Below are 144,179 nucleotides of genomic sequence, written 5' to 3'. Positions count from 1 at the left end.
ATTAACAAACCCTAAACAATAACATGCGAAAATTAACATCCAAATTCCTCCATTAAAAAGATTTAATTCTTCAATTCATCCCTCCCTCTTCGAAATTAACATCACGAAAGTGTTCTGAAACGTAGTTGGATTGATCTTAGGTAATGTTTTAGTTGATTTATGCTTGATTTTCGGATTTTAGGGTTTATTATAATTTTCTTATTTTTATTCAAATGCAGGTGCTACATTCGCAAATCAATACTCTTGAAGCTCATCCTTATCTAATTAAGGTACTCAAATGTTGAATTTTAGGGTTGTTGATGGTGAATATAATCTTGACAAACCATTATCTTGACAAACCATGATTGTGAATGGTGAATAGTTGTAGCTGGTGGATATTGCAATTTAATATACTTAAATGTAGCTGGTGAAAAGTTAATTAGGGTACTTTCGAGTAACTATTTTTAAGCAATTTTCACCTGTGTTGTAACATTAAGTAAACGTTGATCACTAGAGTTCTCTCCAATTCTATGCCTTAACCGTAAAGATGGAACCTTCAAAACTTCGAGTAAAGTTTTATCACTAGAGTTCTATTTCACTATAAAACTAAAGCAATAACATTCTTCTACAGTAGTTGGGATGGATCCAACAACTCCAGGCCTTCACGATCATAGTGTGCTCACTATGCAGGCAGATCATAGGATTTAGTGTACTATGGGATGTCCAGGTTGGCTAAGTTCATATTTATTGAATGAATTTCCTTAGTTGTAATGATTTCGTGTGATTATAGTATATATTATCGTTGCTCTTAGGTCTTTGACACGGACACTATATACTCTAGACATCCTGACTCTGTTCCATGGGAGATTGACGCACGGATTTTTCCTTACATACAGCGAGCGAGGTTGTATGACTTCCACCTCGTCGCATACGGGAGAGTGGATCGTGCGATGATTACGGATCTAGTCGAGCGCTGGTGTTAAGAGACGCACACCTTCCACCTTCCATTGGGTGAGGCTACTATCACTCTCTTAAATGTAGTTGTACTCACACAGCTTCCCATTGAGGGACATGTCGTGTCCACTATTGGCCTCCAGCTATCGAGCTGGCGAGATATCGTTGAAAGGGTCCTAGGAGTGCTACCTCTTGCTAAGGCAATTCGAGGGAGCAGGTTGTATTGTAGGTGGCTAGCGCAGACATTCTCACACCTCCACGAGGGTGTTGATGAAGTCACTGTTGAGAGATATGCAAAAGCGTATCTCTTATACCTGATTGGTGTTGTCTTGTTTGCCGATCGATGCAACTGGCGCAGCTACCACTCCATATTACATGACGTGGTTCCTCTCCATTACTCGTCAATGGATGACACTACTAGGTATCATCGCAGCCGCTCAGTACGCACCGGCCGCACCGTCGATGACACAGTTTGTAAGTATTTTCGATATTGTTTAATTTTACCTATAACTCATAAATAAATATATTCCAACTTTTAAATGATTGCAGGCACAAGACGTGGCAGCTGTGATTAGCTCTACCCACGAGGAATCTGTGCGCGAAATAGCCCAGGGCATACTCCCAGGAACGTAGTTCCAACACTTTATTCCCCAAGTCGCTGAGCCGGCACAACCATTTACAAATGTCCAAAGATCGTCTCCTCCTCCCGACGTTCATCTGGAGGAGATTGATGTGACGTACTCCCACAAGGGAGCGAGGTCATCACAGGGAGCGGGTTCATTTCAATATCAATCACCTCCTCTTACTATCGTAAGAGGCGTAGGAGACCTTCACAGTTAGAAAGGGTTAAGGAGGTTGACGAGCACTAGTTTTGTGTATAGGTGTACATACGATTGTATTTTGAACATTTGAACAATATTGACATTTGTACATATTTTGTTATATATGTATATGTATATAATATTTATTATGTTTATTTTATACCTAGTGTTTTATTTATTTATATTTGTATACATTTGTTATATATGTATATAAGTATATATGTATATTATATTGATTTGTTATACATTACTATATATGTATATTATAAGTATATATGTATACATTAATATATATGTATATAATAAGTATATATTATATTGATTTGTGATGTTAAATATTAAAAAAAGAAAAACAAAATAGTAGGGGATAGCTGTTCGCTGTTACTAACAGCGAATAAAGGAGTTTGGTCAAAAACAATCAAAATTCTTGTTCTCTGTTAATAACAACGAACAAATACCTTGACATTCTTTGACCAAATTTCTTTGTTCGCTGTTAGTAACAGCGAACAAGCCGAAACTTTGCATTAGGAAAAAACTGCTTATCTTGGAAAATATTTTAAAACTTTAACTATTTTTTTTTTGCTTATTCATTTCAAATTTTCAACTATGAATCAATTGTATTAATTTATTTTTTTTAAAGAAAAATAATCATCTATTATGGTCGGAGCTTAAACAAAAATTCTTGGAATTTCTTCACTCCAAAGGATGATTTTCTTACTTCATAAAATACGAGTACTTTGTATAGAAGTATTTTTATAATGCGCCAACTAATTAAAATATTTATAGATGAGAATTTAGTCAGTTGAAAAGTAAATATTAATTTTTTGAAAAGATTATGAATTAATTCTGCCTAGTCTTCTTCAATTCTTTAATAGGAGATGTTTATGGGTCTAATAACCTATTCGATCCGCGTTCGCCCAAGACCCTCTTATTTTTAGGGTTTGGGTTTAATTATTGGAGATCTAAAGGATTCAAATCTATTTTGGGATTCGAAAAAATAATTTGGTCTAGGTCTGGATCTAAGGCTTTCAGACTCAGATCCTCTCTTTGGAACCATTTAAAACTTAGACTCGCTAGATCGTTCTAGATCCAACCTATTACGCAACCCAAAATTAATTTAAGTTCTTTCTAAATCAGACAAGTGGGTCTAAGTTCAGGTCCAAGATTTTCGATCCTAAAAAACCTGATTCAGGTATGAATATACCAAAAATTAATAAATCTGAATTTGAAATCTGAGTCTAAACCCGACTCAAGATTATTTCTATCTCTTAGCCTACCATATAATAGTGAGTATTTGAGATTATTAGAACTTAGAAGTATTAAAAAATGGAGCAAATAACGTTGTGCATCAGCGCATGTGAAATTGTTAAGTGAGATGAACAGCTAACAAGACGCTACACGAACATATGTCTGCATTAAATATCATAGTAGTAAATTGTCCAGCATTTTGCAGACAATCGTGTGGCCTTATTGATTAGCTCAACTGCTCAACTACACTTTTTTTAAGTATATAGGGCAGCTGAAGATCATGTGATTATCCCTACGAGAATCAAATATAAAATTTTATAAAATAATTATTATTATTTTAAATAAGATAAAATTCGATTATCACTCAATTATGAAGTACTATTTTATCACACATGACATTAAAGGCGAAGTTAAAAATTAAAATTTATTAAGAGAATTAAATAGTTAAATGATCAATACGCTAGTAAAAAAAATCAATGATTATTACACTAATCAAAAGTTATAGTCAAATGAATGATAAGCTAACAAAATAATTACTATATTTAAACAAATTTAATGTCTACGTCTTTATTTTTACATGAATTTATGTATTATTCTAAATTTGAAACGTAGAGAGACTATAATAAAATATATTGAATAGAATAAAGATGAATGAATGAACTTTAAATCCATAGCACAACTCAGAAAGATTACTACAATGACGTGTAAAAGTATATGTTATTTGTATAAAATATACTCCCTATTACATTTTATAGGACTTATTTGAGAAATGATTGTTAACTATAACTGTTAATGGAAGCGATTGAGTGATTCGATCAATAAAAAATTATAAGCCAATTGTTAAAATAATTATTGTGAAGGTGTCTGATAAACAATAGGTATTAATTGTTATCTTTTGTTAGGAAAAAAATGGATATAAAGGCAAATACCAGTTAAAAAGTACTAAAAATATAGTTAGCTTTTAGTTTAATTAAAAGCTAAAACCTAAAAGCTAATAATTGAAAAATATTCTTTTTTTGATTATTTAAAAAATCACAGAAAAAAAGATTAAATCGCATTTAAACTTTAAAAGCACTCGTTTACTCTGTTTTTATTTTGTAACTGTATGGAACTAAGGTTAAATAAACAAAAATTCACCTTGATTTGTTAATCACCACAAAAAGACAAAAAGAAAAAAATAATAAAATAAACAAAACCAATACAGATAAATTAAATTAACAAAACTCTTACCACATAAAGATGATTTGTTAACTTCAAGTTAACCGTTATTTACCTAGACTTTTGTTAAATTAAACTCCTCTCAAATAGTCAATCAAAAGGCGTTTGTAGTCCAACGGTTAGGATAATTGCCTTCCAAGCAATAGACCCGGGTTCGACTCCCGGCAAACGCAATTTGAAGCTTTTTGACTTTTTTTAAAAAACTGTCTCATCAAAGATATGAAGGGGCATTTGCAAAATAGTGTAAGGTCTGTTTATTTTATTTTATTTTATTTTATTTTATTTCATTAATTATAACAAAGATTTTTACGTATTAGAACATATTTTTACTGATTAATTATTCTTTAAACAAGCCCTAATAACCAGAGGTATTTTGAATCTCTTGGATAAAGAATATACTATTCAAAGAAACTGATTAGAGAAAGAATGTTTATAATCAAATATCTGAAAATTTTTAAATTACAACAATTAACACTTTTTATGTCAAATTAATCTGGACCTCTGCTCCTACACTACCATTTTACATCAGCTGGAACTTTGATAATGGAGGAATTCCAGTACAAACCCGAACATAAGCTTGAAAAAACGCCAAAACCCTTCGAGGTATACGCGCCTGATACAATTCAGAACAATCTTTCTAGAAACATCCTGAAGATCGGCCAAGATGCGTTCACATATGCAGTTCACAAAAAAGCGTTGAGCTCAAAAACATCATGATGCCGTTTGTTCTATAGTTTGCCAAGTGGAGACTCGGAGGCAAAATCATCGACTAGCCAGAGGCCATAATCACGGAAACGCTTAATCTTTTTCTCGAATCCTAGGATGTAATTGTTGTGGATAATGACGTGTGAGCCTTTGGTTTCACGAACCCATGTCTTGTTCTTGAAGTACAAACCTCCGGTTGGGAATGCCGACTGAGGAAGCAAATACATATCCACCTGCAAATCATTACATGCATATGTCACATTATGAGATCATAGAATGTTCAAATCCTCGTATGTCGTAAGAAGCAAACTAGCAATAGCAGAAATACTAGATCAGTGTAGCATGATTCGTTAGTTAATTCGCCTGTTGAATTTGAAATTCACTCAAAATGACCCAAAAATAGCCCAAAATTGACCATAATTCGCTTTTTTGATTCGCGATTTGCAAGGAAATTAATAAATCATGTGACATTTGCATAGGCATAATGAAAAAGCGGAAGAGTGCTAAAGGGTAGTTTATAGTTTCACCTGTTTTTCTATTTTCATTAAAGCCCAATTAAAAGCAGGCTGATCATTGGCTTTCTTTGCTCTTGTCCATGGCTGTTCTTGAAGTTCTTCGATCCACTTTCTCATAGCCAGCTTGGCACCACTAGTAGGCCGAAGAAAAATCATGCAGCTGCAAACGTAAGGCCGTCCTTTTTTACCTGGAGGTGGTAGGGCATGGGAATGGTTCAATGGCTTCACCTAGATGTAAGAAGCATAAGCAATGGTTTAAAAGAAGAGTGTGATTTTCGAAAACAAGAAGAAAGAGTATATAGACTCTTACATGTCCTTTTTTTACTCGTTCATTAATTTGCTCAATTAACAAATAGTATATAGACTCTTCATGTCACCTCAAGTACCCACGTTAGAGGCTACAACCTCAACACTTTGACATGGTACACAGGGGTGTGGTCTGTGGGCACCTAGACATTTCATTTTAGGAGTAAATCATAGAAAATTGGCATAAAACAGCCAAGTCTCTCGCTCGGATATAGAGGTGTTAAAAAAAAACCGATAACCCGATGTTTACCCAACTTAGGAACTGAACCCAACTTCAAAATGAATTTAAAATAATGTAAAAATCAATGTGGGCACAAGACCCGATTTGACCCAACCCGATGACCCGAAACATGTAAACTAAAAAACATGACCCGAAATTGACTCGATGACCTGAATGACACCTCTACTCGGACATGTACCCTTGGTCCAACAAAGGGTCCAATCCCGAGTGAAATAGCCTGACAGTCATGATCATATTGCAGAAACATGTAAACCAAAAAACATCCATAGAGTGCATCCGAGCAGTTTACATTGATGGGCAACAGTTGTTGAGTGCCGCACTATATCGTTCATCCAAGCTCCTAGTCAACGTTCAAGTTTATAGAACAAAAATGGGATGTGTACAGGTTTCTGGTGATGCCTTCAGCTCAAGTTAGTAATCACCAGTTCTTAAAAGGGATATGTAGAAAGAATACTATGTCTAGGGATAAACTTAACTGTAATAATTAGACACACGAAACCATGGATGGAAAGGAGTAGAACAGAAAGCATACCGCAGCTACATCATCCATAAAGTAGATGTCGTGATTTCCCTCCAAATAAGGAAAAGGGTCTTTCAACCAAACCATATCAACATCATTGTACATAACATTGTACCCAAGCTCCACTATGTTCAAAAGGTGTTGAGGTCTCCTGGCCGTAAAATTGAAGAACCCCTGCACAAATAAATGCACAACTCAAGATTACACAAATACATTTGAACATCCAAGAATTTTAATGCTATCTGGAAAATCAGCATTCAAACAAGTTTGACAACACGCTGATCAATAGAAAAGCGATCTAACAGTAAATCACTGATCATTTGTTAAACTAATGGATATTCAGAATCACAACATGCCCACCATGTGAAAAACAATTGTTAAGGATACGTCAACATGTAACAGCTTCTAGTATATAAATAAATCTACAATGTCTTCAAGTTGATGAGACCTCTCCTAGACACTAGAGGAAGTGTACACAACAATTGGATCTTGTTGCCAAAAAACCTTCTGGGTCATGTAAGGTCCAGGGCTCTGGGCAAATGCCGATCAGAACAGAAAATACCCCTTGGCCCTTCCCAATTTTAGGCTCTCTAAAGTCTCCTAAGCTATGTTACTCAGACTCTTCAATTCACCGTAAAGGATCCTTGATACTACTCTAACAAGGTTGACTCTTGGACATTCAGTTTAAGCCAAAGTCATAATATATCAGAAAAGCTGAGTCCGACACTTGGAAAAACCCGTGTCCGACATGATACCCCAGACCAAGTAAATTAGCTCCCCAGGTCTCTTATCAAAGAAATTTCTCAAGAATCAGACCATATCTCAAAGACTAAATATTCTGCGGCAAAACAATAATTTCAAAATGAAAACTAAAAAAAGAAAAATTTATGAAGGGGTGTTCAAATGACTTCAAAATGAATTACACTAGAATTTCGACATCATGAAGCAAGTCATGTAACTCAATTGTATGGAAATGTTCGAGACAGGTTACAAAGCAAGACCGTTGACATCATTATGAACACCAAATTAAGGATTTCGATGATAATAGGATCTTGAAACATCCTAAAAGGTTCTACAATTCAAGAAATTAAAGAAAGTTATAAAAAAAATAGTCTTTTCCAGCAGGGCTTTCATAGACTTCATATAACTTAAAGGTCGTAAAGGGTATAAAAGGTTACAATGAAATGACTTCTATAATTAAAGGTAAGACTCCGTTGCAGCCTTCCGGTCTTCTAAGCCACAATGTTTCTGCTGCTCAAAATAAATTTGAGATCAACTCATGCCCGTGTCTATTATTTTGAAAGTTACTATGTACGGTTAAATATTTTTTAAGGTTGTGTTTGGGAACAAGTATTCATTTCAAATTATAGAATTCAATTATCAAATCATAAATGAAGGATTTGAGAATAACAAAGTTAAGATAGTCATTCTCAAATTTTCAACTTTAATTACTTCTAAAAAATAAGAGTGTATTTGACTCAAATCTAAATTTGAAGTTTTTGATTTGCTAAACACCAAATTTGAACCGATTTTAGATTTTCAAATGAAATCATGCTTACCAAATACAAAATAAAAGAATTTGAAGATGATAGATTGCTCCTAGATAGCAGAGTTACTCTCTTCCCTCCCAACGTAATTAGTTACTCCTACCTGGGGTATAAGTAATAGTTTTTTTCTTCAAGTTCTACCAAATACCACCAGCGCCTACAACATTCACTTATAGTAACTCTAAGCCCTACGCATCCTATTAAATCAAGATACAATCCTCTGACTCCCAAGTACACCCTAAGAGTATCTATGGATGGAAGAAAATGGATGGAAAGGAAGGGGAGGGATTTGGAGAGATGAGCGATCCTTTGTTTGGATAACAAAATGGGAGGGAAGGGATTTTTATAGCTTTGATGGATATTTTTTGTTAAGGTATTAATTTTTCCAACGTTGAAAAGATTTAAAGGGAAAACTCTAACCTCTCTTCCTTTCCCTTCCCTTCCCTCCTAAACAAACAAGACATTATTCCTTCCAATTCTCTTCCCTTCCCTCCCTTTCCCTTCCACTTCTTTCTTTTCCCTCCAAAGTTGCTATCCAAACATAGTGTAAAGGAGCAACTAACACATATGATGGTATTCATGTCTATTAGCGAACCTATTCTGTAAGGAAACCATAGTGAATAGAAAAGGTTGCATCATATCAAACAATCATCCGAGTTGTAAAAAATTTCAAATCAACTAAACCAAAACAATGTGCGTCGTGAAGATGTAAAAATTTGTGTTATAGGTTGTTTCTAGGATATCTTAAAGTTTCATCAAATATTTGATGGTACGACAACCACTCTACCCCTGATACTCATCAGCATGACCTTATCGCAAGGCAACCAAAACCACATTTTTGCACTATGAAAGAAACTACTGTAAACTACCTATCTCAAAGATCACCTCATATGAACACATAAATCATGCGTTAACGGACTACCTACGAATTCGTACTAGCAAGCCTTCAAGAAGCTTCTGATGCAAGAAATAAGACTAATGGAGTATAACCTTCAAGGCGCAATCTCTAATTCTATCTCTTGTTAGCTCTAAGCAGAAACCAGAAACCTTTTAATTGAGGTATTCACAATTAGCCTTTATGCACGCCTTCATACACCCCCACCCTGCTTCCTTAGTACAGGAAAACAGTCCCCCTCAAATTATCTTGTGAGAGAACAATAAAATCTTGTGATCAGCTCATTCACAATTACCAGCTAAATTCTACCCATAACCAAAGGGCACTCTCACAGGCTCACAGCTAGCTAACAATACTCAATAAATCTCTTTATTCACTGTTTAAGGCTACAAGAGTCCAACTCTAGCTAACAAGGAGCAATTTTGAAAAGCACATCTACATAAGAACCTCTCAAACTCAATCAATCAACAGTTAACCTCTCAATATGATAATGAAAACACAACACATTTGAAAAAAATAAACAATAAATCTCATTTCATTACCACCAGTTAATATCGATAATCAAACCCCTCGTTACAACAGTATTTTATTTATCAATAACAAGTTCACATCCACACAAAATCAATTATCTAAAACAAACTTAAACCCATAAAACAACAGATAATACACTACAAGTTTACAGCAATGCCAAATCCTTAATCAAAAACTGAGAATCAATCAAACAAGAGTAATAACTAATAACAGAATGAAATGTTACCAAAGAACCAAACTTATGAGCAGAAGTAGATTCAAGAACAGGAGGAATAAGCACAGCATGACCAGGCCATTTCTCATTAACCTTATACAAAGTATTATAATCCTCAGCAATAACCAAAACTTTATCTTGATGTTTATGTCTAGTAACACTAATCAACCAATTATTCAAAAAATCCAAATAAGGTTCACTAACAATACAAACTATCACAGTCCCATTTGTACCAACAAAAGAAACTGCATCTTTAAGGGAGTAATTCCTCCATTTAGACTGAAACTGGAAGTGGGAATTTGACAAAAATGATTGAGAGATTCCCGAGTAAGGGTAAAGAAAACCTAGAATTATGAGGAGTGATAAAAGGAGGAGCAGATTAGTGCGAGTTAGAAGTGAAGCAGATCTTTTGTTTAGGGAGATAAAAGGAGGAGAAAGAGAATATGGGTTTGTTAATAGAGTGTGTGATTGTCTTTGATGAAGGGATGCCGCCATTGTTATTGAAGATTGAAGGTTAATGAAGTGTGGATTTCTCCATGGAATAAGCTTGGTTAAAGAAGATGAAGAACAAGGAATGTAGAAGGTATTAAGTGGAAGAAATCTGGATTGATTGAAGGTTTTGATTGATTGAAGGTTTTGATTGATTAGGGAAATCGGGAAGTTGTACAATACTTGTGAAATTGAGAAGTGGGATCTGAGTTTGCTGAATGTGAATTGGGAGTGTGGGATCATGGAATTAAAGCTCTCGTCGGTAAATTTCCCAAACTAGCAATCACTATTCATAATGGGTGTCTAATGTGTTTGATAAAAAATACTCCAACAAATTCCCTACTAATATCTCAATGCACTAATTTAATTCTTAATATTTTTAATTGTACATAATTAAAAATTATAGAAAGTTGATATAAATAATCATTGCATTGCGACAAAACAAACAAGATCTCACTTCACTATGTTTTAACTTATAGATTAATAATAAAATATAAATTAAGAGTATGAAATAAATAGTATTCAAAAAGCAAATGGGACTTGGTATTGAATTGGAAGAAGTATTTATTTTTGAATTTTTTTGTTATGTTTTGATCTTTCGTTATTTGTTGGCTTATTTGATACGCTGAAAGTGTTGACTTTTTTATTTGTTTAAAAGCTAAAATTTAAAGAATAGTATTTGTTGTTGACTTTTGATAGAGAAAAAATAGGTCAAACAAGCCAAAAATGGCAAATCAAGTTAGCCTTTTTATTTTGGCTTAAAAGTTATACCAAAAAAGTTATCTACCAAATATATTTTTTTTGGCATTTTGACCAATTAATAAGTCAAAAATCAACTAAATAGTCATTTATTAAACACCTTTAATGAATTGTTTTGACTTTTGGCTTTTCCTCTAATAGATATCCAACATTTAAAAACTAATTTTTTTTTACCAATAATCTTCATAACAACTAGCTTATAAACCGTTATGTCTAGCTAATAACTCAAGTAAATAGTTATTTGTCAAAAAGACCCAATTAGTATGTCTAGCAAATATATTTTAACCACTTATTCTGTTTACTTTAGTTTTTTTTTTTTTGTCGAATAATATGTTTGATAAATGATTTTTGAAATTTTTATGGTTTGAAATGAATGTAATAAGATTAAAAACAGTGTGTAATCAGATAGTTGAGTAGGTACATAAATCGCCTATAACATTATTATGTACTAATTGATATAAAATTTCATTGATCATACATTCATACATGGTTGTCTAGTTAAATTCATTAATAGAGTTAAGAACATATATGTGTTAAAAGAATTTCTCATAGATAAGAAGTATCTCTCACTGTGAGAAATAGGTATTGTCTCTATTGAAGACCAATTGTTCTTTTTTTATGTAAAATTTCACATGCTCCTCCCTTCCCCTAAAATACCCTATAATTGAAAAAAAAGTTTTGTCATTGAATATTTTGAGATTTTTGCTTAAGTACTAAATCTTATAACTGTAGATCACATGTAAATTATGGTATAAACAAGATAAAATTGTCATATATTTCTAGAAATGACTAGTTAAAGTAGTAAAACAATAAGATGGAATTATATAGATTATTAAATGGCCGAAATTGTTCCTACTATATAAATGGTATAAGCACATCTCTAATTTAGAATCTTTGACGTGCTTTATAGCTAGCAACCCATTTCTTATATGTTCATCTTTCCTTCTCAATTATGATAGCAGCTAAATCAACTTGAGGATAAAAAAGTAAACAATTTACAGTTAAATGATTCATGATAATTGAAAGAGTGTTACTTGAGTCTTATTATTCTCAGTCGTGTGTGACGTGTTACATAACATTTGAAGTGTAGAATAATTTGAACTTAAATGTTAGAAGCAACTTAGTTTCTAGACCTTGAGCATGGGTTTTGATTGATGGTGAAGGACACTCAAAGGCTTGAAAATAGTACACACACTTGGTGTGCATAGAACAAGTACATGGAGTGCTTTAAATGGGATTGGAGCCTTGATCACCAAGGTATAATATTACCTACAACAGTTGTAAGATGTTTTGGGTGCAAATAGGTGACCAAAGGATCACGTGAAAGAGCAATACGAAGGGCATGGGACTAGCTGCTCGGACGAGCAACTGCCTTGCTTGAACGAGCAACATGGTCAGTGACCATTTTTTCCCTTTTTTGACCATTGTTGATATTTTGTTAGGTCCTAGTTCACCTTGCCTATATATATGTTTTATATGTTATTTGTAGGAATTGTAGAGCCAAGCAATACGCTTGAGCCTCAAGTACTCTTTTCTTACCACACTCATAATTCTTTACTCATGTGTAGCTTTCACAAACATTCATGTATTTCCATTCATATAATTCCTTCAACTTTATATGGAGCTTTCATGCTCCTATATCCTTTAAACACGTAATAATATACTACACTATAACGATGAATGTAGCCTCATTAATAGTAAATCACCTTAAATCATAATGTTAATGTTTGCATTAGTTTTCATGCTTAAAATCACCTTAATACTTGCTAATAACCTTATTTCATTAGTTCATCATCAAGCAATAGTCATTTACCTTTCTTGGCACCTTTAGACCTACGCTTCCACTCTCGTTAGACTACTCTAACAATAATGACGGTGAGATTGAGGCAATATTCCACAATAAGGAAGCATGTAATGCATCAAATTTTTACTCCCAAGTACCAAAATAACAAACTAAACTTCAACAACTCAATCTGCAAATTCATGGATACTAATGAGCCCCCAACACCGCTCCAAAATGTACAATTTTATTTGAAGAAGAGACTCACATTATTAGATTTACAAGCAAAATAATACTTCCATCTATTAGTAGACAAACTAATTTTTTACAACGAGATCAATGTTGACAATGTCTTCCATCTATTAGTAGACAAACTAATTGGTAAGAACCGAAAGAGACTCCTTTTTCTATTAGGTTTCAGATTTCAGAGAAAAGGCGAGCCAAATGAGAGCCTCCATCAGGTTTGAGTATATAGAATCAAGGGTGATGTACTTCTAGTATCAGAGATAGCAACACAAAGAAGCTCCTTTATGTCCGAGAAAGTTGGCGATCAGAAAATTGCTAGGGTTGAAAGCTAAGCCACTTTACCAGTCCTGAGCTTTGGAGTTTTTTGTTTGACAAAGAAAGCTGATAACATGCTTTTGTGGCGAACAGGGGCCTTAACGATTGCTTGCGTATGCCGAGAGTTGTCAAAAGACCTGAATGGTGTCATTACCTTGGAGTCTGTCGCAGAATCCTGCAAACTTACAGTGTTAGTAACTTGATCAACAATTGTTTTGATTTTTATCGAATGATTACTGCAGCATTAGAAATAATTGTACCAAAGCAAACTCTGCATTAAAGAACGAAGATGGAACATATATATCAAACTTTTTAGACTGCTCTATCGAAATCCTTAAACCTAAGGGAAAATGTAACAGCAGCAAGGAATATGATTAAGTATATAGACTATAGCTTAACCATTTGCTAGTGATCATTTTTTTTAAGTCCTACAATTGGCATTGTTTGTCGCAAATCTTGAATCACAAGTATGGTTAACAATATGATATATGCAAATAAAATAACACGAAGATCGTTTAAGCATATGATATCTTGACTCAGGCTCGCTATATAGAATTCAAATACATTCAAAAAAATCATCTTGATCACGAAAAAGAAGATAAATAAAAAACCAATTCCTCGATCAATATTCATTACCTTAGGTTTAGCACCATATGGCTGCAAAGAAGTACCAACTGGATTCCCTCTCGACAAGTGTGTGTTGATACCTGATGACTTGGCCTGAAAACTATCCTCATTATCTACACAAAAAGATAAGTTGCAGAGAAAGGTTATTGATTGCGAGCTGACTAATCAAAAGTTATTACAGGTTGGATATGTAACATGAGTTGAACATACCTAGGAGCTGGAATACTGCAGGAGATCTAGGAGAAATCCTTTGGACTTCAGAGCCACTACAAAGAAAGGAGGTAAATTTTCACTAAAAGCATTTTCAGAATTTTAACAAGAGCTAGATCAAAATGACTGTTCAGCTGAAGTCCAGGGAACACAGGACAAACCTGAAAACAGTTTTATGATTCCCATTTAATGGAGACTTCGATACAGAACCTAGGTGCCATGAAAGAGTCCTTGATCCCGGTGAGCCTGAATGGAAATTAATCGATATGAACTTGGCACATCAAAGAGAAAAGAAGCTAACATAAAAACGTGAGGTGTCTTGAATGGGAAATTAAGTACCTGGAGGATGAACACGTGGCCTTGCTTGAACATGCATTTGCCTAAGATCTGTCTGTGCAGCAGGACTGAAGTGCACTTTCTTGTTGACAGAATCTACAGCATAAAACAAGGTGTCAAATGGACTTTGTTCTTAAGTGTACAACATACCAAACTAGGATAGTTCCTTACTAGGCAATATGTAGCGCTTGTGATGTCTTGGAATAATTGCCAGAAGTTGCTGCTGCCTAAGACCTTCCATCTCCATGTACGTATGACACGTGAGAAGTTTCTAATGACAAAAAATCAGCTCAAGTTATAAATCAGATGCCCAGCCTCAGGAGAAGGAGAAAAGGCAACATAAAACCCACAGGGAGCACTCAATATACCTGATTTAGGCATGAAACTTTTAGCTCCGTGGTCGACACATCCAAAGTCTGTTGCTCAACAAGGTCAGTCAATTTGTAGGCAACAGTGCCTAGGTGGTCAACTGCATTGACAAGGGCACGTACAGCATAATCTTTTAGGTTGTCTAATACCCTGTTGAATTTTCAATCATGAACAGAAAATGAGGACCGAACAGAGAAGCTCAAAGTAGACAACACATCATAACGAATTAAAATGAGGAAGGACAAAGTAAGCTGTAATTTTGTACGAGAGAGACAAACTGTTGAAAAAAAATTAATATAAAATGAGAAGCACCACATTGTCAACACATTTTATGCTTTGTCGAATATGAAGATGAAACATTGTCAGCACATTTTATGCTTTGTTGAATATGGAGATGAAATAGACATAAGAAACTAGGCCAAAAGTTAGCTGAATAAGAAAGTAGTCACATTTTACAGTACAACACCTGACAGTTGAAAGCTACACAGTACATACATATGAGTGATCTACTCAAAATATAGCTCTCAAACAGAGTAGTTTTGTGCTGTCCTAAGTTATTTTCTTGAATAAAACATTACATTACCCCAATATCATAAAGGCTCCCACCTATAGGGTGGAGCTGCTTTGGCCTTTGGGGGCCAGATGCATACAACCTAACCTTACCCTTCTTAATGATGACACTAACAAAGAGGTTGTTTCCAATTGACCCTTGATAGCAAACATCATGTACAACTTTACATATATAACTTTACATATACATGTATTCCTGTCTAGGACTAGATACAATTAAAATTAATCATTAAATAAGTGTTACTGGGATAATCAATCTTAAAAATAAATGGATATATTCAACCAAATTATGTCATTTATCATATTCTACTTTTTAATTTATGATAATTTGCATTTCCAAGAGAGGTTCTTTAATGGTTCAAATGCAAATTTAGGGGCGGTAAATTAAGACAGGCAAGCGCTAAATCCTAAATAGCACTATATGGCAACATATCGATAGAACAACTGAAACGTAAACACTGTAAGATACCACATGTAAGCATGTTGGAACTATGACATTACATTTGTTTCTGCTCACTATGAAGATAAGACTTCTCGCAATATTCAGCAGCAGAGTAAAGCTGGGGTCTCAAATTCTTGAGTTCCTGTGCAAATAACGCATAGATGATCAAAATTAAACAAAAAGACTTAGTGAAAACAATAATATAAAACTTAAAAGTGACGATAACAAAACCAATGGTTCACAGATCATGATTAGTCTCCGTTATGTTTTCTTCTCACTCAAACCGCAACAAGTTTACTTGGTAGTAGTAGCTCTATAGGAAACTTGTTATCTTACTTTGAGCCAAAGTGGTCAAGGTTGCAGTAACGGTCACAATACAGAATTCGCAGCCAATGCCGACTATATTTTGTCACGGTGACTCGACCATTTTTGATACGGTCACCATATGGTGATGAGTCCTAATCTTTGCGTTATGCTTGAAGCTTTTCAAAATGTGCTAAGATGCAACATAGCAACACTTGAAATGAATTCAGAAAAGCCTAATCCTCAGAGCAAGACAGTGATCTTACTCTCAGAAGGGAATTCTAAATAATCTATAATTCCATTTTCTTCTTTTTCATCAATTAGAAATCAAGGCACTATGCCACAACACTACAGACTCGTAACATTTTGTAACACCATTAATAAAGTACACTGCCTCAGGTCTTCAGCCAATACAACAAATTTTATAGTTATTTACTCTCAGTTCCCACCAAAACAAATCCTCTTGCAGCTCAGCATTCTCTTAACCTTAATCACTGCTTGACTCGTAAACTTAATCATTGCAAGTGATTACCATCCCCTATTCTGAAATGAATTATGTTAAAACAATGGAAGGTATGTCAAATAAGTGAAGCATTAATTTGGTGTATTTAGTCATTTAGTTATTTCACATCACTCCTTTTCAAATGTAATCTAAATAAAAGAAGCAAGTAATATAAAAATTAGAGGAGTACAGGACGAATTGTATTTCCAGAAATATTATATTCAAAATATGATATCGATATTACGTCCAATGATAGCAGCTACTATACTAGTATTTTCGCAACATCCAGATAATGCTGCAATAATTACTTTTTGTAACCGCAGCATCTACAAAACGCTTAAAATCTAAGTCAACGATGACTGCGAATTCAAAAACCGAAAAAAAAAACAATTTAAAAATAGAAATTAAATCAAACAGTAAAACATCACAAATGAAAAATGAAAGTAAAATCATGATATCCAGATCTACAAGCAGAAAAGAAAATCGAGGAAAAAGAAAAAAACCTGCAAAGCTTTGACGAAGCTTTTACTACGCTCCATGGAAGCTTCATCGAAGGTCATAGGACTAGGAAGTGTTTTAGCCTGTGCGATTTCCATTTCAAAACAACAAAAAACGAAAAAAATGGAGAAATTAGATTGAAGAAAACTTAAATATGGAGAAATGGAGCATTGAATTTGATCTATAGACTACAGAAACAAAAATGTGAAAAGGAGTGAGATGATTTGTGAGAAGAGGAAAGAATGTTTTGCAGCAAAGGTTTGGTTTGGTTAGGGTGATAAGAGAGAGAAAGTGAGGGAGAGAGTGAAAGAGAAGTAAACCCCGGGAAAATGATGGGAAGTTGGGCGTATTTATTATCGGATGTGTTCGACGGTGTTTATCAATGGACAGTGAAGGTGGTTGCCTTAAGAATAATTAATAATGGAAATTAATTAATCTAGTGTGCTTTCTTTTTTAAAAGTTATACTACTAAATTGTCCCCTTAACCAAACAAGTTGAGACTTGGTATTTAATTTAATGACTTAACTTTTTAAAAAAAATTGTTGAAAATAAATAAATATTTCTCTCATTCACCATAAACAATTTTACATTCGAATTATGAAAAAATTACCGTGAATAATACAACATTTTGTTAATTTTCCTACAATAATACCAACTATTGATTAACCATGAATAATATCAACTTAAAGGGATGTTTTCATAGAAAATCACTAATATGTTAAAAATCAGACTATAGATGATTATAAAACAAAAAAATGGTAAATTAGTTAATAAACTAAAATTAGTATTATTTTATGAATTATTATCTAATAATTTAACATTTACTCCAACATACCCCAATCATCATAACTCCACCCCTGAACCCTTACAGCCCCACCTCTCTCCTCCCACACGCGAACATGCTAAGAGCTAATACTTAAAGATGCGATTATTAGAAAATACAATCAATAAGTGAGATTATTCATAGCGAATGAGTGAAAAAAAGAAAAAATTGTTAAACCACTGATACACGAATAAAAGGGAAAAGTGTTAACCATTAGGGTTTTGTTTAGTTCACCTAAATATATAGGTAATCAGAAAATAAGTTTTAGTCAATAAAATCAATTTTTACTGACAAAATTTAATTACAATAAGTAAAAATCAGTTATAATCAATAAAAATAAGTTTTAGTAAATAAAACTAAATTATAATTCATAACTCAAAACCTATTACAATCAATAAAAATAATTTTTTATCGATAAGAATCATTTACAATCAGTATTAATTTGTTTTGATCAGGAAAAATCATTTACAATAAAAATTAGTTAAATAAGTAAAAAAAATATGGGAACTAAATAGGGCCTAAGTCAATGATTATGTACTCCTTTTTATGTTTTGATTTTTCCATTTGTTTCTTTTATCCTGAGTTTTTCGAATTTGCTATACATTATTTGTTCATGATTTTATACTCTTTCTATAAATGATTTAGAAAATAACTGGTCGAGTTTTATGTTTGTTTGTCGGGATATGGATCACTGCAAAGTTAATTTTGAAGATGAGCCAAATACGAATTGTGTCTATAAGACTAGGTTTCAATTGAGTTTATTTACACATCTCTAAGTATTTCTATTCAATATCGTAGTATATTCATAAGTGTTTATATTTGTAAAATTACCATTCACTTATCCCATAGAAACTTTTTTAACTTATTTATAGTAAAATCGATATTTGAAATAAATTTAAATTTCAAACATAAATTTTTTTATAAAATGGTCTTATCATAAGACGTGTCTCATACATGAGTTATAAAATCTAATAATACAAATTATTAAAATACGATCTTATTTAAAGGTTATCTCACCATGTTAAAAGAGTGGCTATAGATGAAAATTGGATTGATACCTTTATATTATATAGTCTTAATTTGTATTTTATATCCATAATTTTCGTGTTTTTTAAAAGGGAGATATATTAATTATGATGACCCATAACTCATAAGGCCATAATGCACCTAACCTGACACACTTCCATTTGTCTGTTGAAAAATTGTTCTCATAGCCAAGCAGCTAGAACCAAAAATCAATACTACTATACTGCAAGATTTCAAGTTAACAATTGAAACAAGTACAAAATGAGTTAGCCCCAATAACATGCATCCCATCACCAAATCTCTCTGCCACTGACATGTTATATTGTGATAATATTGAGGGCTGCATTATTGGGTCGATTTTGAAGTAACCGTTTATGGTTATGTCAATTTGTATTGAATTTTATATAATTTAAAATTTACTTTAAAGTCGGATTAAAGTTATATTTAATTATAAAGTCGGGGAGATTTTAAATTTGTTTTGAATACCTCTACACAAAAAATATAATTTTAAAAATCTCCATTCCTTTGAATTTTGATCAATATTTTTGCCTACATATGTTAATAACAACTAAAAACAGGGTAAAAATCAGAGTGCTTTTGTCTATAAAATTTCACATAACTATATATTTGTTAAAATAATTCACTTAAAAAAGTCAAAATAATGGTTGTTAATAGTGTGCTATTTAAGCTGATCAAATACGATCTTAAGATTGGAATATATTACTCAATTGATTGTTTTGATTTTGACTTTTTTTATTTTGGATCGTTCATTTGATGTTGCTGTATTTTTATTGCTTTGACCTTAAATTTACTCTTCTAATTTTATCTATAAATATTTTTTATTTATTTATATATTTCTTTCACCTAAAAACACATTTTTTTTATTGGTTGTAGTATAATCATGAGTTGTGATAAGTCCTCAATAAGCACCATCAAAACTAAATTAATCAATTGTAAAATAATGAAAACAATCACTTTTAAGATCTTTAACTTTAAGGCCCCTTTTTTCTTGTGTACCATGTGACCCTCCACCATGAATCCTTCAATTTAGGATCTTCATCAAGATTGATTATGTCCCACAAAAGTGAGTTCATGTTTGGAGTTGGATTATTAAAATACCACTTATTTGAGGTTGTCAAACATATATGAGTACGTAGGCATGATTAATTATTATAAAATAATTTATTTATAATTTTAAATAGCGAAATGGATTCTTTGATTAAGTCCATATATTCTTGTATAGTTGTGTATATTTAGCAATATTATTAAGAAAAGACACAATAAATATTACTTTAAATTACGTAAAAAGTGTTTTGATGTAACTAAAAATCAGAGGAAATATCATAGTATGAAGTATGAACTTTTATGATCTCTTTATTTCTTGTGAATATATATTGTCTTATATATGAGAAATACAATGACTAGATGAGATCGCAAGAGGTTATGGTGGAGCACATGAAGGCAGACTTATGTGCCCTTCGGCGCTCATATGTGAGGATATGTTATAGCGAATTTAATAATATATCAAAGAAAATGATAGCTTAGTTGGTCATCTGTGCGCTCTTTATATTTATCAATGTAATCTTCTTTGAAAATTTGTTTTTGTTTAAATTTCAGTTATGTTGATGTTATTTGCTGGCGCCGAAACCCATTGAATCTTCCTATGGCTACACTTTATCCTTTTATGTGAGGTTTTTTCAGTGAAATATAACTAGCTATTAAAAAAAGAAAAAGTATATTTTATGGATTAACTTGTAAAATTGGATATTCATTGTGATTACTTTTTACAAAGTTGAGTACCTAAAATTTAATTTTATTTAATTTTTTGAACATACCCAAAATTTAACTTAATAAAAATTTAATTCCAGCAAATTGGGCAAAGAATGAGCTGTAGGTTGTGCCATTTTTGTTTTAGCTCCGAATAAAGCAATGTGTAATGTGTAGCTGTGTAGGACATTAGGCTTTTCAACTGTCACACATTTAAGCCCCTCGTACCAGCACAACAATGAAAGTGAGATGACCCCAATGTTATTCAATTATATTAGGTTAATACTACCTCTTATTCACCTAATGTGTTTCATTTGACTTTTCACTATTTTTTAGATGGTCAAATAAGACCACATATAAAGGAAAAAAGTAATGTTTTTAAATTTTGATAGGGGTAAAATGGGATTAGTAGGTGTAAAGGTACGAAAAAGTTAAGTTTAGTAAGGATAAATTGGTAAAATTAGCATACCTAATATGGAAATAAGACATTTAAGGTGACTTGACCAAATAATTAAATGAGACACTTAAGATGAATAGGAGGGAGTATATTATTTCAGTTATTTAGCTTTATTTGCTTTTGGTATGAAAATTTTAATATTGAATATAATGTGTAAAATAGATGATATAAAAGTAAAATCTAACAATTAAAACGAGGTAAATTATTAAAAGCAATTAAAATGAAAAAAAAAAATAGATTGAGTAAGACAAATTAGTAGGTTTTATTGAATTCATTCATTTAAGGAATTTCAAGATGTTTTTTTGACATTATAGACTTGAACATTGGAAAATGTATTATCTTATCTAGAAAAGGTATTACTTATTTCAACTGACTCAATTCTCAAATGTTTAGTTGATTTTATGAGATAAATTTTTTTTCTTTATTTTTTTGGTTGAGATATATGACAAATTATTGATTTTTTTCCAGTTTTAATTAATGAGAGAATTATCTAATCTTTTTTTTTTTGGCAAAAAGAAATTTCTTTGTTGATGCTTTGTTCAAAATCGAAACTCCAAATGCAATGAATTTTAGGGTTTTGTAAAGGAAATTTTTTAAGTGCTTTCTAGGGAATATCATATCAATTGGAGGAATCTTTCTATATGGCATTTTCTATCCCTCCCTAAAGCATGTTCATAATTTCTATAAGTGGGATACGATGATGTGATGTCTCAATTGAGGAGCAGATACCACATTTCAAAAAATATCATAAATTCGATTCTCATCTAATCATCCATTTCCCTCAATCTAGAATGCAATAAAAAAAGTTTTAGTTGAGGTTGAAGGAGATGAAATTCTAAGTGAGTATGGACAATGAAGGTATGGATAAGTTTTCTTGAGTAGAAACTAATTTTGTATGTACTTGTATTCTCCAAAAAAAAAACCTAACAATTTACAATAATTGAAATGATCCCACTTTAATGGATAGGTCACAAAGTGTCAAGCCATGAACATGAAAAATTCAAAATAATTTCTTTTACATATTAACAGCAAACAAACAAATCAGAACGAACGGAGGAATAAATCCAAAGCAAATTTAGCAACTAGCAAGGAGAACCTAAAATTCAACTTATACGCTTTATATAGGTATACTATATAAACAATTTACAATTTACAATACTATACCTTGCTTAATTACATATGATCGAGTTGGGTATTCGAATTCATACAATCCTACAAGAATTCATCGAGTTCCAGCATACCGTAATGATTTATTAGTATATAACTTACAGGCGTATGCTTTGCTAGTTCAAGCAGCGGTAAGCCAACTATATAGGTCTCCAACACTAACGATGAATAAGCTCGAAGTATATATAACACTAGCAAAATTTACTTATCAGTAAACGACTATGATCTCTCAGATGTTTGCGCATCATGTCCATGTGAAAAATCCAGGGCGTTATTCAAGTAATTACTTACAGATTTCATCTTTCCCGCAAATGGGATGAGTTCGGATGAAGGGGGAGAAAACTCAAAGCATGTAGGCTTTGGTGTTGATGGGCAACTAAGGGAAAGGATCAATTCCTCGACAGAGAGAACCTGGAACTTCCGAGACGAGTTGAGAGCAATGTTGTCAACTTTATGCTCATAAATCTTCCCTTTTCTATCGAGCTTGTACTCCGAAACACCATCAAAACGACCATGGCTTTCCCAAGGGACTCTCGGGATTCCATGGACAGTCCAACGGACCAATATGACATTGTCCATTGGTTGCCATACACTTAATATATCAACCCACAAAGCCCGAAAAAATATCCTCCCGTGGAATCGTAAAGCCCAGAAGATTGATTTGTAGTTATCGATGCCAGCAAAGGTATTAAGGGGATCTCTGAACACGATATCATCCCTGAAAAATGAATCAACATTACTTAAAGAGTAAGAAATGTATGATGTGATCATACACAATGGAAGGAAGTATTTACTGGTTGTACTGAATCAGATTCTCTAAAAAACTAATCGCTTTTACTTAATCAAATGTATTAAAAACTAGCATAAGATGCTCACATTCATACTCGAAAAAAGCCAATGCCAATGATCCTATGCTTCACTCATATATCCTTACCTTTTACTTTAAGAATTTTCCAAATACGCATGGTTATTAAGTAATGCATTACCCCACTTGATAACAAACGGACCTCTCAATGAAGGTAATTTTGATGTGGCCAATTTCCCCTCTTTTGCAATCCGTTTTGCTACATCACTCGCTCCTCTAGCTAATTGTTCACGCTTTTCAAGTGTAATTTCTATGTTATGTATGGTCGTGCGTGCCTAAGGACATATCGGTCAAAGGTAACACACCTCCCTTTCATATAGGAACTTTAGTACCAGAAACAATGGTATTTGCAATTATATCTCCTTAGGGATGTAAAATATATCTCTTCTCGGTTTTAGCATTTTTTAATATGCATATTTTACCATCTAGTGCACTCGAGGTTCAACAAACTGATACGAGAAGCTCGATAAATTGCTAATACCTCACCATCTCGTACCAATTATAACTAATAATCAGCATAAGAAAAGCCCCCAATTCCATGTACATACATTAGAGGAACAAGCCTCACTAACTTCATACACAACCTAGCTTTCAGCAAATACAAGGTTAAGGTTTCATATGTGGGATGTTTCATGTACTCACATGGTAACAAATATACAAGTCCCCAATCAATGAAAGTCGACTCAATTCACATGTATCACTTTTCATTAAGTGGCTCCCACCTTGGGCGGGATTTGGAGGGTCGAATGGGTGGGGTTTAGAGGGTTGCATATACACAACCTCATGATCCTTGGTGGCAAACATCATGTACATAAGTGCCCATGATATAATGAGCCATTTTACCATAGTCAATCCACATGTATCAAATCATATTAACCATAGCATAAGAGTTGCATAGGATAGAGGAATTAAAGGCACGAACAAAGCAAATTCAGCCCTAATTTTAAAGAGCATCAACTATATACTTCATTCAATATATTTGGTGGAGTATATTTTTATATCAATATCATCCTTGTTTAAATTAACAATATTTTTATTGATATATAGTTAATTATTTTGCCAATTACTTACATATCATTATTTATACTAGTTATTAAAATAAAATTTGTGAGAACAGATTAAATTCGAAATCATATCATAAGAGCTAACAATCAGATTACTCCACGAAATTCAACAAGCAATTCATTACGAAAAATGAGTAAAAAAGAGCATAAATTTTCAACTCCAGCTGCCAAAACAAGAACAAAATTAAGAAATTAAATATTGAAAAAAGAAAATCAATAAAAACTACCTGTAAATATCGAAACTGGGTTCCTTGTAAAACAATTCAGGAAATTCTTCGCGCAAACAGCGAATAGCATGACCCATATTGAGATAGTAATCTTGCTTTTCTTCATCTTCCGTTTTCTTCTTCGGAGAAGAAGACGATGTCATTGAGCTACTAGGTTTCACAGGAGCAGAAAATTGACCCAAAACCCCAGCATTTGGTTCAGGGGTAGTGACTTTAGCACAAACCCTAAATTTGAATCTGTAATTTCCATTCAATAATTGGGGATTTGAAGATACAGAAATTGAATTAAAAATTCTAGGGTTAGGGTTCGAAAAGGTATTAGTTAATCCGGATATGGACATTGGAGGATTGAAGATGGAGAAGAAGAATGAGTTTAGGGAGTGTTTGATTATTTTGGGGAAAGTTTTGTTGGAAGGAGAGAAGGAAATGTGTCCACGTGGAAGGTTTGTAGTTGTGTGGATAAGATGATAAGTTTATGGGGATAATTGAGATTGCAAAAAAATTATGATTTGATCACCTTTAAAAAAAATAAATTTCCACAAATCTTTGTCTTTGAATTGTAGTTATTTGGCTTTGATTTGATATCAATATTTTTTTGTCTTCTTTAAAAATGCTACTAATAATAATATTCTATTATTAACATTATTAAATATTTTAATAATTAATAGATTAATAGACTAGCGGCCCGTTTGGTACATGATATTAGAGGGCGGTAATGGTAATAAAAGTAAGTAATGAAAAATTTGGTTGTTTGGATGCCTTCAATGGTAATGGATGGTAATAAAATAAGGTAATGAAATTACCAAAAAGGGTCATTTTTATTACCATCAAACAACCTGGTATTAGGCGGTAATGGTAATGAAGTATTACTGTGGTAATAAAATAAGGTAATGTTGTTTCGAGCTGAAGAAAAAAAGGTAATGTATATAATTATCTAAAATAATATTATTATTAAAAAAAAATCATTAGATAGAATAATTTAGATACAATAATGTTTTTAGATACAAATATACAATAATGAAACTAAGAGTCATTACCATTTTTTATTACTAACAACTAAATGCAATCAATGGAATATTATCTTCCATTACCATTCTTTAGTCATGCACACCAAACAAAAGAATCTTCATTACCAATTCTCATATCCATTCCTTCATTACTATTGCCATTACAACATTTCATTCCCATTACTTCATTACCATCAACCAAATGGGCCGTAGGAGTATTTCTTAAGGATTGGATAAAGATACTTCTATTAATTTATGAATAGGATATCAATAAACTTATGAAAAATAAATACTAGAATTTAGGATTGTTATTTTCAACTTAATTTAATTTAGTTTGATACTAATAAGTTAGTTTGAGATTAGTTATATTTTACATTTAGTACTTATATGTAATTTTCACTTATTTTATCGTCAAAATTAAATTTCTCACCTTAAATTAAATACTCTATTTGCCCTAATAGCTGGCTAACGCAACTGATTTATCGATTAATATCTGTTACAGGTCAAACCAACTAACAATCATTTATCAAATAAACCATATATATTTCTCACCTTGAAATGCTTCATTTGCCCCTCCACTTGATACCATATGTTTTTTGGTGAAAATTAGTGGAAAGGGTAATTAGGTTAAGAAAAAAAACAAAAAACAAATCGATGATAAAAACGAATGATTAAGATGGGGAGAAATGATTAGTTTGTGAATGAAATTAAAAGAAGAATATAATCCTTGTCAAAAATAAATAATAGTGTAAATTCATTAAAACAGATTAATATAAAAAATAGTGTAATTAATTGGAACAGAGAGAGTAATATATGTCTTGGCAAAATTGAAGTAAAAATTTGGACACTCATTGAACACAAGTTGTTCGTATGGTAGTCACTAGCTCAACGTCCACAACAATTTTGTAAGCTAGTTACTTGTACAATAATTTAAAGGTCAAAAGACAAATTATTTTGGTCATATATTGCTTTTGTTCGTTTTTTTTAATTATATAATGTAAATTTAAAAAGATAAATATATAATATATATTTAGCAACTAGTAATAGACTTTTCTAGATTAGATGGCAACCTTGTAATTTCCAATCAAATGTTCAAATGCATTTGTTTGTTTGCAAAATTGTATTGTTATGGAGAAATGTTTTGGCATAATATTTTCGGATATACTTTATATATTCTTTTGAATTTATAATAATGATAAATTAATAATTAAAATAAATATTTACATTGTAATTAAAATTATGATTTTGATGTACGATACTACGATTTACAATCCAATAATATGCAAGTGATGATCATATCGTTGGTAGGATCTTAATTGAATAAATTATTGAGTGTTTGGATCATAACATGATCCATGATCCAACAACTCTAGTTTCAATTATTATTAAATTTTCTTATCACCTTATATCATTAATCTCGTTCACATACACACTTTGAACTTTATTATTGATAACCAAACAATATAACTGATATTTTACTCAAGGGATAATCTAGGCCGGAACTTGTTTAGCCATGGCCTTGTCATTTGATTAAAAACAAAAAATGACAGTTAAGTTGGTTGAGTACATGTGCGAAGATGATAATTGGGTTATTAGAGTATCATCCCTAGGAGAAGATTTTATCTTGATGCCTTGCTCAACTGTAAGAGGTCATAATTAGTCTTTAATTGGATTGCAATTTTATTGGTTGTTATTCGTTTGTTTGTTTGTTTGTATTGTTTGCATTTAGGATATCCAATTGAAAATAAAGGAAAAGGTTGGTAAAGGCAATAGTATGATCAACTGATTTAGGAAGTGACACATGATTCGCTGATTTTCTCGCGAATTGCGAATCGAAAAAGCAAATTATGGTTGTTTTGGGCTACATTTCCCCAATTTTGAACGCATTCTACATTTAAAAGACGAATTAGCTGCCGAATTATGTTATAGTGGGTTCAGGTATTTGCATTCTGAGTTATGGCCTCATGGGTAAAGTTCGGCCTTATGTCTGATCTAGAACTATCCTCTGAATCAGTTTATAGGTGTCAAATGAAGTGATGTCTTTATCGCTAATCTTTGACATTAGCAAAATATTCGTGAGAGGATTGTCTGATCAAGTATCTATTGGGTTGCTACAACCTCTGCTCATAATTTACCTTTTCTCCTATCTCAGAATGATGCTCACACACCGACAAACACACAATACGGAGATTTAAAGAGGGATACTTCCTCTGTCCCTATGAAAATGATACATTTTTTATTTTTATCTGTTTCTTTAAATTTGCAACATTTACTTTAGAATAATGTGCTTCATGTACGTTGGAAACATGGATATTCCTCTGCCATTGGATAAACTAAATGTTTCTTCGACAAATGAATCTAAGTATGTATATGCTTACTAAGTAAATGTTTTTGCTAAGTTCTCTTGTATTTACTTCATTAGTACTTCTATGGTAGACTGTTTGTATCATATTTAGGTTCTTGCTAACAGGTATTATGTATGATTATCAGTGAAATATAATTCGCTAATTAGTTCGCCTTTTGAATTCGGTAGTTAGTTAGCCTTTTGAATTCGCAATTCGCTCAAAATGGTTATTAAATAAACTAAAACCGACCATAATTCTGTTTTTTCCATTCACGATTCGCGAAGTGATTACCGAATCATATGAAACTGATGATTATATTTACCTATTTGGGACATTTGAGCTTTTGCTAGGCAAATATGTAAGACTCACGCAATGTGGTAGCGATAAATACGTCTATGGTTGCATTGACAGCTGATGTTAACTAATATGCTATTGCTGGGCTTGATGAATGGCAATGTGATTCTAGTTGCAACTGGAAGTTTTAACCCACGCCTTTTCACAGTTACAATTTGAACATCAACTAAGAGCTAGTTCGAACCTTTTTTTTTGGCCATATTTACTAATCTATATATTTTTATAATAATATTATTTTATTTTTTATCTTTTATATTACCAAGAATTGTATTGATTTAAGATTCATATAATAAATTAATTACATATATAAAATTTGTATTTTTTATTTAAATAATTAATAATAAATAATATGTGCTTGGCATGAGTATCTATGTAGTAATCTATATCTATAATTAAAAAGAAATTATTTGCTAGATTTTGGTATGGATAGCCATGGTCCCAAAAAAATAAGGACTTGACATGAAGTTGGGTCACTTGCACACACTACACAATAATACAACACACAAATTCCGATTTTAACGAACGGTGATATTTATTCTCTATCATTCTCTTTCTAATGATCGTGTTTAAGTGAGTTCTATTCAATCCTTTTTACCTAAATATTCAAAATTTTATTCAAATCTTTTTGTAATTTAGGTTTTCATTTGCGGAGTACTAATTTTTAGATAAATTTGTGGTCATTCTCTTTCTAATGATCGTATTTAAGTGAGTTATTAGCACGCTTATTCTTCACAATATGGTATGTGATTAATTGATTTGTGGCATAAATTTTTAAATGGATTTGCCTGCACATAAGGCACGTTTCCTGTTTTAGTTTATTAATTGCTGGTTTTAATTTTTATTATGATCAATATTTTCACCCAAAATATTATTTTCATTTATACGGAGTATAAACTTTTTGAATTAAACTTCATATAACAGTGTAAAGTTTATTCTGATTTATTGAATGAGCAATACCTTCAAAATGGGAGATGCATGGACATGGGCCGCCTATCCATACAACACAAAATGTCCTAATTAAGAATACAATCTGCATAAAAAAAAATTAAATTGGGTATTTGGTGTTTCGCCCCGATTTATCCAGATATTCGGGTACCACACATTAATTGAGCCAGGACACGAGTCGTTAAAAAAAGTACACGACTAACCTTTGGGGATGTTTCTGACGTCATTAATTAATATTTTAATAATTTTTGGGAATTTTATAATTATGTTAAATTAATTTAGAAGTAATTTTAATAAATTCCTTTCATATACGAATTTAAATATTAATATATATTTTAAAAATACAATTACGATTTCTAAATAAAGAGATTTAAATCAAATTATTATTTTATTAAAATGTATAAACATACGGAGTTAGAGTTTTTAATTGATCCTCGTAAAAAGATCAATTTAGATAAATAAATAGATAAATAATATAAAAAGGACGAGTTAGAGTTTTATTTTAAAAAGACTAAAACACTCCTTGCCTAACAAGTCTTACGCCATTACTTCTAATTTCTCCCTCCTTCTCCCTCACGGCTCACCGCCACAGCCAGCAGCAGCAGCAGCCGTGACTTACTCCACCAGTCCGGCTGCGTTTTCCCTTCCCCACGACAGCTACCAGCAGCGCCGGCCCAACTCCTCCCTCCTGGCAGCAGCAACAGCTGCGTTTCCCGTCCCCAACAGCAGCAAGCTGCTGTGACGCCAAGGGAGCAGCACCACGCAGCTTTCCTCCACCATCACACACGGTGGGTCACATCACCACCACAAGAACCACCAACTTCTTGACCCTTTTCTAGTCCCCCCATTGTGAGCCATCTCCTCTTTTCTCTAATTAATTTTCTAGTTTTATTTGGAGTTTTATTAAGTGTATTGAGTTTGATGTTGGTTTTGTGTTAAGTTCATTGAATTTTTTTGTGGGCAAGGGTTTGATGGATGAATTGGATATATTTATGATTTAGGGTTTGAATTATGATTAGAAATTATGGGTTGTGTGTTGATTGTGTGTTATTTTCTTTAAATCTTACTATGAGTAATAATTAAAGGTGTTATCTTTGAAATTAGTAATGGTGTGGGCTTTGATGTTATATTTTGGTGGCGTATTAGTTTTATTGATTCTTGCTATGAATAATGGTTAAAAGTGTTATCTTTGAACATGAAATGACTAGGGTTTGGATTTAGAGATGAATTTACTAATAATGTGTGTTTATGCTATACTTTGGTGGTGTGGTGATTAATTGAATAACCTTATAAGTTGTTTTAAGACTTGGTTGATTATGTTTGTGATAATTAGTAATGTTTTTGATTGTAGTTGACTATAGTTATGGTTTAGGTTGTTGATTGGGAGTAATAGTTGCTAATTGTTGTGACTTGATTGTTGTGAATTGCAAGTACTCTTAGTAGGTCGTCATTGAAGTTATACATGCACAATTTTAGTAAAGCCAAGAGCATAACGTCATCTTATCGTCGATGGTTGCTAAAGTTACTTGTCGTGTTATTTTGATTATAGTTCTTTCTAGCTTTGGAGAATGTAACAAATGATATCGCGATTTGATAACTCTAAGATTTGCCTTTATGCGTTGTATAAGTGTTATATTAAAACTGTAAGGCTTAGTTGTGATTAGTTATTTTTGGGTAACGCGAACCAATATTCTCAAAATTAGTTGATGAAAAGAAACGATTCACATATGCTTTTACTTTAAATTGGTGAAAGACTTATGTTGTGTTGAGTTAATGATTTTTGACTTGTATTGAATGAGTTGTGTGCGTGCTAGAATAATCGAAAAACTCATGTTGAATAGGTGATAGTGGTTACTTTGGTATTTAGTTGGTATGACAAAGTAGTTAAGGGAACTTATTAGTTCTATTCCTAACTTGTATAGGTTTCCAGTTCATAAGAGTAAAGTAGAACCTTAGTTGGGTGAATTTTGTAACTTTTGGTCGTGCAGTGACGCTTATAGGTACGTACACGCAGTAATTAACCCTTATATATAATTTTCCTTCAAGAGATCATTGTTTATTGTTTATTGTGATAATATGCATTGTATCGAAACTATGAGGTACTAGTGAATACACTTTATACGAAGAGCTATCGACTATGAAATCCTTGCGCTTAGAATAGTTTAGAGAATGAGAGTGTTAGTAGAAGGCGGGGATCACCCCCTTATTTATTTAAGAATTGGATTATGCCTTACTTGGAGTTAGAATGACTCCTTTATAGGTGAATTTCATATTTTGTTGAGTGGCTCAGTGGGTTTTGGCGTTTCTGCTATTCCGGGGCGCTCATCAATAGTCGAAAGCGGGAGTTATTTCCATTTGATAAAGTATTAGATTATGATTAGCTGGCGTGACTCAGCTGGATTATGTTCGGTTAATTTAATAGTCTCCTAGGTGAGATCCGAAGGGATCACCGTATGGGGGGTTTGAGCATACTTTTATTATTGGGCGTCGGGTGGCCGATACCGCCCCTTGACCGAGGTGTTACCATGCGGGCCTTGCAAACCCCAATATGGTGGCCTCTTCACTGGATGAGTATCCCAGTGTGTTTAGTATTTCCCGAAGGGAGGACCCGAGAGGGTCAGCTGAAGGGAGTATAAGCTCATACTTTTCCATGGGCGCCGTGTCACTATGCCATGAAGTAGAGAAAAGATGTACTGATAGAATGTTACTCATTGATCGAAAGTTATTCATTCATAGAAAGCTTACACATTGATAGAACGTTTACTCATTAATAGAAAATTTATTCAATGATAGAGTAGTCTATACTAGTGAGAAGTGCGCCTAAGTTAAGTTACCTCAAGGGAGTTACCAGTCCCAAAGATAGACTATGATCACACTTATTTTAAAATAGACAAGCTCTATAGGGTCATGTGTTAGGTAGTCTATTAATGCTTTGGTTAAATTGATACTACGCGTGTTTTACAAGAGTTTATGTTTTGAGAAGAGGAGTGTGATGATCTGCATCCTACCCAAGAACCCATGGTTTGGGTTGGAAAGGACGTAACGAGATTAAGAAGTATAGGGGAACGATAAACGGTCACTATTTGTGCTTGTGTCTTATGAAATCATCTTATGTTGTTGTATAACATAATGTCACCTAGTAGTCGGCCTTATTATATTTGATATTAGTTACTGACTTGTACGTGTTTGTGTTTATAACTTTGTATGTTTTAGTTTAAAAGTTTTGTCATTTGAAATTCAAGCGTTAACATTGGAATCACGATCCATGCTTGACATGAGAAGCTGGCGATGAATCATTCTGCCGTGATATTGTTTTCATAGGCCGTTGATGCCTTAACTTTATTAGATTCTAAATAACTTTTGTTTTTCTACAAAAGCGTACAGTTTTAGGGCAGATGCTACCGAAATTTCCACTGACATTTTAAAAGTTTATTATTATTTTATTCTAATGTAACCCCCGAATTTCCTCCCGCCCTTTACGGTTTTGGTTTCCTACAAGGGGGTCGGAAATTCAGGGGTGTTACAGTTCTGGTTAGCTGCACATGCTTGTGGTAACATTATCTGATAGAGATTTTCAGGTTTTTGTCTGCATTTGGTTTTTTATACTCATGCCTCATCGAATCCTCTAAACAAATTGGCCCTTTGCTAATACCTGTTTGGTTGGGATGATAATTTTCATGTCCATCTGTTATGCATTTTCTCAATGCCTTATAGGTGAGAAGCTTAAGTTGTTTGTTTATGCTCATGCCTTATCCTCTAAACTTAAGCTTAAGTCCGGCAAATTGTAATCACGTTTTTTATACTCATCCCTTATAGCTGAGAAGCTTAGGTTGGTTGTTTCAGTTGATCTGTTTGATTATTGATAATATATATTTTTTAAGTCAGCTTTATAAACAACTACTATTAAGGAAATATTTAGATAAAAATTATTTGTTGAATTTTGGTTGTTTATTAGAGTCAAGGTTAGTTAAAAATTCAAAAGTTATAAAAAAATTTATAGATCAGATATTAAAACTTTTTCGCCGAAGCAATGTAAGTATTAAGTAAAACAATTATCACCAAATTATACAATGATCAATTTAATAAATAAAAACTAATTAGTATTTTTATTTTAAATCTTTATGTATAATCTGTATGTCTATATATTATTTTTCTTTTGCGAAACTCTCACATGTATGCAAGATCGGTGTGGTGATTAGTATGACATTCCTATAGACTTGGAATATGATTCAAAATCTTTTGAAGAAGCAATTGATGAGAAAACAAATGATCAAAATGAGGTATCTAGCTCTTCATAGTAGGTAATCATGTTTTTGTTAGCATAAATTATGTTTTTGTTAGCATAAATTATGTTTTTGTTCCTATCATGGGCGGATTTATTCATGGGCACCCCTAACACGTTCCCCAGGGGAATTTTAAAAACATTTTTTTTTCTGAAGTGAGGGGGTGAAAGCGTGTATTTCAGAATTTAGAAAATCAAAATCTTCAATATTCTCTTCTCTTTGTAAGATAAAACTCTAAATTACCACAACAAAACTGCCGCCTATGCCTGTCGCCGGCTACCGCCTGCAACTGCCACGGTGCCGCCACCTTGCAGCCGCATGTCATCTACCCCAGCCACCTGCGGCTGCCCAGTGACTGTTTCGTGTTTCACCTTAACAAAAACCCTGAATAGCAAAATTTGATTTTTTAAGGTATTTCAACTCTCAATTTTAATCTTAATTTTATGTTTTAATCTTCGTCTTATTCTTGAGTCTTGATTTTCTACATTCTAATCTTAATTTTAATCTTGATTTTTGAATTTTGTTAGAATGTTATTTCTTGATTTTTTTTAATGTTTTTGATTTGAATAATTGAATATTTGTAATGTAAATGTGTTCCTATATACTTTTTAATTTGCATTATGGCTTGTAATTTTGGGTTTCTAATTTTGGGTTCAAACTGCTACTTGTAATGTCATATTGGGATGCATAGTAAGATGAATTATCTTTTGCTGTTAATATGATGATTCAGTTAACTCCAGTTAATTTGAGGATTTTTATGTTATGTTTTTTTGCATAAGGTAAATGGGCCATGCCGGGCAGTGTCGGGCCGTTTAAAGCTCGATTCCTATTTTTATTTTTATTTTTATTTTATGTTAGAATAATGTGCTTCATGTGCGCAGGAAACATGGATATTCCTCTACCATTGGATAAACTAGATGTTTCTTCGACAAGTGAATCTAAGTATGTATATGCTAACTTAAGTAATTGTTTTTGCTAAGTTCTCTTGTATTTACTTCATTAGTACTTCTATATGCTAGACTGCTAGTATCATATTTAGGTTCTTGCTAATAGGCATTATGTATGATTATTAGTGAAATATAATTCGCTAGTTAGTTCGCCTTTTGAATTTGCAATTCGCTCAAAATGGTTCTTAAATAGACTAAAACTGACCATAATTTCCTTTTTTCGATTCGCGATTCGCAAAGTGATTAGTGAATCATGTGTCACTGATGATTATATTTACCTATTTGGGACATTTGAGCTTTTGCTAGGCAAGTATGTAATACGCATGCAATGTGATAGCGATAAATACGTCTATGGTCGCATTGACAACTGATGTTGGCTAAAATGTTAGGCCTGATGAATTGCAACGTCGCTAAGTGTTTTGTCTCATGTTTTTAATCATCAGGGAGAAGTCTTATGTGGTTCTAGTTGCAACTGGAAGTTTTAATCCTCCTACTTACATGCACTTGCGATTGTTTGGTAATGTTTTGCTTGATTAGATTTCCTTTATGCTATGTTTGGGAATGATGATTTCATTTGGAAATCTGTAAGTGACTTAAATTTAGTGTTTGACAAATTAATAAAACCCATTGGATTTGTATCATTTCCACGATAGTATTAAAATTAGTTAAAATTGAGAATTTGAGAATGACTTTCCACACCTTGTCATTCACAAATTCTTCATTTAAGTTTCATTATTGAAGTTTACAATTTAAAATGAAATACATGTTCCCTAACATAAGCTTATGTATTTCCTTGCTAATTGTTATTTCTATAGCATATTTAACAGGTGGTAAAGATTGTTGAACTTGGTTAACTTCTAGACCTCTAATGTGAAAGGCCTTTTCGCAGTTGAAATTTTCGGCTGAGAGCTGTTTTGAACCTTTTTTGGCCATAATACTAATGTTATGTTCTTATTTCCTTTAGAGTTGGCAAGAGATGCTTTGAATTTAGAAGGTTATACTGTTATTGGAGCCTACTTATCACCGGTAAATGATGCATATAAGAAAAAGGTATTTACCATTTTCTATTTTGTTCGTTGAAAATATGAAATTCTTCTGGCTTGTTATCTTAAATCTATTGGGAAAGATGGTTTTATCTTGAAGTGTGAATAAGTGTTAGGTATTACTATCTATGATACCGCTTTTTATACTTTAGACATGAATGGTTTGTTTGTCTATTAAAGATATTTTGTATGCAAAACTGATCCTATCAAACATGACATTTCTAAGACTTTGTAAAGAGCACATATATAATGTACTGTTGATTTTAGGAATGAGATTCGGGTGAGTTATCAAATAATAATGAGTTTGATTAGTTTCTGAGCATCTATTGACTACTATTTCCATATCTTCAGTGTTGGGTGTATCTGGTTTTTAAAATCTAACCTTGCCAAGTTTGGCCACAAAACACTATCATCGGCTCATCGTCTGAAACGTGATGTGAATAGAGGTAGGTAATGGGAAATTTGAACCGAAGTGAATGTTTTCAAGTATACGCTAGACGGCTAGACTTTCATGCAAATGTTTTTGGATCCAAGTGCTTAATGATTGAACATTTCTTTGGATTACTGAATTACTGTCAGAAAATATATTGGTCTAATGCTTAACACTTTGCAATTTTGATGTGCTTGTTTTCTGTAGGGCCTTGTATCTGCTGACCATCGTATACAAATGTGTCAACTGGCCTGTAAAAGTTCAGACTTCATAATGGTAGATACGTGGGAGGTAACTAGCCTATTATTTCTTCTTGTAATGGTCAAATATTCTACCCGTCATCATTCTATTTCACACCCACCCTCTAACGGGCGTATGAGATCCTTGGCAATAGTATAGGTTAAATATTTAGGACATGAAGATACAGTCTCCTTTATATGTTGTGTAAGCGACAACTGACTACATGCCCAATGCCACTAAATGGGGAAGAGGGGTTTTGTGTAAGCTACCTTACCTTTTGTAGTAACAAAGAGGTTCTTTACTGCGTACAATAAACAAAACAAAAGTACAATCTTCGTTTTGGGTTCAACATGATGAAGAAGTTATAGTTGTCGATCATAGGAAATCGTCTTTTACGGATGTTATCATAATCATTTTGTACAAAAAATACAAATCCGATGGTAATGAAGAAAAAAATTTGTTAACAATCTCAATGTGAAATTCCACTTCTTGGAAGAAGACTTACTAGGTGATTTCTACTGAAGCATTGTCCTTTACAAGTTCAGCAAATGAGGCAAAATATGCTTACTAAGCTCTTTGATGTTTTCTCTTCATTTTCTACCTTTGCCTTAATTTGTTCCTTCTTAAGTGACTTCGGTGGTAAAATCTTTTGAATGTTGTACCCTAGTCTACAACATTGCGCTTTGTGGCTCAAAAAAAGGTAATAGATGGTCTTTTCTTAGAGAGAGCATTTTTATTGATTATGTTAGCTTGGAGATCATAAAACCAACTGTTGGATTATTGGGTTACTTAGGTACCAGACATTAGATTGGTATTTTCATTCTCAATGACCCCAAATTCCTATTGAGTTGGCTGTGGCTGTGTATGTTCTGATCTATGTTACTCGGATCCTTTATTTTCTTTCTCGTACCCGTGTCTGATCTTTGATTCTCGAATATTGGTATGACACTTAGACACTTCATTTTAGGCATAAAATTAAATTTTTAGACGTATCCGACACTTGGACACATAACAATATCCGACATCAGTGCCAAGTCTAAGTAACATAGGTTCTGATTGACAGATAGGACTGACACCTGAAGTGTCATTGGACACTTTTAGTTTCTGAAATTTGAAACTTTTGTTAAAGGCAAAACAAGTCAGCTATCAACGGACGTTGACTATTTTATCCAGAGTGAAGAGCTTTATATGCGAGAATAGTTGTGTTTCAGCTGGTAAAAGTTTTACTTCTTCGACTTTGAATTACAAGGCTCTTAAGTTTATAGATAAGTGCACTTTTATCTCTTGTGACACTAACATTTTCTACACAGAATCCCTTCGGGTAATGCTTGTTTGTGGTTCCGATTTATTGGAATCATTTGGTGTCCCTGGTGTTTGGATACCGGAGCAGGTATCTGTTCATACTTTGTACATGCATATTTTCAGCCACTGTGACAGGGGTTGATGAATTGATTGCAATCCTTAAATGATTTGGCTCAGCTAACAAAGTCCGTAATCTCCAGGTCCGAAGCATATGTAGAGACTTTGGCGTGGCTTGTATACGCAGAGAAGGACAAGATGTTGAAAAGATAATATCAAGCAACGACATACTAAATGATAACAAGGTCGGTGAAATTTCTAATCTAACGGACTTGCAGAATGAACTATCTATATAGCTAAAGTCTATTGATCAGTATATTTCTCTATCATATTTTTCCTGTTCAACTATATAGGTCTATAATTTAGAAGACAAAAAAAATTGGCAAAAAAAAAATAAAATATGTTGCTGCTTGATTTTTCAAAGGTAAAATCAAATCAGTAATGTTATGTTACTTTTGCCTTTCATTTTGATAGCCCAAAAAAGTATTCTTTCTATTTTCTTTAAATTGATCCGCTTCTGTGTACTTCGGAGCTTGTCACCAAAGATTAATGGAACGATACGGAAAAGACAAACCAAATTAAGGGATGCCACCATTGGGATGGGCCATATGTTTTGGGATAGTATTTATCTCTTTGGCTTATGAAGTGTGCACCTCGTGTTTCCCCGTTAATATGCTGACATTCACAATAAGTCCGGTCTAATTTAACACAGAACTGTGGTGGAGGTGCTGGAATCCAAAACCCCACATAATGCATTGCCTAACAAAAACTTTTAAATTCATTGCAATTGGCCCCTTCATCTATGATGGGTTAGTTTAGATAGTCAGACTTTAATCTAAGTTGAATTACTGATATTAAGCTCGTCAAAACCGAGGCAAAAGGGTGTAAAGGGAAGAAGCTATCTTGGTGCATTCTTAGCAAGCACCTTTTATAGTTGGGATTATCATGTTTAATTAAAATTTGGAATTATTCATGATAATTTTTCCTATAATTTTTAGGGCTACCATTTAGGAGAAAATTTTTTTGGCTACCAAAATGAGTCGAGTAAGTTTCAGGACTATGACGAATTATCCTATTTTCTATTGTTTCATATTCATGAGTAGCTGTAACAGATTTCCTATTTTGCAGCGTAATATCAAGATTGTGGATGAACTAATCTCAAACCAAATTAGTTCGACACGAATAAGGTGAGATTCTCTATGTTACACCGTTTTACGGAAGACATCGGAAACCACCTATGTGAAAAACTCATGCTTGTCATATATCTTTTAGGGACTGCATCACACGAGGATTGTCGGTGAAGTACCTAACGTCTGATGAAGTGATAGATTATATACAAAAACAAGAACTATATCTGCACTAATAGATTTCCTACACGAAGAATACCGTGTACTCCATTCTATTTTCAGGTTACGCTCTACCTAGCATGATGGTCATTAGCTTAATAATCGAACGCCTAATGTAGGGGAACCGGGAAATGTCTAGTGCCCTTTTTGAAGGCATCATTTCCCCCTTTTGGTTGTTGTCTTGTTTGGTGTTATTTAATTAGATTTCTTATGCTATCATTGAAAAAGACGGAATGATTTTACGATATTGATGATGAAGGAAGAACTATAAACGAAGCTTACGAAAATACTAAACTTTGTATATGGCATTTTATGTTTATGTTTATGTTTATGTTTACGAAAATACCGAACTTTGTATTCAGGAAATGATGAATGATTTTATGTTTATGCAAGAACGATATGGACGGGAAGAGATTGTCATGAAATTTTTAGCTCCTTTCCACCATAGCTCAGTATTTTTCTCTTAGAGACTTCCTAAGAGTTTTCTTGTATCTTTTTCTTGTACTGACCATATGGATGGTAGAAGTTTCGGAGGTGACCCTGATAGACCCGTTCTTTCACTTGATCCATGGCTATCGTATATGTCACCATTCTTATCATCATCATACCCAGTGTACTTGCTCATAGATTAGAGACTACAGGCTACGATCAGGGTTTGGATAGAAGACGACAAACAATACCTTATCTAAGGAAATTATGGCTAATAATAAATCTACTTTAAAATGAGCACTTACAATTTTAAACTGATCAATTAGAGATTTAAGTTTTTTTGTATGAATTATTCTTATGGTATAGACAGTTTCATACGACACTTGTTGTTAAATATTTATTAGATTAGTAAAGACGGGTTAAGCCGAACTTTATTCTGAATGTTTGATTGCTTCCAATTATGTGCTATCTCACAACTAAAAAGTTTCAACACCAAGTAAAAGTAACATTTATTTTCGAATAATTTAAATGAGAATAAATGTAATATTTATTTTGTATCATTTGGAACTATCTAATTGATATGAATTTAATAAGACAGAAAAATCTGTCATTTAAAAAAGGTAAACTATGTATAGTGAAGATTTTTTCCACACGTTAAAAGCCAAGTAATTGGAAGAAGCATTATGAAAATGAAAGCCGATTGTTATTGCAACTTGTCATTTTCTAGAAGCATCTTCATTTCTTCTTTCCACTATTAGTCTTGCTTTCAATAGTATTACTGTTATTTTGATCTGTCACTACGATAAATACTCTTATATCTCTTTAAATTTATTTTTTCCTAGAAAGTAAATTTTAATATATTAATTATCACTAACAGATTTCAAAATTCAAAGGTAACAATTTTAATAAGATATTAAATAATGTAGCAATTTCAATAAGATTAAAAGAGTCAAGTAGAAGTATTAGATAGTGGTGGTTTTCTTGGATCCCGGTAAAGAAAAAATTGAGCATGTGTAACATATTGGACCGCTTAGAATCGTGATAATAAAAGGTTTCGAATATGAAAATTGCATAAAGTTATGTAATTTTTTTCTGGCATTTTCTCCACTCCTAGGTTCAAAATACAAAGACCACGATTGTAAAACGATTTATGCAGTTATTACGAATGATTTTACAATTTTCTCGACAACATTTTAATCAGTTTAAAAAATGATTTTTTTTGCAGTCAATAATAAATAGTTTTATGGTTCTCTTGACCTATATTTCGATAAAAAAATTATAATACGATCATCAATACGGTGATAGACAATACAACAGTACATTATGGTATGCACTATGAAATTAAACAGCATCTTGGCAGTGTGGTCCTGCTACAAGTGATAATATGTTCCTGAAATAATTCGACATAGGACCCAAATTCCCAATTTTATCATCTTTATTAGATGGAACAGAACTTGTAAATTAATTGTAATTTGCTGTCAATTTGCTGCCATATCTTTTTTATGTGGTTCTCGTAGTATATGATCCCATTACCTTATCAGTCAGTCAACCGGTCAGCTCCGCCTAAGTGTTTATTTCGAATCATCAGGTCGATTTCAGATCAGGTATTTTAGGTTCGCTTAAAATTGAATTTTGTTCACATTAGTTTTTTTATCTAATTGTAAATCCATTTTAAAGTCAAAGTCAAATTCAATTATAAGGTCAGGTAGAAATTGAATCGTATCGTGCTTCTCTACTGCTAAGATAAGCAATCTATAACAACAATTTATGTCTGATTTTGAGTTAGGTGCCCTCCTTAAATCAACATGTCATCTATTTATATTATTGGCCCTTTCAATTATTAGTATTGTATGATATATGATAAAACTAGAAGTAAAATCGGCTGTAATTTAGCTAAGTAAATTTCATGACAATGTATATCATCATTATACATTGATATCAAATGGTGGGACTAATTGTAATTCTAATAAGAAAAATACTGACAAAGCGTATAGTCATGCATATCCTACCCTAAAAATTCATTCCTAGGCATTATCACTAATAAATATAAAATGATAAAAGTTTCATTACTACGAGAATGATACAATTCACATTTTATGAAAACTAACACTAACACACACTCATCAATAAACACCAATTACCAAACATCCCATGAAAGTTTGTTTCCTTAACTTCTAAGTTAATTTTATTGAATTCAATTCAACACGATTATATAGACAAATGGCATTCCTTCATGGCGAATCTAAACCTTATCCCTTATTGGCTTTGGCTTACTTTGTTGCAAAAATAAGATGTAAACAATATAATGACGTTGATTTTAGGTATCTCTAGCTTCTCAATGAATGTTGTCATCATCATCATTATCAACTCAATATCGCGCTCGAAAACAGAGTTTGAATAAGAAAAGATGACGAACAATCCAAACCCGTACTCCCTTTAAAGAGAGGATTAGAGGAATATGATCAATTAAACCCAAAAAGCAGTTCAAATATTGAGGAACATAGAAGATAATTTCTCTTATATCATAGTTATAGTCTAAGCAAAGGATAGATGTACTCTGCCACTCCCACAAAGGAGAAAACATGCCCTTCAGAGTAACAATCTGTAGGACAATATGACATTTCTATTTGCTACTTATACAGAATCTGATAATGTTTTCTTTCTTGTAAATCAAAATACATAGTAAAAACTAATAAATACAAGAATCATCTAGGAGCTCCAACAGCAGATAAATGAACAATCCTCTAAGTGAATGCTCGCTCCAGATCAGGTCAGCCTGAAAAAACGAAAAAAATAAAACAAAACTTGATCGAAATCGCATCATCATCATCATCAACCATAGGTATTGACAGCTTCCCAAAGGAGGTTCTTAGCCAACGGGTTGGGGAGATCCCGAGCTTGAAGGGCAGCTTCCCTAAGGGTGTTAATAGTCGAGACGTTAGCCTCCCAGAACGAGAGACTCCTGTAAGGCAAATTGTGCTTCTTGCATAGATCCTTCACCACAGGTGCAATGCTCCTAAGATTGCAACGAGGCAAACGAGGGAACAAGTGATGCTCGAGCTGGAACTGTAACCCGCCAAACAACCAATCCATGAAAGACGGGCAATCAATATCGATCGAGCCATTGGTTTGTTTCTCGAACCAATCGTTCCCTTCAGGCTGACCGACATACACATTGGCTGAGAAATGGTTTAGGGTGAATTGAATGTGCTGGAAAGCGGTCACAACGAAACTCGAGAGCACGAAAAACACCCTTTCTTCCCAAGTAGGGAGACAAGATATCAGGAGTGGGTACCAAGTCCAAAACACCAAAATCCCAATAATGTTAAGAACCCTATTGGGAACATTCCTGTTAGGGTTAAACAACAACAGAATAGTCTGCACATACAGATTAATCCTAGCAACAACCATTACTGGGTAATATGTATAATGCTGATAACTAACCAAAAACCTAGCAATTAGGTCAAAATCCATTTTCCTTCCATAAAAACAAGATCTCAAATTGTAGAAAAACTCAGATGAAACTGCAAAAACTGGGATATGTTGTAGATCTGGGTCATAATCTAAACTATTACAGGTGATATGGTGGGTATTATGAGTCCATTTCCACCAAGCCATACTAATACCAGTAAGACAATTCCCAGTAAGAATCTGAGCAACCTTATTATACCCAGGAGATGACATGATCTGATAATGCCCAGAATCATGACCTAAATAAGCACTTTGAATCCAAGCCATACCCAGTAATGCACCACAACCCAGATGAACAAATACATTATCAGAACAAATTACTCCATAAACAGATAATGTGAACAATATAAAGATTGACATAAAGGCATAGATCACGATATGACCTTTCCTATCAAATAAACCCATTTTAGTTAATTCATTGTGGAGTTTCCTGTAATCTTTGGACATTTCAGAAACTTCAAAATCCTTCAAATAATAACCATTAAAAAATTTATTAAGCATATTCCATGTAGTACCTGGATGATATGCGATGAATGCATCTGTTACATCTTTACCTCCAAGTGCTAAAAGAGGAATGTCTCCTCCTGGATGTTCCTTTGCCCAATTTGTAACATCGTAAACTTTTCCTTGGATTGAAATCCATAGATCCCCTGCTTTGTTGTGTTTCTTCAGTTCTTCAGATGTGATATATTTCTTGGTTTCTGCCATTGTCAAAGTAATTAACAATGCAAGATGAAATCCTTCTCACAAACCCACCAATTTGAAAAGGATTGGTAACTAAAACTCAAATCAAATCAAATCCAATCAAATCCAATCAACACAACTGATATCAAAGGAAACAAAACAAAGCATACAACCCTGTTTTTCAGGGTTGATTTGCTTACGATTAAATTTGAATTTTTCTGGGTAGAATGAGATTATAGAATGTATTTTGTAAACTGAAAAGGGGAAGAATGAGAAGAAGAAATCAGGGTTACAAAATCAACAGCGAAGCAGGAGATAAAAGCAAAGAGAAAGAATTGGTGTTTCCTAGGGATATAAAGGGGTATATACTGCTTTTCCGAATGGAAAGAGAGTATTGATATTTTAGGGAAAATATAATTTAAAAACTATCCGGCCTTTAAATTACACAAATTCTTATATGAGACGGTCTTGTTTTAAGACGTGTTTTGTATTTGGCTTAAATAGCCTAATAATAGTATTATTTAGTATAATAGATTTTGGTATGAAGTCGTCTCACGGTGAGATGGCCTCATACAAGAGGGGCTGAAATTATAGTCAGTGATATTTATGATCAAGGAGTGCACATAAAAATTAACAAATTTTATTTATTATCAATAATTTTAGCTTTTTAAGAGAATTTAGTATAAAAATTTTATTTATTTTTTATAGTTATTTATAATTTCTGATAAATTAATAAAATTAAGAATTTATGTTTTAAAAGCAAAAATAAAATAAAATTACATAAAAAAAGATACAAGATTCTTTCTTATGTACGGCTCTTAGGGATATACATATCATTATCCTTAAATTATTAGTAAAAAAAATAGCATGTTATATATAAAAAGGAAAAATTACCGTGAATAATGCAATCTTTAGTTAATTTTCCTACAATAATACCAATTTTTTATTAACCATGAATAACACTAATTTATGAGGGTTTTTTCCTAGAATAATATTAACTTTAATTTATTAGTTAATTTACCAATTTTTATCATATAATCTCATATAATTTGATTTTTAACAATGACATCCCTTAAGTTGGTATTATTCATAATTGATCAACAATTAGTATTATTGTAGGAAAATAAGCAAAAGATGTATTATCCTTGGTAATATTTCAAAAAAAAATGAACAAATTATTTAGTAATAATAAATAAAGCGAGTAAATCAAAAAAGTTATATATATATATATATATATATATATATATATATATATATATATATATATATATATATATATATATATATATATATATATATATATATATGTTATTTAAAGAAAATAAAAATGATGAATGGGACATACCAAAATACCAACAAATAATGCTAACCAGGATGAAAAAAAAATATTTTAGTAGAGTAAAAAAAAATACTCCTATATAAATAAGATAAAAAAGTAAATTAAATATACAAATAAAAATACAAGTAAAAAAAGATAAGTCATAATAAAAATAAATATAAAAAAAATTTAATATGAAAGACGTTAAAATTATTAGACTAATTCTTTGAACATATATAAAATTTAAAATTTAAAATTTAAAATTTAAAAAATAGGTAGTAACGTAATGTCCTACGCGTAATCCATAGTCCATACAAAATAATGAGTCACAACCACAGGAAAAAAAAGGACTGAGATAATGTATGGTGGCACATTTTGATTGTATGGAAAGCCGTTTCATAAAGGAGTGGACTCAATGTAACGTTATTTTGATACCATTTTGATTATTGAGGATCTTTAATACTACATAAATTCTTGTATGAAATTTTCTCATCGTAGAACATATTTTATATTTAAATTAAATAGTTTAGTAATAGAAATTTTTAGCCTATAAACTTCTTGTTTTGAGATCGTTTCACCATAAGACGATCTCATACAAGACGGGTTAATAGTATACTTTATCTGTTCCCATTGAGATTAAATAAAAATTAAGAGTATGATTTATTAAGAAATTATATAAATTCTGAAAATGTAATATATTTTCTGTTTCTTTTTAAATGTTTTATTTGCTTTTGAGTCACTCTTAATTTGTATTTAATTATAAACTCATGTATTGAAACATAAATGAGATTTTGTTTGATTCGTCTCAACATAAAATTTATTAATATTTAATTTTTATACACATTTATCGCTACTAAATATTGAATTAGTGCATTGAAAAAAAGTGCAAAAAACAAATAAGATATTTGAAATGAAACAGAGGGAGTATTAAATGAAGACATAATGAATATTGTTGACGAGGTTGAAGGGAGAATTAAATTAAAGAGAGTTTAAACGTGTGGTTGATATTGAAAAAAGGTGACGGAGTTTATTTGCATATAAAGAAATCATGGAAAATGAGTGGAACAACCAAAATGAAATCACTTCTTCTTTTTTTTTTTTTTTTTTTTTTTTTATGAAGATAACTTGTAGCTTCTATTAGCTCAAATCAAGATCCACTAAAGTTTGGAGGCTTGGTGAAAAAAGGGCCGTATAAATCTTTTGCAAAGCATTACCAGTAGCCCATCGAGTGATTATATGATCTACGGTGTTACCATGTTTATGAACAAAGTTACATTAAAAATTAGAAAAACAAGAAATCAATTCTGAAATATGATCCAAAAACATGTTATTATTCGACAAAAAAATAAAAATGATGATTTTTTCCACCTCAAGAGTCTTGGAATGACTCTCCTTTTTTGAAGACTCGCTTCAAGACTCAATTTTTTTTACTTTACCATAATATTGCGAAGCTTGGACAAAGATTAACTTACAAGAATCTCTCCAAGACTAGCATTGATCTTACTCTAAGATGCGCCTAGTTATTTATCATTATCATTTTGAATGTTTTTCTTAAGAAGCTTACTTGGTTAGTGGTACTGTATGTGTAAAATATTAATTTGAAGGTTATTATTATAAAAGATAGTCAAAAGAGATTAAACCTGCCAAAATCTGGGAAGAATTCATGTTAATAAGTAGTTATCTAGGAACAATTATCTGGCAGGGTTATTTAAGTATTCTATATACAGGCTTAGAAGGATAGTGCATGAGGAGCTCACATGCATCTGAAGACACATGTTCTTCATTAAAGCATCAATTTTATGAAGTGAGACACGTATTAAAAGGAGAGATTAGAAACACCACAAAAGAAAAATAAAGTATTTGACTGAGATTAAGGGATTGAGACGTATAAAAAGGAGAGTGGCGCATGCAACGAAGGTCTTTAGGGATCGGAGAAGGAATGTTTGTTCGACAATCATCAGCTATGAATACTCACCAAAGCGCCATAAATGAAGTAACGAAACTTTTCTTAAAAAGGAAGATAATAAGATAAGAGAATTCAAAGCAATTGAATACAAACCATCTTAACTAAATATCAAAATTTCACATTGATTTTTAGAGCAACAGAACCATTTGGTTTAATTGACATTTATTGTGATAATTTATTACAAAAGACCTTACGTCTAAACAAGCCCTAAGCAGTTATCCACCTGGTTGCCACTGTGCACCTTGAAGGACCTGTTAGGCAATCCATATACTGATCTGTACTGACTTGGGCATCGGAGTAGGCCCCCGAAAAAGAATTTCGGGCCTTTCTAACCCCTTGGTGTGTTTTATAGGAATCATTAGCATCTTCATTCAAAGATCTTACTGCATAACTGGCAAGGAATTAAACAAGGACTTCCACCAGCAAAAATCATCTGATTAACAACTAATCAGGAGATTAAAATCTTAATTAATTGTTCTTCAAAATCTGACAGGAACAGGTACTAAATTTTATCAACTAAACATTTCATTACCAAAATGATGCAACGCATTATAAGAAAAGTAACAAATAATATCCAAAATACTAACGGTCCTTTTGATTAGTGGTACCAAAATGGTAATAATGAGAATGATTTATAGTGTAAAATTTCATCAAAAGTTTCATATCATTCCCATGGTGAGGAAACTGTTATCACAGAAAAAGTTTTTTTATTTACAAATTTCTACTACCACCTACCTAATACCACATATCTCAATGGTAGTGCCTTGGAATAAACTTTATGAAGAAAATGAGATGATTGAAGTTAGACAAGCATAGCCATCAAGGTAGTTAAGAGAATTTTTAACCAAAAGTACACTAGTTTTCATTCTCATTACCATCGTTTATTATCACATACCAAACGGACTGTAAAGTAAAATGTCCACAATAGTAATATGCACACAAAAATGGGTAGCTTACTTGTCCCTCTTCAACAACAAAATATTTTATAGTGATAAATACCAAAATTATTAGAGGTAACCGCTAATCTTTCTCTTTATTTTTACAAATATTTGTTCTACCACAAGCATTTGATGTATAAGTTTAGATTACAAACAGATGAAAATTTACTGAAATCGGATCAATTTATATTTTTTACTTTATATTTTATATGAGAGTTGAAAATTTAAGATTGACTTTAGTATGAGATTTATTAATTTCTAATTTTGTATTTAATTAATTATTAATTAAAGAACTGTTAACATTTTTGCTGTTAAATTAAATGACCAATAAAATTGCTTTATTTATTTGCTCAACCAATGAAAAAAACCTCCCATAAAGAAAAAATTACAAATGTACAAACAAAAGAAAACACTTAAAAACGAAATACATAACCAATATTGTAAGACCCATGACTACTAAATATGTAATATACGTTTCTTTTAGCTCTTGGTATGTAGTTATGTTGTATATAGAGTAAGATAAAATTAGGAAATTTCTAGTGAACTTCAAAGTAGATGATAGGACATTTCTAACGTTCATCCTTTTCCATAAAAGAAAATCAACAAAAACAAAAGGCAATGTCTTAATTATCTGATTTTTTTATTTCTTTTTTTAGTTTTCTTCTGTATTGTTAGTGATATTTACTGCTCTTCCTGTTTTCTTTTAATATACTCGTAACGAATATATTTTTATATAGGAAGAGAAAAACTTGCGTATATTTTATTGGATATTTACAAAAGTTAAAAATATATCGATCTTGTTGATTTTATTTTTTAATATGTTTTTATAAAATGTATTTATAGTTATTGAAAACCTTTAAAAAAATCAAATGAGAACATCAAAAGAGAATAAAAATGAATATAACAAATTAAACTTTAACTTTACTATATATTATTTTTTTAAGATGAAACGAACAAACATATATTTGTGCAGTTTAGAATAGATTTTTCATTTTAGCTTAAAAGGTAGACTAGAGAAATAGTGACTGAGATTAAAAGTGATAAAGAATATTTGGATACGATAAAAAGAGAATTGTGGGGATTATTTTCAAAATAGAAAAGGTACAAAGTAAACTGGACAATCCCAATGGCGTAACTTTGTTGGGGGCAGGTAGGGGCTTCGCTCCCGAGATTTTCAGCAAATTTTTTTAATATACAACGTTATTTTATATTTTTTATAATTTTAGTCCAAAAAATAAAAACAACATAATTGAAAGAAGAGAATAACTAAAAAAAAATCTTATAAATAATAATAGATTATCAAATTAGAAAGGAAATTATCATTTAAAAGCTGAAAAAACAAAAAAAGAAGCAAGCGATTGAGAGAAATTGACAAAATCAAAAATTAAGCTTATCATCCATAATTGAAGGATAAATGTTTGTTTTATATTTTTATTTGAATTTTTTTTATCTTTATTTAATAATTAGTTTGAATAAGTGAATATTTCACTCACTAAAAACCCATAAAAAAAATCAAATATGAAGATAGTAAAAAAAAAGACTTGGTAACATAATAGGCGACGATTTCCTTATTGATAGTTCAGTAATATACATTTAGAGACAAATAGCAAAGACATATAGTGTCAATGACATTATTGATGATTTAAAAATGCTAAAAGAGAGTCGAGCTTTACTTTCATTCAAATTTTACATTATAATTTTTGCTTGTATTGATTGGTTATATTTTAATTGAATTTATTTTTTTTGCTAACTCCGCCCCCTTAAAATTTTGTTCAAGTTTCGCCACTAAATCACAATTCTAAATTGAAATTGGATGCAAATTAAATAGAAGTAAGGAAATATATTTTTTTGCTTAAATTTACAAACAAATTCTACTTGTTTGGTTGTTCTTGTCAAGAATTGGACACAATTAAGTTAGTACAAAGATAAGTTTCACAATTAGGCTTAAGGATGATTAGGTCTGTGGAGGTTTATCTTTGCTATATGCTGGTCTTTCTTTGTCAATACTACTCCCTTTGTTTTCATTTGTTCTTCTCAATCACTTTTTTGCAGATCTCAAATGCAAGCTTAAAAGTCAAATAATTTTAATTCTTAATTTTTCAAAATTCTCTAAATTTGATATCTAAAAAGTAAATATTGAGACGAATCTATTAAGATCCGACATGAATATTTTTTCATATAGATCAATAAAAAATCATAATCAAAATTTAACATAAAAATTCGTAAATTCTAATTGAGAAAAAGTATATGAAAATTGAGAGGGTATCTTCTAATAATCGCATAAATAGCAAACATCAGTTGGTCTAAAAGGTTTCCTTTAAAGACCACCTCTGACAATCAAGTCAATAAGTAAACAAGTAAAAGTACCAACTTTACTCATCACCGAGGCACCAACTGTGGCAATAATTTCCATAGAGTTTAGAGTTTATTTTTTGTTATATATATATATATATATATATATATATATATATATAAAAGATACCTTATAAATGAGGATTGTCAATATTAATTGTGGTTAATGATCTGGGAGCTCTAGAAGCCTAAATTATCTGCTAAATCCTTCTTTACCTTGATGAAAAGCGTAACTTAGTATTGTTGTCCCACACCTTTCCCCTTGCTCATCCATTAGAGTTAACTTAGTGCTGATGGACATGGCCTTCTCACCTTGGAGGCGAAGTAGCACATCAAATGTAAATAATGTCTTTTTACCCAAAACAAGGAAGCTAATTACTTTTATAAGAAAAATAACTTTTTTGTCATTTATTAGAGTATCTATAACACTATAGCTCTGCTGTTCTATTACATCCATACAATAAATATTATGTGGATTATGAGATTTTTAAAAAATCTTCCTCGTACAATGAATTGGAGACCTAGATTAGATAATAAATATTACGTGGATTATGAGATTTTTAAAAAATTTTCTTAGTACAATGAATTGGAGACCTAGATTAGAGTGCTCGAGATTCAAATGCATACACTACTAAAATTACTAAAATAAATTTATACCTAATCTCTACAATTTTAAATAATTTTGAAGGCTATGTATTTTATTTTGAAGGTGAGAGTGAGACAATATGGTACAAGTTGTACTAATCACAATTAGAGTGGATTTGGGAGTAAAATACTCCAAGAGAAGATAAAAGATTATTGAAAAGACAAGTATACAAGAATAAAGCATATGAAAATGAAAAGCAAAGAAGAAGCACGTGCATGCGGTGCATAGAGGGCTCATATTCCTTTCCGACTTCGCACATCTCAGTCCACAAAAATACAATAGCAATGCCAATATGCCTAAAATTCATTTCACTTTTTTTTAAGTCTGTTTACTATATTTATATGTTGATTTTTATTCTTTTATGTTTCATTTATATATTTAATTTATATTTCATCTTATTTACATTTTTTTCACTGTTGCATAAAAAAATAATTTATAAATTATAGTCACCTAAATATTAATGTCTACACAATTCAAAACTAATAGAATTCCAACCACTAAACCTAAAATTTTAACACTTAAAATGGTTAAAATTTATTAATTTGGCCTGAATCCCATAAAAATTAATACTTTAGTAAATATTAACTATAATTTTTTTAAAAAAATCTAAATTTTAAAATTATAATTCAAAAATAAATTGTTACACAGGATTACAATTTACAGGTCTACTTTTGTGTAGGACTAGATATTTTCCCTGATTTCTACATTCATGCACTCTCATTTCTTAGCGCGTTACTTTCTCATTCATAAGTCATAATAAATGCAATAATTTAAGTAATATATGTGTGATTTAGTTGTTGACAAACTATCATGGGCTCATGTGAACGAGTCTACGACCACTACTGAGTCTATTATGTACAAGTCCATATTAGAGAAATATTGTAATTGCAATATACTAATTCTTTATTAAGGTTGTTTCACTATCAAATGAATTGGGTTATTACAAATTATTTTTTTAAATTAATGTTTCCTTTACAAAAATTTCGAATTTATTGCTTTTTAATATTTTTTACTAATGGGCTACTTGTATGGATCTAGAGCCGGCTATTAGGGGGAGCAATATGAGCTATCGCTCAGGACCTTGATTTATAGAAGGCCTCATATTTTTTTTATCTAGTTAAAATTAAAATGAGGGTTTTTTGTGTATTGTGTAGCAAAATTAAATGAATAGAGAGAGTATTAAAATTTAATGTATTCACATTTAATTTACTTTTAAAAGATAATTATATAAATTGGTAAATAAATTTGTATTATCATCTTGTATTGAATGATTACAATATACTTGTATAAATTATTCTAGGTGAGCAATATAATCTCCCTTGATAATTTTTAATTTACTACTTTTATTATTAGTTCAATTAAGATAATGATTAATAGTGATTTAAACTTTAAACTTAAAAGGAATGGCCGAATGGCTATTTAAATTTATGATTAATAGTTGTTGGTATCATGTAATTATAAAATTTAGCAATATTTTAATATATTGATAAAAAAAAATTGTACTAATTAAAGTATTGATAAACAAATTTACAAATACCAAAATGTAATATAACGTAATTTTAGATTTTAGGGGCCCATAATTTGTATTTTGCTCAGGGCCTTTGAAATATCGGAGACGGCCCTATATGGACCCATCTCACGGTGAGACGGTCTTATACAAGACTTTCTGCTTGATAAGGTTCCTCCATGTTCAACATGTTCGACCGCACAAGGCCCCGAAAAATTAGGGGTCTTAATATTAAATTATTTAGTATATGTTAGGTGTTTAAATATACAAAATTGTTAGAAAAATATCATAATTTTTAAAATTGCATATGACCTTCATAGTACTTGTCAATTTTTACTCCGCCCCTCAATGGTAATAGGAGTAATAGCTAGCCAAACTATCATCGTCATTATTATTATTTTCTCATATAATAAAAAAAAAGGTGCAGATTAGATGAAGAATGAATAATAAACAAACATTAATTCAAAGATGATAGACAAAAATAGAGATACAGCAAAATTAATAAAACAACAAAAAATTAAATAGTCTTAATTCATGAGTCATATCAACTGATACACCAATAATAGAAGTGATATGAATCCCGCTTCTTATAGATTTGAAAGTCTGTCCAAATGTGTATTTCACTAATTTATTTAATTTAATTATGATCGCACATGAAATGGATTTCAATTAATTATTTATGAAACATAAAATTATAAATATTTTTGCATGAGAAATAATTAATTTGATCAGTATTCAGCATATAGAGTTATTTTGTAATTTAATTCTGTTGGAATCTTGGCCATGGCAACATATTGTAATGCCTATGAAATCATATTAAAATTTGATTAGATACTAACACAAGTAACAAACCTCATCAATCATCATAATCAATTTCACTTGTATTATTCTATTTTTGTATGTTCAATAATTTTTATGTTCATTATAATTTTATTTTAACAGAAAAAAAAAAATAAGAGAGACAATGCAAAAAACACAGGATTTTATTGATGTAAAATGAATTGTAATTATTGCACAAATGTGAGTATTGAGTCCTATATATACATACAATAGAAGCATAACTAAGGCTCACGAGACAAATAACAAACTAAGCATGAGTTAGTTATAACAACCTATAGCTAACCCAAGGAAATAGAAAAAAAAAAAACTAATCCTAAACAAACAACTTATGAAGCCTTCTGTAGTCTTCTGATGTACAACAGCAACACTCTTCTATGTTGTGATGATCAAAACCTTAAGCCTTTAGAACACATTATGTAGGAAATGCATCAATCAAAACATCAACTTGCAGCTTCACAATTAGTAATCTCAATGCAGATCAGAAGACTACAGAAGGCTTCATAAGCTGCTTGTTTAGGATTAGTTTGTTTTTTCTATTTCGTGGGTTAGCTATAGGTTGTTGTAACTAACTCATGCTTAGCTTGTGATTTGTCTCGTGAGCCTTAGTTATGCTTCTATTGTATGTATAAATAGGACTCAATACTCACATTTGTGCAACAATTACAATTCATTTTACATCAATAAAGTTCTATGTTCTTTGCATTGTCTCTCTTATTTCGTCACATTTTTTGTTAAGACTCTAACATTGTTATTATTGTTGTTGAGCATTATGGTAAGATCCAAAGTTGAACGTCACACTTATTATATACTTCCTCCGTTTTGAAATACTCGCTACATAAGATTTTTGACACTATTCATCGTTCAAGCTTATTTTATATATTGCGGCTAATGTGTAAGAAAATATATAGTCAAGTGGGATCTTGTTTGAATCGTCTAATCGCATATTTTCATAATATTACGTTTTTATTAATTTTTAGATGTGTATAGTTCAATATATAAATGATAAATATAACACACTGGATTGCGTAAAAAGTCAAATGTAGCAAGATAGTGGAACGGAGGAAGTATTTTATATTTTTCATACGTAATTAGCATTATAAAAAAAACTGTAAAATTCAAACTCGCTCAGAATTAAAAGCCTAGAGCAGCGGCTTCGCCTAGCTTTCAAGTCTCAATTTACAGATGTATTGTTTGCTCACCCCGAATATATTTATATATTACTAGACCGATTAAAATGGTCGATCAACCGAATTTCAACCTAGTTAATCAAAAAGTTAATTATTATTTATACTCATTGCGAAATGTTATACTTCTAAATATACCATATAAACTCTTTGTCACATTTTGAAAATTATTTTACTTAAAATGATGAACCATGATTAGATTTTTAGGTTGTAATTTTATAATATTAATTCAATTCCTACAAAATTGACAAAAGAATATTATACGCTAGCTCAAAAATATTTATGTAAAATATAAAAACTTAATTAAATTCAATAATGATTAATTTTTAAATCGTGACAAAAGTTAACAAATCTAATAACAACTCAACCACAAGAAACATGCCTCATGGTTATTGTAAGCAGCATTAATGCATTATGCATGTATACGGATATTGATTTTTTTTTTTAATCTCAAAAAAAAAAAGGCTACTTATTTTTTAAGTTGTCTTATAATCTCATTTCTTGTATCATCATTATTTAATTTGGAAAAAAAAATTTATCATAGTTTCTTTTTATCACATTTATACATTTAACTCTTTATTAATACCATCTACTAAATTTAATCTGTCTCTTTATTTATGATTACCATTGTTTATTATGCACCATTCATTTCAAATTCTTGGTTATGTATTTTGCTTCGAGTGATTCATTTTGTTGCTAACATTTAAAATATTTTCTTTCATGAAAAGTTTTTTTAATTGAATGAAAAAATGAATAAAACAATTTTGTTGATCCATCACTTTAATCGAAGGGTTGAAATTTTTTTATTATTATTATTAATATACGGTAGGCTAAGGAAAATGAGAGAGTTAAGTAAGAATCGAATCAAGACTTTACTTGCAGAAGTTGATATTTTCTCTATCCGGGATAAGATATGATTACCAATATTGCAAGAATGTTAAAAAAAAAAACCATAATTAATGTTTCCCAAACAACCAAATCAAAAATTAATAAGTCTCATACCAAAATTAATCTCTAATTTTTACTTCCATATAAAATATACACCATATAAAATACAAAAATACTGTCCTTACTCTTTTAAAAAACAATTTATATTCAAGATATTAATTCATTGGGACAAAGTAATATTCAAGCCTAAAGTACACTATAATAAGTTTACCAAATAACTCTACCGTATCTGCGTAATTGGAGGAAATTTTAAAGAAAAGAAAAGTCAATATTGGAACTTTAAGTCTTACCTAGTGCTTTTGTGCTCTTTATTTAGCACCGATTATTAAGTTGAAAAATAAAATCAAAAATATATGTCAATGATAGAAATAAATTGTCAAGATGAAAACTAGAAATAAATAATAATTTTTTAACTAAAATTAAAAGAATAAGAGTAAAATCATTGTCAAAAAAATGTGCAAAATCAATAGAACAAATCAAAATAAAAAATGATGAAAATTGAAAAGAATATAATGAAGAAAAATGATATATACAGCCCTAAAGATTGTATATAAGAAAGAATCTTGTATTTAATTTATGTAATTTAATATTATTTTTGCTTTGGAAACATAAGCATTTAATTATACTTTATTATTTTCCTATTTATTATTTTCTTGGAAAGTTAAAATTATTATTTAAAATATTAATTATTTCCCAATTTCTACATTAGATTCTGTTGAAAATTTAAAATTATTGATAATAAAGAGAATTTGTTAATTTTATGTATAACCCTTAGGTAGTAAATATCATTACCCTATAATGAATACTCTATCCGTTTTTTTTGTTTTTCCCATTTACTTTTTGCACAGTTTTCAATGCAAATTATAAATCTCAATATCTCTAAATATACAAAATAAAAAATTATAAAAATACATAATAAAAAGTATACATTAAGATGAATCTAACGATTCTCACATGGATATATTTTATCTTTTAAATATATGTCAAAAACATTAATTAAATTTCTCTTTTCTTAAGGTGGAATATTCCAAATGGGAAAAACATTAGAGAACAGAGGGAGTAGTATTTATTTCGTTTTATCATACTTGCTACATTTCACTTATTGCGTAATCTAATGATGTCTTTAATTATGCATAACAAAAAAAGTTTAATATTATAATAGTATGCAATTAGACGATTTAAATAAGATTTCAATCAACTATATTTTTTCTTGCATATAACTCATAATAGATAAAATAAAGTGGAATAATAAATAGTAACAAAAATACTTATATAACAAGTATTTTGAAAGTGAGATATTAAGTAATAGAATGCTTAATTGTGTGGACAATGTGACATTATTCTTATGCTCTTCGGAATTGATGGCATGAAATGAGTTGTTGGAGACTTTTCTTGTTTTGGTCGTAAGAAGGGGTAGTAGATATTTATAGATGCCATAGTCCTAATTCTACTAATTTTTTAATAAAAATTTAACGTGTAGTAGCTGTTCTGTTGATGCTTTCTATTTTTGGATTACTTTGAACAGAATAACTATCTACTTGTTTATTTTAAATTTAAAATATTTGCTAAAAATAAGATATTTTTTGTGAGGTGAACTCGTCCTTAATAAGTTTGATCTAATTTAAGGAAAAAAATTTAATTTTTTTTTATTAAGACTCTGACAATATTGTTAATAATTTAAGTAAATAATTTAAGAAAAAATGATTGTTGGAATGTTACTTTTTGGTTGTTGATGTGAAAATATTGATTGTTTTTATTGACTTTTAAAATTAGTTTGATAAATTAATTGTTTAGTAAGATGTTTGGTAAAATTAAGTATTGACTGTTGGTGGTATATTAAAGAAAAACGGTCCAACAAACCATAAACCAAGGGAAAAAAACTAAGTATATAGTTTTTCATTTTGGCTAAAATTTTTAAACTTTTTGAATTTTTTATAATCAACAAGCAATTAGCCAAAAATCAAAAACAAATTTACAAATGAAATAGTTTTCAGGTGAGATTTTTTTTATTGGACTAATCTAATGTACACTTATTTTTTTAAAATAGTCATTTATAAATTTAAAATGATTACTTTTTATAATCTTGGAGTGATCACTTAATACTTATAATGTCATAGTAATCATTTACAATCTTAAAGTGATCACTTAGAAAAACGAGCTAATTATATGAGCTATTCTTGTAGTGAAGCGATCTCATACAAAACTTATTGATAATCAAAAGCAAAAAACAAACTAAAAAGCTAACACATGGGCTCTTGTGAATAACAATGCTCGTGTTTACAAACATCTACAAGAGAAAAATTGATTGCATGCAAATCGATGAGTTTTCTTCCCAAAACCATATGATGATAGAAGTAGCCAATAAAGCTTGCATAATTGGTAACATCTCACTGAATCACCAATGTGAAATCATATAACGTTAACGTCTTGCTAAATCACCAATGTAAAATTATATATGATCAATATCTCACTAAATCATCCCCCTAAAATTATATATTGGCATTTCCTCAATCCCAAACACAAATAAATGTTTTGATAAATTTAATTAGACTCTTCAACTCAATTCTAAATTATAGTATAGAATGCTACCGCCTTAAATGATAAGTTGTGCTGATGTGCTCCATGGTACTGGAATGAATGAAAAATTGGTAAAGTGCTGAAGAAATCTGGCTTAGCCCAAGAAAAGGCCCACACGTGGAAATTGGGATAATTTGATTGCACGACACGAAAAAGGCCCTATATTGAAGATGGAAAATTAAGTTATTGTAAGTAGGCATTAAAGATTCAATAAGTAGGCAATTAAGGATGATTTAAATAGGCATTAAAAATACTGTAAGTAAGCATATAAGCATAATGTAAGTGGGCATTACGAATATTATAAGTAGCCATTAAGGATGATGTAAGGAAACATTAAGAATGATGTAATTAGGCATTAAGGATGATATAAATTGGCATTAAGGATACAAAAGTAGACATTAAGGTTTAATATGTTTGGCTTAAGAGATGTCTCTCAAGAAACAGTCTCTTAAGAAACCTATTTTTTTCTAAAAAATTCTTAAAATGAATTTATGATACTTTTATTTCTCAAAATAATTGTCTTCCTGTCAGAGCTTGGGAAATTACATTGTGCGCTATTACTAACAGCGGACAAAAATTGAGTCAAAAAGTCAATCCAACAATCGAATGTTGTTACTAACAGTGGGCCATTAACATTCAATTTAAGGGCAATCAACTAAATTAAAAGTCAGCCAACAATCACCCCCTATTAGTAACAGCGAGCGATTAAAGGACTGATTTTTTGACTCAATTTTAATAGTTGCCCACTGTTGGTAATAGCGAACTATGCCATTCCTTAGGCTTGGATTGAAAGAGACTTATTTGAGAAATAAAATTTTTCTTAAGTTTACTTTGGGAATTTTTTCGAGTTAAAGTTTATTTAGCTCAAAATTTCTAGAGGATGTTAAAAAAATAATAATTTATATCTAATATCTAAAACAGTTTATATGAGCGGGAGACACTAGGGTAGGATGATGATGATGATCTAAAACAGTTACTCTCCTATGAATCTGTGAGACGGTCTTAGCCGTGCAATGTTCAAGCCCAATAATTTTTAAAAAATATTCTGACATACTAATTTTAAAATTTAAAAGGACAATTTCATGACATAAAAATACGATTTTAAGACTTTTAATCATATTTCTAACAAAATTGATTTACATTTTTAGTTTATCTACACATTTATTTTACGCACTATCTAAAATCATCATCATTGTAACATTTGAAAATTTATATTAAGAATAGAAATTTATTTGGATCAAAGTCAAAAGAAAATAGAAAATAGAAAATAGATAACTGAGCTTTAGTGACTAAGTGATTCAATTCAAATAATAATAATAATAATAATAATAATAATAATAAATATCAAAATCAAATTTCAATACTACTATCACAGTAGGAAGGGTCAATGGCATTGGGTGGGTTGGGTTTGTCGGAAAAGGGTGGGTTGGGAGAGTCGCCGGCGATGTGTGAGTTGGGTGGGTCTCCGACCTTCAGTTTGCTCGCAATGGGTGCAGTTTAGGGTGATGGGTGGGTGGAGAGGGGAGATTGGAAATGGGATTTTGTTTTTGATTTTTTTTTATTCTAATCATTCATATATATTTTTTTATTTTTTCTTTAGATAACTTGTTAAACAGGTTATAAGTCAATTTGTATACCAGTGAAAAATACACATGTTAGTTTGTATTATTCATGATTAATCAATAATTTTGTATTATTATAGGAAAATCAGTAAAAAGTTATATTATTTACGGTAATTTTTCCTTTTATAAAATAGGAAAATTGTCAGAAGTGGGATTTGAACCCACGCCCTCGTTAGAGGACCAGAACTTGAGTCTGGCGCCTTAGACCACTCGGCCATCCTGACTTTATATTGATGAACCTTAAAAATTTTAATTACCATTATTTTCTTCTCTTCTCTTCTCTTCTGCCATTACCTGAATCACACCATCTGAATTTTTTTCTTCTCTTCGCTTCAGCAATGAATCCAGTTCAGTATCAACCAATTATGTCACATCCTTCTCAACAATGGAGCTCACCGATTCCTCCGAACCCGCCTCCTTCTAGCGCTTTCTGGAAGTTTCCAAATCTCCAAAATCATCTTAAAGACTTACATGAAACCCTTTCTCTTGCCACTGCACTGTAAGTTCATCTTCTTGCTCTTATTACTCAAGAATTTAAACAATAATGGAGTCGGTAATCTGTGAACTGGGTTTTGTAGGCAAAAAGAGTTGGAGATGTTGATGAAAGTTAAGGAAGCAAAAGGGGATGATAATGGTGTTGATGGGTCAATTGATAGGTTAAATGTTGATGAATTATCCAAGTTTATTGAGGATAATAGGGTTAATTTGAGTGCTCAAGAGTTAATTTCAGTGGAGGCTGCTAATAGGTTGATGTCAAAATTGAGGTTTTTGCTTGAGCCGTTTAGGGTTCTTACTGATGATGGGATTCCATGGGAGGAGAAGTCTGCTGTTGTTAGATTGAATGACAAGATTAATAAGTCGAAACGAAATAAGCTGTGGAGGAAAAGGAAGAGGCGGCGTGTTGCTGAATTTCTTGCTAAGGTTGTTTTATGTAGTTGATAATTGTGTTCATTACAAACTTTTGAGCTAAATTTGAATATTTGAAGGTTGATTTTCTTTGTTGTTTGTTCAGGAAGGTGAGACGTTCGAGAAACTCGATCGAGAAGCTGATGAATGGAGGGCTAAAGAAATTGCCAAGGATATGGCCCAACAGAAGGTACATGTATTGCATCTTTTGCTGATTAAACCATAGGTAAAACGAGGTAACAAAGCGGTAATGCCGTAATCGGGAGTGATGCGGATGCGGTTTTTACACTTTACAAAACGGAAAATATCGGTTCGTTTATTTTGAAAACCTTTATGATGCGATGCGTTGCGGCCTTGTTTTTACATTATGGTTTAAACATGAAATTGCTTGTTGTTGAGCTTTGATGCTTTTCTTGTAAATTTGTAAATTGTAATGATGTGAACTGTGCCATTGATGCTTACAACTATTGAATTGTGACCTTAAGATGATAGGAATTGAAGAGAACTTATCATTGGTGAATCTATTCCCAATGGAATATAATGAGTGCGGAAGTCATATATAATGGTACTTATTCTGTAGGGTAGCATAACCTACTTTATTTCTTGAGTTGAGGTGTGGAAGTCATATTTAGTGAAGTGTTGGATTGCATGTTTTGCTTACTCAATTTCATCTTTTAAAGATTCAAAGAATTGGAAATTTTGCTTGCTTCTGTAACAATGTGCAAAACAATACTAACAAAGAAATGTTTCAATAAACGAAGAAACAATCAAAAACTTGAATTTTTTATGAACATCCAAAATAACAGAACTAATTGCACATAAACGAAAAAACAAAAAGATTTAAAGCCCCACTGCTCTGATACCATGTGAAAGTTTTAGCCCAAGATTTTATTGATTTTCATTATCTTAAAAATGAATACAGAAGAATAAAGGGCAACCTCAATTCATTATCAGGACAGATGAACTACAAAGTCGATTATTGATATCATATCTGTTTACAAACTTGAACTTGATAAACTGCTATGCATCCTCTCGTGTTTGGACAGATGATCCCCCGACTTCATTTGTGGTTGTTCATCGTCCGATTTGCTATGTAATTTTTGTTTGATCTTGAACAGAATTGGCTTTGGAATTAAAATCCCATGATCATTTTCAGGTAGAAAAGATGAAGCAAATTGCAAAACAGAAGGCTAAAGAGGAGAGAAAGAAATTGGAAGCTGAGGTGAGAGTGGTTTGCTTTGAACGTATACGAGCATCGCTTTATGCACTTCTTTTTCGTGCTGTTCCACTCTATCTAATTTCATTATCCTAATCACGAGCTATGTGATCCTTCCGTGGTCAAATGCTATCTTCTCCATGTTGCACGTATATAGAATTTGGTTCTACGCTCATTTTGTTATAGGGCCTATGCCACTATTCCTTACAGTTATGTATTGAATACACACGTTTCAGCTTGAGCTGGCATTGATGGTCGAGAAGCTGCAAGAATTGCGCTCCATCAGGATACAGAAGTTAAAAAAACAAGGTATGTCCTAGGCGTTCTTACTATTACAAGTGAAGTTGAAAAGGCTCAAAACTTTAACCATTTTTTTTGAGCAAGTCTTGTATGAGACGGTCTCACCGTGAGACGAGCCCATACAAGCAGCCCATCAGTAAAAAAAACATAAAAAGAAAATGAAAAATCTGAATTCACATTAAGGAAGGAAATTGATGGCCTTCGTTATCTTCATGCATACTTGGTTTATATTTGTTTCATTCCCTTTCTTTACTTTCCCAAAATGTGGTTACTCCTAAGTCCTAATGCATTCTTAGTGATTCTTTTTTCTCATGGATTTGGATATTTCCATATTACATAATCAAATAAGGGGTAAAGACAAAATGAACTTACATCGATGTTCTAGACTTGTATCTACAACCCCTACATGGACCCCATGTTACCGTTCCATCCATATATGCCACAAATACAGTTGTTTATAAAGCATTGGTGTTAACAAACTTGTTGTCACAACAATCATCAACCAGGTCTAGTTGTAATTTTAAGGAAAATGAAGAATTTCAAGATTAGTTATGGATTCAACAAATACAACATTCCATTATTCCAATGCTATTAGAGACTCTTACTTAGGTCTCCTATTTAGGCACAGTTTGGTAGGTCGAATGTGCATAACTTGAGCCTTGTAATAACGACATTTCCAATAGATTCTTGATAGCAAACATCTTCGACAAATAAAAGTGCACATGCTACGATGAGTCATTTTACTATTGTTTACTATAATCTGAAACCAATGGAAGATAAATCTATGGCACCATTGAGAATTGAAAAAAATGGAAACAGTAAACAACAATAACATTCAAGTGTTCCAAAAATGGAAATGATAAACACGATAAGGAGTAAGGACATTTGGTGGTTGTGGCTGTGGCTGCTGTTAAAAACATTACTGGCTGTCTGCGTCAAATGGTTGTTAACCACTAGCCCAAAATTCAAAACCCAGTGCTTGACAATCAATGTGTTTATTTGGATACTGAGCATTTACTACTTCTAAGGTACCATCACCTTACGGCCTACAAGTAGGAGTGTTTAAAGAAAAAACCGAACCCAATTCCTAAATGTGTAAAAGCACAGGTCAAAAAACTGAAGTCACAGACAGGGTCAGGTGTCGTGCATGTTATGCCTCATGCCAAATCGTGTCGTGCTTGGCCATCCAAAAATAAGGTCTAACTATGGAAGTTATGTAATGCTGGATCGCCTAGGTGTCATGCCTCGTGCCAAATCAGGTCGCGTCAAGTCAAGTCGTATCTTGTCGTGTCGTGTTGAGCCTTAGGTGAGCCGTGCCTGAGCGGGTCACCTGCCATCTCGGTCCACTTCCATGGTGACGGATACCTTACATATACTTGATTTACTGTATTAAATTGAGTGTCTTGAACATGCGAGGCATAGTTATTTGCTTCACTTCAACAGTGTCAGTAACTGTCTATGTATAACTTTATTGGAATTAGCGAAAAATTCCTCTATGATTGAGCTTGAAATGAACTTAACCTGGAAAGGAAGTAAAGACCAATGAGGGCAACTAGCACTACAAGGAGATCATGAATACATATCCGATACATATGATTTATGCATGAACTCAACAAAGTAATTTTGAAAACTTCTTCAAAATCAAACTTAGTACTTCGGAATTTCTACTTTCGTGTTAATCGAGTACCGATTGTTTAGGCTCGAACTACCTACATGTGTATGAGTGTATCCGTTTATTCGGGTTTCGGGGTACTCAAAAGGCCAGTTTCCTAATTATGAACACCCCTATCAACAAGTAGCCATCGGATTTTGAGGTATGACCAACTGACAAGTGGCAACTAATATGTTTAGGAGGGTGCTAGAAGATCTCCCTGGAGGATATCGATGAAGCTGTCAGAGGTCAGTGAGTAAAGAGAGGGGTAAAACATGTATGATTGATTTGTGGGTCTATTTTCTATCAATTTGAACAAACGAAATACAGTTGCACCCCGTGGATGCAAGGATGAATCATTGAAAGTTCGGGGTTTTGTCTGATTTGATAGAATCAAATGCTGGTGACGCAAGAGGACAGATCAAAAACCCTCCACTTTTCTGATAAACTAAAGTCGTTTTCTCTTTCTTCTTTTAATGCTTTCTAGAAACTTGGTTCCATTATTTTACCTTGAATGAAATGCCCTTATAATGAATGCATATCTACATGATGATATATGCTGACACTATAGATGTGAAAATTATGCAGGGAATTTTCTTCCAGAAGAAGATGACAAATTTCTCGAGAAAGTTCGAGCTGCCGTTGAAGAGGAAGAACGCCAAGCAATGGCTGCTGCAGACACAGACGCAGCCAAGGAAGCTATTGCTGCTGCTGAAGAATCTCGGAAAGTTACTCAAGGTGCCAAGTTAGATCCAAACGATGAAAGCAGTAAGGAAAATAATGAAGAAAGTCAAGAGCAGAGAATTGAGGACGAAAGTAGTCTTGCCTCTTGTGAACCCACTAGCAAAGAATATGAAAATAAAGTATCCGATAGACAAAGCTATGGAGCATATGACTATGTGGCTAATTTGCCCCCGGAGTTTTATCACTACTATCATGGAAGTAATACCGACATGGGCACTCTAATTGAGGTAGTTTGTTTTCCAAACCAGTGTCACATGAGTCGCTAATTGCCTTACGAATCGCGAATAGAAACAAGCGAATTATGGTATGTTTTAGGCTATTTTGAACCATTTTGAGCAAATCGCGTATCCAAATGGCGAATTTACTATCGAATTATGTTTCACTGTTTCAAACACTTATCAGTTGACCTCCATGATGATTTTATTAATATTTTTAGATTTATTTGTGGCTTGGATACGTATTGTTAAACAATTTCAGTTTTTTCTTCTTTATGTTTGATTTACTTGCATTTGGGTCCCCATATGTGGTACGAACAAAAATAGCTTGACGTTGTTACTGTTTGACATCATTTGGTTATTTTTTGCAGGTTCGAAGAACATGGGATGCATATATAAGGCCTGGGGGAAGGTGAGAATTGACCTGTCCGTAACGTGATGATCTTGACTCTTCCTTTCTCGGGGAACTTTCTTGTTCCAAAATGTTGTCTAAGTTTAAACAGTACGACAAATAACCGACAAGAACTCCGCTAACACATTCCTTTATGCTTATAACTCGAGAGAGATCATAAATTTTATACAAAACTAGAATATTATATCATTTTTACTCAAAATAGTCCATACTACAACTTAGAGAAGCCATTTTCTGTTTGTGATAGATTACAAAGATTCTCATCTGAATAACTTGTAATTTACTGCGTGTTTCAGTCGGATTCCAGGTCACTGGGTTCAACCACGCCCTCCAGCAGATGAAGTATGGGCATCCTATCTTGTGCAAGCGCAGCGTAGATGACACTCGAGTAGTATGCAACCTTGTAACTTCCAGAAACACGGCCAAAATACAATGGTGCACATCCTTGATGAACGAGGTAACACGACTCTATTGGTCACATTGTAGTAGTCAGACCCGAATATAACAAATAATTTGTTTTAACTCATTTCTTTGTCCCTATGAGACAGCACCATAAACCGATGATTGTGCGCCAAAATGCTTGGATGCGTGGAAAAGAAATGGAGTTAGATGATTTTGCCAGTCTCTATAATGTTTACGTATGTTGTATGGGAAGAGGCATGCATGGGTATGGTAGAAGCAGTGGAGACTTGATGTCCTTGTCCGACAACTCGGTGTGGCCATTCGAAACTTTCTAGAGGTCGTCTTGTAGCAAGGGAAGTTTTTGTATAAGTTTTTTTCTTCCCATGTCCGTTCTAGGTAGAGTTACTTTGTAAATTCTTCTTAATTAAAGAGTCGGTAATCATTGAAGGCGATTCGAAGTTGGTTTTCTGATGACATTTATCAGAGTGAAGAACTTTAAGTCATTTTCTTTTGCTTTTCTGTAACGATTTTTGCTTGTCGTCTCGCCCGTTGGGCTTCATTGATGATGTGTGGTGAGATGGTGGTTAGTGTGGGTTAAGGTCTTACCGATAACTGTTGACTTTTTTTTTCATTAGTAATGAGTTGTTATTTTTGTATTATGTAGTACTCTCTCCGTTCTTTATAGTTGTTTCTATTTGCCATTTTGAATTATTATATTTATTGTTCTTATAAAACATTTTTCTATTTATACTATAAATTTTTTACAAAATTAACCTTATATGTTTTTGTTTTAATATTTTAATAATAAGTTTAATACTCATATAACTTTTGTTCTTTATATCACTTATGAATTCTACATTATCATCTAACCCGGTGTATCTCGCTCATAGAAAACCTATAGACAGAGTTCAGGGAGGAAAGAATGACGTAACTCATACCCATAAAGAAAAGCGCGACCAAAAGAATCCCCCGACTCGAGAAAAATTTCAACCCATAAAGGAAAGCGCGATCAAAAGAATCTCCCCACTCGAGAAAAATTTCAAGTGTTTGCTTCGCCTTTTTCACTGATGGAGTTAGATATTACAAGCATCGTTGATAAAACAGATTACGTAATTATGCGAAGCATTAAAAATATCCTTCATGCCACAGCAATATCTGTTAACAACGCCTTATAATATGAAAAAAATAGAAAGCCAAAGTAACGATCCAAGAAATTAAACGTCATTACCGAGTTCAGGGTAATACAATCATTCTAAATCTTCTTACATAATTCCATAAAATAATAAGCACAATAGATACTATACAGGTCTACCATGTAGAGACAAAGAGAAACATCTTGCGAATAACATCAGAAGACATCTGGTAATTGCAGAAATTGTGACTGCATATGAGAGTGGTACAATATCCAAATGTAAATCGGGCAAATCTTCCATGAGCATTTGTAATTGACTGGATGCATCATCATTCTCGAATATTAGTTGAAGACAGTAGTAAAGAATTTGAGTGAGCATGTAAAAGGGTGTATATTGTTGAATTCAAAATTACAAATAGTAAGATTGAAAACAAGGATTCAAGAGACCATATAAGTCCAGTACAATTTCCTCATACATTTCCCAGTTACCTCTACCTTATTTATACTAATAAGCTCTATAACTAACTAGTAGTAAAACAAATAACATACCCTTTAAATCCATATATCACAGAATATCCCTAGGATATCTCCCCCCATCACAAAATCAAAGACCATATGATCTACAGTAGTAATCTCCTTCGGTAGTAATATCCCTAGAATAAATGAAGAATTGACACATCACTTGTTGCTTTTTGTAGGAATCATCTTCTTTAGAGATCATTCAGCACAACTTTGACAAAGCATTAACAACAAGACCTCTACCAGTACTTGAGTTCATTGATCAAACATTAATCAAGGGCTTAAATTTACAATTAATTGTTCCATAAATCAAATACAAGAACACTTGGCAAGCAAAACGAATATAAAATATTAGACGCATAAAATTTAAAAAGGCTCCCTAAATAACCTCTTTTTTACTAAGTGTAAGGTTACATCCAACATTCAAAACACTAGGTTGGAGCCAATCAGAGGAATTAGGGTAATGGAATTTGACCAGGATTCCATAACAATATGCAAAACTTATCGATTCCCCAAAAGCCAATTCAAACAAAACACAAGTATGCTACAATTGCTATTGAGCCTGTTAAACAGAGATGTTAAATTGAAGATGATTCCATTTCATTTCAGTCATTTGAGCAAAAAATATCATACCCTAGCACCGAACAGGTCATGACTCGTGAACATCCCTTACTAACTATGCATTTTCAGAATGAGAAAGCAAAATGAGCAGAAATTCAACTCAGACAGCTAGACATCATCAGAGTAAACAAAGCAATAATGCTATCTGTCAAAACCCAAAACATAGGCTAGCTCACTTGCGGAAAATAAACAGCAAAGAAACACATGCACCCCGAAGAACAAAGTTTTCAGTTCAAAGATTCTGGCTCAGGCAAATAGAAGTTTTTCTTGCCATTTTTAACCACCACTACTACCAAAAACAAAGACAACACACCCGGAGATGTGTGTGTGTGTTCTCAAAACTGGTACAATTTTGATGATGCAGTAAATTAAAGCACTTAATTGATTGCTAAGTGCTGACAAGCCCAATCTCACATGTACCCTCAACAATTCTGGTCTCCCGTAGCCCAATCTCCTTCCAAGTTAAGCAACACTTCCCTTGAATATATTACACTTGCATGGCAGCTCCGCTACATTCAGTAGAACCAAATAATTTTCTTCTATAGCCAAAAAGGGGTATCTTAATATTAACGATCAGAATACCCTCCCAGTCCCCATACATCAAAGCTCTCAGTCACGCGCCTTAAACTATTTTTTCACTGATCTCGAATCAATCATAATTCACAATCCCCCAACTTTTCATGATAATGTTAAACATAAAACGTAAACCTTCTAGACCTCCGTATGCTAATCAAATCCTTTTAATGAGAACGAAACAAAATTTTCTAACAAAATTTACAGTCAAAGTAATAAAAACAAAACAAGTTGTTGATAATAAAAGATCAAGCATCAACCACAAAGCCACTTACTGAAGCAAAATTACCTCCTACTGTCCTACACCAAAAACCATAAGTAGGCTCTTCTTAGAGCCCAAGAAACATGAGATCATTAAGGCAATATTTTATGATGAACAGATGAAAACAAATTTCCATGAATTTATCAGCAACACGCGACCAAGTACCAATTACCAAGGAAGGAAGAATGACAAATACATCATGTAAATCAACATGTAATGATAACACACCAGGAGTCCATCTGTCATTCAAAACATGTTTGATTGGCGAAGAGTTCCACAAGCTCCACCATTTTAAAATCGAAGTACACTGGAAAACTGAAATAGTTCTGTTAAATGAAGCTCCAGCAAACTTTCGAAGGCAATTACCTTTACAAAGCTGAAGCTATGCAACTAACCAAGTCCTTAATTTTCTTTGTTCTTAAGAACATTTCTAGTTTAAACTTTTTATGAAATGGAGAATAGTTTCTATGTTTGCAAGAGTGCTCTTGCAAATTACAACAGTCCTTCCTAGTTCCTACTATGAGTTGTGTACTCATTTTTTTGCTATCTTAAATGAGAGTTTGTTGTTTTTTAATAAAATTTTGGGAACAATTTGTAATTGATGAATATAGATGGGGTATTTCCCCATGAAAATTGTTATCTTTTTAGACCGAATGAATAACAATCAGCGTATTTCATCAAGAAAATTGTCATCTTTTTAGTAGATTGAAACTTCTTTTGCTAGTTGGGTCATTACAACATTCTGGTTCAATAGTCCATTTTAATCTTGCTCCTCACAGCTCGTCGGCCCTTAGTTATCTTCAGCAATGAACCATTCATTTCTCGTTCACGGCTCACCCTCTCCTTTCTTGATTACGATATTACAAAACAATAGTACAAAATTCATTTTCTAAATTTGAACAAAATTCATTTTCTAAATTTGAACAAAAGTTCATTAAAGTGTAGCCGAGGGTTCGAAGATGATCCAAATAATAAGCATCTGGGCATCTGTTTATTCGGCAATAAATTTGCGAAGGGTTTGATTTGTGTTAGAGAGGTCTCAATTTATCAAGAGTTCTCACCTCCCTGCTGGGACCTTCGCCAATATAAGATCCAGAAAAACCTGAATGAATATAATTAAGAAAATAATGACTTATTGACCTCAGAGATCTTGGTGGAAAACAATCATCAAGTGGAAATACAATTCCATCAAGAGTAGCAAATATTTTCTAGCATCACTGGTCCCTAAAGATTATCAAAACTTTAAAAAAATTAATATTGCTTGTGAATCATATTGAATCAGAAGTACAAAGTGTAATCATTTTTCCACAATAAATGTGGAAAAAATCAGTGGGAATCCGTACTTTTACTTCATCATCTATCAATATAATCCGACATGAATCAAAATTTTGACAAAAATTATACTACTAGTATGATTTATCTACCTTGTCACCGAAAATTCCTAATTTAAAAAAGAAAAATCGGAGCTAAAGGGAGACCAATATATACGGAATAATATATATTGCTTTTTTGAATATTGCCTAACGATAGATTCATCGAAACCACACTGAATAGATTCGAGAACTTGCAAACTAGGCATTGTGATAATCATTTCAAAATAAAGACTATTTGAAGAAATATATGAAAATAAAGAGACGGATCCGAAACAGAAAAAGAAAATCGGATCCAGCAATTTGATTTCAAAATGTGGTTTGATATACGAAGGTAAACTTGGATGAAGAATGCATTAATTTAGCATGCCCTCCATAGGTGCCTTCGCATATTATGACAAATAACAAAATTAAACAGAATGAAATCAAGAGAAAAAAAATGTAGATTGAACTTGAGAGAAGGATGCTCAGTGAATACGAACCATAAAGTAAATACATAATCATGTAAATCAAATGAATTTTCTCGATTTCTCGTCACCGCATCTTATCTTAGAGATAATTGAATTACGCAATTAGGCGGCAGAAGAACAAACCCTAATTCGGCTATTGAGATCATTGAGAATAAGAAAGAACCCTCATAGTAATTGATTGAGAGTTGACCTTATATAGAGGAGCCTAGAAACTCCGAGTATAAACCCTTTGGGCCGCAAGTTTCTTAAAAGGGCCCAGAACCTCCGTGTTATGATGCAATTGTGGAATTTTTGAAATTGTTGAGTGAAAAAAAAAATTAATTAAATAAACGAAGTTTTAAAAAAATCCCAAAAGTAAGCGTCCAAACCCTAAAGCTGTGCTTTGGAGCTGTTCGCAGTTACTAACTGCGAACAGCTAATTAATTTTTTTTTTCCTTTATTTTTGAGTTGTTTGTTGTAATTGCACTAGAGACATTAGAATAGGTAATTACAAGTCGATGTATCTTTAAGGCGGCATGATTCATCGCCAAAACTCCGATCATTCATAAGTCAAAGTTTGGCGGCTATGATAAAGTAATTAAACATGTATATACAACAAAATATATACAAATGTGTGAAATATACAAGTCAATTAAAATATATATATAGTACATAGTCGATCCAAATACACAAAAGGTAATCGTTAACGCTCACGAACCCTCATCTACCTTATCCAACTGAGTTGGTCTCCTTCGCCTCCTACGATAGTAAGAGGCGTTCGCGTGACGCTCTGGCAGTGGAGGGGACTGGTACTGTGATGGCTGTGATGGCCCACCCTGCGAGGTCCCCGCAGCGTCAACGGGATATGAATGATCCATCTCCTCCAAATGGTAGTCATAAGAAGGAGAGCATGCCATGTGCGTATGGGAGGTAGTTGGTGAGTGCTGTGCAGCGACTTCCGGTATGAAGTGCTGGAACTGCGAGCCGAAGAGCATGTCATGCGCAATGTCCCTCACCGGCTCCTCCTGGCTGTACCGCATCACGTCTGCCGCACCTTGTGCCTGCAATTAATATTTAGATAATGTAACATTTTATTATTTAATTGGCAACTTAATCAAATAAATGCAAATGAAGACTTACAAATTGGGTCATCGTAGGCGTAGCAGGTGCGTAATGTGCTGCTTCCAAGATGGCACGTGGTGTCATCCATCAGCGCGTGATAGAGAGGAACCACGGCATATAGTCAGGTGTAGTAGGTGCGCCGACAACATCGATCGGCGCACCTTGTGCAAGCAGCTCAAGTCTATGATCCCAACGAGTGATGTGGCGCCTGTTGATCTCCATCCAGTTTGCCCCGGCTTGATTTCTTCGCGAAATTAGGTGCAGCTGGGGTTCAGTGTCACAAGGCGGTGGAATGCCCTGTACCAACCCATATTGGCGCATTACGCGCTCTGGTAGATGTACTTCGACAATGTCGAAGCATATGAGTGGCACAGAAGCCCTCCACGCCCTGGAATGAATCCCCGAGTGTTCGGGTACAGCTGCGTAGGCTTCCGCTGGGTATGGGTCCCACAAAAACTAAAATACATGTTTTGAAAAAGGTAAGTGATATGTTAATTAAATTGTACTAATGTTAATGAGTACTGAAATGTTTACCTGGTTGGGTCGTAGGAGGTCTAATTGATCTCGGTAGAATCCTAGACCGCTGCCGGTGTGCTTGCGCGTCCGGCGGGCAAAATTCCACCTCGAACCGTACGCAATATTTGGGCCTGGTTGTGGTGGAGGAGCAGTATCACCACGACCAACGGTTCTGTAAGGTTGGCCGATAAGAATATGCTCCCACGCCCACAGCTAACGATCGCAAATGTAATTAGTATGTAATTAACCAAATGTTGATGAGAATTAAATGTTATTGTTATTACCTGTAATATGACTAGTGGTCCTGCAATCTCTTTGACGTTCTTATGGGCAGCACCACAAAGCCTCCTGTACAAGTATCCCAGGGCTGCGGAGCCCCAGCTATACTCGGCGATGTGCTCCCACGGTTCGTCAAGTAATGTTAAGTATAGGAGCTGTATTCGGTTGCTTGTTTTATCGGCAAACAACACAGCACCTATCAAATATAGGATGTACGCCTTGGCGTACCGCGAAGTGGTGCCCTCATCAGCATCTCCGGGGAGTTGCGATAAGGTCTGAATCAACCATGTGCATCGCAAACCACTACCCCTGATCACTTCCGGTGGAGGGCGCTCTCCCAATATGCGATGCACCATGTCACGCCAGCCTGATAGCTGGCGTCCGCCTGTACAAACGGCACGTCCCTCTATGGGAAGCCGCGTTAGTAAGGCTACATCAAGCAATGTGATGGTAGCCTCACCTAGAGGGAGATGAAATGTATGCGTCTCCTGACGCCATCTCTCGACTAGTGCCGTGATAATGGCACGGTCAACTCTGCCGTATGCTACGAGGTGAAAGTCGTATAACCTCGTTAGCTCTAAGTATGGGATGATCCTATCATCGATCACCCATGGAACAGAATCTGGATGCTTGGTTCCCAGCGTTTCCGCATCAGACATCTAAGAATATTGAAATATATATAAGTTACTTGTATGTACGCAATAGTAAAATGTAAATCATAACTATCGTAAACTAACCTGGGCATCCCAAAGAGGAGTACTCCTGTGCAATGGCAGTCAATAAGGTATGGCGATATTTACCATACAAGTGTGTGCCGTCAATGGCAATAAGAGGTTTACAATAATTGAAGCCTTCAATGCAAGGTTTAAAGGCCCAAAAGACACGTTGGAAGGTCCTAATATTAGGTCTCACATATACACCCATGTCATTGTCCTCTCTAAAATACCACTCAATTACTAACCCCGGGTTGGAAAGTTGCAAAGCTTCTAAAAAGCGTGGAAGGAGTGAGTAAGAACCTTCCCATGTCCCGTAAATGGATAACAAAGCTTGTTGCTTTGCACACCACGCTCTCTTATAATTCACATCCACACCAAAGCGATCTTTAACCATCTGACGTACGACAGATACCTTAATGGATGGATCTTTAGCAACACAATTTCTAATAACATTGTTAATGACAGAAGATGTCAGGTGAATGTGTCCAGCCGACACACTGTCACTACCCAATACACAAGAACCGTGCTTACCCTTATAGGTAACAATACGCCATGAAGATAAATTAGAGTCAAACGTAGCTCTAAGTTTCCACGAACAACCCCGCTTGCACTTCAAGGAAAGGACAGTTTGGTTCGAGGTCTCCGTTCTGTACTCCACATTTCTCCCAATATGATACACTCTGATAGCTTCCAACAACGATTCCTTGTTATCAAACATCATACCCTTCTCAAACTCTCCCTGTTCGGTGTATGTGGTATCACAAGCCCAAGTCCTCCATGATTAGTCCTCCGCATACTCGTTTAAAGGTGGACAGAGGGCATAAGGTGTAGGAGGAATGATTGTAGGAATGTTGCCTAGAGTCATGTCATTTGCTAGCGCATCCTCATCGACATCCACATCGTCCTCAGAAGGATCGTCAATAAGCTCATTACTCTCATTCTCATCATCCCAAGGTCCCATCTCAGCAATTTCTCCTAAGTTAACCATTGACTCAATTGGAACTTGATTCGTAGGGGGTTGAGAAAAAATACAAGATGCGGAAGAAACGACGGATTTACAGTTTCCTGAGTTAATATAGGCATAGGGGTAGGAGTTGGATTAGAAGCAACTACGTTTCCTAATGGTACTTCTTCTACGTATAACTCCAAAGAGGGAATTTGGGTGGACTTTGAATGCTCCCACATCGCATCTATAGCCTCATCATCCTCAACAGGAAAGGCAATAAATTCTCCACTCAAGGCATATTTAAAACTTATATTTACGGTACTTCTATTAGGGTCCAATCCAATCTTAGAAGATATAAAACGTCTAAAGTGGTTCAAATCCATGTTCGAATTGCAAGCAAACAACTTACGTCTTCCCCCAACATAATGAACTTTGCCATTATTTTCTCTAATACAACCATTCCAAAAACATACTATAGTGACGCGAAATGATGCCATTTTTTACATTAATACAAAGAAAATCAACATCAACATCAACTCATGTCCATACAAGTACATTATATTCATTTGATTATAATCTTTTTTGGTCTACAAATTATTCAAATCCATAATGTAGCTAAGTTCATACATATATAATACACATAATCCAAATAATAAATCAATTCATAAGTTCACAAATAACATTTCTAATACCAACATCAACATCAACATTTTCTAATCAACATCAAATAATACAACAACATTACTTCAAAATCCAACATAAAGCTATAAAAACAATTAGAAATTACCTTCAATGCTTATGGATGATTAAGATTAGTCTTGATTTAACAACTAGAAACCTACATTTGAAAAAATAAACAAATTTGGTTAAAACCCTAAAATTCAAATATACACCAAAAAACACAAAAAAATTTACCTTTGCGCAAGCTATAGTATTCCACACTAATTTTGAAGTGCCAAATTCAAAGAGGATTGCACGATTTGATGAAATGAATCAATGGTTTTAGAGGGAGAAGGTGGAAATGTCAAGTGAAGTAGGGTTTGAGAAATGGGATTTTGCGAAAAACAGAAACTGATCTGATTTTGTAGATCAGGTCTGTTCGCAGTTAGTAACTGCGAACAACATATAAGACAAAATAGCTGTTCGCAGTTAGTAACTGCGAACATCTATTTTGTCTTATATGTTGTTCGCAGTTACTAACTGCGAACAGCTCCAAAGCACAGCTTTGGGTTTGGACGCTTACTTTTGGGATTTTTTTAAAACTTCGTTTATTTAATTATTTTTTTTTCCCACTCAACAATTTCAAAAATTCGCAATTGTGTTGCACAAATTCTTTATTGAGAATAGCCCAAAGCTTTATAAAAAAACAGCTCTCTATAAAATTTAAAATTCATTGTTTTTGATTTATTTTGTTAATGGGCTCTTTGTATGGGCTCGTCTCACGATGAGACGGTCTAATACAAGACTTGCTGGTTGTGTTAGATTTGGAGGTGTAGTTGAAATGGTAACAAGTGCCCAGTTGTGATCATGAGTTTCACCGAAAAATGCGTTTTATACTTAGGTTAAATAATTTATCTAATAATTGATATGAGTATGAAAATAAGGACTCTTTGTTTCAGGTTGTGTCACTGAGACACGGTATCTCATAATATTGTAAACTCAAATTTGAAGGAAAAAGTCTTGTGTAGACTTTGTGCAAGTTAAAAAAATATGCACTAATCTTAATATGTTAGTAGGCTACTAAAATTAAAGTTGTAAAATGTATTTAAAGTAAAAAGTGAGAGTGAGTATAGAGTGAATAGTAGTATATTATATAGAATAAATTAGTGTACACTAAGTCTATTTTAAACTTTCTCATTTTTAAAAAGTCATCATTTTCATTTATTGTCCTTTTCATGTATCTTTTAACGATTTTTACTCGAATCAATCTATAAGCTTTGCATCTATTTTTTGATCTATTTATTAAGTATTAAAATAAAACACAATAAAATCATTTACCTCAAAATAAAAACACACTAATAATTTTCCTACAATTTGATATGACAATATCATCATAATCTTTTAAAGTATAAAAATTAATATATATATTTTCATTAGATAAACTAGAAATAATAGTACATGTATGATATAATACATTTTTGAAAAATATAATTTTATTACATTAATGTATTTAAAAAGAACGTGATAAACTAACAACTTTATCTGAAAATTTTATTTTCTTAAATTTTATAAATATATCAAAAATTATTAAAATTGTGTTGCACGTGTATTATCTAATTCTTTTAACTCAATTTCTACAAACATTATAAAACACACTCTAGGGTTTGAAAGTACGTTAAGGGTCCAAATGTAGAATTGCTTTCATTGTTAACTATTTTATGATCCATTAAGAATGTCAAGGGTTCTCTCTAGGATTTCAAGTGACTATAGTGTATTTACCTCACACCAGTAAATCATTGAAGATAGAACCCTTTGTATGTTTACTTTTTCTTAGGTTATTTCAAACAAATTACTGTGAATATTGATGGTTTTATGGTAGACCTATTTATTAGGCTAAATAATTGTCATATAAATGGAGCTTATCCTAGGATGTTTCATACAAGTTATAACCGCTTAAAAAAGATTGAAACAACAAAATATACCCATTGGCATGGGGCTGTTGTGATGTCGAAGATTTTCACACATGGTCATAATTCGAGCTAAAACTGACAGATCGTCTAGGAACATTAACCAGTGGAGGATACACATTCATGTCAGATTGACAAAGGTATACAATCATTTTAGTTTTAGTTTCATGTTTGAATTTACTTGTTATTTTCCTTTGAACAATGTTTTCTTAAATATTTAAAAGCAATGGTTGTGTCCACAACATATTGCTAGGGACACCATTGGTGCAACTTCAAACAAAAACAGAGTGGAGAGGCTTACAAGTATGTGTTGTGGGCTGCTGCCAAAGCCACAACTGAAGTAAACTGTCTTTTTTCTGTTTTGTTTCAAGTTACAACTTATGTTACTATGCACAACCAATCCTAATATACAAAATGTAATTCATGCACAGGGGAAAGTTAAGAGAGGAAATTGAGGAACTAAGGAAGATAAATGAGGAAATATATGCATACATGGCTCCGATTCCTGCCAGAGCATGGACTAGGCATGCATTTAACGCAGTATGCAAATCTAACATGTTGTGTGTGAGTCATTCAACCATGTGCTGAAACCAACGATAGACAATACAATATTGACACATGTAGAATGGATGAGGTGATACATAATGCAAAGGCATCACACTAAAAGGGAGTGAGTTAATGCATCAGAATTGTAATTTGTTACCTTGTGTGAAAAAATAATTTTTTTGGGCTTTTGAGCGTGTAAGGGCTGTGTACCTAGGGTAGCAATTAAAATACTCGTTGAAATTGACTACAAGAAAGATACCTATAATTGGTTGATTTCATGGAAAGGAATTGCGTTTGCAATAGGTGGAAGTTATTTGGTATACCATGAGTCCATGACATCATGTAAGTGCAATAATTATGGGCAATAAAGGAAGTTTAGATGAATTTGTTCATGGGTGTTATAGCAAGGCTTACAAGAATAGGCGATTAGAAACACCTACTTGACAACATCATCATTATAAAAACAACTACTTGACATATTGTGAATCCCAACGTGACGTAGCCTAAATGCATACATGAGGTATGTCAAGTAGTTATTTGAGGTATGTCAAATAGGTGATTTGAGGTATATCAAGTAGGTGTTTGAAGTTTACAAGAATAGGCTATTAAAAACATATACTTGACAACTTTAACATGCTAAAAACACTTACTTGACATACTATGATCCCCTACATGACGTATCCTAAATGCCTACTTAATGTATCCTAAAACCCTACCCAGTAAGCGTACAGTTACAATATATTTTTTCTCTTTTATAAATATGATAAATATAATAGATTGGCCCAACAAAAGACGGTTTATCTAAGTCTAATAACAATTTATCGAGGCATAGACTATTCACTTCGATCACTAAAACGAAAAACGTGCTTTCTTACCCCATTTAAAACAACAATATTAGAATGAAAAAAATTATTGTGAATAATACGATCTTTTATTGATTTCCCTACAATAATACAAACTTTTGATTAACCCTAAATAATACTAAACTTTGGTATACATTTCCCTCTAGAATCCTTAACCTATTAGAAACCTACAATAATAGATCAACTTGCAAAGATTGCAATAAAAAACAAAGAAAAAAAGAGTATGATAATTGATTCCCAATCCTCATCCTAGCCCCATCCCCTGCCCACCCCCACCACTGCCACCATACCCTCCCACTACTACCATTCCCAACCCATTTTCGACCACCACCACTTTCACTAGAACTCACCACCAAAACCAACTCTTGACCCCCATCCCTTGTGCAGCTCTATCATCCCCCTCCACTCTCCAACTCCACACCAAATCCTTCCCTCCACTCCACCACCCTCTCAATCACCACTGCACCGACAGTTATTCATTAATATAATGAAATGAATGCTACGTTCTAACGAGAAGCCCAAAGTTGCACCTAGAATCAAAAAGTTGCAATTTTGGAGAAATATTTGTAATCAATAATGAACCCCAAAATAAAGATAAATAAATGAGATGGCCAGGACTTAGGAGGTTGCCAATACTTGTTAAATCAAATGGCAAACCCACAGACATTAGTGCAAAATTATGGTACGAATATTCTTTCTCTTCAACTTTTAAATGGTTCTGTTGTATTCTAATGAATAGCATAAAGTGTTAAAGATGATAAAATGGTGGAGATTTAGAGGGAATCAAATTCCAAGGGTGGTGGCTGGTAGGTGGAATTTTATGCATGTTCAAGTTAGTGGTGGTGTTTAGAACATCAATTGCAGGAAGAGGGAGATGATGGTTGTGGTGATGAAGGAGACAAAGAAATGGTGGGGTGGTGCACATGTGAGAATGAGGGGAGAGATTAGATTTTTTTAAAAATATTTTTTTGGGTAAAATTGACCTGTTTTACGGATAATGAGTTAAAATAGATGTTAGTGGTAAACTCACGTCAAAAATTATATTATTCAGTGTTAATTAAAAGTTCGTATTATTATAAGAAAATCACTAAAAAGTCGTATTATTCACGATAATTTTTTTTATTAGAATTTAGAAGATTTCTTAGTTCTTACCTTATTTAAATTAAAAATTAAAACAATATTAGAAGCTTTCTTACCCCTTTCAACAATAAGTCCTCTCGTCTCTATTACCCCTACCAAGAACTTCTTTCCAGATCTACCCGTCTCTACCTCCAATCTTTCACTCCAATTTTGACAATTCTCGACTTCCCTGCAATTTCGGAATCACATTGCGAATTTTATGTCATCAAATAATTCTTTCGATTGATTGAAGTAAAAAAAATGTGGAGTTCAATTGCTGATTTGAAAGAAAACCTAAATAAAATTGCTCTCGATGTCCACGATGATAGCGATGACGAGGTTCTTGCGATCCATGGCAATGATTCTCCGTTCTTTGATCGCCGACGTTCACACAGTCTTGCTCATTCCCAATCGGCTTCTAATTCTACGATTATGTCAAATGGCGTCGATTCTCCGTACGTTTCCGAGGTACTTCACTTTTCATCAAGAAATCGTTGATCTAAATAGTGTATTTCTGTATCTAATTACTACACTCGATTTTTGTAGTTGATGATCGTTAAATGTTAATTTTGTTGTAATCAGTGGTAATTTTCTTTAAATTGCTATAGTATTATCATTTATTCGTTCTTGTATTGTTATTCATAGTGTGGAACTTTATTGTTTACTGCATGTAGATTGAGCGGTTTAAAGCGGAGATAAAGAAACTTAGGGATTCTGAAGCGGAAATTAAGGCATTATCGGTTAACTATGCAGCTTTGCTGAAAGAAAAAGAGGTGATTTTTTTTGACTTGCCGTAGTTCTTTGCGTTAATTACTCATTTTTTGTAAAATTTTAATGTACTGCTGACCTGAAATGTAACCTCATATGTCGGTTGCTTAGAGAATATCTTCTCGAGGAAGGTATGAAGTTTTGTGTTAAGCAATTAATCAAATTTTCTGCAGTCTATTAGTAATAAGAGAATGCTACTTTGTGAATTTTTCGCACAAGGAGAGGATAATTGGTTTATATTAATTTTTATTTTCATATTTTGTTATGCAGTTGGTCGTTTAGTATGCCATGGCTAGAGAAATGGTCATAGGTCGTTATAAATACATATATATGCTACTTCAACTTATTGTGCTTTGTTTGCCCAATGATTTGTATTTGTTGTTATTGTTAGCATGTTTCTTGCTTTGTTGCTCATTTAAATAGCTTTTGGGATGTATGAATTTCTAAGTAGGATATGACTATGATATAGAAGGAGTATCTGAAAATGACGATATAAATACGACCTAATGACACCTGGTTGACGTTTGAAGAAGAATTATTGGTGTTTTGGGAGCTGAGATTGAGCTCAAAAATACATTTTACAGGCCATGCAACCCCATGCTAAGCTTGCCTTAGTTTGTTAACACCCCTAGGCATACCTCAACATGCCTTTCTATTGTGCTAATATTTTTAGTATTTCAAACCGATTCAATTGATTACAGGATCATATATCTAGGCTTAACCAGGAAAATGGCTCATTGAAACAAAACCTGGAACTTACAAATGCAGCGCTCAGTGCATCAAGAAACGACACTTCTAGAACGTCAACAAGTGGTATGAATGGGTCAAAGGTAAAGTCTGAACTCTGAAGCATCTGTGATCATATTAGGGTTAATGTGTGACCATTTACTAATTTCCAATTTTGTGAATTGGTTGTGTAATTTATTTTCCCTTTGTTGTTTCCCTCGAAATATTCACAATCATGGTGTAAATACAAAGTTGCATCACCCTATCGCAACCATTGTGTAGAGGTTTTTGAGTTTACTGTGACCGAAATATAGGCCGCATTGCAAAATCATCCGTATTGACCTAACTTCTGTTTCTCGTTTTGTCATGCTTTAATTCAACCTTGGCATTACAGAACGACATGGTGCTATTTTTGCGTTGGTCAAGCTGAATGATGTCTGTTTTAACAAGTTTATAAACCTTGTTTCTTTTTTGGCTATCGTGTAACTGGCCTTGTTTTATTTAGGGAAGTGGAGAGCAATCTCCTAATTGGCAGAGCAAGCATGGAGCCCTAGGTAGAAATCGTTCTGGTGGAAACCAGTGGCAAAATGGTGTCTCCAAACAGGATATGAATAGTAATGGGTATTTGCATGCAAATCAAGCTGATTCGACCGCTAGAGGTTCGACCTCAGGTCGTGAAAAGGTAATTGACATTCTCTTCTTCGTTATTCTCTTAATTTAATCATGTACATGCTGTCTTGCTATTGATCAACTGAAAAGGGGTAGGACTAGGAAGAGAGGGTATAAAATATGAATAAGGATACCATCAATATCATTTATCCTGTACATCTTATATTTTCTCCTTTCACATTGCAATCTTTTGCCGGGCAAGAATCAAGATGAATTAATGTGCCTAATTTTCTAAGCGTCCGGTTTTTTTATTTTGTGTTAAACAAAATGTGGTTGAGCATGGCAGAAAAGTTTGACATAGCAATTGCGTGATAGATCTCGGTGATGCTGCTTGTTCTTTTGTCAATTTTGTTTGTTATTTTTTTCACTTGTGAAATGGCCTTGACAAAGTTTGAATGACTGCTAGGAGTTTGACATAGCAATTACATGATAGATCTTGGTGATGCTGCTTGTTCTTTTGGCGGTTTCGTCTGTTATTTCTCTTGTGAAATAGCCTTGACAACTGTTGCATGACTTCTAGGAACTTGCAGATATGTTAGAAGAGAAAAACAAGCTGCTGGTCTCTATGCAGAGTGATTATGAGCTACAGATGAAACAATTGAGGACGGAATTGGAAAAAGAGAGCAAAGCATTGGCAAATACAAGACTCAAATTACAAGGTTGATTCTGCATTTGAACTCTCTGCAGTCTATGCTTTCTTCTGTTTCTTGATCTAGCTAGTTGAATTATTCACATTTGTTTTCAGATAAACAAAAGTTGAGCGGTTCTTTAGAAAAGGAGCTGAAAGGATTAAAGTCTGGTCATAATGAAGTAAGTTATAATTTCTGTCTTCAACTGGACTGAGATTAATCTTGTTGGATACTCATTTCGTTCGACTTAAATGTTTTCCACAAACTGATAATTGTGTGTTAAATGGGTGGTAAATTGGCAGACATCTTTTGAGGTGAATAAGCTACGCCAAGAGGTGAATGAAAAAGAAGAAAAAATTGGACAATTACTTACGGAACTCCGTAGAAAAGAGAACGAAGGTTTAATTGATATAGATAGTTTGAGAACAAGAATTGCAACTTTGGAGAAGGAGAATTTGGAGTTAAAGGTTGGCAGTTTTCCCTGTTGTATGATGTACATTTATGAGTTTGGATAACAAATTTGATAATTCAAACTGATGTCTTTACTCAATTTTAGGCTGAGAGAGAAAAACTTGAATCTGCACTCAAGGAGTCTTCTGTGGCGGGAAGAAAGCCGTCTGGCTCGTTGGATGAGGTTATATTTTTGTTTCAACAATTTCTGTAAAGCGAGAATGTGTTACTCTGGATGTCTTCTTACATTAATTCTTATGTATATAGGATGGGCATGCATCAACAAGCTTTCCTGAAAAAGTTGAACTTGAGCAATCTCTCCAAAAGATCGAGAAAGATCTTAAAGAAACACTCCGGGAAAGGGATAAAGCCAAGCAGGAGCTTTCCCGTCTTAAGCAACACTTATTAGATAAGGTACCACAGCTCTAACTTCTATGTGTTGTTTTTGTTTGTAGTTCCGTCAATAACTCTGTAAGTGCATCATCAATAATTCATAGAATATGGCTACTTGAATGAATTGATATATTTTGTGGCCTGTGGTACGATGAGAAGTTTTGTTGGTTCAACATTTCTTTCCACTGAACTATCTGTTGCACACCTTGTATTTGTATCTGTTGCACCCGTCATGTTAGAATATCTAGGTAATATTATATCTTGTGGTTAGTTTTGCAATGTTTTCACTTTCCCTTCTCTTAGGGACTTGACATGAAATCTATTACGTAAACACAATTCATATTAGGTGAATTTAAAATTTGTTGTTGCCGACTGCCAAGTGGGCATTTCTGGTGTATAAGCTGTATATTTTAAAATGTTGTGCACTTTTTACTGTTAAATTATGTAGCTAGTATTGAAGCTCTTTGTTGCTCACTGATAGGAATCAGAAGAATCAGAAAAGATGGACGAGGATAATAAAATTATTGAGGAACTTCGTCAACATGTTGAATATCAGAAGACAACGATCTTTAATTTGGAAAGAGCTTTGGGGCAAGCACATGCAAGTCAGGAGGAGATCAGGACAATGAATGACTATGAATTGCAAAAATCAAAGGAAATAATTGAAGACTTGAAAAACAAACTTGCTAGCTTCATGAGTGCTATTGATGGCAAAAATACCGAACTTCTGAACCTGCAAACTGCTCTTGGACAGTACTATGCTGAAATTGAAGCCAAGGTCTTTACATCATATCTTCTTCCTTTTAAGTTTGGATTATGTTTTTTTGAATGTACAGTATGAAGACTTTGCATACCCTTTTTATTTTACATGTTTTACAGGAGCGGCTGGAAGGTGAATTATCACAATCCAGAAAGGAGTATTCAAAGCTTTCTCAACTTCTGGAGGTATGAGTTACTTATTCACAGCCACCTGCAATGGTCTTTAAATGTAAGGTGGTACAAACATTGTTAAATTTTAAACTTGAAGGGTTTTAAAGTTCTATTATTAATCTCATACTCTTCCTAGTGCTGTATCCTTTATAGAAATACATGAATTGCTAGTCATAGACTAACATCATATATTGGATTTTCCTTCTGAAATACTCGTATCGTTATTTGTGCAAAAGAATCTATCAATGTGAAGCTATTTGGAGGAAGATTTCAGTTGGGGAAATATTAATATTTGAGTTGAGCCTAGTTGATTATTGTTAACCTGTCTGGGTGCTTTAGTAGATCTAAGAAGTACTTGAGCTCGATTTTTGAGAATATTTGTTCCAAGTTTGGCTCATTTATACTCTTGCTTATTTAAGATTCAGCCTAGAAGGATCAAGTTATGTAGTTAAGCGATGTTTTGAGTACTATGAAGAGGTAGCATGTTTGTCTAACTCGAGAGCTTTTTAAGAAACACTTGAGCTCAAGCTTTTAAGTAGCTTGTTTGTGCTTTTTTGGTTAAAACTTTTGTTTATTAATTACAATCGCGTAATGAATCATAACAGTTTGGTTGTTTAAGCTATTTTGGTAAACAACCTTCATTTCTCTGTTCAAGCTTGTTTAACTACTTTGTGGTTGACCTTTGATCAATTTTGACCAAGCTTGTTCATGAGCATATTATTCATTAACATATCATCTGATAAATTGAGTTGTTCACCTGTGGGACGTGCTTCACCTATGATTTGTTGATATTCACATTCAGCTTTTTTGCTGCCTAATAAGTGCTTAATTAGAGACAAGAGTTGAGAATCTTCTACAAATTTTCTTCATGGTGATTTACATTCTCACATACTTCAGGACTCAAAGCAGCAAATTGAAGTATCTAACAAAGAGAAGGAAGAAATTTTAGCAAAGCTGGCTCAAGCTGACAAGATGATAATAGAATGGAAGAGTCGGGTAAATAAAGTTGAAGAGGACAATGTGAAACTGCGTCGTGCGTTGGAGCAAAGTATGACAAGGCTCAATAGGATGTCAGTGGATTCTGATTTTCTTGTTGACAGGTTAGCCTTTTGGATATTTAGACTGCATTTCATTCGGTGATAATTCATACAGGATTGTAGATTTTTTTGTCTTTTTCTTCATGTTGTGAGGGTTAGGGCATGCTCAGTTTTAATAAAAGTCAAACCAAGCAAAACTAAGGAGTATAGATGGTTGCAAAGAAAAAAGTGATAAGAGGTTTATGTAATTGTGGTGATGTTACATTAATGGAGGGGGGACTATTCCTCTGGTTTTACTCTGCCCCCCATCCCCCAAAGAAAAACGAGGGTAATAATTCCTCCCTCGACTCTTTTATACTATCACACCTGATTCCCCTTTTATTACATTTGTCATTCACCTTATTATCAATGCAATACACCGTCAGTTTTGTTGGTCATTTATAATTTCCAATTCAGTTGGGATTTTTTTAAAAAAAGAGCAACTAAATGAATTTATGCATACTTGTGACAGTGGCTGAAAATCATAGTATAAAGTACAGGGTAATAATTCCTCCCAATTCTGTTGCATTAAAATAAATTTTCTCCATTGATGGGATGTGTTCCAAAGGCCGAAGGAGCTGTGGAAAATTACAGGGTATAAAGATTTGATTTGGTGACACATACGAACGGTTTTGTTTTCTTGTTTCAATATAGCAAAGATTCAGAAAAGGAATCATCGTGCACTGCAAATGTTTTATGAGGGTGGTCTGGGCTCTGGAGGGATTCTTCCTTTTACCCAAAGAATGCTCATAAAGTTCACAGGATTTTTTTCTCTGCTTTGTTTCATTAATAAATCAACTCTTTTTTTTCCAGCATGATTTCTATTACACATGTTTGTACTATTTTTTAACCTTGGCTTACATTTGATAAATGAAGATCCAAAATACTACTGTAACGATTGATTTACTTGTATAATGTATTCATAAACTTTCCTGAGCTACACATTCTTGCAGGCTATGTCAATGCATTAGAATTTAGAAATAACATTGATAAAGATTCAGTTACAAAAATAGTAACAATATTTATGATCTTTTCAGGCGCATTGTCATCAAGTTACTCGTGACATACTTCCTAAGAAACCACAGCAAAGAGGTACATATTTCTCCGTCTCAATTTGCAGGTTTTTTTGTGCTCTCAAATCTAATTATGGTTAACTGTCGAAATTGAGCAGGTCCTTGATCTCATGGTTCGCATGCTGGGATTTTCAGATGAGGATAAACAGAGAATAGGAGTTGCTCAGCAAGGAGGCGCAGGAAAAGGTGTAGTTCGTGGTGTGTTGGGCTTGCCAGGCCGCCTTGTTGGTGGCATTATTGGTGGAGGTTCTGCGGGTACATCTACAAATATGGCTTCGGACAATCAGGTGAATGACTAAATAATCTTATTTGATGTCAATGCTTTCAGTTCTGGAGTTCTTCGCTTGACACAAAGCCATGTTTTTTCTCCAGTCTTTTGCAGATTTATGGGTTGATTTTCTTCTTAAAGAATCAGAAGAGAGAGAAAAACGAGAGTCCATGGAATCCAATGATGAATCCAAGGGCGTTGCTGGCAGCAGTTTAAGTCCCCAAGGTGCACAATCAGCAACGCCCGATCGAAAATCTGGTCCTAGTGGACGACCTCCTATCTTTACGACCACAAATCCTTCCATCGATACATCAAGATCACTATATTCCTATCAAAGCTCAAGACCATATGATAATCCTGCCTCGGAGTTTTCCACAGTTCCCCTTACTCCATCAGGCAAACAGTTCTCATAATTTTGGAGTTCACTTGCCTATATACAAATGGCATGTGCATCTTGTAATTAACCACAAGGTAAAAAAGTTTTGTTTCTTGTTGGTTTGATTCTGTCTTTTCAATTCATTTATATATTTGATTCAATTGCAAATATGCCCTCATGTTGAAATATTCTTGTGTTGATTATAATTAGAGCCAGGCTTAGACTGCTTAATGTCTCAAATTAGATCTTCTCTTAATAATAAACTGTATGCAACGGTCATTCTTGTACAATATATGCTTTCATAGACGAATTCAGTTGATTAGTAAGTTTCATTCACGAATATTGAATTTGAGTTCTGTCTCGGTAGTGTACCGAGACATGTTGTACAACCTTGTCATGGCGTGTACAACCAACCTTTGTACCAAGTACTAACACGTATTCATGTGGGTATGTATTCAATCTCATTATTGTCACTACCCATCACTTATATGGTACCTTACACTAACTTATATTTGTTGCAGGTTACGTTTATGTGTTTCATATTCCATGCTCGCTTGTTATGCGGTGCATAGTTAAAAAATAATGTACTAATTAGGCTATTTAAAGAAACTTTGATGTTTTCAATGTTTAAATAGTAAACTTTAATATGTCGGATGTGAAGTCAGCAATATGGGGTGGGCATGTATGTTCGTGATTGGGAGGGTTGGTACGAGGCAAGGTGAGTGAATATGAGACGGTAAAAACTTTATATATACCACTTACGGACTATTGATGATAGGTTGTTTTATACTAATTCAACCATCATCTATCAAACTACATTGATACAAATAAATTAGTAAAAATTACCTAGAATAAACAAATGTTTTTATGATTTTCCTTTAATAATTTAACTATTGATTAATCATAATAATTTCAATTTTATAGGGTATTTGTCTAGAATAAACTTAAGCACTTGGATGATCTGTTATAGTAGGTAATTTATCAAAAAATAAATTGAAATTAATATAAAGAAAAGAAAAATTTTAAAAATATACATAAAAATTTTTAAAAAGGTTCACATTTTATAACATTTTTTTTGACATTTATTTTAATTTGTCTTTTTTTAAAAATAAATCTTAACCCAAGTTAGTTCTAGGTAAATACCTCTTAAAAAGATTATTTACGGTTAATTAATAGGTGAGATTATTGTAAGAAAATTATGAAAATAGGTGAGATTATTGCAAGAAAATTACAAAAATATTAGATTATTCTAAGTGATTTTTCCAAGAAATTATTTGTTTTAATTATTTTAATTATTTGCAGGGAAACTATTTTAATCTGTTTTTTTACTTTGCAAAAATTTTGTTTTATATAATATCTATCACTTTATATCTTATTTCTTTATTTTAATCCTATTCATTTATTTAAATTTAATTAAATATTTTTTTTTTTTTTTTGCAAATGTGTCATTTGAAAAGAGAACTGTATATATAAAAAACCCGTACTAGATGAGTATGTGTGTTAATTGTCAAAAAGATCGCACGACTTTGCAATTCATAATTGAAAAATTCGTAGCAATGAAAATAGGCGAACCAATAGCCTGCCAACACAAAGTAGATTCAGATAATGAAGACAGTGACATCACGATGAATAACAAACGGACATGTATGCTATTGACAAGACAAGAATAGTGATATTGATAACGTTAAGGAAATACACCCATCTCACAGTTCTCATCGATGGGCCATCCTACCCTATAGAGTAGGATACTACTCCTATGGTACGTGAACACAGTCCACATGGCAAGGCAAACTCCGTGAGTATAAATAAAAAATATTAAAAATATATTTGACGATTTAATATTTATCTAAAAATTTCACTTAATATGATTTTAAAATGAATTTAAAATTAAAATATATACACAATTTTAAAATGAATTTAAAGTTAAAATATATACACGATTTTAAAATAAATTTAAAATTAAAATATATAAAAATCAATATAGATATAAAATTTAATTTTAAATTGACGCACAAACTAAATTTGAAATCAATCTAATGACCAAAATAAATACCTACTATCTCAAGTTTATTCTATTTTTAGACAATATTTACAACACATTACCACTTGAAAATACACATTATTATAATTATGAAAATAATTTTAATAATTAAAGTTTCTATCATAAAAAGAAATAATACATTTTAAGAAAATTAACACTACAAACCAACAACAATACTAGCTAACGAGCCATATCTTAAATTAGTTCAAGGGGCTTATATAGACTTGATCAACATTTAACGATATCAAACTAGAGTAAAACAGTCACTTTAAGAGATTATTTAAACGCATGACAGAAATAAAAGCAAATAATGGAAATCAAAAGTCAGAAGAATGCAAATTTGCATAGCACAAGGATAACAGATCATTGCTGCCACCAATATATTAAAAACTGAACTCTAACAAACTCTATTAACTTATAAATGTCGAGAGAATCATGGTGATAATTTGATAAATAAACATGATTAGTCTCCCTAATGTTCTTAAGTTTATCTTGTAAAACCAAACTGTCAACAATCAAGAACAAAGAAAAGCCCACAAAAGCTTACAAAAACTGGTAATTCCCAAAACTAAAACCAGCAATACCACTTTTTAGGCCCTAGAAGTCGAATGCAACTTGCCAAATTGTAAATGTCAACAAAGAGTAGTATAATGAATACCCTTTGAGTTCAATCATTAAGTATCCCAACTCTTGTGGAAGAAGGTTTGCTTAACATCTCTAATCCGCCTTCTTGTTCTTCAAGGGTCCTCTTGGAATCTTACTAATGTACTTCTCATTCACCACACCATAATGCTTCTTGGCCTCGGCAATAGCCTTCTCTGCAAAGGCATCGACCTTGTCCTCATACTTCTCATACAGAACAGGGACGGTGTGCAACAATATGAAGTCTGTGACAGTATACAGAGAGATGTTTCAATATCAATTTTACTCGTAAGAGCTGTAATAACATATTGGCAACAAATGTTCTTATGTAATGTAACAACAAAGTATTTTAAAGACATTCATTGTAGAAGAGATGCTTGTTAAAAGAGTTGCATTAACATCACATGTTAACATCACTTCAGTACGCCAAACAGACTTGAAGATGCAAGAACATCACTTACTTATGTAAAAGAGGGTCAAGAAATCACAGCTCTTGCCTAAAATTGACAATACCCACAAACCAGCAATGACCTGCAAACAACAAAGCACAAATAGTATAATTATCAAGCAAGCAAAACTTATTGCCAAGAATTTCTTAATCTTTTCAATGAACAATAATAGTGATTCATACAGCAAGGAACTTCTTCAAATCTTTTCCAGTAGCAACATCATGCAATAACGCAAGTCCTCTGTTCACTTCAAAACTCAAAGCACCAACAATCTCTCTGATTGGCTTCTCTGGCAAACTAACCTCAGGAATATGCGGAGGAGACCTACAAATTCCAAGCATTAATCGGTATCATTGATGATCATTCAACACTTTGTAAAAATATTTTAAAATGAGCCATTGATGATTACTTGTTAATGAAGGTGGTAGCATTTGCCCATAAGAACAAGACTGCAAGTGAGAAAATCATAATGTGGCAAACAAGAGTAAGTAGATGATACTCCAACAACTCAAACAAAATCCAGATCGCAGTTGCCGTTCCTAGTACACTTGCTGAGATCTTCTTGTTCCTCCATAAAAATACATCAGCAGCTGCATCACAAATTCATATCCAATCAATTAATATGCTAGATTGATTACAGGTTTTCATCACCAAATCATACTAATTCTCTTCCAACTGAAGAAACAGCAGAACTTCATCGCAAATTCATATTTATTTCAAACTACGAATCCACAATGAATAATAGATTATTATCAAAATGAAAAATAATTATGGATTTTATCAAAGCGAAATCCATCTACTAACACATACGTCTACTGTAAAGCAAATTCTCTATCTTCACTCAAATTATTCATCTGATTAAAATTAAATAATTTCACAAAATCAATGGATCGATGTATATGCTGACTAATCAAGAAGTAACAAACTTCGGAAAAGTAGAATAACTTAAACGAGAAGTAAAGCAGCAAAAAAAGGTAAATCGACGCATAAAAGAGCGCAAAATCAGAAGACAGACTCATCAAACCAAATTAAATACAAATTAAAGAGAGAACAAATAAGTACACACGTTTTCCACCACCGAGAACTTGATGAACAGGTTTCTCACGGCCAAAGAGCCGGTAGATCTTAGCTTGAACAGAAGCAGCAGCTGCAGAAGCAGACGATTTCGATTTAGGTTTCTCAGATTCAGAATCTGATGAAGAAGAAGATGATGAAGAATCTTCATGCTTCTCCTTCACTTCCTCCTTTTCCTTTTCTGTCTCTTTCTCTTGATCGTTACTGTCATGGAAGTGAAGTTTTTCAGCAATCTTATCCATCAACGATGGCTCTCCTTCAGTATGCGGAGGCAAATTCTCACCATTTTCCGCCATTAAAGCTTGAAAAAGAAGATTTGAGATTTCAAAGGAGAAAAAGAGTGAGTTTTCTGGAAGAAATGAGGGTTTTAGTTATAGAGAGAGAAAAAAATAAGCGGGGGTTTATAAAAGCCTGAAATTACGAGAAGGATGAATATTAACCGTTGGATGAGAAAATTAGAGTAAAATCTTGTGGGTGGAGTTGTGGAAAAAATTATTCAAATTTCAAAAAGAAAAGAAAAAAGGAAAAAGGAGATTCAAGATTGACAGAGGAAGAATACTTTATTGGTTTCTTCAGAATGAGAAAAGTTGATTGACGGTGTTAAATGACGATGGTATTCCAAGAAATAGAAATACTCTATATATTACTCATTGCGGTTCCTCCGTTACGCAATACTCGCTACCTATTCATTTTCAATTTTATTACGGTAATTCTAATTTATGCATAAAAAATAATATGATAATATATTTTATTTTTCTTAAAATCTAGTTTCTTTGATGGAATTTTTATAATTTTTATTTTTGTCAAAATAAAGATATTTAATATTAAAGTATACATTAGATTATGTGCAAAGAGAAATGTAGCAAGTATACTTCCTCTGTTCCAAAATACTTGCACCAAATATATTTTTGTGCAGTCTAATGTATTTATCGGGTCATTTATATATAGATTTATACATAACTAAAAATTATAATTTGATATTATCAAAATATGCGACGAGACGAATAAAACAAGATCCTAAATGACTATGTTTTTTTTTCGTAATATAGTCGAAATATGTAATTTGCCATAGAATAATAAATAGTGGAAAAGTTGATTTGGTGCAAGTAATATGGAACGGAGAAAGTATTAGATAACGGAGGAAGTAGTAAATTTTAGCGTCTATTGATTTATCTCTTTTTTGTGTTTACTGTCGTAAATTGAATTGTTGTGACGAAGAATATCATTTTAATATCAAACTTGAATACAATCGTACGGAGAAGTATTTGATAGTTGGCTAAAACTATTAGTCGAAGTTATAATTGATTAACTAATCCTAACTAAAAGTATTAACTCATTTTCTATAAGTTAAATAATTTGTTAATTTCTAGTCATAGGTAGATAGATCTAAAAGGTGCAAATTTCACTTTTATAATTAAACTGTAACTTCTAAAAATTTTATCCTTAATATAACTATTATCTAGTCTAATAATTCACCATGAGCTATCACCTCAAATTCTCACATTGCCATTAACTAAAGTTGATTACATTAAAATTGTGTCAAAAATTTTAAAATTCAATGAAATATAGCAATTCATACTAAAGCCAAAAGTGACTTAAAAGTTTTAAGCCGATCATTTTCTTTACTATTAAATAATAAAAAACAAACAAGAAATATTTCCTTTGTTATATTCACCTTGCAACAATTTGAAATTATTAATATGATAAATATACATATACAATTAGATAATTTAAACAAATTGACCTACTTATACTTTTTTTTTACATATAAACCACAATATTATATAACATAAATTTCGAATTGAGTATATATAATTAATTAATTAATGAATGGTGGACGGCAGGCAATAAGATGGGCAGGTTGGGATATTTTTTTCAATTGGGCTGGAGTATTTTAATGGTTTAGGTCTACGTCATCATTCATTAGGACCACGACTTGAGAATCCTTGGTTCTCAAAATTCTCCACTCCCCCTCTCCGGAATCATAAGAGACAACCGAAATTTTAAAGAAAAAATAAATATTGATAATAAATAAAGAGTAAGATTAAATTATGTGAATGAAATTAAAAAAGAGTTAAGTTATATATGAATTAGATTAAAAGAAAGTGATGAACCATTATCTAAAAATAGATATAATACAAATTAAGTCGGACGGACAAAAATAACAATTAATGCAAAATGAGCATATATAAGGAATCTGGACTTAAATTTGTGGTTGAAAGTGACAAAATAGAGATATACATATTCTACTCTCTTTTATAATGTATGAAGTACTTTTGTGAAATGAAGTTGCCATTAGGTTACAATGTACGAAGTTATAAACAATATGTGAGTTTATTTTAGTCGTTGATTCTGAACCATACTTCGAAGGAGGAATTATTGGTGGCTTGCTCTTCTCTGTGAGTTGTGTGGTTTGTGAGAAATAAACACTGTTTTGAGAACTCTATTGTGGACCCCTTTCAAACTGCTACGGCAATGAGCCTATGATCAAGGGTGTGCAAGATTATAGATTGTATGCAACGAAAGTTTATGTTAGCAAAGCTCCCGGTATTCCTTCTAGTCCAAAGTGGATTCTTCCTATAGATGGTTGGGTGAAGACTAACTCTGATACCATGGTCAAAAAGGGTGTGAGACGGGGGTTGGGTGTTGTGCTACGAAACAATGAGGGTAGAGTCATTGCTACTGGTACCCGTAAGGTAGACGGCTGTTGGAACGTGGAGACTTGTGAAGCTGCCGCTGCTCTCTTCGGACTCCAAATTGCTCTTCAATTGGGTGTTTGTTATGCTCATTTAGAAGGAGATGCCATGAATGTTATCCAAGCTATTTGCTGACTCAAAGATGGGAATTACCCCAATCTTCCTATTCTATGATGCTATTTCTATCATCAAATGTCAATTTCTAGATTTCTTATGTACTATGCTTATTGAATCGGAAACTCCCCTGCTCATGATGTTGCTAAATGGACATGATCTAGTTTAATTGACATGTGATCATAAAAAAAAAAAAAAACTCTCATTTATAAAATAAATTGCAAATTTGCTATATTGTTTAGTTAAATATTTTTATTTTATTAAATAATCACCCTTATTTCTACAAATATCATGTTGCTATAAATTTGTTTAGCGTGATGTTAAATTACTATTAAAAAATGTCAATAAGAAGCGGACTTGAGAGTTTAAACATGAAGCTCCAGAGACTATTTGAATAAAAAGAAAGTACAAATAAATTTCAATAAAATAAATTTGAAAAAATAAAATCAAATATATTATTTATCATTCTAATCTAACAACTAAGTTAGTGCATATTAAAATAGTGTGGATTAGTTCTACACAAGGCTTATAGAATTCTTAATACTCAAGTACACAAAAATTGATCTCAAGTCCAAATATCAAATATGATAATTTACTATACACATATTTAGAATTCAATAAATACATACATAAATTGAATAATACTCATAATGAAATTTGATTATTATTTAATAAAACTGAAAATTATACACATATTGGAATGTGTGTTTAAGAAAATTATTCCTTCCTATTTTCTTTACTTGTCCCATTTGATTTTGGCACATTTGCCAATGTATATTTTGAATTTTTAATATCTCTAATTTTGCTTGAGTGAAAATTATAAAAAATTGGTATTAATAAAATTTACAATAAGACGAATTAAACAAAATCCCACATGATTATGTTGTAACTTATAGATTAAGAACAAATCGTATAATAAAAATGATTGATGAATAGTATTGAAAAATTAAATTGGACAAGTAAAGCGAATAACTTTTAATATTTAAGTGTCTTAGTTTATGATATAACTTCTATAAATCAATATCAATATGAAAAAGTGCATGGTATAAGAACTTATTTGGTTGAAGTAAATTGCAATTGAAAATTCTAATTTCTTTAAGGATATTTCCTTTGTTAGATTTTTAGGAAATGTTTTTTACTTGTATGATTGAACGCTGAAATTTAATTTGCAATTGATGAAATAGAAATTTGGAGTTATCAATATCTCTTGCTAATTAAATTCCTAGCTAGCTATACGTTGCCAAAATTTCCACTTCCAATTGATGAAATACTTCCACCATTCTGAAATAATCGCTACATAAGAATTATTAGTACTATTCATCTTTTAAGCTTATTTTATATATTGCGGCTAATGTGTTAAAAAAAGTATAGTTAAGTGAGGTCATATTTGAATCGTCTAATTAAATACTTTGATAATATCAAACTTTTATAAGGTCTAGTTAAGCATAGCTTAAGATATAAATGATCAAGGTTACTCATTGTATCGCGTAAAAAGTAAAATGTAGCAAGTGTAATGAAACGGAGGAAGTATATTAATGTGAAAAAAAATCGCAGGTTAGAATCTCATTCGCCAATCACCCCTAATTAAAAGTGACTCTCACTTATGGTACATATAAATATCTTAATTCTTAATGCTTCGATCATAAGCTTAAAAGTTTTTGAATTGAGTTGGTTTATTAATATTTGAACCGAGTTTTACATGGACAAAATTAGAAGACTTTCTTAGGCCGGCTAAAGCTTACCGAAAGTGCTTGGTGTTTGTACTTTGTAGGGCATCTCAACTTGTTGATCAGATTTATTATAAGTGTTATTTAACAAAACAACAATGAGAAATCTTAAAAGAGAAGGTATCATATACTACTATGCAATTTCATGTCCCTAATTGATAGAAATAATTGGTTATACTTTATTAGATTGATATTATTTTTGTTTGTTTTATTAGGCAACTACATTGATGATTAATTGCTTGGTAAATATTAGGATTTTCAATCTAATAAAATTATTTTGAGGTAAAATTTGTAACATACTAACATCCAGCGCTACGTCCTATATAAATTATGACTTTTTAAAATTGATAAAAATTAAAATTATACTCCCGTATATACAATGTGTTTTGTCATATGTGGAAATTTATAGTCATATTAAATACTTTTATGTTATATGATTTAACAAATAATTTATTTTGGAATTTATAAAAAATATAACAACTAATAAATTATTTAATTTATACACACCTTTTAACTCGTTTAACACATATGAACAATATAAATAAATGTTAGTTGTTTGGATTTGATCGTTGATTTAATCTATTTTGAGTTATCAATTATTAGTTAACAGGATTTGCTAATCATATTTGATGATAACATATTGGGGTTGATTGACAAAATAATTGTTGATTGTTAATTGTTACTTTTTAATCTTGTTTGATTAGCTGAAAGGGTTAATATAATTATTTTTATTGTATTTAATCAACTAGATGAATAAGTCTTATTATAGAGATGTCTAATAAAATTAGGCATTGATTATAGACCATTTCTTAGAGAGAATATCAACAAACAGTCAAACAAGCTAATGAAAAAAGCGAACATCTACATTTTGGGTTTTTGAAAATTATTGCCTAGTTAAACTAGCTAGAATGACTGATTTTCTTGTTGTTATGGAGAAAAAAAATGTTTGGTTATAAAATGCTTTTGAAATTATTTTGTTTTAGCGCTTATATGTAGAATTTATTATTAACAAAAGCTTATTTATATTCTTTCTTTCTTGATAAGTTGGAAAATGGGCTTTAACTTTGAGTTTTAAGGGAATTGGGCATTTACATATAAAATGGGCTAGAGAATGTGGGCCAAGTTTCAGTAGTTATTTAATGTATTTCGACCAAGGCTGGTTCTAAGCATAGTCGGGTAACCGACCGCCTAGGACCCCAAAATAAGAGGCATCAAATATTAAATGGTGCTATTCAATTTCGTTTTTAGCAACACTTTTGAAGTGTTTTATTTGTAAATCTTTTTAATATTTAAAGTAATTTTAGAATATAATATTATAATATATTTCGACTTAAATTATTTTTCTTGAGGTGGAAAGAATTTTATCTTTTGATATAATAAACAACCCCATTTTAAAAGACATCATAAAAATAAATAGGGCCTCCAGAATTTTTACTTTCGCCCCTAATTCCGACAAGTGTGCGTCCATGAAATCATGCTTCTAAATTGTAATAATGAATTGTCGAATAATTATAAGAAATGGTTGACTTCTTTTCAAGTTGACTCCATAAACTCCTTAAGTCAACCTTAAAATCTCTCACTTAATCATTAACAACCATTTGACGTGTTTAAAATTTACTATTTTAGGATCTAAGAGATTGCAACATCAACATTTAAACCCAAGTATTAAGAAATTGATAAGAATTATGAACTATTAAATTGTATAGGTTTACATAAAAGTGAAAGAGAATAAGAAAATATATGACGATAATTAATAAGTATTGAAGAAAATAATGGGAAATATTGCAAATAAAAAACATGGACTAAAATGATAAGTATGTTAATCTCTTAGGTACAAGTAGTAAGAAATTGATATGGATATGGGTCATTAAATTGTATGAGTAAATTATAAATTAATGAGAGAAAATGAGAAAAAATTCATTGGTTAGGACAACTAAAGAATCATAATTCATATCTAATATTTTTCACTGAATTATGTTATTTTGTTTGATATATTACTTCGATTTATCTTTAGATTTGAATCATATTCAGATCAAGTTGTTAATTTTTTTTGATTATTTGCTTGAATGGTTCATCAGACCATGAAGTATGATAATAACTCTTGTATTAGATAGGATGAGAAAAAGTTCAAAGTGATTGTGTTAAACAACAAAAAAGTATTGGTGTTTTAATATTTAATGTATGAATTTTAATATTAAAATGGCGTGTTAAATAAAGAAATTTTTGAAGTATGAAAATGTTTTGGTTTGGTGAACAAGCATTACATAGTACATACTCGTTGGAGTCTATAAAAATACAAATTGTTGTATGAGGTAGTTTATTAGTAAGACGCGTCTCATATAAGAGTCAAATAGCTCAAGTAATACAGAATTTGTGAAAATGAGCTATTTTTTTTAAAGTATTTTTTCATCGAGAGACGATCTCTTATAAAAGTAGCTATTAGAAAAATTGAATAGTTACAAATATATTTCGTCCTATATGACTTACTATTGTCAAACAATCAAACTAAACAATACTCTTTTGATTGTCCCAAATGCTACATTAATTTTAAAAGCTCTTATATTTAAAGGGAAAATTTAATGTGCAACTTAAATGGCAATGAGAACTGTAATATATATATATATATATATATATATATATATATATATATATATATATATATATATATATATATATATATAAAATAATGTGCAGAGATGAAAGATATTGAGATTGGGGTTTCAACGTTGAGTTTCCAAGGAGAGATTTATAGGCTATAAACAAATATTGAGGAGCTCAAGCAGTTTTATCACGGAACTTACTCTAACTTCTACTTCTATATAATTAAGGTTTTTCGAAGTCAACTCTGTCGGAAAACATGTAAAATGTCTAAGTCTGAATATGTTAACTAAATTAATATTATTAGAAAATTGAGTTTTGTTTGAGGTGAAGTATAATATATATAGTATTTTTTAATAGGGTTTTGAAATTGAGTTTTAATTTGTGCTTTTTCAGCCAATTTATAGTTTAATAAAAATAAATAATATTATATCATTATTTCTGGATCTTCTTTGACTATAGGAGAAGCAAAGGTACGATCTACACTTATAAATATTAAATAATAGTCATACTTTAGATTATTACTTATATAGTAATATGACATATATATTAATATTATGACTTAAAATATTACTTTAAATTAGAAATTTCATTTAAAAAATTAGAAGAGAATATTTTTTTCATTGTAAGTTTGACTACTAATTTATTTTTGCATAAATTTTGGAAAAATTTTGTGATGCTCAAATTAATAAAAATCACATATAAATATTTAAATAGAGAAAATGAGATAAATGTGATAAACTGGTTGAATAGGAAAATAAGATACTTGTGATGAGATGAAGAAAATAGTATAATTATACTTATTTCAGTATTTGAAAACCAATCCAACAAAAAGCTTAACTTATATTTGAAGTGTTATACTACATTATATTGTTATGTAATCTATCAAGATTATTGTTAGAATATATATATAGTATTTGATTAATTTATTTTTGAGGATAGTATTTGATTGACTTTTTTTTTGGATTTAAGTCTAAATAAACATAGCTCAAAAAAATTGAAAAAATTATTTATCATAAACATCAATAATGCATAAAAATATGATCAAAATACTAAACTTAAGATACTAAAAACTCCTGTAAATATATATAATTCGAATGTCCCTTGTTTGTCTTCTTATATGTATTTATTCTTGGTAGGAGAAAACAAAGAATATAAAACTATTGAATATCACAATCGTGTATAGTTCCAAATAATAAACAAAACGAAAAGCCTAATAATTGTGTAGAAGAATCAGAATATCACAATTACACATGATTTGATTTGATTCTATTTCTTATAACTTGTATTCTTTTGCATGTGCCAAACAGTCACTGGAATAATTTACATACTACTTCTACCTCTTTGAATTGCATCAACCTCGTTGAATTGCATCAAAGAGGAATTTAAGTATTTTTAAGAAAGTGATAATAAATAAAGAGAGAATAAATTATGTGGATAAAATTAAAAGAGAATTAAAATATGTGGACGAGATTAAAATAAGTGATGGGTTATTGTCTAAAAATAAAAATGATGCAAATTAAGTGGGACAAACCAAAATAAAAAATAATGCAAATTCAATAGAACGGAGAAAGCATTTATCTTTTTGAGTTTGCTACTGAAAATATTCCCTTAAAATATATCTAATAGCGATCGCAGAAGAACATAGAGTGTATTTTACTCCTATTTCATACTCCATGCATGTTATTGTTGGAAGATGGAACTGGGAATTGGAAAGTGCGATTGGTTTTTCTGTTATGAAATAGATGTAGTGCTTCTCAAGCTATCATAGAAATATTTGGTAGAATGCATGGTATATAAAATTATTAAAAATTTTAAAATTTGATTTTTTGAATTTTTTTTGTGAAGTCATGAGATTGAAGAAATTACGAGGCGAAACATTAATTAAAAGTCCTAAATTACTAATAAATACACTATTAGAAATCCAAACTATTAAATATTAAAGCATTATTTTATAAATTTTTTAGATTTTTAAATGAGCCAAGAGTACAAACTCTTCTTAGTTTTTACCCATTGTAGAGTCCGGCTTATTAAATACTTCTGAATTGCGAACATAAACAAGCAAATTTAAGTCTATAGAAGGATGTTGTCCATTGTCAGATTGTCATACATGGAATGAGGAAGTGAGAACCACAAGACAAGATTAATTCCTCAAATGTAAAATGCTCTATAAATATGTAGTTAGTGCAATTGGGAAAGACAAACAAAATTAGGTGCTTTTATAGTGTACTATTACCAATCTTCTTGACCAATTGAAGGATATTAGTATTTAGTAGTAATAAGTAATAACTTTAGCATTTACTCTATTATTATTACATTATAAATTACACCTAACCTAATTTAATTCATGACCAAATGAAGACTAGTAGACCAATAAAATTTTAAACTTTACCTAGAAAATGAGAGGATAAAAAAGAATTAAGCAAAAAAAAATATATTTGACTTTTGAGTAGGCATACATTCCATTGCAATCATCTCAACAATGTACGGTATAAATCAACAATGTTGTGATTCTCACACACAAAATTCTCATGATGGGATAGTTATATGACCCAACTTGCACATCAAAGGCATGTATGTACAAAAGATAATTTGGTGCAAAGGGAACAATAGAGAAAGTAAGAAACAAATGACTTCTTTTTTCCACTCTTTTTCTTTTTTTTTTTTCCTTTCTCTTCTTTTTTTACCAATTCACTTTTTCCTTTATCTTTTTTGTTAGGAAAAAAAATAAGTTAACAAAGTATATATCTCACTTTAAACCAAAAACACAAGCAACAAAAATATAGTCCAAAATTTAAAAGTCCATAACATCATCTAATAAAAAAAGCTTTCTAATACATATATTGCTTAAACAATTTAGACTAATAATGAACAATTTAAATCACAATTTAAAGTCAACTAAAGTTCAAATCCAAGTCGTTTGAGTTATCTATAAAAATCTAAATTTGCAAATTTTTTTTTCTTTTTTTTATACAATACAAAGTGAACAATAATAAACAAAACCGTTTTTTACACTTTTAGCATATAGTAACACCTAAATGCTAAAAATGCAACCTTTATAAAAAGTTTATCACCTTAACCTTACAAATTCAAACTTCATAATAATTTTGTCTACAATTTTTCAATATTAATTCAAGTCAAATGGAGCAATTGACAGTTTTATGCAACAATTCAAAATCAAAATCTATCAAATTTCAATTTTTAATATGTAGAAATACACAATAAAAATGGTCATTAACTCTATAATAATAAAACCAAAAAATTTGCACTAGTTTTTGTAAACCATTATGTTTACATCACGCTTCTTCTTTGGATCAAATCGACCACATCAAAAAGTTATAAAACTAAAATTGAAAAATAAAGAAAACAAAGAAAATTGGCTCCTAAAAATAAAATGAAGTATAGTACAATTAAATCACTAAGCTGAAGAGACAATATTAGACCTACGACGATTATCAGGATACTGAGAAAGGGGGACGACTTCGGCTAACGGCGTAGAAATAGGCGTAGGTAACGGAGAATTCCTGCAAACAGGACAAGAACCGTTAAGTTTAAGCCAAGCATCAAGACAACACAAATGAAAATAATGTTTACAATCCGGCATCATTCTCAACATTTCTCCTTCTTTATAATCGCACAAACAAATCGAACACATTAAATCATCACTATTCGTTTTTTCTTCAACAATCTTCTTGTAAAACTGAAACTTCGGGTACGAATTTATCACCGCACGATCAAGTCCAACCACGCCGTTACTATAAGACCGATTATCATTATTATTTTGATTTTCAACGTCGTCTTCATCGTCTTCAGCAACAAAAATAATTCGCGGTACAATAATTCCGTTATCGGCGGCAGCGGATGACGGCGGCGGAGAAAGATCACGCCGGCGGCGGCGTGTAGCGCGACAACAAATGTAAGAAGAGAGAAGGAGAGCCGAGAAAAGGACGAGGAAGCCGAAAGCGATAGCTATGGCGTAGCCGAGACCGAGGTTTTGGAGAGAGAAAGTGAAGTGATAGGAGTGAGAGGGAGGAGGAGAGATGGTGGACATTGATGAGAGAGAAAGGAGATGGAGAGTTTTTTCATTGTTGTTTTAGAGAGAGAAGATGATGAAGTGGTGGGGTGGGAGTTTGGGGAGAGAAGAGAATTAAATTAGAAAGAAGAGAGAGAAAGGTGGGTAGAGAGGAGAAAGAGGAGAGTCCAGCTGCTGCATTAAATTGTTGGTCTGGGAATAGCGATGGCTATTTAATGGGGAGGTTGAAGAATTGAGTGACATATTTATATTACAGTATACTTATATAGAGAGAAAGGGGAAGAAAGGTAAAGGTACGAGTAACTAGGGTGAATCCGATTTTGTCTTGAATAAGTATTATATTTTTCGGATAATATCTTAAGTTTGATTTTCAAATAGTTATATTTTTTTCTTAGTATATCAGGATATTGGGATGGTTCAAAGATAATTAATACAAAGGCTATAGAATAAAGCAAAGGGAAGAACTCAGCAACAACAAAAATAAAAGGAACAGAGGATTCAGAATCCAAAAATCTAGCACAACAGAGTTTGATCTATACTGGCGATCAGCAGACCTTGCACACCCTCACCGGAGCAAACATAGATACCTTGGGAAGCAAGGAAGGTAATAATGGAATCTTTGCACTTGGACCTTCCTATCATGGTCCAAGAGACCTTCTTTCAAACATTAGAAGACCTCAAGAAGCAGAGCTGAAGGTCACCCACTCAACAGCAACTGCACAACAGTGTTGGGTTGAAACTGCTGACCAGCAGACCTTGATGACCTGTGCTAGAGCAAGCCTAGACTCCTTAGAGGATTCAAAGGGTTGAAAGGGAATCTTTACACTTGGATCTACCTACCAGGAGTCAAGGATACTATTACCAGCCATTGGAAGATCCCTAGACAAGTGGATGAAGGTCACCCAGTCAGCAGAGGGTTCAAAACAGTGCAGAGCAGAACTTATGGCATCTGCTGACCAGCTGACTTTGTGAGTCATGGCCAGATCGTATATTCTAACCTATGGGACCACCAAGGGTAGAAATGGAATCTCTACACTAAGAGCTTGCTGCTAGGACTCTTAGTGACCATCATCTACATTTGGAAGAGCACAAGAAGATGGGTGAAAGGTCGCCTGGTTAACAGCTTTCTGTCAGAACAAAAGTGTACTTAACTTAGCTTGTTTTTCATTCTTTTAATGTGCACATGTTTGGCACATGTCTTTTAATGACCATTATAATTAGTTATTGAGTCATTAGTAGTCTCATTGTATTTCCCCCGTCCCTCACGTTTATATATAGATGGCCTTAGCCTTGTAAACATTCAACTTTGAGATTTCAGAAATTATATTCATTGGATTTTATTCCTTTAATTTGTTTTTCCTTGAGTGTGTATGAACATTCAACGATCTTGAGTAGTGCAAGATTATCACCTTTTGCAACTGAGAGTAGTCCTTAGTTGTAATTAGGGAATTGTTCGCCTTGGAGGATCAAAACTCCTAGTCTTTCAATTCAAGATTGCTCAGTTACATTGTCCTGTTTGTGTGAAAAGATTAACTCTTTGATTGTGTTTGGGAATTGTTTGGTTGTTGCCTTGCGTGGATTTGAATGCTGGTTTACATCTTCACATTACATTGAAGATTTCCACCCCAAATTCAGTCCACCATATATTTTCAATTAAACAAAAAAATTAATCTTCTGTATTTTTTGAGTGAATTGGATATAAAATGATGAATTATGTACACATATATTTTGGTCTGAATTGACATTAAAAATATAAAGCTTTTCTTGTGAGGGACCATCTCTCTCAAAAATTTGTGAAAAATAAATAATTTTTTCTTTGTTTCAATTAAAGGTGTCAATTATGACTGCACGTGGTCTAGTTTGACACAAATATCTAACCAAACAATAAGTTTGGTTTTGTAAAATATACAAATTATATCAACTGTTTTAACCATGAAAGTAAATCAGACCAAATTATCTTAGCATAAATTCTAATGAGAGACGGTCTCTTTGAAAAACCATCTCTAATTAGGCCAACCTATTATATATTTTTTAAAATATTGTAAGTAGACTTTAAGAACGATGTAAGCAGACATTTAAGATATTAAAAATAGGCATTAAGAATACAGTAAATAAGCATTAAAAATAATATAAGTAGACATTAAAATTATGTAAATAGACATTAATTTTTTAATGGGCTAGGCTTAAGATACATATCTCAAGAGACTAATTGCTCACATGCCTATGAGAATGCATACGAAGAAAAAGGAATTTGACTAGCTAGTAAAACATGAGTTATGACTAGTAAAACATATGGTTAGGAGAAAAGTTGATAATGATGTTTTTATAATTATATGGTAGATTGAGGAAAGAGGAGGATATATAAAATTAAATTTATGACTTTTTCCGAAATGTGATAGTTTGTTTTATGATTTATTGAGTTGTGATTGATAGAATTCTCCAACTTCCGTTCTTGGGGTGAACGTATAGTCCTTCACCATTTTCCCATTCTCACAAGGCTAATTCTCAAAATAAAACCAACACATTTGCACATTGCAAGTTATTGAGTAATGTGGAGTTAAAATTTAGTCAATCCTCACTTGATATAGAATGTATAGGTACCTAACGGCCAACCGTTAGCACAACTTTTGATTTACATCTTAAATACTCCTATTTGTAATTAGGGATGGTCATGGGCGGTTTTGGAGTGGGTCTCATTAGATCCGTACTCGGATCTGGACCCTTTTTTTTTATAGATCTAGACCAGGATCCGGATCCTAAGAGTTCAAAATTTTCAGACCCAGGCCCAGACCCTTCAGATCTGACGGGTATAAGGTCCTTGATGGGTCCTTAATGGGTCTTAAACAAAGTCTCTTTGATCGTCAAAATTAAACCTTTTGCGAGTTTTTTTGTATTTTTGTAAAAAAATTTATTATCGTATTACAAACACTTGTTCAAGTCCATGAAATTCAAATACAGGATTATCACTAAAAAGTAAAAAAAAATATTTAATTGTATAAGGTTCGAGTCTAAGTCTGAGGGACGGGTCTAGGGTCTGCACCTTGAGACCCGGACCCGAACCTGGACCCGTCAAATATTTTCTGAATCCAGATCCGACCCGGATCCGATGGGTCTCAAAAAAAAGACCCAGACCCTAAATAAAGGGCGGGTCCAACAAGATCCTGGACCCATAACCATCCCTATTTGTAATTTGGAATCCTATTTGTAAGTTTGATTCATAAGGGTTATTTAAGAAATAATTAATAGTTGATACCTAATTAAAATGATTGATTTGTCCAACGAATTTTATCAAATGATTTCCAATACAGAAAGTAGCCAAGTGGGAGTAGTTTTTCATAAATTAATCAATTCATAACAAATGATTTTAACTAACAATTTATCAAACAATAGCATCAGATGATTTGCCTACTTAACCATCTAGTTGTATCTAAATAAACCAAAAAGTGTAACACCCCTATAATAGGTCAAATTTTTGAAAACATCTTTAATGAAAAACATGAGCTAAAACCTACTCATGAGAGTGTTACCGCCACATTTATTTCTAAGAAAATAAATATAAGACTTAATGACTAAGAAATAACTTAATAATTTTAAATCCAACAAAGGGTCTTACAATATAAGAAAACACTTAAACGCAATCTATGTCTATATATAAATTAAACAATTGAAAGTAAATTGCTGAGATATGACTCTAATAAAAACTATGTTTCTAGGTGATTCTCATTCCACGATTCCCACGTGATCAATAACCTGCAACATAAGAATACAAGAAAAACAAGAGAAAAACTACCAAAATCAAGAAATTGAGTAATTCCAACTCCATCCCGTAAAAGAATTTAGTTTGAAAAAAATTTAAGAAATATAAAATATAATTGAGTTGAAAATAATTTTAGAAAATAATATAAAGCTGAGTTAAAAATCAATTTATGAAAACAATATAAATAATATCACATAAGCCAATTAATTTATTTGATATTTAATAATGACAACGTATATATCCAATTATTAATTTGAGGGAACGAGAATGTCAGTAGGCCAAGACTTTATTGCTATACCTACTTCATCAAGAGGGCGTCACCCCAAATAATTCATCAATACTAGCAGAGTAATCTCAGGTAACCCTAGTGCGCACACCCCTCCTACTTAGATCACAATAAATAGAAGGATGACCAAACATCATATCAAGTAGCAGAAATAATAACCTGTCGGCAGCTATACTAACCAAACAGGGCAACTAGTTCATCACTCTTATACTTGGATCGCAACAAATATAAGAGCTTCATTTCTCTCGTGTTACACTTTCATCATCATCCTACCCAGTGTATCCCACTCATAGAAGAACTATGGACATGGTCTGGGGAAGGAACGACGGAGGCAACTCATATCCATAAAGGAGAGCGCGGCCAAAGGAGTCCCCCGGCTCGAGAAAGATAAGGAGAAAACAAAAACTTATAATAAAAAAACGAGAGAAGCAAGACGGGAAGAACACCAAAAGATAATCTAAGAGGACATCAGTAGTCTAAAACATGGATATGACTTCTCTAACTACTCCTATCTCTAGTCAAGTCCTCAGACAGGTTTAACTCATATAAGTCAACTTTTATTTGCTCATCCCAAGTTCTCCTGGGTCTTCCTAGATTCCTCCTATTCTTTACTATAATGCTTTCTACCCTCCTCACAGGGGCGGCGAAAGTCTTTCTCTGCATATGTACAAACCACTTCAATTTATTTTCGCGCATTTTTCCAGAAATAGTGGCTACCCCTAGTTTGTCCCTAAACTCTTGGTTTCTAATTCGATCCATCAATGTGTGTCCACACATCCACCTTAGCATGCGCATTTCTTTAACTTTCATCTTATGTTCAAAAATCTTCTTTACAGGCCAACATTCGCTCCCATAAAGTAGAGCAGGTCAGATTGTCGTCCGGTAGAATTTTTCCTTTTAACTTGCTTGGGAATTTCCTATCACATAGCACCGCGGTGGCTGCTCGCCACTTGAGCCAATCCGTTTGTATACGATGATTTACATCTCTGTTAATCTCCCCATCCCTTTGAATGATCGATCCCAAATACTTATACTTGGTCGTACTTTTAACAACTACTTCATTAATGGACACCTATGGTTCTCCTACTGGTGATGTCCCACTAAAGTCACAGCGTAAATACTCGGTCTTCGTACGACTAATGCGCAACCCTTTACCTTCTAAAGCTTCCCTCCACTCATCCAATTGATAACTAACCTCCTCTCTAGTTTCTGCTACCAGCACTATGTCGTCAGCGAATAGCATGCACCACGGTACCATCTCCCAAATAGATTTAGAAATCTCTTCCATAATGATAGTAAAAATGAAAGGGCTTAGAGCCGATCCCTGATGTAGTCCAACTTTAACCGGAAAAAGCTCTGTTATCCCCACCGGTGTTTGAATGTTAGTCGAAACTCTGACATACATATCCCGTATAGCCTGAATGTACACTGAAGAAATACCTCTCTCTTTGAGGCTTTCCTAGATGACACGTTGTGGTATGCTATCATACGCTTTTTCCAAGTCAATGAACACCATATGCAGATCCTTCTTTCGCTTCATATATTTCTCCATCAGTCTCCTCAAAACATGAATTGCCTCAATGATTGACCTTTCTGGCATAAAACCGAATTGATTCTCTATAATCACCGTTTCCTGTCTAATTATCCTCTCTCTCACTCTTTCCCACAATTTCATTGTGTGGCTTAAAAGTTTGATACCTCTATACTTCACGCATACTTGTGCATCGCTTTTGTTTTTAAACAGAGGTATTAGTGTGCTATTCCTTCATTCTTCTGGCATCTTATGTATCCTCAAAATAATATTTAAAGAGGTTTGTCAGCCAACAAATGCCCTCTTCTCCTAAACCCTTCCACACCTCAATCGGAATGTTATCTGGCCCGACTGCTTTTATTCTCCTAATCTTTTTTGAGAGCTTCTCTTACTTCTTCTGTGGTAATATCACTCGTTGACCCGTATTCCAGTGGTCTTTGGACGTCAGAAATTTGAATATCCGCCTCATTTGGCCCCCTAGATTCATTGAGTAGATTCAGTAATATCACTTGGGATGTTACATTTTATGTGATTTGATAGATTTTAATAATTAGTCGCGAACACACAAACATATAATCATACATACATTATTTATTTTATTTTAGGATCATAAATTTTTCCAAGAAAAATATTTTTCAAGAAAATCCAACTGAATTTCATTTAACAAATTACCATTTTAACGTCGATCGATGACAACAACAATTAATATCATAAATATTACTCTTTCTAATTCAACCGCATTTTAAAATCATTATTAAAATAATAATATAACTTTCATCAAAATAATATTATTATGAATTAAATATGTAACAAATAGTAGTAAATATAATTTGAAAATAAAATATAAAAAGGTATAATAGCATATAAAATCACACTTTCCATTTAAACACATCAATTATCATTTAACACATAATACTAACGGGATAGCCCTCCCTAATTTGAAGGACATTGAAAATTACCTTGTCAAGCGATCCTAGATAATAATCGTACACTCTTAATAATCCTCGTCTTCGAATCCGTTATGTACACAATAAAATAATATATCTCAAATTAATACCCCAATCAACCCAATCAAAATAAATAAATTAAAAAGACTCTCGTTTTTATATATATAATTTATTTAAAATCACAGTTTCAAAATATAACTAGAAATTTTAATAGTAGAAGAAATGGCTTTAAAAGAAAAGGACAAAGCTCAAATAATAATTAAAAGGATTTATAAAAAAAAAGGAAAAAGAAAATAAGATGCTGATCAGATAATTAGAAACTTAGAGATAGAAATTGGATTACACAGTACCCAAATCCACCAAAAGATAGGAGTGAATGAAAGAAGAAAGTGAAGGAGAAAGGAGTGGCTGCCGTCGCACGTCGGCGATATCTCCATGACCGTCGTGTCGCCGGAAAATTAAGGTTAGAAAAGAAAAAAAATAATTATATATATATATATATATATATATATATATATATATATATTTATATATATATATATTTATATATATATCACTTTCCAAATTAAAAGGTGGATGTTTTCAATTTGAAATTAGTAGCATAAATTTTTAGGTTTTGAATATAAAAACTCCTAACAAATTGATGAGATACGTACTTTTACTCTTAAAATTTTGCCTTTTTTTTGATTGAATTTAAGTAATTGAAAGATGAAGGAAGTAGATTGTAGGAGAAAAAGAGAGTATGAGTGATAGTATATAAATGAATTAGAGGTAATTGGTTTAATTTATAGTGGGTAAATAAGGTTAGTTATAAGGTTTAGAGGGTGGAGTAAGAAGTAATTTGATAAAGGGAAGGGAAGTAGTAATGGTGAATTAGTTTTGCAAAATCAATTTTTTTTAATTGTTTTATTTTATTTATTTATTTCTAATTTACCGGATATTAATAATATCCAACAAGTTATTTGGCCAATATCCCTTTGGTTTTTGTCTTGTATTATACTCTCATATCGTATAATTGAAAAGTTTTCTTAAAATGTGAAAATAAAAACTGTTTATAAATGAAAAACTCATTTTTTAGAATAGTTCATGAGTTGGATTCTCAAACTAAACCTTTCACTTTCCTCTACCTAGCACTTAAAACAAAAAGTTAACAAAGTTGGTCAATTTTCAATTAAAATGTTGAGGACATTTGTGTTATGTTGTGCATGTTTATCCTCGATCATGTTTTATTTTGGAATAAAAATATATAATAAGTAACAAAAGCTGTTTCGACCTGTTAATTTAATCTGAACCTAACTTGAAATAAATGAGTTGAGTTGAGACTTTTGACCTAAATAATTAAATGGGTCAATCTAATTTGTATTATTTATTAAATGAGTTAATTTAAAGTTAAAATTTTAAAATTGAAACAAATCTGTATAATCTATTTAATTACACGATTTTAATCTTAAATAAAAAGTATAACCATAAGTATAACTCATTTAATATTTATCTAATTTTATACTCCTATATCCTTTGAAATGACTAAATTTGACTAATAATTACTCAATAAATAAAATGGGAAAAATGGTTGTAGATAGATTACCATAAGTTTAATTACAATAGCTAAACCTACCAACCATATAGTTCACTAAAAAAGTTTAATACTCTTCCATCACGATTAGTTTGCATATTTAATTAAAGCTCACTCTAAAATAATATAAAATAAACGGAATAAAAGAATATTCGAATAAATATAAAATTGATAAAGTTAATTTGTAATAATTGTATTGACAAAGAGAAATTATAAGTTTCCTTACATGAAAAGGTATGGTGTTACTTTATAGTGATTAAAGTGGTGGGTGTTGAGAAGCATACCAATTACCAAGGTTTATTTACTTACTCGTCGTACTCCTTGCGTTAGTTACTCACATTGCACCCGACACTTTTGTACTATTGTTTAATAATCTGGTTGAGTTATTCTGATAAGAAATCGTCTTTCAGTGAAATAACTTAAAAAAAATATTTATATTTTTATAATGTGTATAAGATATACTATTTGACATATAAGTTGTGTCTTTTAGTAAGTTTGTTTCGTTTAATAATTTATGTTGTTTAGTTTATGTATTTGGAGGGGTAACATGGGTAATACGCTAACATGATTGGTTATAAAATTTTTTCATTGGACGTCGTTTTGTATTATGATTTTCGAATTTTTGGTTATTTTTTAGAAGTATTATGATATATTTTATATAAAAAATAATTAATTAGTTAAATTTGTTAGAACACGATGATCTTAAAGATTAATAATAATTAAAAAGTAAAAATCACTTTTAATGATTTTCTATTTTAGGTTTTTATGTTATAAAAAATTGAAAATAGAAAGAAAAATAAACGAGCACTAAATTTCTAGAAATGTAATTCTCATACCCACCCCGAATTGGAACTTTCAAGAAACTTTATATTACCTGATGTCAAACAAACATTTTAAAAAATACCTAGAAATGTAACAAGGAAATTAATTTGTAGGAAAATGAATTCACTATCAAAATGAATTAAAATTGAATGACTAGTTGATAATAGGACTACTTCTATGTTTGGAAGCTTTTGAAAATTTTGACATCCTAGCAATTTAAAAAAATTATATATTGCATGATAAATTTGTTGTGCCATGAATTTTTCATCACAATTAATTTCAAAAAAAAATGTATATGTTAGAATTGAGGAAACAAATTAAATCAGGAAAAACTTAGGAAACAAATCAAAGCAAGAATATTAGGTTATATTTTAGGGAAATAACTAATATTGCAATATTGTTAATTTAGACAACAAAGGGATTCCTTCTTGTATATATAATATTGACTGTAATGAATGAAAGAGGATAAAAAAAACATAGAAATTAAACCCAAACTTTGTTCTGTTCTTCCAATCATGGTATCAGAGCCAGAACTTTTCTGAGGAGAAACAGTTCAAAGCGGCTTCATCATCTACCAGTAACCTTACCTGATCAAAATGGAGACTGATTCCAAATCCGTAATCACGCCAGACCAACCAGTAACAATGGGGCAGTTGTTGCAACTGTTCTCACAGTTAAACACCAACAAACCACCCACTGAAACCATAACCAATACCCCCTCCTTTTCGATATCTAAGAAATTAAACCATCAAAACTACACAAAATGGTCCAGGTTGATGCACTTGGCCAATAGTGGTCGTGGTCGGCTCAATCACATCATCACTGAACCCCCATCACCAAGACCCAGAGTACCGCCAATGGGCCAGGCAAGATTCAATAGTCGTCTCCTGGATAACCGAAAGCATATATCCGAATTTGGTAAACCAATTCCTCGATTTTCCGATAGCAAAAACTCTATGGAAGGGGATAGAAACGTTATACAGTAGCGGTAGCAACAGATTGCAGATTTTCAATCTCACCGTCAAAACAAATAAAATCGAACAAGGCACAAAAACAATCGAAAAATACTACAGTAGACTCATAACACTTTGGAAGGAAATAGGCAGGAGGCAACCTAATCCCATGAAGGACCCTGAGGATATTATCAATTACAATAGATTGACTCAACAAAATCGATTGTATCAATTTTCGTCTGGAATCTATGAAACGTTTGATAAGGACATACGCGACATACTCCTCCAGAATCCACTACCCACGGTGGAGGAAGCATATGCAAGCATCCGGCGAGAGATAATGAGAAGAGGAGTCATGAGAAAAGAACCCTCATCGGAATTTGAATCATCGGGCACAGGGGGATTCTTTAACGTCAAGGGGATATCGAAAAAATCTTACCGGCATGATGATAAAAGCCACCTACGGTGTAGCCATTATGGAGGTACAAGACACACCAAAAATGAATGCTTTAAGTTAGTGGGATACCTAGATTGGTGGCCCGATGCAAAGAAGAGAGGAGCAAAGGTGAACGACAGACTTTCCGATCAACCAAGAACCGAACAAGCAGCAATGAGAATGAGGGTGGAAGAAAGAATCGATGAACACAAGGAAGGAGCGGCCATGAATAGCGCCGCAGGTAACAGGGGAACCTTAACCCAATCTCTCTACAGAGATCTAGGGTTTGGAAGAAGAGAAAATGGGGCGCATGAATCCTCACAGGGAAAAAGGAGTCCAGGTGCTCTCTTAAATAAGGGGGAGGGCTACGTGGAGCCCTATGATGCACACACTCATATTTCTTTTAATCCTTCTAATAATTGTGCTTTGTCGGTTTTCAATAATGGCTGGATTTTTGATTGTGGAGCTACAGACACCATGTCATATGATCCGGAAGATTTTTTGAGTCATGTTAGACCAGGGAAAAATCTCATTAAAACTGCTAGTGGTGAAGGGATTAAAGTCAAGGGAGTAGGAACAATTTCTTTTTCAAAAAATCTCAAATTAGATAACTGCTTATTTGTTCCCGATCTTTCACACAAACTCTTGTCAGTTAGCCAACTTACAAGAGATCTTGATTGTACTGTGCTCATGAAACCTGGTTGTTGTCTTACGCAGGATGCTCAAACAGGCAAAATTATTGGGCGTAGTATTGAGAAAGGAGGATCGTATTACTTGGAGAAGACGGTTCAAAAAGGCAAAGCAGTTCTTGCTCACGGGTCAAAGGAACGAAAACTATGGACTTGGCATCGAAGACTTAGACATCCATCTATAGGGTATCTAAAGAAACTTTTTCCTACTTTAGCTCGGCTGAACTTAGATTTTAAATGTGAGACATGTATTCTTGCAAAAAGTCATAAACATTCGTACTCTAATAGTATGAATAAAATGAGTCTGCCTTTTATGCTTATTCATTCTGATGTGTGGGGCCCATCCCCTGAAACAGGAATACATGATTTCTCATATCATATTATTTTTATTGATGATTGTACTCAGATGAGCTGGATTTACTTCATCAAACATAAATCTGAGGTGTTTGGAGCTTTTGTTGATTTTTATAATATGGTCTGTACCCAGTTCCAAACCAAACCCCGTGTTTTGAGGATAGATAACGGTAGAGAATATGTGAACGGCAACTTTCATCAATTCATCACTAGTAAAGGCCTTATCCATCAAACCTCTTGCCCCGATACTCCCCAAAAAAACGGTGTAGCTGAGAGAAAAAATGGAACCTTGGTAGAGATGACTCGTGCTATTATGCTTGAACCACATGTTCCCACCTATCTCTGGCTAAAGGCCATAGCTACAACTAATTATCTCACCAATCGACTTCCCACAAAAACCTTGAATTACAAAACTCCCTTGGAAGCCCTCCAACTATATCAGCCCATGCCTTCCTCACATTTCTTACCTCCCAGAATCTTTGGATGTATAGCTTATGTTCGTTGTCCTAAACGGGTACGCAACAAATTGAAACCGAGAGCAGTCAATTTCTAAATTAAGACAACTAGCATGCCCCATAGAACTTTTTAAAAAAAGCAAAGATAGATTGTCCAATATGAAATTATACATGGTTGATAGCCGGCCAATTCAATCAAATTAAATTAAATTATAATAACATAACCTCTTTCTCTAACTAGTGATTAAGTAGTTTTGTTATCATATTCTTTTATATTCTCAATTCTCCAACTTAAATTGTGTGCCATTGCAAGCAAAAATAAGGAATTTTCATGGGAGTTATAAAAATAAATTTTTTTGATGATAAATATATTATTTTATTGAACATTAAATTTAATAGAGATGGAAATCATAAGTATATTAACAAATATTAAAATAGAGTTTGTGAAAAGAAGACTATAATCTTTAAAAAATATTTAAATAAAGTTAATGAGAAACATGTGAGAATACCATAAACAATATAAAAGGTTAAAAAGAAAATAATGGAAAAAATAGAACCTTGCTAGAGATGACTCGTACTATTATGCTTGAATCACATGTTCCCACCTATCTCTGGCCAGAGGCCATAGCTACAGCTAATTATCTCACCAATCGACTTCCCACAAAATCCTTGAATTACAAAACTTCCTTGGAAGCCCTCCAACTATAGCAGCCCATACCTTCCTCACATTTCCTACCTCCCAGAATCTTTGGATGTATAGCCTATGTTCGTTGTCCTAAACGGGTACGCAACAAACTGGAATCGAGAGCAGTCAAATGTTTATTTGTAGGGTATAGGAGAATCAAAAGGGGTATAGGTGTTATGAACCCTCAAAACGACGAATGTATACCACTATGGATTGTGAGTTTTTTGAATCAGAGTTCTACTACAACCATCTTCGATGTCAGGGGGAGAAACAAGATGATGATCTCAGTTGGTTAACTAGCCCATGGATGTCAAACCTAGACCAAAACGAGCAAGTAGGCGACACCACAGAACTGACTTCTCAGGTTATACAGTCCATACCACAAACAATACTGTCTGAGCATCAGGTGAGTAACTTAGCTAGTGAACATGAGTCTCCTGATACTAACATTGTTGATGTTCTGACTGATGAGATTGTGGAAGCAAAAAAAAAAAACAGACAAGTGAAAATCAATGCCAGAACTATGTTCTTCCACCCCGCACCACACGAGGTGTCCCTCCTAAGAGATATGATCTGGATTTTGAATCAAGGAGATCGAGATATCCGATTGATCAAACGAGTGAAGGAAATCTGTCACGGAGTACCATGGCATTCAATGCTGCCCTACATAGTACAACCTTCCCAACAGTGTTGAAGAAGCCCTGAAATATGATCACTGGAGGAAAGCCATGGAGGGGGAAATCAATGCACTACGGAAAAACGACATGTGGGAAAAATGTATCTTACCAGAGAAGAAGAAAGTTGTTGGTTGTAAATGGGTGTTCACAATAAAGTATAAAGCAGATGGCACGATAGAACGATATAAGGCTCGATTGGTAGCTAAGGGCTATACTCAGACTTATAGTGTTGACTACTCAGAAACCTTTTCCCTAGTGGCTAAACTTGACACAATAAGAGTCTTATTTTCAGTGGCAGCAAACTTAGACTGGCCTTTTCACTAGCTGGACGTGAAAAATGCCTTTCTCCATGGAGAACTCAAAGAAGAGGTATACATGCAGGCTCCACCGGGCTTCTCTAAAGAATTCTCAGACAATGAGGGGTGCAGATTAAAGAAAGCATTATATGAGTTAAAACAATCACCCAAAGCATTTTTTGGAAAATTTACATCAGCAATGTGGAGATTTGGGTACAGCAAAAGTAACTCGGGTCACACCTTATTTCTAAAGAAAAGTGGGAGAAAAATAACATGTCTTATAATTTATGTTGATGACATGATTATTACTGGAGATGACAGGGAAGAAATCAAGGCCCTCAAGAGCAAGTTGTTTCAAGAGTTCGAGATGAAAGATCTAGGGAGACTCAAATACTTCTTAGGGATTGAAGTCCTAAGATCTAATTGGGGTATCTTCATATCTCAAAAGAAGTATGTTCTAGATCTATTAGCAGAAGCTGGTATGTTGGATTGTAAGCCCATTGAGACACCAATGATAGTTAACCATGGATTACAGATGCGTGAAGGAGGAGAACCTACTAATTGTATGCAGTATCAACGATTAGTAGGAAAATTAATATACCTAGCACATACCAGACCAGACATTACTTATGCAGTTGGAATGGTTAGTAAATTCATGCACATACCACAGGTTCAGCATATGGAAGCAGTAATTAGGATTTTGAGGTATTTGAAGGGATCCCCAGGAAGAGGGGTATTGTATCAAAAGAACTGTCATCTAGATATTTGTGCGTACACAAACACAGATTGGGCAGGAGACAGAGATGATAGAAAATCAACATGTGGTTACTTCACTCTTGTAGGAGGAAACCTCGTGACATGGAGAAGTAAGAAACAAAAGGTTGTTGCCTTGTCCAGTGCTGAAGCAGAATTCCGAGGAGTTGTAAATGGGATAGCTGAAGTATTATGGCCCAGGAAACTCCTAACAGAACTTGGGTATATTCCCACTAAGAGTTGTGAGTTGTATTGTGATAATCAAGCGGCCATTAACATATCTGAAAATCCCGTGTAACATGACCGCACAAAACATGTGGAAGTTGACAGACATTTCATTAAGGAGAAATTGGAAGCGGAGGTGATCAAACTTCGTCACGTACGTTCAGAAGATCAATTGGCTGATATCCTTACGAAAGCAGTAAGAGCTCAGTCTTTTGAAGAAGTCTTGTGCAAATTGGGTGTCGGTGACCCAACGACCCAACTGAGGGGGAGTGTTAGAATTGAGGAAACAAATCAAATCAGGAAAAACTTAGAAAACAAATCAAATCAGGAATATTAGTTTATATTTTAGGAAAATAATTAATATTGCAATATTGTTAATTTAGGCAACAAAGGGATTCCTTCTTGTATATATACTATTGACTATAATGAATGAAAGAGGATAAAAAAAACATAGAAATTAAACCCAAACTTTATTTTACTCTTCTAATCAGCATATTTGACAAAAGAAAACATTAAAAACATTTGGTATTTTTTTTGTTTGAGATCATCACAACTTCAGATTTAACATTTGTTATTCAAAACAAAATATAGTAGTTGGTAGTAAACTCTTTTTGGCAGAGAATATTTTCTCGATTTTGTTATATTTATTTTTATATAATTGATATATATGTGTCATGTTTCACACTTTTTAAAAAAAATTTTCATCTACAAATGTAATTTATTTTTATTATCTTATACATATATTTCTATAACTTTTTCATAAAATATTATTTTAATTTTTTATTGATATTTCCCCAACATATACTTTTAATTAATATTGTGGGACACAAGGTGTACAAAATAATAGATACAAACAACTTTTTTATTTTTATTTTGGATAACTTGAGGAGCACATAGCATAAGAAGAGAATGGTAATGTGAAAGCATGCAGTCATGCATACACAAGCAGAAGTGATGACAAAAAAACATATTTCTTTGATTGACTTGCAAGTTTGAACTTATGGATACTATATTACTATATAAGGGATGGAGAAATTTTCATTTAAGATGGTCTCATTATAAAATAAATTTATATTAAATTAACAATCTAATTAAATTAGTTTAATAAAATTATTTATTTTGAATATTAAAATATTTATTCTTTAAAGGAAAATTTCTATGAATAATATAATTTTTTGTTAATTTTTCTACAATAAGATCAATTTTTGATCAATCATGAATAATGTCAATTTAGAGGTTTTTTTCTAGAATAATACTAACTTTAGTTTATTAACTAGTTTACCAAATTTTTTTGTCATATAATTTCCAATAGTTTGATTTTTAACATCTTAGAGATATTCTAAGGAACACCCCTTAAATTGGTATTATTCAATGATAAAAAATTGGTAATATTCATGATTAACAAAAGTTTGTATTTATTGTAGGAAATAAGCAAAATGTGGTATTATTTATGATAATTTTTCCTTTTCTTAAATTTGAGCTTTTTATATAATTATAAGGACTTATATCACATTGAGACGGTTTTATAAAAGAGGAAACACTGAATCAGTACATATCCTGGTCATGGATCGTATGGAATCATTTACTACAGACGACACATCGCTTTCCTTATTGCTTAATCCCCCACTTATTGGGCCTTGACATTAACATTTGTGGTCATGTTTTTTAGTTTTCTAGATTGTCATTCAAGTGGCGATTATAGTGATATCTCATATCTTTCAGCTCGTTTTAAATGAGACTGTTACTTTGCAATTAAGAATCAAAAAATGAATAGATAATACTAAATTCTTAATTCATTAACTCCAAATCAATTATAAAAAAAAATCTGGGCAACAAATAAAATTAGTTGTTGTTTCAATTGGAACATGTATCAATTTTTCAGGAGGAACTTTGATTTGATTCTCATTGTCCTCATTGCTTACTCCCTCACTTCCATCAGTCTAACCTGTACAAAAAAAAAGTATGTTAAGCCAATTTCTAAATCCTACACCTTTAATTATATTAAAATTAACTTATGTGACACTCTTATAAGAAACCGTCTCTCGGTGCAATACTCTTAAAACAAAAAAATGTATTTGCTAATATGTGTTATTGTTTTATTTTATTTTATTTATTTATTTTTTTTTTGTAGAGGAGCTAATTAAGATAGGACATTGACTAGTGGCATATTTGATGGTATAGTGTTCAATCTCCATAAGACAAGGAAGTGGAACATCTTGTTTTGGTGTTTGGGATTGGGTTTGGGGGTCATCTCTTAGGGTCTTCCCAAGGGTGTGAATACTCAATATAGTCTTTTTCAAGACTTGGTTTGATGAAGTGAGATAAAATGATGTGTTGCATGGAATTATGACAAATAAATTTAGTTTATGATTGTTTTTTCTTTTTTAATGATGAATCATGAGAAAATATAAAAACGAATATGTATGTGAATAAAAATGTACAATTTAAGTCTCTTTTAATAAGCCTAAATAATATAAAAAGTAGACAAAAGTCAGAAAAAATCTTTAAATGATCGGTATTAGTGCCATGAGCAAAAGTACAAAATAAGGATTTGTTGAGGAAAATGGTGTTTTAGTGCAATTAATGAACAATGACAAATTGCACGTAAAATGATAAAATGACAAAGAACAAAGAAAGAAGAATTACAAACAATTTTATGAGGTTCGCGTAGCTACGTGTGATAATGTTTATATCATTGTATTCAAAGGATGATGAGCAAAGCTCAATGATCATTAAGGAATTATGATGGAGATAAATAAAATTTAAGTATTTAGGAGAGAGAATTATACCTAACAAGCATAATATCCATAAACAGCACAATCAATTAACTGGTGTTAATGGTGACCTTTGAGTTTAAATATATGAAGCTTTAAAAATGGTTTAATTGATGATGAATGAATTAACTTTTAAGAATAAAACCTTTGTAGTTTATCCATCATAATGAATAATTTATATATAACTAATGCTCTAAAAAATCAAATATATTTATTTAAAAATAAATAACAAATTAATTTCTTTAAAGGACAGTAAATATTTTAATTTATTAATTATAATTTTATCTTTAATTCTACAATTCACACTATAATGTTAGCGGACGAGTGTGCTCCTCGAGAACCTCAACCATGGTGGGAAAATTGAAATGTCAAACGGCGTTGCTGGCACGTGAAAATAAGGAAAAGACTTAAAACCAAAAAGATTGGAGATGCGGGGTATCGATCCCCGTACCTCTCGCATGCTAAGCGAGCGCTCTACCATCTGAGCTACATCCCCAGATGATATATTGTTTCAATTCTAGATATACATATACATATACAAATACATATCATAGTCTCGGTACTTTAAGCAAGTTCAAAGGAACATTTATGGGCTAATTTTGCCAGTCTATTGAATCCGAAAGTCTGACAAATCATTGACATTCACACAAATTGTTATACTATACATAGGTCTCTTAGTGAAATGTGTTTTTTATATAAATCAAAAAATTCAATTAATATAAATTATGAAAATATAATTTTTTAATTTAAAGACGTTTTATCAATACAATTTTTCACTAAAGTGCTAATTTAACAAAAGGGACAATAAATTTTTGTGGTAATAATGATAGGGTTGATATTTTTTCATTGAAATATTGTTATTTTTCTCCAAACATAATCTAATCTAATAAATAATAAATTTAATTAAGAGATAATCAGTTTAAAAAAAACTTATAAAATTTGATAAATTGAAGTGATTCAAAATAAGCCATACAAAACAATGATTTCAATTTTCTAAATTAAGACAACTAGCATGCCCATAGAATTTTTAAAAAAAGCTAAAGAAAGATTGTCCAATATGAAATTATACATGGTTGATAGCTAATCAATCAAATTAAATTAAATTATAATAACATTACCTCTTTCTCTAACTAGTGATTAAGTAGTTTTGTTATCATATTCTTTTATATTCTCAATTCTCCTACTTTAATTGTGTGCCATTGCAAGCAAAAATAAGGAATTTTCATGGGAGTTATGAAAATAAATTTTTTTATGATAAATATATTATTTTATTGAACATTAAATTTAATACAGATGGAAATCATAAGTATATTAACAAATATTAAAATAGAGTTTGAGAAAAAGAAGACTATAATCATTAAAGAATATTTAAATAAAGTGAAAAACATATGAGAATACCATAAACAATATAAAAGGTTAAAAAGAAAATAGCGGAAAAGTTGTAAAAACAAGCATTGATAAAATATTAAAATGAGAATGAACAAGATTTATGAGAAATTTATTTTAAGGGAACAACAAATGAAACGGTCTAAACAAACTAATAAGGACATCTTTAAAAAACGAAGCGAGTATAAAGTATTAATTTTATTATTTATTTACTTATTTTCAGTATAATAAAAATATGTAGTACAACATTTTAATGTTTACTATAATTGATCTATGAATTTGAAAAACATTTTTAGAAAATTAGATTCAACAAATTATTAACTTTTTAGATTTCATATATTGCAAGAGTATTTAGCAAAACATCATCTTGGATTTTGGAACATCTCTTTGACTCTAATTTTGAGAGGCCAAGATGCTTAGCACTTAGCATGGCTAGACACGAAATCACGTCAAAATCTACTGTGCTCGTTAACCATGGTTAGAAACTATGTAAGTAGGGAAAACACTAAAAGCCAGAGAAAAATAAAAAAATGGAGATGCGGGGTATCGATCCCCGTACCTCTCGCATGCTAAGCGAGCGCTCTACCATCTGAGCTACATCCCCAATGTTGTTCTTGATGATCGTTTAATGTATTATATTTAAGCATAGTACTTTACGAAGTTGAAAAGAACTTTTATAGGCTATTTGGACGCAGTTTATCTAATCTTGTACGATAAAAAAACTCTTTATCAATTTCGTGTATGGCTCGGATAAACACCAAAATTTTATATGGATTTATTTCACAATATTTTTGTGTGTATCAATTTAAGAATAATCAATATTTCTCCAGCCTTTTCTTATATGAGACCGTCTTACGGTGCAACGACCTCAAAATAAAAAATCCATAAGTTAAAATTTTTCACTATTGGGCTTTTTAACTCAAGTATGAGGCATGTTTCACGATGAGACCATCTCATAGAAGGGATCAAGTATTGCAATGAATTGTTCACAAGTACTTTTTTTAAATTGCAAGGTAAATCAAGATAAGGAAGATAATTAGGTTATAATTGAATTCAAGATTGTATAGGGCAAAACTTAGATTAATTTTCTTTGACGAAATTGAAAACGTAATTTGAGTGTTAACTAAGTTTTAAGAGTTTATTTCTCGGAGAAATGACAATAAAACAAGAAGTTCATATAATTATAATTTGTATTAATTGAGTTATTTAACTAATTTATGGACCATACCTCAATAAACCGCCTCATACAATAATATCGTTTCGTATTGTATTTCTTTAGTATTACGATGAAACATTCATGTAAAATTAATACACCAATATTTTTTTCTTGAAAAAAGCAAAGATAAATTCCCCAACATGAAAGTTAAAAATGTATCGTTAACATCAACTAATGAGTGCATATAACAGTAGTGTTTTCATTGTACTTTCTTGTATCGCTTTGAATTTGCACCATATAAATAAATATTGTAGAATGCAAATTCAATGAGAAATAGCAAGTATAAAACATAAAAGCTTTTTGATTCATTCCTTGTTTTCTTCCTTGTCGTCTCCTCCACTAAAAAAGTCTTTGATGGAAGGAAGCTTAATCTCGCCCTTAGAAGAAAGGGGAATGGTAAAGGTGCCAATAACAGGTAAGTCGATGACAAGACCCAACTCGAGTTCATAGTCGATATCCCAATCTCGAAAAATATCTCTTGCTAAGCTTACAAGAACGCTATGAGGCACTTTCATTGGCACTTCTAGCATTGTGGTTTCCTTTCCTTTTATTGAACCTGGGTCTGGCATTCGCCCCGACAATATCTCCCTACAACAAAGTTCGTACAAAAATCAACTCAACTAAAAATATAACATTAACTTACGTAAAAAAGTCAAATATACCCAGTAAAGTAACATAACAAGCATATAACTACAAAAACACGATCATGCCTCGTACATGAACAACTTATACAGATTTTTTTACACAAATTTTCAAATGAGACCGTCTCACAATGAGATTATTTCTCTTGAACTGTCAATGTACACATACTGTCTTAAAATAATCAATTATAACTTTAGAGTGATTACTTACAATCTTAAAATACTCAATTATATAAACTAATTTCATGATGAAATGGTCTTCTATATACTATATGACTTGTTTTTTTTTAAAAGCTAATTGAGGGGTCAAAATGTGAACTTAGATAGGCTGATTCCCAAAAAATAATAAAGGTATGAAAGTAAGGACGTGGTAAGAGATGCCATTCTTCTTCTTTTGCTTTGCCTTTGTTTATTTTATGATGAAAGTGCATAATCAATAATTACATTGACTTTTTAACGATAATTTATAATTTAAGCATAATTATAAAATATTCTCCAAAGTACTAAACAAAAAACTCAAGTTCCCTACATGATCACGCACTAAGGTTATTTTTTATTTATTTATTAGTGACAGGCATTTTTATTTCATCAGTGCAATAAGAATTCAATTTTTATATTATCACCTATAAAAAAATTAATTTCCTTATTCTCATGTCTATCAAAATTCTCCTCACCCAATAATAAAAAGAAAGTAATGATAAGGTTCGTTCAAAATACATTTTTGGCTTTTTGGCATCTAATCGATGGCTCAACGTACTTCATTGTACATTTAAATTTGCTGCCGAAAATAATATATTATTATTATTATTATTATTATTATTATATTAATTAATATTACTATTAATAATAAACTCACAATTAAATTAATAAATGTTACTCTTCGTATCATATTTGCATACTTCGTAATCATTCACGATAGACATGTTAAATTACATGTGATTGTTAGCCTCAAAAAATGGCTTTTGGAAGGTAAAGAAAAGAAAAAGGAAATGATTGTGTTGCACCCTTTGACTTTAAGCACAAATTCCTCACAATTAACCTTTAAAAAGCTTTACCAATTAGCAATTAGCAATTAGTAATGAGAATCTTATATTAGCCTAGTAATCAGGTATGTTTCCTTAATGTTTGTAATATAGATTCGATTTTGACCGCACTATTTATAAAAAAGTTTATTTTTTTTTTCTTTATCTATAGAAATTCTCTAACCTAATCTCAAATCAAAATTAATAAAAAAAAAAAAAAAAAAACAATTTGCACCTTCATTGTTCAAACATCAAGAATGAGAAATTTGCAACATCCACATTATTTTAAAATAAACTATTAATTTGGTCAACCAATAAACTAGCATAGATTCAAATGAAGCGAGGACGTATCAAAGTCTAATGTATGTACACAAGTAGTTTATATAATAGTGTGTGTATATATACTCATTTATTTCACATGTAGGATCATCTCATTTGGGCCAAAGTTCAATGTACGGAAATTAAACTCTAGTGATCAAGTTCTTCAAAGAACAAAACTACTTTTATAACAAGCCACATAGACGAAGCTAAGGATGGTCAGGGTCAAAATATGCTTCTCCTTAATTTTGAATTTTTTTTCTTTATAATATTAGCTATAAAGTATTTTTTTAAAATTAATTTTGCCTCCTTGAAAAAGACAATTTATTTGCCAAATCTTACTTTAATTTTTGGCTTCACCTATATAATGTAACAATTCCAAATAAGACTTAAAAAGATGCACTAAAAAATTAAAAAAGAATGGCAAACTAATCATTATTTGTAAGTTGATATTTTTATTGATTTAATTCAAATCAAACTAAATAAAATTAATGCGTTCAAACAAAACTTGGTTGACTAAGATTCAAATATAACATACACCCATAATATATCAAACTAGATAATATTAAAATAAACATATCAGTTTTCGGGCTCAATCTAGGTCTATGACATATAATTAGGTTCAAATCATAGCAAAATTAAGCTCATATCCCTTTAAGCCGACAATGGCGATATTAGATGATAAATTAGATAGGCAAAAAAAAAAATTACGTTGACTAAGATTCAAATTCATAATCTCTAATCACAAAAATATTCTTCACCCATGAACCACATTTTTTATTCTAAAATTAAAATAGATGATATTTGAATTTTACACATAACCCAAAAATTATTAATCTCTCGCATTAAACAAGATCTACTTCTGTTAATACCATAGCGTAAAAATACGGTAACGATTGCGATGGTGGTATCATAACTCCTAAATATCAATCGAAAACATAAAATATTCCTTAATACGGTCCAAAATCCGTTTTTTACACCATGTTTAATACCAAGTAAATCTCAAAACCCCAAAACAACAAGACTAATTTAGAAAAAAAAAAAAAAAGTCAAATTTAATTTCATAATAATCGATGAAATTTATAAAAATGAATTAAAAAAAAGGGTGTAAGGAATGAAGAATTACCTGGTATCACTTCTAAGGACATAAGTAACCTCACAAATAGGAATAGATTGAGAATAAGGATTAAAAACACCAACTTTAGCAGAGTACGTAACACCATCTTTGGCTACACCTTTAAGATCAACATCTTCTATGTTTGCTTCTGGTTTTGGTAAATCTGCTATTTTTTCTGCTACATAATTCTTCGCTTTGTCTATTAATCCTGCCATTTTTCTTTTCTAATTCAATAAAAAGAACCCACAATTGATCAAAATATTAACTAAAAATTGATTTTCTTTTTGTTGAAGAAATGAGTATTGGGGAAAAATTGAATGAATAAATGAATGATCGCAATTTCTATAAATAGGGATGTTGGGAATCACTTTAGGTGGAGGAAGATCCATATTGATTGATTGACTTTATTACCATTCCACGTCTCACACGTATTCAACATCTTTTCAATTATTATCTTTTTACTTTTAATTGCTTAATATTTAGGAAAAATTTGTTAATAATAATCTAAAATATTGCTCAACGACATGAAATATCTTCAACTATTATTTAATTTTATAGGGATGTTTCAATTAAGTGTAAATATTTAAGGGAGAAATAAAGTCAAACTAATAAAATGAAAGCAAATAGAGACGTATTTAAAGTAACTGAGATAGTTGTAAAGAAGGTAAAATGAGTATGAAATAAAAATAATGATGGAAAAAGAAGATAATTTCCCCTATTATGGAGGTAATACATTTCCCCACCCTTCCCGAGGATAAATATTTACCCCAGAGCTTCTTTTATTTTTCATCACTTTGCTACCATTCTTCCACCACTACAACAATTATATTTCACTAATTTCTCATTTATCAACTTTATTTTCTTACTTTGACTTTTTTTCATCTCCTTAAATATTTACACCCAATTCAAGGATGCCCCATGTATGAATAACCTTCAACAGTATACACATTACTTTTAAGTAACTATTTTGGATAGTTTGAGTAAATGAAAAATAGTTCGAGCTATATTAGGTTAAGTATTTTAATACTTGAAAGTATACATGGTTAAATAATAGTTTAGGGTATTTTGAGTTAATGAGCTATTGTTGAGAGTATTATTTATAAATTTTTGTAATATTTAACATGTTACTTTTAGATGTTAAAATTGACACTTATTCAATATTAAAACACTCATTTTATTTATTTAAAAGAGTTACTTTAAATGTAAAAATACTCACTTTAATTGTTTAGTCCACATTAAAACTCAATGTGATTATTTTAACAACAAAAAATGTGATTGTGGGACCGTAAGTTAATAACGTAAATACAAACTCTTATATGAGATGGTCTAGTGAGACATGTCTATTACTTAGGTTAAATAGCCTAATATAGAAACTTTTAACTTATGTACTTCTTATTTTAAAGTTGTCTCACCATAAGACGAGTCTCATATAAGATGACTTATAACATAAAATAACAATTTTTTCACCTACAAAGTTTAACCAATAAATATTGAGAATGTGATAATTTAAAACCCAAAGTGTATATTTTATTTATAAACTGAGGTAACTAACAACCTAAATTGAGATTGTTCGGTAAAATGTCTTATAAAACAATTTATAAACTTATAGCCTTGTAGAGTACAATTGGGGAATCCGAATGTTAAAAGCGTAGACTATGCCGGTGGGACACGTGATAGACCACGTGTGTAACCGTGTATAAGGTTAAGACTTTAGAATGGTCTTAAGTTCATTAACGTCAGATCTGAGATGCGTAGCACAGAATCCAGATAGAACTACTTTCACTTTTATGGAAGGTCGGCAGTCGGCACGTGTACTTTATGGATGCGTCAGTCCATTCAAGTTTTAAAGACGTGGGCTTAGTTTGGCCCACAACAACAATAATGCAATCTTAACAACTATCTCATGATTCACTACATGAATCAATATGAAGTATTAATTGTGGTTGTTTACAAGGAATTTTGTAATTCATTATTTTTGTTTTTTATTATTACAATATTTAAGTCTAAATTATTTATATTCTTTTCGATTTTTGTCCTTTAAGTCATATCTAGTATTTCTCACCTTCTTTTCAAGTATCGCGAGCTCTATCATTCTTATTCCTTATCTGTTCGGTAATACATCGTCTTTGTACAACCATCTTAAACGGTTCCCTCTCATCTTTTCTCATTATTTGTAACTTCGAAACCCTTTCATGTATTTTCGTTTCAAATTTCATTACTCAAGGTAGGCGCATTCATCCATAGAAGCATTCATATTTCACTACTCACATCTTTCTACTATTATTCTTTTTAAAAGTCCAACATTATGATCCATATACTAGCATCGGTCTAATGTCGTTCGATAAAACTTGCTCTTTACAATTAAGTGCACACCTCGATCACATAATATTCTAGTATTCGCTCTCTATTTTTTTCATCCACACTTAATTCCATGGGTCACCTCTTGTTGGATGTTCCCACTACTCTCAAATATAGACCTAAGGTTCTTAAAGCATCCACTTTAAGCAATTTCTTTCTCTTCTAACTTTTTAATTAGTACCTTTCGTTATCTTGTTTGTGCTAAAATTACACTTCATATACTCTGTCTTATACTTGACTTAATTTCAAATCTCATGTCTCATACTCTTGTCGTTATATATTGTTCTAATTTAACACTTACCCTTTTCTAATCTCATCTACCGAAACAAAATAAATTATAATAGATAAATACAAAAAAGAATATGAAGGTAGAAATTATAAACAAGAGATGTATATATAAATTATAAACAAGAGATGTATATATAGATAAATACATGAGTACACATATTTTCATGTGTGTGATGATAAAATACAAGTGGAAATATACATTATAAACATATTCTAATCTATAAAACTAAACATAATAAATTGTTCATCTTCAATTAATTAATTGATAAACCAGTTAATTAACAAACCAAGTATGATTAATTTTACAAATTAATTAGGTTAAGCTAGAGAGAAATTGCATTTGGCTAAGAAGAGGAGAAAGGGCTTCCATCAACTTCTCACAAGGGTGATTATGAACTCCTTCATAAGTTGTCACAACAATGCTTGAATCCTTTGATAACCTTTGGACTTGTTTCTTCACATTGCATGTTAGATGTGTGCACCTATAATAGCTCCTGCTTATTCAACTTAACTTCTTTAGTCTTCAATAATTATTCATCAAAATCTCAAGGAATCAAATTAACCAAAATCTTAAATTAACCGTTGATGCTTCACCATATATTATATACTCTAACAAACCCCACACACAAAAGCCCTTTAGGCTAAGATTGTAGATGCAACAAATGCCCTCTTCATACTCGACGCTAAATATTTCACCTTTAAAGTATGGGTGGTTGAATTAGTTCCTTAACATGGTATCATAAGCCAGTGTGACAAAATGTCACAGTTCGAAAATCAATCAACCCTCATTTAAAGTCGAATATTCAGCACATGTATAAGAAGGGTTATGCTGAATCTCTTTTAGCCCAATGGACTCTCGTGTGAGAGGGCATGTTAAAGTATATAACATATCCAGAGGCTTTAACAATTAGCTTAAGCTTTTAATTAAGTTAATTCCTTGATACAAACATGCAAATATATATTGATAGCAAAAGTAGAATGCTACTAATAATCCTTATGTGAACTAATGAAATTCTTCCTCCAATGTCCTGTTGATTTCACCCCATATACCATTCACTACAATATACGAGATATATTTAATAATATTTAATTTAAATGTCACAACTTAAAATTTCTAATGGTATATATAATATTTTAGTAATATTTATTAAACCCATTAATAGCATGATGAAAAAATCATACTAAAATTTTTCACAATTATAACACTTTTTTTTTTTGAAAGACACAATTATAACAGTAAAAAAATAAATTAATGGCTTATTTTTCAATGTCACTAAAAGTTAATATTATTGTTGGTCTTACTTAATTTTTGCAAGTGTTCTCTCATGTCCTAAAAAATACCTTTTAACTTGAATATGAGAGAGTTTTTTGAGTTAAATATTACTTTGTTATAGAAACGGAGGGAGTAAAATATTAGAAATGATAAATCATCATACCTTGGATAGATGTTATTCTTAACAGATTTCTGTCCATATTTCCTCCAACGATATCCATCATCAAGAATATCTTCAGAACTCTTTGTTTTAAATGCAAATCTAGGTATCATCTTCCCTTTTCTTGACCTCCAATTATTATTATTATTATTATTATTATTATTATTATTAACTATTTTCTTCATATTATTTTCCTTTTTATTAATTATATTTTCATTATTTCCACCTTTATTATCTCCTAAAACATCAAAACATGAATTGCTTTCTTGGTGAACTTCATCATCAATAGCACTTGGTGAATTCATCAAAAAACTCGACCAATCATCGTTTTCTGATATAATCTGAGTCGTTTGATCAAGATCAAAGGGATCAAAATGATGAACTTGATCATCAACTTGTTGTAGGACAATGTTTTGCAGCTGATCATCCATGGACGATTTTCTCTGATAAATTTGTTATTGAGCTTGTAAACAAGATCGGCAAAAAAGAAGAGATAACAGCACACAAACCCGATGAGATATTTTCCAATGATCGATGTCAACGATAACGAAACACGTACGTACAGAGAAAAATACGCAATAAACTTTTTTTCTTGCAAATTTGAGCCTCAAAAGTAACGTAAACTAATATTTGTAACTCATTAATTTAAAAGGTGTTCCAATCAGACAACTTAGACATGTCCAATGCCTAAAACGAGCAAATATAATTTATAAAAAATGGTAAAAATAAAATGCGTAGAAGAAATGAAAAAATCCAAATTAAAAATAACGTAAATTAATATTTATAACATTAATTTAAAATGGTGTTTTGATTAGACAATTTAGACGTAGCCAGAATGAGGTTATATAATTTGTAGTAAATGGGTAAGAATAAAAAGGGTAGAAAAATGAAAGAATTAAGTGAATTAATGTGAATTTATATAAAAAAAGGTGAAGAAAGTTAGGGTTTGAAAGATCAAAGATGAACAACATTATACCTAATATTTGTTGTTCAACTACTGGCGCTAATACATTACGTATGTTTTCAAAAGGGAGAAAGAAAAGTGGAGTAATATATCCAATGTATGATATGGATGTAATTTTATGTAATTATATATTATATAATTAATTTGTCATTGTCTAGAATGAGTCTATTAATGGTGAATGTTGTGTCTAATTTGAGGATGTAATGATGCATATTGTATATATGTATGAAAATAGTTATAACTTTGCTTATTGTAGGTACTTTGTGTTTGTTGATTTGTTAAACCACCTACCTTTATGGATGTATTTAGTCTTTTCCTACAAGGTAGGATTTATTTTGGATATTCTATTAGGGTAAATATTATATTTTAAAACATGATACTAGCTGAGCCGACTCGCAAGCGACATGCTCATGAGCCACTCAGCCCTATAAATCACGTCTTGTTTAGTAGTCTATCAGTTTATAATCAAATTTGAAGGAAAATAAAAATAGATTTTTTTGTGTTGTGGCCTACGGTGTTACCTGCAAGATCATGTGCATAAGTCGTTTATGTTATAGATAATTGTTTGAGGATGGTTGGCTCAACGCAAAACGATATATTATTCACAACCCGCCATATAACGTCTGATTTGTTGAAAAATATTATTAAAAAAATTTATAAATATAAGTGCAAGAGTCAATTAGGCCTAAAAAGCACAAGCATAATATCCGAAAAAAATAAATAAAATAAGTTTTTTATTATAAAAAATTACAATAACAAGTGGTCAAACAAAAAAATTTCAAAATAAGCGTTTTTCACCCAAACCTAAGGAAAGTAATGTCTCCTATGAGTAATAGCGAGTTATTACACATAGTTAAAGTCAGACCAACAATCGTCCTCTGTCACTTACAGTAGGCAATTGTTGAACCGACTTTGATTCAATATTGTAATGGTCCATTGTTACCAACAACGGACAATTATTGAACTGAGTCAATAGCCAGCTTAATAATCGCCCTTTGTTAGTAACAATGATCAATGCCTTACCTCATGATCGGGCAAAATAAAAACCTTTATTTTAAAAATTATTTTCTTTCAACTCTTATTTATTGAATTGTTCATTTAATAATTTTTTTTATTTGTTCCACAAAATCCATCCTAAAAGGTTCAAAATACTCAAAAACACAAAGTATACTCCTAAAAACTTGTGTTAGAGTAGGTTTTGTTGAATTGTCCAATTTATTGGAGTATGAAAAATCTAGACGAGTCCTCAATTAACAGTACACATAAGTTTATACTTTGTCTTATCTTTAGTAGTTTAAAGAGTAAATTTTATTTTTACCGAGTCGGACTTATTAGGTAAGGTACTTCAAAGAAAGAGTGTTTAGATCTTTTATTCCTTTCACATAACCTTTTATGAATAAATACCCATGTATATTTCTTTTTCAACTAATTTTTAAATGAGACAGTCAAACGGTGAGACTATTTCTATTGGGCTGACTCAATATATATTTTTTGTCTTAAAATGATTACTTATTACTTATTAAATAAAAGTGATCACTTATAATTTTAATATAATTACTTTTTATAGTCTTGGAGTGATTACTTATAACCTTAAAACGAATACTTATAATTTTAAAGTAATCAATTAAAGAAATGAGCTATTATATGGAACCGTCGTATGGCGAGACAATCTCATACAAGACGAGCCGTTCTTTTTTATATACTATAAATGCATAATCATTTTACACTATACTAATTCATGTTTTTAAAAGTTTAACTATAGTTAGTTTAGGATGAAACATTATCATGTTCACAAATTTTCAGTCAAACATAGAGGTGTTCATTTGGATTATTGGGTTGATTTCGAATAACGGGTTTTGGGTCTTGTGTCCACATTGGTTTTACATAATTGTAAATCCATTTTTAAGTTTGATCAAATCGAATTCAGTTATAACGTCGGGTAAATATGGAATTATCGGGTTTATTTTGAATACCTTTAGTCCAGCCCATAAAAATTAATTTTTAACTTATCAATTCCAAGCCTTAAAACACTTGTTTGAATACCTCTGGTCATACATGTGAGGGTATTTCACAGGATACTTGTTGCACCATGTTTGTGTACAATCATTTTGTCCTAGTGTGGATCTTATTGTGACAATGCCCAATAATAAATTTTTCAAAGTATCAAAACTAACATTTTATTATCAACTAGAAATTAAAAAAAAATCTTAATCTTAGAAACAACTTGCAAGTAAATTAATTTTGTAAGTGATTAGAATTAAGCACCCTACTATCTCAAGAGTCCGAGGAAACAAATTTAAACCACTAGTCTATTGATATATAATTTCAATTGAGATTAATTATTTTAACCCCTTGTTTTGGCAAAGTCATAACAAAACATTTTGAAAAACAAGGAGTAAATGAGGATTTTACTCACTCCGTAAAACTAAGAAAGAAATATTTGTAGTCTTATTTATTGTTCATATTGTAGCCAATTGAACCAATTATTATCCCTTTATTAATCATTTATCATAAAAAAATTTACATGACATCGATGATAAAAAACAAAATTTTCAAGGGACAAAAATAAAACATGAACCCAATAGAACCCCGGGCTTAATCAAACCTTAAACTCTCAACTCAAAAACACAGTAAAATCGGAAACTGGAATCTTGTAATGAAATTAGAACAACGGCTTCTTTCCATTTAGCAACCCCATCAGATGATCAAAGACATGACTTCCGCCATCTCGCAACCCCGAATGCATGTATTCATTTGTTATCCACAGCCTAATCCCGGAGATATGTTTAGCACTTTCAGAGGCTAGCTTAAAGTTCACGTACATGTCATCATAGTAGAGCGCAGCTGCTACGGGAACCTATAAGCATTGTCCATTGTCATGCAAGTTTGACAGAATCAAAATACGATGTTTATGACAGGAAAAATATAAGAATGCGAAATGGTAACAATCGTATGAAAATTTTCACATGAAGGATCACATGTCACGGTCCATGGCAATATAGTTCGATCTCCAACTCAGTATTTAGTTCATATATTTCCATTTCTATTTCCATTTCCATCAACACAAGAAGTAGCCACAGAAAATTAAAAAAAAAAAAAACCTTGACGGCACATTTGATTGTTTGCAAGTATTAAACAGGAGTGGTAATGAAAATTATATGTGATTTAGCTAGAAAAACAATTTGATAAGGTTTATGATTTCAACTGCTCTGATCATTCTTTTTCTTAACAAAATTCATTTCCATTTATCACTACTCACAAATATGGTATAGGGTGGTAAGAAAAATAATGAAGATAAACTCATGATAGGATGAGAGCTTCATCACTATGGGAATTGGCATAAATACTTAAAAGTTAGCAATAATGAATGAACTCCTAAAAAAACACAGTCCCAATTTCTGGTGTTTAGGCAAAAGTACTAGCCAATAAGTACCAATTGTTCAGGGATTACCATATAATAACACTCCATTCAAGTATTAACAAGGGTATTCAAGACTAAATAAAACAGTCAAAGAGAAAATAGGATAAAGAACATGCAAAACAGTAAAAGACAGAGAACAAAACCTTGTTCTTCTCCAATGCTGCTATGTCGTACAATGGAGGCCAATCTTTTTTCTCAGACAGTAAGTGCGCTGCATCCTTTAGATGTCTCAAGGCAGATATTTCATCAAACATCCAAGGGAATATCATCTGTGTACACAGAGTGACTCACGTCAGAGTAGACTACATGAGCAGAAGCCCGCTGCCACACATTCTAAAAGGAAAAATGAACACCAACGAGCATTGAATGTAGATCAGGTTATTGACTTACTGGCTCTGCTGTCACTCTATATATCTTCAACACAAGGCTCCCATATACCACTACTATTGACTCTCTCACGCTCTCTCAATCACATGGGTTTTCTTTGAATCAATGTAATTCCTATGTTTTAGGCACAAAAAAAAGCGGTGGAATTGATTTTGTCAATGACAAACAAAAAAAGCTAATTGTCAAACAAAAAGGCTAAAGTCACCGCTTGTCTTGAACAAGCCAATGGACACATATATAATAGTTTTGAGTATAAATCTATCTTTAGTTGCAGGGCATATATGACAGAGTCCACTCTAAAAAGCATCTTGTGGACAAGGTATTCTGAAGATATATTTCAACTGGATTGAAAACAGGGTAAACACAAAGGTAAAGCCAAAATTAGGAATAAATTATTTTTATTGATAACAAGGTAAACAAAAGGGTCAGAATTGGAGACTTGGAGTACATTAATCGTTTAGGGGTTTTGTGTATAATCCAGCAACATCCTACGCCTACCTCAGGAGCACATGACAGTTCGATCCAAGCCCCAGGGTTTAGATCTTGGAAGCCAGTGCTATAAGCAACTGCCTCCAAGCTCTTCCACAACGAAGAATGGTATCATAGCAAAATGGTAAACGGTAACATGATATGGGCAAACATAGGCTCAACATAATACATACCTCTCCAGTGAAATACACAGGACGCCCTTCCTTTGCTGCCGTTACTGCATCAAACTGGCTTCCCTTCGCCTCCCTAATTCTTTGAGCAGCCCACTTTGATGGTGCACCCTGCAGATTCAAAAACAACGAAAAACACTGTCCACCAGAAATCTTTGCAACATATTGCAGCAAGCATTTCTCCTTCACTACATGAATGCATGATGCAGTACTTGTTAATACAGGAACGTTTCAACGTTTCAAACTTACTTGGCAGTAAATCAACTCATGAAGGATCACATACAGTGGATTCATATTGAAAGACATCCAACTATCAAACTGCCATTCAGAAAAGTTTCAATATTAATTGTCATACAGGAACGTCCTATGAAGAAACATTCAAGAAGTTACTGTCAAAACGGAGAAAACAGGTTTTAAACAAATTTGGAAAACCATGAGGTCCGTAACAAAGAGCTCAAAAGGTTCCGGTGGGAAATGCTCCTTGCTAACATGTATGCAGGAATTAAATAACTTACTGCATTCAAAAAGTTATAGCTGAGTTGCTTTGGTGCTCCTGGAGTTATAACAGGATCCCAGGCTCTCTCTAGCCTGTGGACAAGAAGTGAACAGAAAGGAAAAAAATAAGAGAAGCAAATGAAAAGAATTAGCCAATACATCTCACAGATTAAGCAAATCACGATATTGAACAGCAACAGCTACTTACATGTAATGCAATCGCTCAAAACCAGCACCGGACCCTAGACCAGTAAGGCCCAGAGTTTGAAGTCCCCTTGGGGTTAACATTCCACCAGATGGTAGAGGCACCTACGTAGAAAGCAAGAAGAGATAGAATGATGCTCAATTAGAAAACAATCAAAAGGTTGAAAAGTGAATTATGTGTTAACAAGCCATACCCCGCCGCCTTCACAACTTGTCAAGTATTTAACAATATTTTGGACAACTTCGACATCCTGGGGAAATCTTTCATAAAATTTCTCATTTTGGCTAGCAATCTTTTCAAAGCAAGCATGATACACGGCATCTGCAGTACAGCCATCTCCAATTGGAGGAATTCCGCCTGTTACAAGGACTTGCTTTAAACCTTGAGGGGCGAAACTTAGATATGTAACAGCACAAAAACCGCCATAGCTCTAGAAATAAAAGGGAAAAAAGGGTCATTATGTTGATAAGGGTATAACGATGAGTTCAACAATCAGTGTGTAAACTACAGAACATGATAACTTAGGCAGAGATTTCAAAGTAGTTTAGAAAATAACATAATGAATGCAAAGCTTAAGATAAGGGAATATGGCAAAGATTTGTAAGTATTTTAGAAGACGACATAATGAATGCAAACCACCAAGTGAGTTTAAGATAAAAGAACACGGACCAATATCCTTTTCTCTGTAAATACACTTAAAGATGGGGCAAACATCTGTATGCACTCAGAAAATCAGGATACATACACAAGTCAATTCTTACCTGGCCCAAGATGGTCCAAGGCCCAGCTTCAGGAACCAAACGCACTCTAATAAATTCAGCATCCTTTACTATGTTGTCTGCTCGAAAGTGTACCAAATATTCAGCCTGATCTTCTGCGGATTCCATTTGCCGCATAGATGATTCAGTCAAAGGAGTTGACAAGCCTGTTCCACGCTGCATAAAAACTCCATTAGATATACAAGAAAATACCAAGAACCATAAACTAATCATAATAATAGTCCTTGCCTGATCCAACAACACAACACGATAGCCTTCGCATGCTTTACCGATCCAACCATTTGATTCAGTAGGACGTGGAGACTCAAATCCAGGTCCACCTTGCAGGTACAGAAGATATGGCAGAGGCTGATCCTCCTTACCCGCTGGGAGAAAAAGGAGAAAATTTTCTGGTAAAGCTTTAGTTGGCAAAAATAAGGCAGAAACAACCATAATAATGCATTTTGCATTGAAGACAGATAGAACAGAATTAGTTTGTACTTTGTGCCAATTTTCACTTCTCCAAGCTAGTAGTAGAAGGATCTTCATTATAAATAGTTAAGCCTTTTGATTGTTTCCAGTTCAAACATTCTAGTAAGGACTATGAGAACAACCTATTAAATCATAACATAAGAACCAAAAACAAAAAATCCTATCCATTTTTTACCTCAACTGTTTAATTAATATGTATTTTGAAGGAAATGGGATACAACAATATCCATTAGTCAAAAAGGAAGTTATACATTCATAAAATTCTAACTTAATGGATAAATTGAATACAATTCTCAACAGAAACAATCAAGCATGCAATTGATTGTTTTCCTTTCTTCAGAAGCATGGTCTATGGCAAAGCTAGAACCTAATAAAGAATAACGTAGATGAAAGTTTTACCTAGACAAGCAAAAGAAACAGCTCTCTAAATTATAATTCTTGTCTCACAACTTACTTTTGAGTAATTCTTGTCTCACAACTTACTCTTGAGTCCTCAATTTATTGTTCAATTCATTTTAGCTACACTATGGAATCCAGTAAAATGTTTAATGTTGTTTTATGAAGTTTACCCTTGAGATATTACCTAACTATCAAATGTCATTAGTCGAAGAAAGTCAAATTTGTAGCTGTGTGTGTTTACTAAACTTGCCGTCATTTAAACAGCCTCCTAAGGTTATGTCAATGGTAGAGGGATGGTAGTACTGTACAGTATGTAATACTCCCTCCTTTCCTGAACAAGTGTCAAGTTCAGCACATAAATGTCGAAAACAGAGAGATGGAAGTACTATGTCAGCCTCTTACACTTGAGTGAGATAAATTATGCAACTAAAAGTGAGACCAGAATATCCTTATCTAAAATTATTTGGAAACTAAACTATGAGAATAGAATATGACTCGGTAGTAGTAAATAAGAATACATTATAAGCAAGGGCACCATTTGAAACTGCAGTTCAAATTCACAATTTAGAATAAAAAATTGTTTAGTCGAATGAACAATATTGATAATTTTCATAGGCTGGGTTTGCAAGTTAAAATTCAAATAATTACTTTGGTTATGCTCTTCTCACCTCCGGACAAAAACTTGTTTGAACTAATCAATGGTTAACTGAAATTACATGCTAAATGGGATTTACGAACCAGACTTCTCTAAACTTTATGTAGTTATGACCTAGCCTTTATTCAAACTCATTGGAACTTCTTAACCCTAAAGTATGAACTAAATTATTTTTTTCAGGTCAGTCCTTCAGGAACTGATCTATACTTGCTAGACATCAGTATTGAAACCTGTTTCGTCATGGTGAAATCTAGAACAACGCCAACCTAATGAAATTACAATAACTATGTCCATCCCTAACATGTTAGTCTTGTTTCCATGCCAGAGCATTCGCATATCAAATGCCACAAGCTAATTGTGCGAATGAATGGCATGTATATGTCATATGCCGGCATCTTCTATTAAGAGGACTGATGAATGCATAAAAACATCATAGTTCATCTTCAGTCAAGCCCACTGCATATTATGTCGGACTGATTTGCTAATATAAGCATATTCTGTTAGAAAATTATTCAACAAGAATTTTACACTTAATTTCTTTTTGTTTGTATGTCCATTCTTCAGAGCCAACACTTTATAGCATGTCAACTGGGTATCTTCTTATGGAGAGAAAAAAGGTGGATTTCACCACCTTTTTATTATCTTTCCACCCTATTTTCCACTCTTTTTTCTAGTGAATCGCTCTTATTTTCACTCATATTTCTTTCTATTGGGGAGAAAAAAAGGTGTGTTTCATCGCCCCTTTCTCTCTAGTCTAGTACAAAAAATGAAAATATTGTCACCCTTCATTCTTTCTCCACTTTTCACCTTAATCTATCACTCTTTCTCTAATGTGTAACACCTATTCTCAAGGTGACAAAGTATTATCAATCCAAGTTTTATCACCCCAATAGACATACAAAATAACTCATTAAATCTAGTACACTGTTTGTCTATATATAAAGTTGTAAATGATTCGTAACGAAAGGTCAATCGAAAACAGCCTATTTGTTAATACAAATTACAATGATAAGGTTGTATACATATAAACCTACAAACACTCTTATGCAAGTGTTGCTTATTGACATTAAAATATTTTAAATGCAACTTCTATTTGTTTGTCTGCCTTTTTGTTTTCATCCATTAGTTTTTGTATCAATATTTCTACTATTTCCATTTTGACAAACATTAGTTTTCATTATTCCCCAAATGTCCTATATTTGGTTCCAGCATTTTTCTCTACTTACTCATTTACATATTTTTATTTTCCACTTCTTCATTTCCGCTTCCCCCTCTATCCCACATGCAATTTCCAATATACTCCTTTATGTCCTACAAATTTTGCTTATTTTATTCTGTTCTATTAAATTTGCCTCATTTTTATTTTTAACTATGACTCACATTCTTTTTTCCTCCATTCATTTAACTTACATTTTCATATCATCCACATATTTCTCTAACTTTCCCCATAAAATGCCAATTTACCCGTTTTTCCTAGTTTTCTCACCAATTACCAACAGAGAAAATTTAGTGGGACAAAGGAAGAGTATTACATCAACTTTATTGGATTCAGAAGTTACCATATAATAGAAATAAAAAGAAACCAAGGTAACATCTATAACTTCTACATATATATCATGTGACTCGATATGAAAAGCAATCTGACCCAATATGGCAAGTCCAGAAAACGTATTTATTTATGCTTCATCCTGTTGCAAGTCAAAATGACACTATCTTCCTCCTGGTGCACCATACACCCAGGGTATTTTTTGGTTCATTTCTCAATTTGGATCATTTATATGGGTGAAATAGACTGCTCCAAAATTATTGGTGAGTCCCACCAACACGAAGATTCAAGATTGGGAACACCTTGATTGAACAATCTAGCTACATCATGTGATTGCCCTACCGATAACTTATATGAATTAATGATTAATACTTACTCCCAATATTGTATTAAGTGGAAAAATTAATACAATAAAATCTATATTCGTACCACTACTCCACAAATTATTGGTGAGTCCCCCTACATATAACTATAATTAAGGCCACTCCACAAAACAAATTGATATTATTATCAATAGTGAACGTGAATTGTGGATCCAATAATTAACTTGAGAAAAATCTAACAATATTTAACTCATGTTTCATGTCATAGTCCTCTATAAAGACAAATAAGTAATAACAAAATTTTGTTCATTCAACAACATAAAGTTTTTGTCCATTATTTCGATGGAGCAAAAGATTTAAAATTTTTTTGATTTCAAATGATAATGAATTAAAGTAAAATAGGTCATTAAATCCTATGCACATCATATTTATGTGAAATTATATGCATTTGCTACCAAGGTTAATCGGAAACGACCTCTTTGTTAGTTTTATTATTAACAAAGTTTTATCATTGACAAAGGTAAGGTCCACCTTAGATGGATGCCTAAATGACATTAGGGTAATGCAATGTTGATGTTGTAACAACACAAGTTAACTCATGAATCATATCCTATATAATCATGTTCCTCAACTCTAGATTATAAGATAACTTATCCATCCAACAACAAATTGCAATAATGTTAACTCATGAATCATGTCCTATATAATCATATTCCTAATTCTTGACAAATAACTTAACTTTTATCCATCCAACAACAAAATGCAATAATGCTAATTCATGATTCATGTAACATCTTATAATAATCCTTTATCCTTAATGAAAAATGAACAACAAAATTTCATCCATCTCAATAAAAAAACAAAACAAGTTTCTACAAAAGGCAAACAGAAAAGGCTCCACTCCTTTTTCTTATACACTTTTCTGAATCTTTAGAAAGCTACTTTCCACCAAAAGCTAGATTCATATGATCTCACAAAATCATCAAAAAAACAGATTTATATCGCAATTACTTTAATAAAATAAAATATACAAAACCTATAAAACCACAATCAAAGAATAAAAAGTGAAAAGGAGAAAAAAATACCGGCGACAACTTCACGAGCGAAGACAGTGATTTTACGACCGGATGAATTATTGTAATCGAGAGGAACGTTGAAGTAGTGACCTCGAAGTCGAAGCTCCGGTACCGAGAACCAGTCACCGACTTTATGCTCCGCCGAAGTTTCGACGGCGGTAGAGCTTTGACCAGCCATGGACGCGAGAGATGAAAGTCGGCGGCGAGGAGAGAGAATAGTGAGATGAGAATGTAGTAAAGAAATAGGAGCAGTTGAAGAAGAACGATGAAGCAGCAGTAACAATGGGGTTGCTTTAAATATGGAACCCATATGTATTTGTGTTGACCACGTTCTTCCTGATGAAATGGAAACTTTTTGGTTTGGTTGTTCAATCCTTCAAAAAGGTCATGTAATATTCTTTTTTCTAGAAAAAATAAGTAAACTAAAAAAATTATATTATATTAAAAATTATTTTTTGTTTAAGTGTGAAAATAAAACTTAGTAATATAGTCATATGTTCATAACTATTTTAATTCCTTCTAGATATAGCATGACTATGAGCCACATTACAAAAATTAATATAAATAAGATCATTAAAATTTGACTAAATTAACTTAATCGATTCTTTCGAGCGTATAAATATTTTGTAAGTTGATTTGAAGTGTGTTAATTACATTATCCATAAATAATATGCATTTGATCCGAGCTAGAATGATTAATCGATGCGGTAACCAAACTTAATTTGCTTTATTTAACTTATTGACGACATAAAATGATCCTAACTCGAAACATCCTAAAAAATGAATAGTCTAGCATTAGTCTTTGTTTTAAATTACAGTTAAATAAAAAACTATGATTAATGTGGTTGAGCTTTTACTTAGGGAAGCAAATGGTGCAATGGGTTGTGGAGAAAAGTGCTTGATATTTATCCGACTTTTTAATCGAATTTAACTTTACCTGACTTTAAATTAAATTTAAAATTATATAAAAATTAATGTGAACACAAGATCAGATTTTAAACCAATTTAAAACACTTAATCTGAAATCAATCCGATGATACTTATTGAAGTTTCTCCATAGTTATTGGGTGTGTCATGTGTGTATTAGCTCATATTATGAGTTTGTTGAAGCTATTTGCATTAGATAATTTAGGGGGTGTCCCTATTAATCTACTAATTTAGGAATTGTTTAAAATTTGTAAGTTTTAACACTACTAGCTTGGTTAATCATTATGAGTTTCCGACTACTAGAAGTATAATTTTACTTTTCTTATTTTTTCAATTGTATTCATATTTTTAACTAATATTTACATCTTATTTATATATTTGTCTTATTTTTCTTTCAAGCTCACAATATTATCCATGAGACATGTGAGTATTATTGCTGAAAGCCTAAAACCATTTAAAATTGATAAATTAATCAAAATCAAGTATAATCCATCCAACCAAAAATAACTGGCACTTATAAAAATCAAATTCAAATTATCAAGATATTTATGTATACTAAGAATTGAAATTTACCCAATCTGAGATATCATATTAAAAAGAACCGCTCAAGAGTAAAATGTATAGAGGAGGTTTTGAGCATGTTCAACATGTTAGATTGCACATAACCCATAACCCCTGAAATTATGTAGTATATTTATTCGTATGATTTTTAATAGTTGCTGCACTATTATTTTTCACACTATCCAATGAACGACTTTAATATTTAATGAAAATTCTAAAAAGTTAATATTATGAAAATATGCATTAAGACGAATCAAATAAAATGTCATTTAACTATGTTTTACATTATACATGAAAAAATATATACCAAATAAGATCAGTTGATAAACAGTAATTACTACAGAACCTGTAACAACTAATAAAATCTAAAAATTACACGAGCATTCAAAGAAATTGACAATTTTTGTTTTGCTTCTCATCATGTCGGTCTATAAATAAGATAATCAACCCAAGAATGCCAATGCCGTACACACCATTTATAAGTACTAATTGGGTCCTATGAAACCACCCCTCAACAGGTATTTTCATATTTTTTAACTAATAATTAAGTTTGACTATATAATTTCGCCATTCTGAAATACTTTACTTTATGGTATTCACATTATTTATTGTTTAAGTTTATTTTATATATTACGGTTAATTTGTGAAAAAAAATAGTTAAATGAGATTTTGTTTGAATCGTCTAATTGCATACTTTCATGATATTAACTTTTTATAATTTAGATATGTATATTTTAATATATAAATGATCAAAGTAATTATACATTGAATTGTGTAAAAGTTAGTATAATGTAAAGGAGGAAGTATAACTTCTTCAGCTAGCTTTTTATTTAATACCTTTATACTAATAAGCTCTAGTTGAATCAAAATTACTTATCAACATTGTCACCATCCAATTAAATTATAAGCACTTTTTATTATCTATGTGAAGTCAAATATGACGTTTGTTATTAAGGGTCAATCGAAAATAACTTATTTGTCAATTTAGTCATAAATAATATCTTTGTTAGTTTTAATTAGAGTATATAATATATCTTAGTGTGTCAACCATAAGCTAAAGTTTTTAATTAAGTTGATTTCTTGACATGGTATCAGAGTTGATGGTTGAAGCACAAGAATGTTATAAGTTTATGAGTGAATATTCCACATTGGCTTCTGATACTATGTTAAATTTAAGTTCATGATTAACGCCCTAAGATCTATATTATATACTCTAACAGTTTTATTATTAATAAGAGAAGTTTTGTATATCCAACTCTCCCAAACCTCACCGTATGTTCTTTAATTAATTGAACTTTGTGATGTAACTAACAGCAATTAACGGCTACAAATGATAAATAGGCAGTTGATTCATCTATGAGAATAATGAAAGAGGGAGGAGTTGATGCATTAAAATTAGAGGGAGCATCTCATTCGAGAATTGCAGCAGCAAAAGAAATCGTGGGAGCTGGAATTGCAGTGATGGGGCATGTTGGATTAACACCACATTCCATCAGTGTTCTTGGAGGGTTTAAGGCTCAGGGTAGAAACACTTCTAGTGCTGTCAAGGTACTTTTCTTGTACCAATTTAATCAAAATTTAAACCTAATGGTTAAGGCTGCAAGATATATTATACTCCCTCCATTCCACTGAAAATATCTCATTTACTTTTTAACACTATTTACTTAATACTCTTAATTTGTATTTTTTTCTTAACCTATAAATTAAAACATAGTCAAGTAAAATCTTGTTTGATTCATCTCAATACAAAGATTATTAATATCTACTTTTTATAATATTTCGTTGTGTATAGTAAGAGATATTAAACATTGAATAAGTGCATTGGATAGTGCGAAAAAGTAAGTAAGACATTTTCAGTGGACTGGAGGTAGTATATTCTAATATTGACTATTCCTCACATGAGAGTCCTTTGGGTTAGAATTGTAGATGTAACGCATGTCCTCCTTACGCATGGCATAAAATAATCCCTTTTAAATGAGGGGCGAGTGGGATCTGAACGTGTGACCTCTTGCCACGCTACTTCTGAAGTTCTAATACCATGTGAGATTAGGATGCACTTGTAGTAGGAGCGGCACTCTCGATACATAATTAACATTAATAATTATACTTAAGATGAATAATGCGGAAGTGTAAAACGCCGAACTGCTAAAAACCATTTAAACTAAAACCGTTCAAAAATAAGTAAAAAAAAAATCTTACAACTGAGAAAATATAAAATAAGGTTTGCTTAAATACGATAAAAAAAAAAACATAAGTACAATATAGTCATCAAAGTCATCAAGTAAAATCAATGCAGCTAAGTCCTCGATAGAATAATTAAAGTTGCGGCCCGGATCGAAACCTAAGCTAAATTTTTCTGCAAAATACTGTCATCCATAATACGGATGACAGCCGATTAAATCGGTCAGCGATAAAGCCGAGTACAATTTTCTCAACAAGCTTATGATGCAATAGTTAAATCATGCTTACAAAATAATCATCAAGCACAATATAGAAGGTTATTACTCATTATTGACCTTTACTAAGCCATTAAGTTACATTCTGAATACATGCAGAAGTTCATTACTGCTACGAAATATTTAATAACCTTAATGCTTATTTAATCAAGTTCAATTAAGCCTCATAACTTTACCATCATAGCACATCACAAGATCACAACAATAATGACAACTGATATATGTAAGGGTCTGGTTAGGTGAGGACCGTAGTCCTAAACCCTAACTGTGGTGGGAATCGTCACTCCTCTCAATACTGTTATGCTCGA

At 32.1% G+C, this 144,179-nt stretch overlaps 12 protein-coding genes, 1 long non-coding RNA gene and 6 other non-coding genes across 31 annotated transcripts; 4 read left to right on the top strand and 15 right to left on the bottom strand.

The window, feature by feature from the left end:
* The first annotated feature begins 4,321 nt into the window (after positions 1 to 4,321).
* On the top strand, positions 4,322 to 4,393 carry TRNAG-UCC (transfer RNA glycine (anticodon UCC)). The gene has a single exon. It is a non-coding gene; the product is annotated as a tRNA-Gly (tRNA).
* Positions 4,394 to 4,598: 205 nt separating this feature from the next.
* Positions 4,599 to 10,471, bottom strand: LOC130811381 (UDP-D-xylose:L-fucose alpha-1,3-D-xylosyltransferase MGP4). The gene is made up of 4 exons (XM_057677668.1): positions 9,707 to 10,471; positions 6,520 to 6,681; positions 5,453 to 5,668; positions 4,599 to 5,158 (listed from the first exon to the last, which is right to left on the bottom strand). Exons 1-4 carry the CDS (start codon positions 10,424 to 10,426, stop codon positions 4,949 to 4,951), a joined length of 1,308 nt encoding a protein of 435 aa, XP_057533651.1. The 5' UTR covers positions 10,427 to 10,471; the 3' UTR covers positions 4,599 to 4,948.
* Positions 10,472 to 12,842: 2,371 nt separating this feature from the next.
* Positions 12,843 to 17,533, bottom strand: LOC130811380 (protein ABIL1). Its single transcript, XM_057677667.1, has 9 exons — positions 17,146 to 17,533; positions 15,897 to 15,979; positions 14,825 to 14,975; positions 14,628 to 14,727; positions 14,460 to 14,552; positions 14,282 to 14,366; positions 14,121 to 14,176; positions 13,920 to 14,023; positions 12,843 to 13,458 (listed from the first exon to the last, which is right to left on the bottom strand). Exons 1-9 carry the CDS (start codon positions 17,236 to 17,238, stop codon positions 13,297 to 13,299), a joined length of 927 nt encoding a protein of 308 aa, XP_057533650.1. The 5' UTR covers positions 17,239 to 17,533; the 3' UTR covers positions 12,843 to 13,296.
* Positions 17,534 to 22,189: 4,656 nt separating this feature from the next.
* On the bottom strand, positions 22,190 to 25,070 carry LOC130811378 (uncharacterized). The gene is made up of 2 exons (XM_057677666.1): positions 24,537 to 25,070; positions 22,190 to 23,098 (listed from the first exon to the last, which is right to left on the bottom strand). Exons 1-2 carry the CDS (start codon positions 24,875 to 24,877, stop codon positions 22,600 to 22,602), a joined length of 840 nt encoding a protein of 279 aa, XP_057533649.1. The 5' UTR covers positions 24,878 to 25,070; the 3' UTR covers positions 22,190 to 22,599.
* A 4,626-nt stretch (positions 25,071 to 29,696) lies between these two features.
* Positions 29,697 to 39,930, top strand: LOC130811377 (nicotinamide/nicotinic acid mononucleotide adenylyltransferase). 11 transcript variants are annotated; one of them, XM_057677659.1, is made up of 10 exons: positions 29,697 to 30,036; positions 34,352 to 34,412; positions 34,861 to 34,934; positions 35,382 to 35,467; positions 36,098 to 36,181; positions 37,260 to 37,344; positions 37,441 to 37,520; positions 37,633 to 37,734; positions 38,618 to 38,676; positions 38,762 to 39,926. In XM_057677659.1, exons 2-10 carry the CDS (start codon positions 34,357 to 34,359, stop codon positions 38,850 to 38,852), a joined length of 717 nt encoding a protein of 238 aa, XP_057533642.1. In that variant the 5' UTR covers positions 29,697 to 30,036; positions 34,352 to 34,356; the 3' UTR covers positions 38,853 to 39,926. The 11 variants fall into 11 exon arrangements, 10 of the variants coding, with proteins under 10 accessions (XP_057533642.1, XP_057533641.1, XP_057533640.1 ...); XR_009041163.1 differs by adding an exon at positions 38,488 to 38,533 and having other exon boundaries at positions 29,703 to 30,036; positions 37,260 to 37,520; positions 38,762 to 38,844; XM_057677658.1 differs by adding an exon at positions 33,403 to 33,881 and having other exon boundaries at positions 29,703 to 30,036; positions 37,260 to 37,520; positions 38,762 to 39,930.
* Positions 39,931 to 41,753: 1,823 nt separating this feature from the next.
* On the bottom strand, positions 41,754 to 43,811 carry LOC130811376 (delta(8)-fatty-acid desaturase 1-like). The gene has a single exon (XM_057677655.1). It carries the CDS (start codon positions 43,441 to 43,443, stop codon positions 42,097 to 42,099), a length of 1,347 nt encoding a protein of 448 aa, XP_057533638.1. The 5' UTR covers positions 43,444 to 43,811; the 3' UTR covers positions 41,754 to 42,096.
* A 15,646-nt stretch (positions 43,812 to 59,457) lies between these two features.
* On the bottom strand, positions 59,458 to 59,541 carry TRNAL-CAA (transfer RNA leucine (anticodon CAA)). Its single transcript has one exon. It is a non-coding gene; the product is annotated as a tRNA-Leu (tRNA).
* On the top strand, positions 59,492 to 65,877 carry LOC130811374 (U11/U12 small nuclear ribonucleoprotein 59 kDa protein). Its single transcript, XM_057677654.1, has 9 exons — positions 59,492 to 59,816; positions 59,896 to 60,238; positions 60,330 to 60,413; positions 61,380 to 61,445; positions 61,676 to 61,748; positions 63,979 to 64,361; positions 64,721 to 64,761; positions 65,058 to 65,218; positions 65,310 to 65,877. The coding sequence occupies exons 1-8, from the start codon at positions 59,551 to 59,553 to the stop codon at positions 65,140 to 65,142; spliced, it is 1,341 nt and encodes a 446-aa protein (XP_057533637.1). The 5' UTR covers positions 59,492 to 59,550; the 3' UTR covers positions 65,143 to 65,218; positions 65,310 to 65,877.
* Positions 65,878 to 66,667: 790 nt separating this feature from the next.
* Positions 66,668 to 70,273, bottom strand: LOC130811375 (uncharacterized). Its single transcript, XR_009041162.1, has 2 exons — positions 70,123 to 70,273; positions 66,668 to 69,372 (listed from the first exon to the last, which is right to left on the bottom strand). It is a non-coding gene; the product is annotated as an uncharacterized LOC130811375 (long non-coding RNA).
* Positions 69,206 to 69,353, bottom strand: LOC130811995 (small nucleolar RNA snoR145). The gene has a single exon (XR_009041603.1). It is a non-coding gene; the product is annotated as a small nucleolar RNA snoR145 (small nucleolar RNA).
* Positions 69,408 to 69,493, bottom strand: LOC130811961 (small nucleolar RNA SNORD24). The gene has a single exon (XR_009041571.1). It is a non-coding gene; the product is annotated as a small nucleolar RNA SNORD24 (small nucleolar RNA).
* A 7,679-nt stretch (positions 70,274 to 77,952) lies between the features above and the next one.
* Positions 77,953 to 86,523, top strand: LOC130811373 (golgin candidate 4-like). 3 transcript variants are annotated; one of them, XM_057677652.1, is made up of 15 exons: positions 77,953 to 78,386; positions 79,498 to 79,596; positions 80,293 to 80,421; positions 80,823 to 80,999; positions 81,507 to 81,645; positions 81,732 to 81,796; positions 81,918 to 82,082; positions 82,172 to 82,249; positions 82,333 to 82,479; positions 82,940 to 83,236; positions 83,338 to 83,403; positions 84,286 to 84,488; positions 85,502 to 85,556; positions 85,636 to 85,824; positions 85,910 to 86,523. In XM_057677652.1, the coding sequence occupies exons 1-15, from the start codon at positions 78,384 to 78,386 to the stop codon at positions 86,216 to 86,218; spliced, it is 2,121 nt and encodes a 706-aa protein (XP_057533635.1). In that variant the 5' UTR covers positions 77,953 to 78,383; the 3' UTR covers positions 86,219 to 86,523. The 3 variants fall into 3 exon arrangements, with proteins under 3 accessions (XP_057533635.1, XP_057533634.1, XP_057533636.1); XM_057677651.1 differs by lacking the exon at positions 77,953 to 78,386 and adding an exon at positions 78,393 to 79,291; XM_057677653.1 differs by lacking the exon at positions 77,953 to 78,386 and adding an exon at positions 79,375 to 79,407.
* Positions 86,524 to 88,561: 2,038 nt separating this feature from the next.
* Positions 88,562 to 90,994, bottom strand: LOC130811372 (reticulon-like protein B4). Its single transcript, XM_057677650.1, has 5 exons — positions 90,380 to 90,994; positions 89,723 to 89,903; positions 89,496 to 89,637; positions 89,326 to 89,395; positions 88,562 to 89,109 (listed from the first exon to the last, which is right to left on the bottom strand). The coding sequence occupies exons 1-5, from the start codon at positions 90,681 to 90,683 to the stop codon at positions 88,940 to 88,942; spliced, it is 867 nt and encodes a 288-aa protein (XP_057533633.1). The 5' UTR covers positions 90,684 to 90,994; the 3' UTR covers positions 88,562 to 88,939.
* A 9,777-nt stretch (positions 90,995 to 100,771) lies between these two features.
* On the bottom strand, positions 100,772 to 101,788 carry LOC130811371 (RING-H2 finger protein ATL67-like). Its single transcript, XM_057677649.1, has one exon. The coding sequence runs from the start codon at positions 101,571 to 101,573 to the stop codon at positions 100,941 to 100,943; it is 633 nt and encodes a 210-aa protein (XP_057533632.1). The 5' UTR covers positions 101,574 to 101,788; the 3' UTR covers positions 100,772 to 100,940.
* Positions 101,789 to 119,191: 17,403 nt separating this feature from the next.
* On the bottom strand, positions 119,192 to 119,264 carry TRNAA-AGC (transfer RNA alanine (anticodon AGC)). Its single transcript has one exon. It is a non-coding gene; the product is annotated as a tRNA-Ala (tRNA).
* A 1,421-nt stretch (positions 119,265 to 120,685) lies between these two features.
* TRNAA-AGC (transfer RNA alanine (anticodon AGC)) lies at positions 120,686 to 120,758 on the bottom strand. Its single transcript has one exon. It is a non-coding gene; the product is annotated as a tRNA-Ala (tRNA).
* A 641-nt stretch (positions 120,759 to 121,399) lies between these two features.
* Positions 121,400 to 124,802, bottom strand: LOC130811370 (desiccation protectant protein Lea14 homolog). The gene is made up of 2 exons (XM_057677648.1): positions 124,478 to 124,802; positions 121,400 to 121,958 (listed from the first exon to the last, which is right to left on the bottom strand). Exons 1-2 carry the CDS (start codon positions 124,681 to 124,683, stop codon positions 121,676 to 121,678), a joined length of 489 nt encoding a protein of 162 aa, XP_057533631.1. The 5' UTR covers positions 124,684 to 124,802; the 3' UTR covers positions 121,400 to 121,675.
* Positions 124,803 to 127,308: 2,506 nt separating this feature from the next.
* On the bottom strand, positions 127,309 to 128,974 carry LOC130811369 (probable WRKY transcription factor 43). Its single transcript, XM_057677647.1, has 2 exons — positions 128,551 to 128,974; positions 127,309 to 127,608 (listed from the first exon to the last, which is right to left on the bottom strand). The coding sequence occupies exons 1-2, from the start codon at positions 128,850 to 128,852 to the stop codon at positions 127,428 to 127,430; spliced, it is 483 nt and encodes a 160-aa protein (XP_057533630.1). The 5' UTR covers positions 128,853 to 128,974; the 3' UTR covers positions 127,309 to 127,427.
* A 3,011-nt stretch (positions 128,975 to 131,985) lies between these two features.
* On the bottom strand, positions 131,986 to 140,395 carry LOC130811368 (uncharacterized). Its single transcript, XM_057677645.1, has 10 exons — positions 139,937 to 140,395; positions 135,686 to 135,822; positions 135,440 to 135,613; positions 134,872 to 135,108; positions 134,682 to 134,782; positions 134,494 to 134,566; positions 134,228 to 134,296; positions 133,982 to 134,089; positions 133,076 to 133,201; positions 131,986 to 132,368 (listed from the first exon to the last, which is right to left on the bottom strand). The coding sequence occupies exons 1-10, from the start codon at positions 140,235 to 140,237 to the stop codon at positions 132,174 to 132,176; spliced, it is 1,521 nt and encodes a 506-aa protein (XP_057533628.1). The 5' UTR covers positions 140,238 to 140,395; the 3' UTR covers positions 131,986 to 132,173.
* Positions 140,396 to 144,179: the final 3,784 nt, after the last annotated feature.

This window comes from Amaranthus tricolor, chromosome 4 (genome assembly GCF_026212465.1).
Source record: "Amaranthus tricolor cultivar Red isolate AtriRed21 chromosome 4, ASM2621246v1, whole genome shotgun sequence".
In the NCBI taxonomy this organism is placed as follows: Eukaryota; Viridiplantae; Streptophyta; class Magnoliopsida; order Caryophyllales; family Amaranthaceae; genus Amaranthus; species Amaranthus tricolor.
The sequence above is the reverse complement of the archived record's forward strand: the minus strand, read 5'-3'. Positions and strand labels throughout refer to the sequence as shown.

Excerpts from the sequence above, each read along its gene's own strand:
- LOC130811381 (XM_057677668.1), bottom strand. The coding sequence starts at position 10,426 with ATGATCCCACACTCCCAATTCACATTCAGCAAACTCAGATCCCACTTC. Across the intron at positions 6,682-9,706 it reads CTCATAAGTTTGGTTCTTTG|GGGTTCTTCAATTTTACGGC; the intron begins GTAACATTTCAT and ends TTATTTGTGCAG. Across the intron at positions 5,669-6,519 it reads TTATGGATGATGTAGCTGCG|GTGAAGCCATTGAACCATTC; the intron begins GTATGCTTTCTG and ends TCTTACATCTAG.
- LOC130811380 (XM_057677667.1), bottom strand. The coding sequence starts at position 17,238 with ATGGAAATCGCACAGGCTAAAACACTTCCTAGTCCTATGACCTTCGAT. Across the intron at positions 14,728-14,824 it reads AAGTTTCATGCCTAAATCAG|AAACTTCTCACGTGTCATAC; the intron begins GTATATTGAGTG and ends TTTTGTCATTAG. Across the intron at positions 14,367-14,459 it reads GCCACGTGTTCATCCTCCAG|GCTCACCGGGATCAAGGACT; the intron begins GTACTTAATTTC and ends ATTTCCATTCAG.
- LOC130811378 (XM_057677666.1), bottom strand. The coding sequence starts at position 24,877 with ATGTCCATATCCGGATTAACTAATACCTTTTCGAACCCTAACCCTAGA. Across the intron at positions 23,099-24,536 it reads CCCAGTTTCGATATTTACAG|GGATGATATCGTGTTCAGAG; the intron begins GTAGTTTTTATT and ends TTCATTTTTCAG.
- LOC130811377 (XM_057677658.1), top strand. The coding sequence starts at position 34,357 with ATGGATATTCCTCTACCATTGGATAAACTAGATGTTTCTTCGACAAGT. Across the intron at positions 36,182-37,259 it reads TAATGGTAGATACGTGGGAG|GCAAAACAAGTCAGCTATCA; the intron begins GTAACTAGCCTA and ends CTTTTGTTAAAG. Across the intron at positions 38,677-38,761 it reads ATTAGTTCGACACGAATAAG|GGACTGCATCACACGAGGAT; the intron begins GTGAGATTCTCT and ends TATATCTTTTAG.
- LOC130811376 (XM_057677655.1), bottom strand. The coding sequence starts at position 43,443 with ATGGCAGAAACCAAGAAATATATCACATCTGAAGAACTGAAGAAACAC.
- LOC130811374 (XM_057677654.1), top strand. The coding sequence starts at position 59,551 with ATGAACCTTAAAAATTTTAATTACCATTATTTTCTTCTCTTCTCTTCT. Across the intron at positions 61,749-63,978 it reads ACAGAAGTTAAAAAAACAAG|GGAATTTTCTTCCAGAAGAA; the intron begins GTATGTCCTAGG and ends AAAATTATGCAG. Across the intron at positions 64,362-64,720 it reads ACATGGGCACTCTAATTGAG|GTTCGAAGAACATGGGATGC; the intron begins GTAGTTTGTTTT and ends TATTTTTTGCAG.
- LOC130811373 (XM_057677651.1), top strand. The coding sequence starts at position 79,085 with ATGTGGAGTTCAATTGCTGATTTGAAAGAAAACCTAAATAAAATTGCT. Across the intron at positions 81,000-81,506 it reads CGACCTCAGGTCGTGAAAAG|GAACTTGCAGATATGTTAGA; the intron begins GTAATTGACATT and ends CATGACTTCTAG. Across the intron at positions 81,797-81,917 it reads TAAAGTCTGGTCATAATGAA|ACATCTTTTGAGGTGAATAA; the intron begins GTAAGTTATAAT and ends GTAAATTGGCAG.
- LOC130811372 (XM_057677650.1), bottom strand. The coding sequence starts at position 90,683 with ATGGCGGAAAATGGTGAGAATTTGCCTCCGCATACTGAAGGAGAGCCA. Across the intron at positions 89,638-89,722 it reads GCTACCACCTTCATTAACAA|GTCTCCTCCGCATATTCCTG; the intron begins GTAATCATCAAT and ends TGGAATTTGTAG. Across the intron at positions 89,396-89,495 it reads ATTTGAAGAAGTTCCTTGCT|GTCATTGCTGGTTTGTGGGT; the intron begins GTATGAATCACT and ends TGTTGTTTGCAG.
- LOC130811371 (XM_057677649.1), bottom strand. The coding sequence starts at position 101,573 with ATGTCCACCATCTCTCCTCCTCCCTCTCACTCCTATCACTTCACTTTC.
- LOC130811370 (XM_057677648.1), bottom strand. The coding sequence starts at position 124,683 with ATGGCAGGATTAATAGACAAAGCGAAGAATTATGTAGCAGAAAAAATA. Across the intron at positions 121,959-124,477 it reads GTCCTTAGAAGTGATACCAG|GGAGATATTGTCGGGGCGAA; the intron begins GTAATTCTTCAT and ends ACTTTGTTGTAG.
- LOC130811369 (XM_057677647.1), bottom strand. The coding sequence starts at position 128,852 with ATGAATTCACCAAGTGCTATTGATGATGAAGTTCACCAAGAAAGCAAT. Across the intron at positions 127,609-128,550 it reads AAGAATAACATCTATCCAAG|GAGCTATTATAGGTGCACAC; the intron begins GTATGATGATTT and ends TTGAATAAGCAG.
- LOC130811368 (XM_057677645.1), bottom strand. The coding sequence starts at position 140,237 with ATGGGTTCCATATTTAAAGCAACCCCATTGTTACTGCTGCTTCATCGT. Across the intron at positions 135,614-135,685 it reads GTGTTGTGTTGTTGGATCAG|CGTGGAACAGGCTTGTCAAC; the intron begins GCAAGGACTATT and ends GTTTTTATGCAG. Across the intron at positions 133,202-133,981 it reads CTGTGTATTTCACTGGAGAG|ATGATATTCCCTTGGATGTT; the intron begins GTATGTATTATG and ends CTGTGTACACAG.